This window comes from Meriones unguiculatus, chromosome 6 (assembly GCF_030254825.1).
Source record: "Meriones unguiculatus strain TT.TT164.6M chromosome 6, Bangor_MerUng_6.1, whole genome shotgun sequence".
Lineage (NCBI taxonomy): Eukaryota > Metazoa > Chordata > Mammalia > Rodentia > Muridae > Meriones > Meriones unguiculatus.
The window spans coordinates 86,636,487-86,758,382 of NC_083354.1; the positions used below are offsets into that span (position 1 = coordinate 86,636,487).

General features: G+C 44.3%; 1 protein-coding gene across 6 annotated transcripts; it reads left to right on the forward strand.

Annotated features, from left to right (window-relative positions):
• The first annotated feature begins 34,327 nt into the window (after nt 1-34,327).
• Nucleotides 34,328-121,406, forward strand: Ankrd55 (ankyrin repeat domain 55). 6 transcript variants are annotated; one of them, XM_060385716.1, is made up of 12 exons: nt 34,342-35,151; nt 53,005-53,127; nt 60,521-60,651; nt 64,592-64,701; nt 73,798-73,858; nt 86,904-87,032; nt 95,916-96,100; nt 101,998-102,165; nt 106,856-107,517; nt 118,064-118,156; nt 120,164-120,198; nt 120,372-120,500. In XM_060385716.1, the coding sequence occupies exons 1-11, from the start codon at nt 35,097-35,099 to the stop codon at nt 120,196-120,198; spliced, it is 1,752 nt and encodes a 583-aa protein (XP_060241699.1). In that variant the 5' UTR covers nt 34,342-35,096; the 3' UTR covers nt 120,372-120,500. The 6 variants fall into 6 exon arrangements, 4 of the variants coding, with proteins under 4 accessions (XP_060241700.1, XP_060241699.1, XP_021489280.1 ...); XM_021633605.2 differs by lacking the exon at nt 120,164-120,198 and having other exon boundaries at nt 34,344-34,871; nt 34,993-35,151; nt 120,372-121,406; XR_009592414.1 differs by lacking the exon at nt 106,856-107,517 and having other exon boundaries at nt 34,328-35,151; nt 120,372-120,476.
• Nucleotides 121,407-121,896: the final 490 nt, after the last annotated feature.

Here is a 121,896-nt window from a genome sequence, read left to right on the forward strand (position 1 = left end):
CTGAGTGCTGGGCTTACAGACACGTCCTTCCCAGCCCCACCTACTGGATACTGAATTCAGGTTCTCACACCCCTGAGGCAGAAGCTGCAGCACCTAGCAATCATTTTTAGTAGAGTAGTCAGTGTGCCATTCTCTGAGAGATTTGAGCAGACTTGAAGTGAGCAAACCGGATGTGCAAAAGGCTCTCGATCCAAAATTGTTACTGGAAGAGTTCTCCAGAGAAACGTAAGTAGGTGTGTGTGTGCGTGCGTGCGTGTGTGTGTGTGTGTGTGTGTGTGTGTGCAAGCCTGAACATCCATCAGCCTGAAACTAACTTAGCCACAGTCCTGGGGCAGAATGTCCTTCTGAGGCATCATCAGTCTCTGCTTGTAGGGCAGTCGACGAGATGACCACACGGTGGAGAGAAGTCTGCTTTATTTAAAGTCTACTAATTGTGGGTGTTCGTCACATCCGATAATGCCTTCACAGCAGCTTCTGGGTTGGCATTAGAGCAAATCACTAGGTACATCAGCCTCACCATTTTCACTCAGGAAACTAACCCTCACAGCTGCTCTGCAACTCCAGCCAACTCCTGTTACTTCCCACATTTACCTTCCTCCTGGTACATTCAACCTTTCCCCGCCATGACGAAGGCGCCTCACCCTGAGGCAGGATCCTCACCTCCTCTGTTCTCTGTTGCCTCTTCAATACTTGGGATCCATATGCTGGTTCAAATGAGGTTCTCAGGAATAATTTATGAGCAAACAGTGAATGAATTTTAGCCTCCTGTATAACAAGACATTCTTTCCAAAAGCTATGAACTGGGAGGGTTCCCAAACTCAGAAAGGGATTCAGCACACTAAAACTCCACACAAATGCAAGCTCTGCCTCCCAGGGGCTGCTGGATAGGGGAGCGGGAAATACATTTTCTGACCAGAAGATGCAGAACATGAGGATCGCTTCCTAAAATCAGATTTACTGACAATACAGGGACTTGGGGAGGCAAGAATAGAGGAGAAGCAAAAGAATGCAGGAACTGATGGACCCTGTGGAGACAGGATCTCACTGTGACCTGAAGCTCACAAAGTTGGCTAGGCTGGCTGGCCAATATGCTCCAAGGGTCCGCCTGTCTCCACCTCTCGAGTGCTAGAGTCACACACCTGAACCATCAAATACGGACCTTTTATCCCCCTCGTGGGTGCTGGGGATTAAATTCATGTCCATGTGCTTGTAGCAAGCACCTCACCAACCATTTTATAGGCCCCAAATTTGACTTTCGACAAAGAATGTAGATTTTCAGTTCTCCATAGCCTCCTTTATTCTCCCCAATATAAATGAGGGGGTTCCTTTTTGGTTTGAGTATCTCAGAGAGAAAATAATCATGTAAATTAAAACGTGAAGAGATGAAAATGATGGCTAACACCAATGAGGAGAACAGCCCTAGGTAAATAATGTGAAAAGTGCCAAAAAAAAAAAGCACTAAACATTATGCCACAGTTAATATTGTCAGAGAATTTTTTTTCAAAAAGGGAAGAATATGTAAGGAACAAAAATTTAAAAAATCAAAAGAAGGAAAAAAATAAAAACCAGCAACCCAATGAAAAATGAGGGTAAGGGTTAGTTCACGTTGGTAGGCATTTCTCGAAAGAATGTGCACAAATTATAAACAGATACATGAAAAAAAGTTCTTATCAGGGAAATATCAGACAAAACCAGAATAACAGTAAAAATGGTCCATACCAAAAAGACAAAGATAACAAACAGGTACCACAAAGGTGTGGAAAGAAGAAGGCTCGTGTGTGTATGGCTGGGGATGTCCATAAGCCACTGTACAAAACAGTGTGGTGGTCCCCCAACCCTGCTTCTGTATCAACAACCAAAGGAAATGAAACTAGTATGGCAGAGGCATCTTCACTCCCGTGCGCTCACTGCGCCACTTCTCATAATCGCCAAGAATTCAGGATGAATGAGATCTGTGGAATGCAAGTCAGACATAAAAAATAAAAAAACAATGAAATCTTGCCATTTGCGACAACACAGGTGAAACCAGAGGCCATTGCGTTAAGTGAAATAAACCAGACACAGAAAGGGTAAGTACCACGTGACTCATATGTCAACCAGGCATGGTGACACACCTGCAAACCACTGCACTTAGGAGACTGAGGCAGGAGGACCAGCAGTTCTAGGACAGCCTGGGCTACATGGTTAGACTCTGTCTCCAAAAGCTGAAAAAAGAAGTTAATCTTACTGAAGTTGAGTGGAGTTATGAAGCACTACTTCAGGCGCACACACACACCACATATACACACACTTAACTTACACATATGCAAAACTAGCCAACTCAAGGCAGTCAGCGTAGAGGTGTGGCCTAGGGTATTTGCCATATGAGAGATAAAAACAGGCTCCTGGCAGAAAAGATTTTATTTCTGAGGAACAGAAATAAGAGAAGTGAAGAGGAACAAGAAACACTGTCTAAATATGTGCATGAACAGTGTATGTGGTTTGATACGTGTCTACATGTGTATCTCAAGAAAAGGAGAGAGCAGCCTCCAATTGAGACACTGTTATGAATGCAGGGAAAGATAGGAAACACATGTACATATTATTTCTGATTGGTAAAACTACTTGTACAAATTCTCCAAAGTTAGGCAGCATTTGGCTTAGTGTGCACATACATGCATGCATACATATTTATGTATTCATATAGATATGTATTTATGTAAATATTATATATATATATATCACCACTTTTAGAAGAACGAAATCATGCATCAAAGAATTGCCCTACTCAGAATGGGCTGTTGACTATCTGTACCTTCCTTGTGTGCTACCCATTCATCTGTTGCTACTCACCTCCAAATCCAGCTTCCCAGCCTTTGCCTTTTAACACGCTGAGCTACACCGAGCTGTCCTGCGCTGTCCATGAGACACTGTAAATAAGAATTTTGGTGTGTGGTGGCAGGTGGGAAGAAGGAAGTGGACCCGCCTTCCTATTCGCTGCACTTCCTGTGGATGTGGTCCAGCAGTAATAGTGACTTCAACTTTCAGAGACCCCAGAACCATCCTCTTCATGCCCCTCTGAGGAGCCAGGAGAGAAATGGCGGTGTCAGAAAGCCTCATTCAGCCCTAGGTCATCCTTAGAGCAATGGGGTTTTTCAGACTCTACCTCTTGACCTCTTTTTCTCCAGGCCTTCACTGGGAATTGATTCCTTTGTTAGTTTTTTTTTTTCCCTGCCTCTAAAACTCATTTCAAACCACATAAATCATTTTGTAGTGTACAGCTCTGCAGACAGGCATCATCATACATGCCTTAATCTCAGCACTCAGGGGGTAGATGCAGGTAGTTCTGTAAGTTAGGGAACAGCCTGGTCTACATAGTAAATTCCAGGCCAGCCAAGGCTTCATAAAGAGATCCTGTCAAAGAAAAAGAAGAAGAAGAAGAAGAAGAAAAAGAAGAAGAAGAAGAAGAAGAAGGAGAAGGAGAAGGAGAAGGAGAAGGAGAAGGAGAAGGAGAAGGAGAAGGAGAAGGAGAAGGAGAAGGAGAAGGAGAAGGAGAAGGAGAAGGAGAGAAGAACAAGAAACACTGTCTAAATAAGTGCATGAGCAGTGTATGTGGTTTTATATGTGTCTACATGTGTATATGAATTCATGAACAAATGAAGATACATGTTTATCTATATACACATTAGTGGTTTATTTCTGCATCTAATTCTACCTGTAGAAAACCCTAAGTTCTTATAAATTTCAATGAATCAAAATCTTTCCTAATTCCAATACAGAACTTACTCTAGAATTCTTGCATATTTTACTTTCTTCTCTTACAGTGAGGAACCTTCCTTTGCCTCACTTTGTGACACTGACATATGGTCCTCTATCCCCTCAACCACTGTTTTGGACCTGTTTTCCAAACCCAATCCCTATTTGGCCATCTTCCCTTAAATGGCCAGAACATCACCAGGACTATAATCTTTTTCAAACCATTTAATTACAACAATAAAAATGTAGATTAAAATGTTTCCTGTGCGGAAAAGGCTCCATCCATTATGCTCCGGCAGACTCTTTGACCGCGTCTCCCAGCAACTTTGAAGGGCTGGCTGGTACGTTCATCTACACCCATGAAGCTGTCTTCCCTCAGCAAAGCTGACTTTATGGGTTTAAATTCTTGAGTTGTACAATTATGTGACATGAGCAAACATACATTGTTCCATGATTCCTGATGTGACACAAAGAAAAAGATAGCCACTCTTTCCTTCTGATGGGCCCTCAGCGCCCCACCCCCCACTTTGTGGGGACAATAATGCTTCTTTCTAAAGAAGTCTGAGTTTTTTCTCAAGGCCTACGATTAGGAAGGGAAAGAGTGCAAAAGGCTTTGTGGGCCATTTAGCATTGTTGCTCATCTGACCATTGAAAACTCTACAGGAAATTTTGACTTTGTGTCTTCCTTGCCCTTGATAAGAAAATCACTTCTCTGGAGTTTCTTGACTGTAGTTTCTAGAACAACTCGGACTGAAAGATCTTCTTGGTTCTCAGAGACTGCCCCTTCCTCTCTCCCAGATGCATTCTGGCCTGAGTAGCCGATGTATGCAATCATTAATACGCACATAGGGGTTTTGCAACCAGCTTTCGAGAGTAACGCTGCTCTTGAAAGTAGTGTTTGGTTCTGGAATGCCCCCCTCAAAAGGTCCATGTACTAAAGGTTTGATCCTCAGCTTGGGCGCTCCTGGGAGGTGACAGAAACTTTTAAGAGGAGAGGCCTAGTAGGAGGTTGTGTAGTCCCTGGGGACACAACCTCAGAGGAGATACTGGGGCCCAGGTCTCTTCCTCATCCTCTTCTAGCATGTTCTGGCCGTGTGGTCAACAGTTTTCTATACCGCCATGATGTGCTTCCACAGTTCCTTGCTCTCCAGGCCCAACTGGCCTGAACTGTCACCTTCAACACCATTAGCCAGAATAAACCTTTCTTCTTTTTAAATTTGATTGTCTTAGTTATTTTGTTATATTAACGGAAAGCTGACTAACACAGGGGAAAGATCCAAACTTTAGGCATTTTCCCATCTTTATGGTATTAATGATCCTAACTCTGGCTCCTGTTTAACTATCTATGTGACGTCACTTCAGGAGACTTCAGAAAGAGATATATAGGGTTGGCTCTCACAAGCTGCCTCTGACCTGGGTGCTTATGTATAACTATGAATGGATATCATACCTAACACTTAAGCGATGGGCTCAGCCTTCCACAGATTAAAAAAAAAAAATCCTTAACAAGGAGGTAAGGATTCAGAAAGTTTGGTTAGAGTCCTCAGTTCCAGGTGTTCATATGCTAAGCCAAGGAGATGACGTTCCTGCATCCATGACTGCTCAGTGTCCTTGAGAGCTCTATATCTACAATCTACAGAGGCCTTATTGCAGGAGACAAGTGGGTAGGAAGAGAGAAGGTGGATGGAAACATGGAATTCCCAGTGCCCTGAAATCAAACACTTTCTCTCTCTCCGAGCGTCTGCTCTACCTGATCAGAAGCGTGAACTCTGAGTTTACACTGACTTTCTGTTTGTAGGATTTGTAGGTTTAGGGGATTGCTGACACAGAGCTAGCCTAGGCAAGGCCTGGGTGCTCCCTGAGATGAAGCAGCTCTGACCCCAACTGGCTGACACAGTGCACTGCACCTCTAGAAGACCATGTCTTCTCAAAATGTAACTTATTTTTTTCCAGCGAAAGGCCTGGGTCTACCCTGTGCACCTCCTAATTTTGTTGTTGTTGTTGTTTTATTTCTCCTCTAGAGTGGCAGACAATTCACTGTCACTATACAGTGAATAGAAATCATTTGAACAGAGAAAACGAGCCAAGAGAAAGTTTGAAGCTTTTACATGTGTGATTGGTTTTCATTTCTTACTCTCTGGTCCTCTTCTGGCAAAACTCCAGACCTTGTTTCTTTGTTCCTGAAGATTTCGGTGTTGGAAATGGAATTTTGCCCACCAAGTTATTGGTCGGGGAGGCCCTGGAGGCATCCAAAACAATGTAGGCTGTTGTTTAATCTTGGTTGCCAAGATAACCAAGTAGGAAAAAAGCTCTATTGCTGAAGACACTACACAACGTTAGTTGACACCAAGAAATCAATCTCAAACTCATCAGGAAATTCTCTCCATGCTGGCCAGCTTTCATATTGTTGGAGGGCGTCATGCAGATAGCTGGAGGAGAGAAAACACACCAGTGGTCTTACCCAGTGCTGGACTCTGCATGTTACAATAGCAACCTGCCAGTGAGTTGTACCCCCTGGTATAATAGTGGCATAACAGTTACAGATGTAACCAATCATTTTCTGCTTAGATTTGAGACCTATTCCATTGGAAGGATTTTTATGTCTAACACTGCAAAACTAGTCTAACTAGAGAGATCATGGGTTCTAGAGAGAGACTTAATGGTGTTTCCTGAAATGATAATGTGTCAAACTAGCTTCTCACCATTTATGTTTATAATCGTAGATTTTTGCTATTCTCAACGTTTGCCATACAAGTTTCTTTTGGCAGTGGGTAGTAGTTGATTCAAAGACTCAAATCTGGTCAAAATGCTGAGAACAAGTGACTGTGAGAACTCAGCAATAGATGGGTCATCTATATCAACCCTACTCACTCCATCCAAGGCTCAAGGAAGACATTGTAGAAGGAGGACACTGTAAGAGCAGTAGAATGAGGTGGAGTGCTATGTTCTGTGGAATGCTGTGTTCTGGACATAACAGAGTTGTTGCACTTATATCAACTCAAAGCAGCTCTCACTGCCTATACAAGGCCTGTACAAGAACAAGCCAGTCAAAATTCCAGCATAGATTGGGATGGTCTTACAAGGACCCATTCCTAACATGGGAGCTACTAACAGTTGGTGGCTGTTGAGGGACAGGGTCATTTTGGGGGGAATGTGGCCAGTGGTAAGTTGTCCATGCCCTAGTTGATGTCCCCATGCTTATTATTCATAATAAAAAAGGACATCAAGTTGGGAGGAGGATGGGCTGGTGGTTTTGCAAAGGACATTGAGGGAAGTAGTGGGGAACAGATATGATTACAATACACACTGGATATATGTATACATTTTTCAAAGATTAAATAATATATGTCACCCATTCTGTGACATTATCACCCAAAGCACATACTCTCTTCTGATGTCCATGGCAAAACAAAAACACTAAACACAGAAAGCAAGGAGGCCTGGTTCAGGCACCAAACCTCCAAAGAGAACTAAAGCCGTCAGTGAAGCCTGATGCTGGGAGTCCTGTACAGAGTTAGGATGCTCCATGTATGGGTGTGCTCAGCGTCAGGTCCATTCATGCAGCCCGGTGTTTCTCTGGAGCCTCAGCCTGGTGTTTATTATGCCGGCTAATCCCAGTGTCTCTGCCTCCTAAGTGCTGGGACCACAGACCTCCAATCTCACACTTCGCATCTTTCATCGTTTCTCATTGTGGCCTGACTGACTCTTCTTTGCTGATCAAGGATCTCCCTGCTCTTCTGGGTGTCGGTTTTCAGCCACAAAATCCAGGCTTTCTTCTTGAGAACCACTCTCTGCTCCTGTTTCATGACCAGCCAGGAACCCTAGGGCACTGCTCAGACAAAGTGTAGAATTAAGGCTGCTCGGTGTGGTGAAAGATGTGCTGCTTTCTTAGAGAAGTGACATTTAACCTCCAGGCTTCCCAGTGCACACACACAAAAAGCCTGAGAAACACAGCTAGTCTCCACAGGCCACAGGTGCCCTCGTCTTCATTTGAAGCCGAAAATATTCTTTGTGACCACATCCACCCCTGCAGGAAAAAAGAAAGCATTTCGATCCTTTTGAGAATAGAAGAAAAAAAAAACTAAAGGGGAAAAAAAGAAAAAGAAATAGAATTCTGGCTGTAGGCCATTAGCCAGTATTGGCATCTATGGTGGTTATTTTTATGCTTAACTTGATTGGATCAAGATAAGCACACCTCAGAGTGTGTCTGTGTTGGCATTTCCAGACAACCAGACCATAAGGGTTCCCCTCTAGTCAGTAGATGAATCCCTCGAAAGATTCATTAAACAACAGCATTACTGAGAGATGGTAAAAGGTAGGGCCTACTCAAAGGAACTAGGTCACTGAGGGTGTGTCGTCTGGAATTATATCTGGCCTGGTCTCCTCCCTCTTCTTCATGGTGAAGAAGGTCTCCCGCCTCCATGATGTGTTCATTCCAAGTGCATGAAGCCAAGTAGCCATAGGTGAAGCTCTTTGAAACCAGGAGCTTACCTCTCATTACTTAATTAAAACTTCGTCCCTTTAAGTTGCCTGCACCACACACTAATACCTCCATGTGTCCGGGATGGGTGGTGGAGGAGATGAAGGAACTCAGGACCAATCTGTGCTCATTATACTCTCTCCGTTGAAAAACTTTACAAATATCCTGGTTTTTTGTGTGTGGTTTTGTTTTTTGTTTTTTTTTTCCTTTCATCAAACTAGTTTGTCTTTTGTGTATTCTTCTGCTTGCCTTGTTGCTTCTGGCCTGGTAATATCTAAAGCGTAGAAAATAAACTCTTCGTCTCAATAAATACTTAGTAGTCCAGCCCACTACTATATTTGGAGTGGAACGCTGGTAGTGAGTAGCAGTGGGTGGACAACTTTACCTTCTCTTGGCACATGGCTGTGATCCTCAGCCACTGTCCAGGTAGATTTGCTATGAAAATATTAAATCCTGAAAGTGAATTTTTTCTCATCATGCTAGGAAAGACTTGTCAATAGGGTTTTTTTAAAACTTTTTAAAATATTTTATTCACTTGTTTGTTTGTTTTATGCATATTAGTGCTCTAAGAGGGCAGTAGAGGGTGTAGATGGTTGTGAGCCACCATGTGGTTACTGGGAATTGAACTCAGGACCTCTGGAAGAGCAGACAGTGCTCTTAACCACTGAGCCATTTCTCCAGCCCCTTGTCAATAGGTTTAAAAAAAAAAAAAAGAAAAAAGAAACATGTTAGTGTGCCTGTCATGTTTAGAGAGTTTACCAAGCAGTGCAGAGACGACCAAGAGGCATTAAGAGAGTGGACTCTAAACACAAAAAGTTAACAGCCTATTCAAAGAGGCAGGATCAAAAGCAGGAAGAAGTACCACATACTCTGTTTAATGCTAGCACAAGCTGCTGAGTGCTGGGGGTTTATTTTGTTCCATGCCCTTGTACCAGTTACTTTCTAAATGTTATCTCTTTAAATCCCTTGAGCATCCTTGTTGAGGCTGAAACTAGTATTATTCTCATCGTAGGAAGATGAAAAGGTTTGCAGAGTTTAAACAACTTGTCAGGGTTTTATTCCAAACTGAAACCAGATCCTGCCCTTAAACACCAGGGAGCCCGCCTTGTGAGGAAGCTCAGTGCATGGGTTAGCAGAGCACACGCAGAGCTAGAGGCTTGACATGACTCCTGACTGGAGGAAGGAGAGGTCTTCTGGGGAAAGAGACTGGGAGGGAGCACGCCTGGCTGGCAAGTGTCTCACCTGGGTTCCAAGAGTGAACCTGCTGCCTGCTGCAGGCCCTTCATGCAGGGAAACTAGTTGGCTAACAACAGTGGTCATGAATAAAACCAGTTTGAAGTCAGGTCATGGGGTGGCTGCCCCGAAAAACAGCAACAACAACAAAACACCCCTAGTGTATTATAATGTAAAACATAAGCTGATTCTTTCAATGATTCTCTGTAAGAGGCATGAAGTTGAGCTGTGAGCAAGAAATGTCAGCCCTGGGCATCTTACATTACAGTTCCTATCAGGACCTGTCAGACACTAAGGTAGTTTGCAATACCAGTTTTCTAAAATAACCATCTCAGACAAATCCTATACCAAGTCCTTTCATATGGCTTTCGTTCTCACAGGTGATCTTAGGGGCCATTATTACAAACACCATCATTAACCATGGTTGGGTTACAGATGAAGAAATGAAGGCTCAAGGGTGCAGGGTATTGGACCTAGGGCTTCACACGTGTTAGGCATGAACTTCGTCGTGGACTCATGCTCCCAACATCACCTTGCACACAAAATGGCTTTACAGAAAAGCTTCTCAAACACGACCAAGTTAAAGTTCCAACCCAGATTATCTTATTCTGATATTATACTCTGCAAACAGCAGCCGATTTGTCACTATGCCAAGCAATGCGCCAGGTGGAAGGCCTCAAACCTACATGACTTACAGCTACCACTTCGGGGAATTTATGGATCATTGCATGGATCAGCTCGGTAGACGCGGTAACGGGTAAGTCCCAACAGTCCATTCGCCAACTGTCTCAACGTTCATAGTGGGGTGAATATGTAGAAAATATCCATGATCCATTTTTTTTAAGTCAAATTAAAATGCAGTTTATTTCATTTCTTACTTTGGGCTTGAGGGTAACCGAACAAGGCCAGCTGTCAAAATGGACCCAAAAGTGATGAGTGATGATTTCTACTGGTTGGCTCTTTGTAGGAGCTGAGCGCTGACTGATACAAGCCTGCCACCTGCTGGAGCCAAGCAGAAGTAACGCCACATTTCGTGAGCCACTGAGCAGAGTCAGGTGTCTGACCCTCCTTAAGTCTTAGAAGTGCAAACCTCCAGTAACTTCTCACAGCCAGCCTCATTTTTTAATAAGCGAAGGCTGATGAAGTCAAACAAAGGAAGATTTTACAGAAAAAGAAAAAAAAAAAAAAAAAAAAAAACAGTAACGAAGGATGTGCAGGCAGCAGAACCAAACAGATCTATGCACAAGTGAAGGGGCCACTTAGTAACCGTGTCACTTTGAATATGTTCCTAAATCTTTCCAACACCTCAGATCCCTTGCCTGTGACATGAGCTTGAGTATTCATCCAATGACTAAAGGGAACGGGGTGTGTGGATGCATTTTGTGAATAGGATTAGAAAAACAAATCACGTGGAAAGCCTTCACTGAGGTACACAGCACAGGATCCCAAATAAGCAAGTGTGGTAATTTGGTATTTCTCTTCATAAAGCTGTTTGGAAAAGAATGAAACAAGACTTCACTCCATAATCCCCTTTCTCAGATTTATGTAAGCTGGGACCAGTCCAGATTCTACGTACCTGGGATCTGAGATAAAGAAATAAAGACATATAGCATGCCTATTATCAACAGAGAAGACCGTTCTACCAGTCTGGCCACAGAGCAGGGACCAGTTGCCCATGTATACATATGGATGAGATACCCAGGGCTTTTAGAAACAAGTTTTGAAGTAATTTGCTTTATCTGGGCTCTGATACACTGCAGGAGCAGAATCTAAGGACAACTGAGGCAGCAGTGAGCATCATGTACAGTAGGCGCCTTCCAGGGAATGTCGCATTTCATCTTTCTAACAGCCATGTGGGTGAGCAGCCATGTGGGTCACGCATTATTACCGCTGTGTTGTAGATAAGAAAAGTGAGGCTCAGAAAACTTGAGTAGAGCAGACACCTGGTGATTGTGTGCTCAATATTCTCCTTTCTTGTCAGTCAAGCTTAAATTTCATCAAATCACCTGCTCATCCCACCGTAAGTGGCTCTAGATTCCATGCATATTTGGGAAACCCAGAGGGAAATTCGATTCTCCTTGGCTTGGGTGGAGAAGAATGGCCTCATGTTCAGTTTTCATAAGGGTAGTCTTCTGAGGAAAGGGTGTGTTCTCTGGAAAAGAGCCACCAGCTCGTAACTGAGAGGCAAGGGAATTTTTTTTTCCCATCAGATGCCCTATCCAGATATGACTCAATGAGATGGGAGGCTAATGATGATAACAAGACATTGAAGAAGAGAGTAGAAAGATGGTCAGAACCTGGGATCTTGATTTTTCTGTACTATTCAGTTGTCAACCCTAGAGAACGTCCACGTGACGCCTTGTAATAAATGAGGGTTCCTCTTCTTGAGACTTGCGGTTTAAGCTACTCGCATTCAAAGGATTCTTAGCAAGGGCCACACACTTAGGGAGTGGCAAACCCAGTCATTAGCTTCCCTGTCCTCCCTCTTCTCTTCCATCCCCAGCCCTGGTCCTCTGGTGAATGACAGCCCTGAAAATACAGGGCAGGAAACTTGGGCAGTTCACCGGGGTCCTTGTTGCCCAGGAGGGTCACCAACTGAAGGGGGAAGAGGTCAGAAGACACACAGGCCATCTCCAGGTGGCTCTTGTTTCTGCTACCAAGGCTCTTCCAGACTGAAAACCTGCTTCCTTGTGGATGGCCTACCCACTCCTGTCTTCTCCACTGCCTCCTTCCTGCATTGCCTGCTTTCTTGTTGTGCCTTTGTGTCCTCAAGGTTTGTTATCTTACTTTATTCCAGAGTGTTAGGGCCTGGTTCCATATGATTTTCCAGCATTGAACAGTGTTGAACATTGCATTAGTGAGTTTATCACTGTGACAAAATGTCTCTCAGGGACGACCTGAGAGGGGACTCACTTTTCTCATAGTGTCAGGAGTTTTGTTTTTCCAGAATGGCTGGGGCATGATCAGAGCAGTCTGATCACAGATAGAAGATAGCAAGAACACATCTCCAGTGACCCACTTCTTCCGATCAGACCTCACCCCCACGGTCCCGCCACCTCCCAGGAGTCTGTCCAAATTGTGAATACACAAAGGGGTTGAACCACTTGTTATGTCAGAGCCCTCATGATCGAAGTCTCTGGACACACAATCACAGGCACATCACTAGTAAAATTAAATATGGCTGCTGTAGGCCTTCCCATCCAAAATATTGAAGGAGTATGCACCTTTAAAAATTGCAACAGTGTGTGTGTGTGTGTGTGTGTGTGTGTGTGTGTGTGTGTGGTGTTGGGAATCAAACTCAGGTCCCTGAACACTTACCGCTGAAGCATTCTCTCTCAATCTCTCTCTCTCTCTCTCTCTCTCTCTCTCTCTCTCTCTCTCTCTCCTTCCCTTCCTCGGAACCTCCTTCTCTCTTTCTGTTTCCTGTCAATGCAATGTGAATGAGCCAGAATTTGGTCTTCATGGCTAATGCTTGCTTGCTTATTTACTTACTTATTTTTTAAAATTATTTTTGGGTTTTTTTTTTTTTTTTTTTTGAGACAGGGTTTCTCTGTCTAGCCCTGGTTATCCTGGAACATGCTCTGTAGACCAAGCTAGCCTTGAACTCAAAGATCTGCCTGCCTTTGCCTCTTGAGTGCTGGGGTTAAAGGTGTGTGCCACCACCTCTCAGCTAAGGCTAATATTTCAAATGTAACTTTCACCCAGCTTTGATTGACTAGAAAAGCAGTCAGGCACTGTCAAACTTTCATGCCCAGCACAGTTTGTTCTGAAGGAAGAGCAACTGGCCTCTTCTCATTTCCCCTTTCATGCTGAGGTTCCCCCATCCCAGATGGTAGCTGAATCAATTGTACCTTAAAAGGGCATTCAGGAAAAGTTAGGAGATTTTCCTCTCCTGCCCCTTCCCTCAAAAAAGCTCTATCCAACATTTTGCTTTAGCTGAGGCAAGTTGCAGGCACCTGAGCAGAACAAGATTGGAGTAAATTAAAGTGAATTACTTTGTATTCAGAAAATAGAATACCACAGGATCTTTTTGTAAAAGGACGTAGCCCATTATGGGCTGATAGGGTAGTCTCTCTAAGATATACTGATATGAGGTGCAGGGGGAGAATCCAAAGGCAGAGCTAGGGGAATAGTGCTTCTATGGGTCCCAGGAGACTGTGCAGAGACAATTTAACCACCAAATAGTAAATACAGCACAGTGTTTAATGTCTAGCTCATTCTTTACCCCCAGTACTGGTTGGCAGAGGCTTCCTCCTGCCTCTAATCATTCAAGATTGAAGGACTCTCTAACTTATGACACGTCCGTGTGGACAGTTGGCTTCCAGAACAGCTTGCTGTGACACCATCTCAGACTGGAAATGGCAACTCACCTGTTCCTAGCCATTGCCCAGAATTCTTGCATGGATCTCTCTAAATATAGTGAAGCAAGGTGTTCTGTGAATCCAGGGAGGAGAAAAGAGCCTCTTATCCCATGGGTTGTGTCTACACTGAATGTAAAGGAAGGGGTTAAGTACCAGCTTCCTGACTGGATGCCTCCTCCTTTCACCAGCATGCCTGTAGCCAAGAGGTGCTGTATCCCCCCTTAACCCACAACTTCAAATAAGCCTTTCCTTCATTAGGGTTCTTCTGTCTGGTTGGGTTTTTTGTGTTTTGTTTTTTTCACAGCAGTAAGAAAGTAACTAGTACACTTAGCCTCTTATTTTCCTTCTCTAGAGGACGGCTAAGCTTACATGCACAGACTGGGGACCCGAGCTCTCTTGATCCCCCCCTAACATTAAACTTCAGAAGAACTTGGTCCATTCAAGTCAGTCTCTGGGTTGGGGGAACTGTAGCCCTGCATGTTACCTGCCTCCACTCCCTTTCCACATAAGCATGAGGCTAGTTTTCCATGCTGGCCTCTCAAAGACCCCGTGCTCTCCACCCACACTGCACATCCAGCCACTGATCAGAACACAGGCTACAGAGAGAACGGAGTAACGTTTTCATAGGAACTCACACGTACACACAGTACTCAGGCTTTCGGCATTAGCACACACTAGCATACTCCGAATAGCACATCATTCTGTGTTCTAGAGTCCTCCACATCGGTTTCCCAAAGGACCTGCAGAGTAGGCTCAAGTCCCACTGGGGACAGGCTACCTCCTTTTGTGCCCTGTTCCTGGAAACTCTAGAAGCAAGACACAAAACCCACCAATGCCATCTATCACTGCCAATGTCAGAATCATGGGTGTGCAACCCACAGTTTCTCTGATTCAAAAAGAGGGTCCATAGGGGCACTCTCCAATGATTGTTACAAAGGGTCTGGGGCAGGCAGATACAGCCCCAGAGCCCCTTGGCGGGAGTTACTAGTGTTCATTTCCAACCAGTGTGGGAGATAGTGATGTCCCAAGATGGAAGAGCTTGGACATATTATCTATTTCTCAAACCCTGTGCAAGAGAGATCGATGGATAATTTTCTGAAAGACAGTAAGTACCATTTGGGATATCCACCCGTGTTTGCTGGAATGCGGGCCAGCGCGTGGGTGACCGACCTCTCATGCTTAGCTCCTAGGCAGGAGAAGGAGATAGAGGGAAAGAAAAGGTTTTGTGAGAATCTCTAAGATAAAGAATGAGGAGATTCAGACCTTTTGCAGACATAGAATCTGTAGTCTGTTGTGTTTCTTTTAGTTTGTTTGTTTTTTCATTTTACTCTTCATGGTTCAGGAATCTAATGTTTACATTCCAGTGAGCCCAACCACACAGGCCCCCTCTGATCCAAGCATTCTAAAGCATCCTTCCAATAAGCCAACTGATCCAATAAGTGCTGGATAAATGGCTTGAGCCTAAATGTCACCACAGCTATCTTCCTGAGAGCTAGAAGCTCTCGTCATTAGATTCACACTATTTTGACCAACAAACTGTATCCTATTGCAATCTGAAAGCCAAACCTAAAAATGGCCCAAATAGTACAGGACAGTTTTATCAATGAGTTTTGTCATATTAAGTGTAAAATGGCTCACCTTCTACTGAACAATTATCTTGCTTTTGCTTTTTTTTAAGACTCCCTCATTGTTTTCTTCCCTGAGTTGGTCCTTCACCCTTGTGAAATCAGCAAAATGCTTCTCTGTGAGGCATGGTCACTGCTCCCAGAGCACATGAGGAAGGGCCAGGTGACATTATTCAAAAAATGTAAGGACTTAGCTTTCCTTGGACTTAAACTTGATGAGTGTGAAGCAGGAGATGAGGAAGAACTCAACACTCACACCCTCCTCTCTTCCATCCATGACATTTTTGCTCAAAACCCTCCGGAGACACATGTCAAGGCAGACATATGGTGCCGCTTCCTTCACCGGGGATGCTATCGTCAGAAATATCTTCCACAGGCTCGTGTGTTTGAATACTTTGTCCCAGCCTAGTGACACTGCTTTGGGGAACTGCGGGGCCTTCGAGACAGAAGGCAGGGCTGGCAGAGGTGGGTTTCTGAGAATAGACTTTTGAGGGTAGCATCCCAGCCCCATCAACGTTTGGTCCAACATTTGGCCAACCCAAGATGTGAAGAAGTGCTGCAAATACCAAGGCACTCCAGCCTGCCCTCTGAAACTGCAAGTCGAAATGGATTGCTTCTCCCTTAAGCTTCTTCTGTAAGGCATTTGTAGCAGTAACAGGAAGAACAAATACGACAAGGAGTTAGGGCCGGCCAAGCACACCGTACTGTAAGGCAGGAAGTCGTTGCTGAATCCACTTCTATCTGTTCGTTACCCACACCGTGCTGAGCTTGCCTCAAAACTGTGCCCATAGTTTATCCTCTCCTCTTCTAGAAGAGCAAGGCGATGACTGTCCCTCTGACAGCCTTTCAGGCTATTCCAATAAATAGCACCCTCCTTTCTGTATAAAACTCTAGGCTCATATAAGTTGGAGAAATATGATATATACATATGCCTAGTAGCAATCTCTTAAAAGGCAAAGTTCTAGGAAAGTGCCCATGATAAGAATCATAGATATAATTATATATTATATATATTATATATGTACAATATATTATATATATATATATATATGATTACTACCTTCAAGGCTTGCATCTGTGTCCTGGTAGACTTTGTCACGTGGTAGGGACCTGCTCAGATAAGACTGACCACAGTAGGAAGAGGGAGAATCCATGTTTTCCTACTGGCAATGTAAAGACAGTTGGTTCAAATGTACACTAACAATCTTCTCCAATTCCAAGAGAAGCCCAGAGTTACGGCAAGGCTCTCCTTCCTGAAGCAATACAGACGTAGGAAAGAATTCCCAATGCATAGCTGACTTGCTCTTAGGAAACTTAACCGCATCACAAAGGTCTGTGCTTTTCAGTGAAGGAGAGCTGTCCAGGGTAAAACAAGCTGTCATCATATCCAGTGCAGGAAGCCTACATCATCACCAAGGAAGATGTCGTGAGGCCTTCAGAATGATTCCTGAGGTTTCTCTCTTTAATGGTAGTGAGCTGAACATTCAGGACTGGCCACTGGTGGACATGTGGACATGAGGACCTTTGGACAGAAAGCAGCTGCCGGAGGCAGATGAGTCCTGTCACACTTGCTGTAAAGCTACATCAGGCAAGAGCACCTACAGCAGTGGTCCTCAACTTCCTTAATGCTTCGACCCTATCGGGATAAACTGCTGTGCACTGTGTCAAGGTTGTCTTTGGATTATTCAAATGCTGATTTCTGTACCAGCAGAGAACGGATTACAGACCAGACTTTGGAATTGTTATTCTTATGGAGGCACCATATTTTGTAAACATATTCTCCATCACCTTCTGATTGGTTTAATAAAGAGCTGAACAGCCAGTGGGGTCAGGGGTCACCAGCCAGACACAGATTGGTCATGCAGTTCTGAGCAGCAAGCCATGGGAAAGAGTGTAGATTAGGTAGGTGTACTTGGGTTAATTAAGTTCCAGGAGCTAGCTGGGAACCAGCCAAGGCTAAGGCCAAGTTTTCATAATTAATAAGGTCTCCGTGTTCAGAAGCTGGCTGGTGGAAACAGTCTGGTTACTATTGGCCCCCAGCCATTATATGACCCCCCCAACACAGTACCTCATGTTGTGGTGACCCCCCCCAACCATAAAACTGTTTTTGTTACTACCTCATAAGTGTAATTTTGCTGCTGTGGTGAATCATAATGTAAATATCTGTGTTTTTCCAGTGGTCTTAGGCCATCCTATGAAAAGGTCATTGTTTGGACCCGTCACATTGAGAAACACTGATATAGAGCATTCCTGTGCACAAAACGATCCGTACAGACCTCAGGGAGACCTTAAAAAGCCCAGCTAGAGCGCTGGCCAACCAAGGACAAAGTCCATTGCAGTGACCTGAAGAATCATGGGATGTGAACCTGTGGGGTCCTGTGGGATGTGAACCCTTAGGCCAAGACCACAAACCCTAGGCCGACTCACAGGGCCAGAAACTGCAAAACTGGGGGGCAAACAGAGTGATGGTGGCGAGGCCACCCTGGCAGCCAAAACAGATGGGAAAGAGGCTGCAGAGAGGGGACAAGGGAAGGCTGCAAGGAGGAAGACAGCGGAGAAAGCTGTGGATGTAAGGAAACTGAAGACACCTTTGTCTAAAGGCTGAGGATATCAAGAAGCCGAGGACAGAAAAGAAACCTTTGAACCTGTGTTTTCTTCCATAAAGATCAAATAATAAAGACCGATCAACCATCCAGTGATGGAAAGGGGGGAGGGAGCCCTAATTCTTGGGTTTTGAACGTGAATAGTCACAGCTCCGGAAATCTCTCAGGATCCTCTTTGAAACATCAACTGGTTTTCTCGCCTGGCTCAGGTCTGCAATCTCAGAATCTCCCTCTAGGGGGAGTCATGCCCTTGTCGGCTGGTTTAGAGTTAATCTTTCAGGGCAAGTCAGGGACCTGGCTAAGGACCACCCCTAGGAAGGCGGATTGTCCTTCAAATAATGTTCTTTTCCTTCCGGAATTCTAGCGCAGCCTCCCACCAGCTGCTCTGAGGTCCGCCGGGGAAAGCGTGCTTTTCTGAGTGCTGTAATGACTCCTTTCTCTTCTGTCGTTTTCTTTCAGATGCTGGCCGCATTCCACATATGCTTTTAAACTCCCTAAGGTCTGGGACTTCCTTACTCTTTTTCTAAAGCCCCACCTCACCCATCACATGGCTGACCTCCAAGACTGTCTCAACAAACAGTCTTGGATTTGCCTGCCCCGGAGTTTTTTCTGTGAAGCATATAAATTGCCCTCGAGCTTCCGTTTGAGTTTGTGCTTAATATATGGGTCTGGAGGAAACTTAATCACCACTCTTTGGTGCTGGGAGGTGCGGCCTTCTGAGAGGGGACAGGGTCCGCTCTCCTCGGCCTTTAGAACGCTTGAGGCCATTCAGGGAAGACTCTCATCTTCATACCCTAAATGGAGCATCTTGCTCTTGGATTTTCAAGCCTCCAGAGCTCTGAGAAACAAATTTTTGTTCTTCATAAATTACTCTGACGGGGCATTGTTTTTATAGAGGCACAAAACAGACTAACGATGGAACCATTAACTCTGTCCTATTCAAAAAGCTGCTCTAAGAATCAAGGGAGGGCGGGTGAGGATAGCTCTTAACAGCCCAGCATTGTTTCCTGTTCCATTGTAGATCCCTGGGCATTATGTGTTTGTTACTGATACAGTCATGAGAGTTTTGAATGAAGTCCTGGGGACAAGATAGCATGTAGGGCTGCAGAAAACAGTGTGAGTGTGGGTGACTGTTTCCAGGAAGTCCTCAGCTCAGAGGGACCAGACTGAGCCGTGAGGTCTGCTGAGCCGATAACCCTTCTAGTAGAAGATGCAGGTAAGACTGATGATGCCCAACCGTTCCCCAACTCTCTAGCTCCCAGATCCTTGGCTGAGAAGTCTTCTTGAGAGGTGCCTGTGATAATAATCCAGTTGTAAGTTCTAGGCCCCCAGCAGGACGCCACTTGGAGCAGAAACAGACTCTGCATGCCGATGAAGTACTCTGCGCGCCTTGGGTTCTCCTTTGCATAGCCAAGGTCGCAGACTCTGAGCTGCTGAGATGTTCTGACAGACTCGGCTTATGTGGAAGAGTTTTTCCATGTGACCGCTATAAACCGTTTATCATGTTTGTTTCCTTTGCTATTTAACCAGCTTTACCTAGAGGAGCACAGCTCTTTATTGGTATATTCCTCATTTAACGGTAACTAACCATGTTGCTGACCAGCTTATGACCGTTACCCTTGGACAAAGGATATTGTTCTGTGACAACAGGCAGGATTCTTGTAAGCATTTCTGTTTTAAAATAGCCTCTACCTGGGGCTACAGAGGTGGCTCAGCAGTTCACTGGGAAAGCACTGCCCTAGCTAGTCTTCCTGAGGACCCAGGTTCAATCCCTAGCGCCTACGTGGTGGTTCAGACCTGACCTGGGGGATCTGAAGCCTCCTCCATGAATACTGTATACAGCTGGCACACAGACATACATGTTGGCAAACCACCTGCAGACGTAAAATAAAAAAGAAATCTTTCAAGTAGGCATTACAGGGACCTGGCAGTGTGAAGATCCCTAGCTGTGGCCTGGGAGCAGTCAGCACTGGCAGTGAAGCATGTATGGAGCTCTGCCTCAACCCTGGACCCAGAAAGCCCAGGTATTTTTATGACCTCAGTCTAAAAATGACTTCTGCCAGCCCTCTGAATACAGAAACCAACACTGTAGAATTTCTGGATGTGCTGGCCCGTTCAGGCCCCTGGGCCTCACCTCTGTAGCCTGGCCCAGGCCCAGGTTCACGCCCCAGCTTGCTGGTGGGGTCACCTCTCTGCACTCTGCCTTGCCGTCACCTGCTTGTCCAGAGACTGCTGACTAGACCCAGGTTAGACAAACCATCGCATTTCTCCCTTGTACAGCGTGATAAGCTTTCCCCTCTGAGTTCTCTCCTTTAGTCGTAGGACACCATAGAGATTTTTCCATACCGTGTGTAGATTCTTACAGTTACTCTTTTATATCTAACTTTCCTATCAAACCTATGATTTAATTTCTATCTCATCTAGACTGACATTCTGGTTTGACAGGCAAGATATTATTTTCATTAAAACATTTTTACTTCTACCATTACTGGACACTTTCTCTACTAATTAATTCCTTCATTTATTTAATAAATATCCAGTGATTATTATAGGGCAGGCTAACGTACTTAAAAAGTCAATCTTTTATTACAAGAATTAGTATCCTCTTCCTTCATAAACTTTTTATTTGTACCTGTTTTTCTATTGCAATAAATAATTTTCTAATTACAATGTATTGTCTTTGAATATTAAAAAAATATTAACTCTCTGTCATATTTCTGGAAGTCAATTCCCAAGAACAGAGTTAATGTTGTGATTTTCACGTTACTTTAAAATGACAGGTTACTGCAGATGCACTGGCCATGTCAATTGGATATCAGAGTTTGTGAAATGAAAATTTGGCATATTCAGCTGTTTCTGACAAGGAAAAGAAGTATTGGCACTTTGGACCAGCCAAAAGCTTTGGATATTTGTATGGGGAATGAGAGGTGAACCAGACCTGAGAAAAAAGCACAAATAACTGGTTACAAAGCATGCTGGGCGTTTACTGCACTCCTAGCATATACATTCGATCAACAGTCAACAGGTGGTAAGATCTAATACACAATCCTAAGTCAGCATTGGGTTTTTCACTAAGAGGAAAGCAAAGCTTCTGGTTCGGATTTCTATTTGTGTCCAGAACTCTAAGATTTAATACAGGAGGAATACATGACATTTCTCCGAGCTGTAGGCTTTCTCTGTCAAAAGAACAGTCGGGGATGATCATAATGTCCCTGTCTCCCCCAAAATATTATTACTAGCTTGATACTGAAAACCATATCTCAGCTTGTCAACCAAATCAGAATATTCCCAGCATATTCTTTGTATCTCAGATTATTACATTATAATGTATGTGTTATGAAGACGTTACAATCAAAACAAGTATGCTCAACGAGCTATAGAATGTCATTTCGTTTTCTTGCTGGCCTAACTAGGTTAAGGAAAGTTTTGAATCTGTCACTTAAAGACTGAGTGATCAATTCGGATTTAACTATTGACAATTATTTCTTTGCTTCACTAAACCTGGTTGTGCTGAAATTTTCACCCTGCTAACTGAGATCTCATTTTCCTCTCAATTTCTTCCATTTGACCTCAATGGTAAAATTTCCTTCCCTGAGGAAAAGAAGGAAAACGTGTCAGAATATAACTTGCTGAATCCTGAATGGCTGTACCTATGTGACATGTTCCATTAAGCTAACTTGCCTCATTTCATCACCACATGAAGACATCAAACCTTTTGTAAACAAATAGGACTCAGTGCACTAAAGAAGCAATTAGCATGGCTGCCATCTTGGACAGTCAATCAAACCAGCTGCTCTGCATAGTGTAGACCAAACAGTCTGCACTGTGGTTCCACTGATTTTCAGTGCTGTTAAAGCAATAGAAATCCATTAGCTGGATGCCCAAGGAGGATAAAATAGGGTTTTTTAAAATACGTCTTTAAAAAAAGGAGAATGTGAAAATAAGCAGAAAAAGTGCTCTCAGCACTTTGAAACTGTGTCCTGGCACCACCACCACCTCTGAAAGCATCCTCTTTGTCACTCTGTGAAGGAAGCTCCGAGTCCCCCGACATTATTAAATTGTTGGCATCACACTGATATAGTGGCACAACTCTGTAACCAGCCCTGCATTATGAAATCATTGTCCTTTGATAACTATTGCTTTAATTATCCTCTCTCCTGTGCATCTGCTCAGAAAATGAAGATGGCTAAGATGCCTCTTTCTTGGTGGAGCTTAGACGTCTGTGAATGCTGGAAACTTTTTCAAGGCATATGAGTACAGGAATCAGCAATTAAGAGTCTCCTGAGAGGAAAAGGGAGCCTGGGGCAGAGCTAGAGGGAGAGCTGATAAAGAGATCATACTGAGAAATACAAATCTAGCTTCAAAATAGCTATGGTTTATGGTTTCTAGAGAACCCTAGTTTTCCAACTAAAGGGTCAGGTCTGAGTCCAGCAGCATTTCATTAACCCTTTATTTTCCTGACTTCATCTTTCTGCAGAGAGAAATCTTCCCCAGACTTCTTCTACATAAAGGCACGTTGGTTAAAGGTTCAGATACCTAACCTGTTTGGGCTTTGCCTACATTAGGCCCAATCACGATAGCTTTCCGAGTTCCATAAAAACAAGAAGACGGGAGTCCTGGGTGAAACTCTGAGCAAATAAATTTGTCTTAATTGAGCATCTACCATTGGCAGAACAATATGGAGACTTGAAGACTTGAGGTTGGACTTAGGAAGCAGAGTTCACTCTTATCCCCATCACGCTATGCTGCTTAGGCTCTGCTGCCCCGTGACCAGTGCCCCCAAACCACTGAAATCACACACAAGGAAAGCCCCAGACTTTGTAGAAAATACTCTGTGGGCCTTCCTGGTTTTCCTAGCCCAACTATTACAATTAAACCCGTAACTGTGGGATAGATCTGTCAGATTGGTTGTCTATCAGTGCCTGACAGTACAGCCTCCTCCCAGAAGCCAGGGAACCAAGAGAGATCGAGAGGAGATCAGGTGTTTCCAGAAGACACAGAGCACACGCGGACTTGTTTGCTTTTCTGGGGGTATGTTAAGAACAGAGAGACAGATTGGTTTAAATAAATGTTCTGGTTCTTACTTGGGCGTTTTTGAGGCTGAAAGATGTGGGCACACGTTTAAGCTAAAGGGAAGTTTCTCGAAGAAGGATCAGGATGAAGGTAGAAATGTAAATGAAATAAGTAGTGGAAATCATGGTGGCAAACATATGCAAAAATTGCCATAGAAAACATTTCCCTGGGAAGTTGACACACTGAAATCAATTTGCTTCACTCAGGAACCTTATGCACTCAAAGTGCTGGTGCTCAACTATTCTCCCAGCGCTCAGGAGGAGGAGGTAGGAGGATCACGAGTTTGGTCTCCATAGAAAACCCTGTTGGATAATAGCCTCCTGTCGGGAGGAATTGAGTCAGACTATAGTGAGCAATAGCCCCTTCCTATAAAGAATTGCTTGGCCCCAGCCTGATTCCACTCTACCCGCAGAAACGATATGCTCAGATATGAAAAAGAGCTCATACTTCTGCACAAAGGAATAATTGCAACTTCCTGGGTAGCTGCCTCCATATCTACACCTATACCTATACCTATACCTATATCTATATCTATATCTATATCTATGTATATGTGTGTGCTCCAAGCCCCGCTAAATGCATTCATCCCATGGAAATGCTGAGGCCCCTGACTGTTCAGTAAAGCAGTTTTAGTCTTTTGAGATCAAATCTGCCTGCCTCTCTGCCTCTGTTTCTTTGTAGATCCCCACGCAAAAAAAAAAATAATAATAATAATAATAATAAAATCAACCTCATGAGATGACCGTAATATTACCATGATTTAAATGATCATGAGGAAAATAAAAGAAGAGGTCACACATTGAAAACAGAACCCAGATAGCTCGGGACCCAGATGCTCACAGTGGTACACACTGGCATCTCTGGAGAAAGCTTTTGGGTAGAAGGTTGATGACAGAGCTTTCTGAAGAGGAAAAGACACACATTTCTTCCTAGCAGAAGGCACTGAAGAAAGTCCAAAAGAAATGATAGAAAAATGCAAAGGAACAAGGGGGAACAACGGAGGTCATGTACCTCGGAGCAGGAGGCTTATGTAAACCGCTGGCGCGAGCCCTTCGTGACACAATTAAGGGGAAGGTTTTCACTATAGATAGGAAAGAACAGTCAGAGACATCTGGAAGAGTCCAGAGCAGAGAGAGGAAGCAGACAACTGAACGTGGCGAGCAGACTAGACCCAGCAATAGGAGAAAAGGGAGCAGAGCAGGACTGGGGGGAGCTCAGAGAGGGAGACAGTGAGAAAGGAAGAGAGGGACCTTGAGAGAGAAAGACAAAACATGTGAGATAGCAGGGTTCTAAGGAGAACCCTGGGGGAGAGAAGCCCGGGAGCTGTGGAAGCTGAAGGTAGAGGAGCAGGTGAGAAGGGCTGGGATGAGATCTGTAACAGGCACTTGTGGTACTGAGGGAGTCTGGAAGCCAGCATGGGCTTTGGTGTGCTGATAGGCACCACAGGTAGCCATCTGCCTCTTTTGCCAATCAGAAGGGAAACGGCTCCTTTTGGCAGAATGGAACCCCGGCTTCACAAAGTTCCTGAGGAGTGCTGGCTTCTGACTAACTGCCAGAATTTCGGGCAAATGGAGTTTTCCTTAGACCTGACAAGGCTGTCTTAAGGCCCCTCCTGATCAGGAAAGTCAACCCCGTTGTTCGTACACACACTGAGAAGGGAATTGCCACCTTCTGGCTACAGCAGCTGGTGTCTTCCAATTAATGTACCAGCTACAATTATGTAGGCAGATGTGTGAAGGACCCAGACCAATTTAGCAGCAAGTGTGGGTATTCAGTTCCTCTCTTGCAGATTCTGGCATGCCTTTTTTGGTGTGAACTTTTAAAGAAATGGCCCAGCTTTGTTTTGATATGTTTCTGAGGCTGAGCGGTGTGAACATATGTTTAAGCTAAGGGGATCCAGCCTGAGACTGCAAAGCTTGGAATCTGGTGTTTTCTGTGGGGTTACTCCGAGTCGCTGGAGCAATGAGCTCCAAAGGGCCACACCTGTGCTCAGTGTTTTCCTAGGAGAAGTGAAAGAGCAAATCACTGACTGGTCCTAGTCTGGTGTGTTAGTGTTTTCCAGAAGAACAGAACTTATGGAATGAATACATGTATCGCTATCTATCTGTAAATAGAAATGCAGATATATAGATGATATAAACATATGAATATATAAAAAGTGAATTTATTAGTGGCTTACAGGCTCTGACCGGGCTAGTGCAACGATGGTTGTCTATTAACAAAAGGTCCAAGAATCCAGCAGTTGTTCAGTGAAGGAGGTCCGCTGTCTCCGCTGGTCTTCTGCACATGCTGGAATCATGAAGAAGTAGGCTCTAACGCCAGTGAAGGAATGGCAACAAGAGTGAGAGCAAGCAGACAGAAAAGGAACAAGCTTCCTTCCTTCTTCTATGTCCTTTATAGAGGCTGGCAGCAGAAAGGATGGCCCAGGTTAGAGGTGTGTCTTCCCACCACAAAGATCCAGTCTAGAAGGGGATGGGGGTCTTCACATTTCAAATCATTTAGTTAAGAAGAAAGAAAAATCCCTCACAGCTGCATCCAGCCATTTGGACTTTAGTTAATCCCAGATGTGGTCAAGTGGACAACTAAGAATATAACTAGACTCACACTGACCACTGGGTATCAGCAAATCTTAGGCTTCACTCATCCTACAGTTTGGAGCCCCAGTTTGGAGTTGTGCTATTTCTTAAAAGCTGTATATATCAAACCGTAAGAAGTGGGAGATTTCAGGAAAGATAGTTGTATTACAGCTTCTGTTGCTGTCACAAATATTGAATAAAATTCTCTTTTAGAGAAGCTTTACTGGTTGACAGGTTTGCAGTTCCTGATTGGCCAGCGCTGTTGCTTTTGTGCTTAGACAAAGGAAAGAATCATAAGAACCAAACAACTCACCTCATAGGAAGAAGGCGTTAAATCCCCATCCAGGGCACACTCCCAGGGATCCAAAAACCCCAACTGGGCTCCTTCAAAGACACCTCCTTCCACTAGCAACACCCTCAGGACAACTCATTAATACGTGGGCCTTTGAGAAGGCGTCAGAGACAAACCACGGCAGTAGATGAAGCTGTGGTGGCTAACATCTATTTTGAGCTCGCTAAGGCACCAAATTATTTTATGTATATGTAAAATGTGAGGCAAGCCTAGTCTGCCTGGGGGACAAAGTAAGTGCTGGGCCAGCACAGACAACAAAATGGGACTTCATTGAGAGAGGAAACTGAATCTATATTCCTGAACAGACTCATTAATTCAAAATGTTTGTTTAAGTTGAGCCCCAGGCGATGTGTGTTCATTAAATGTTCAGAAGCACTGGTTTTGCTCATAATGATCAACTCGGGGTTTTCTTATATCAAGAATGTCCCCTTTGATGTTTCCATGCCCCCACCCCCGTGTCAGGCAGGTAGGTACAGTCTGTAACCACAAAGCACAGCATACATAGCACTCACTCTCTGGGCAGAGCCTAGATCTACAGCAGTTTCCCCGAGCAGCCACTTCAATCAGCAAAGTACCTCAAAGCCTCTCTTCCGTTAGCTTGGGCAACCTCGGAATTCGCTGTCCTAACTCTACAAGAGACTTTGGAGAGACAAATTCAATTACATTCCTCTCAAGGGCTCCCTCTCAAAAAAAAAAAAAAAATTAACACAAAGAAAAAAATATATTGTTCGGGATAGCTCAGAGCTGCCAAGAAGGAACAGAACTGGGGACACAGACCTCTACAAAATGCTAACTTAATTCATGCCTCAATACTTGATTTGAACATAGCCAGTAAGTACCAAGCTAAAAAGCAGAAGTAGAGAATGTGTGGTTCAAGTTAGAACATTTTTTAAATGCTTTTGGGGATGGTCAGCCAATTCACCACCCACACAGATACCTGAATGTGCTCCGGGTTGGGTTTGATCTGAAAGTGATGCAGGTTGGGTTTTTACTATATTTGTTTTCTGTGTTCCTCTACATCTGTTATTTTGATGAGGAAGTGGCTACAATCCAGACATAACTGGATACAAATCCCCAAGGCTCCCATAGAAATCCAATGATGAAACAAATGCACTTTTGAGAATGGAAAAAAAAATCAAAAACATCTATTTGAGATTTGAAAGTAAAGACCACAATTTTTCTGAGCAGCAGGAAAGCCCACCTGTGTGTGTGTGTGTGTGTGTGTGTGTGTGTGTGTGTGTGTGTGTGTGATAGAGAGAGAAAAAGAGAGAAAGAGGAAGGAACACTATTTCTAGAAAATTAGACTAATTAGATCCAGCTATCATAACCTCTTTTCCATATTTCATCCAGGCATGATTGGCTAGCTCCACTCCCCCCACCACCACCACAAAAAAAAAAAAAAAAAAAAAAAAAAAAAAAAGCCATGCATTGAAGAGTTAGTCACCAGCTTGGTATGCTGACATTTATACTAGTGAAATAGTAGAATCTGTAGGATGTGGGACTTCATGGTTAGAAGTCATAACATTGGTTCATGTCCTGAAGGGGACACTGGGCCTGTGACCCTTCCCCTCTGTTTCCTGATCTCCAGGAGATAAGCATTGTTTGCTCGTCCATGCTCTTCCCTGCGTGGTCATAGGCCCCCAAACCAAGGGACCTACTGAACATGGACTTACACCTCCAAGACTAGGAGAAAATAAACCTTTCCTTTTCATTGCTTTACCTCAGGTCTCTTGTCAGGGTCATAAAACTTGACTAGCAAAGTCAACATTCCTTAGAAATAGAATTGAAATTACACGTCATGAACCTCAGTGATAAGTTTTAAATAAAAGAATGTTGACCAAAATATTGACCAAATGTTTACCAATGAGCTGGGTTTACATAAGTTTTAAAATTAAAAAAAAAATTGCCCAAAGCAATATGTGCCTGTTACCATAAAATTAAAATTTAATTTGTTCCTATTTGTTATCTGTGCGTTGTAAAGTTGTGTCTATTTGTTGAGGGATAATAAGGAGCTATCATATGGAAATGTTTGCATTAATAGATCCAAAGTCTTTTCCTTCATTCTCAGAATTTATAGACTTTGAAACATTTACAGAAGGGAACTCTATCTGTTCATTTAGGTTGCAGCTGTGTTTACTAGAAAAGAAAGATCTTTCTTGGTAGTTTTATGAATGATTAACCTGCCAACTGAGTTCACTTGAGTCTACTTTTAATTAACTCAACAAGAATAGATGATCGGCGTATCCTTTAAAAACCAGTTACAAATCCATGGGGTTTTAAAATCAAATGATAGAGTCACAAAATTTCTTTAAACCAATCCAAACTCTGCTCTTCTGACACACTTTATAAACATTATAACAGCCCTGTAAAATGACTGTTTAGTTTCTCATTTATAACTAAAGTAATTTGCTCAGAATTGCATAGTTAGAAATACGCTGCAGTGGGACTCTCCAGCTCAGACTCTCACTGTCTGCACTCACCCAGCACAGCTCACACGTCCTCCTCTTAAGCACATTGCTGAGCAGTTCTGGTTTCATCAGAGTAAACATAGGGCTTCCTAAAACCTGTGTCATTTCACCTGTGGTGGCCACACAGTCAGAATACAATTCAAATACACAGCACGCCCAAACTGCTCAGTGCTCACCCTCTTGTTACCATCTGAAGACTGAAAGCACATTAGAAACTCCTTTTTGTGTGTTATTCCAATGGCCAAGTGGCCGAGGTCACTTTGTCAATGAGGAAGACCTCAGCTTCAGCGCGGAGAGTTCTTCAAAGACATTTCAGCACTCGCCGAATCATCTCGTTCCCTCTCTGTGCCGTTACAGAGACGTGGAATTAACACAGGTGACATGGCCTGTGTCAGGCCTCGAGTGGAGAAGTGCCATTTGGTTTTTTTGTTTGTTGTATTTTTTAATAGAGTCTGAGGTAGACCAGACTGGTCTTGAATTCACTATGTAGCCAAGAACAGACTTGAACTCCTGATACTCCTGCCTCCATCTCCTGAGTGATGGGATTACCTGCAGAGAATCGTTTGCTTCTCCACAGAAGCAGGCAGGCCCTGAGACAAGGATGCCGTGTAGACACAGGTAAAGCAAGAAAACATTTCGGCAACGTCTAACCTGCAACAACAGGCTTGTCTCGCTGCGTGTGGGACAGAGCAGGGTCAAACTGGTGTGAAAAGTCATAGACCAGGACAGGGGTAACTATTTGAATGTTAGTTCGCCAACTATAAATGTATCCTATAAATTATAAACATCTGAGAAATCAATTTGTTCGTTTTTAAAACCGGATAATTTCATTTCTACCTTTAGCAGACTTGCTTTGAAACTTAGCTTGACATTATGGGTTAAATTACAGAATATTATGTTGTTTGTTTTCTCAGGTCTAACAAAGTGGGATTTTTGTACATTCACTGTTTGAAGTACTAGGTCCTGTGAGCCTGACAAATGAATACAAGCTTTGTTCCCCTCCCTACAGTCAAGAAGACTATAGACTGTGACTAGTACACGTCTCTTCATGCCCCTTGTAGCTCATCCCTCTCTCTGAAAAGCACTCACGAAATCTCTGTATATTTTTTGTCAAGAGTGCCTTAAAGAAGGGATCTCAGTGGTCTTTTCTGTCTGGATTCTTTACCTCAGCATCATGCACTAAATAAAATCTATTTACAGAAGGTGCTCAGGCTCAGTGAAATAGGCCAGACTCAGAAAGATAAACACTGCATTTCCTCCTCTCATCTGAGCATATGTATGCATGTATGTATGTGTGCATGCATGTATATGTGTGTGTCCCTGCTTGTGTGTGTGCATGTGTGCATGCCTGTTTTTATGTGTGCATGTATGTGTGTGCATGCATGTATATGTGTGTGCCTCTGGCGTGTGTGTGTGTGTGTGTGTGTGTGTGTGTGTGTGTGTGTACGCGCATGTAAGGGTGACAGGAAAAAAGAAGAAACATTATTCTGGAAAGGGAAAGGTATCACAAGAGGGAAGGAGGAGCAAGAGAGAAAAATAGGAGTGAATATGATCATGATATACATGAATTAAAGTCTCATTACAAAATGATGAAGATATAAAAAAAAACAGTACAAAGAAAAATGCACAAAAACTTTAAATCGTTGCCTTTAAAACCTGTATTGTTTTCTTACCATTAAGTGTTGAGTTGCTTGGCTGTCCACTGGTTTTACTTCCCCGACCTGTGACTTGCCTTTTCACCCTTACCCCACCTCTCAAAGAATAATTGGTTTTGATTAGGACAGTGCCAAATCACAGTCATTCCTGTGGTTGAGGAACTGAAGTTTTAAACTTGATTTTAAACTTAAGCTGCCATATGTGGCTAGCGGCTACTGCATTTGACTGCACGGTATAATAATGCCTAAAGAAGCTTTGGCGAACAGTGGGCATATGTTCTTTAATCACATCTGAACATGTCCATCCCCAGTGGTTTGGAAATCTGTAAACCTGGTCCTTTGCCATAAATAGTGTGAGACACCCTGAGTCGGACAGGTAATACAGCATGGGCAAAAGCCCTGTCTTCCCGGAAGGCACATTTTTCTTTGTAAATTCATGAAGCAGCATTCTGAAGAAGGAAGGGACTGATTGGTTCGAAAGTTGAGGACTCTTCTTGACCAGGTGGTCAGGGGAGCCAGTTAGAAATGATGAATTCTGAGCTGGGGTAAATGAAGTCCAAGTGAGGCTCAAAATGACAAAGTTTGTGTGTCACTGGGAAGGGCGTGGCATTCTGGAAACAAAAAGGAGACTGGTGTGGCTGGTTCTGGACACAGCGAAGGGTAGTAAGAGATGAGCAGGAGACAAAGGAAAGAGCCAGACATGACCACACAGACCGTGTGTCCTCTTTTCCCCTCCCACGTCGCAGATAAGAGTTGATGCTCCACCACAGGCCACGGCTGGACCCCAGCTGGTGGCACTATTGTACGGGGTCATGTGTTCTGCTGCCTGGAAGGGGTAGGTCATTCAGGAGTGGCTGTGGAGAGTTAGGGCAGGGCCGTGTTTCCAGGCCGGCCTGGTCTCCCTGCTCTGTGATCTGCCATAGGGCTACTGTTTCACTCTTCCTCCCCCAGGAACTCCATGTAGCATGCATGATTCTCTGTATCTTGCTCACCGTGACAGTCTGAAACTGGGAGCCAAAATAAATCTTTCCTCCCTTAAGTTGATCCTGTCAGGAACTTTGTCACAATGACAGGGAAAGTAGCCAATAGGTAGTGAGTATGTGCTTGCCAGGGGAGGGGCTAGCCACAAGGAGCATTAGAGGACTTTTGGGGTGATAAAAAATTTCTCTCTTGATTGCAGTGGGACATTTCACCCTCACTCAAAATGGACTGGAAAAGACACTTTTTTAAAAAATCCGATATTTTTTGAAACCCAGAAAGGTGACTGAATGATATCCCTGGATTCTCATAAGAAATTGGTGAGTAAGGTTTCCATGCAACAGATTAAAATGCGGAGCTACAAAAAGTCATGAAGTTTGCCCAAGCCACGCCTATGTAGCACAAGCCCACATCCCCTTCAGTTGCCACGCCTGCCTTTCTTCAGAATGAGCCCCAGCTACAACCATGAAAATGTCCATACATATCACTTGGGTGCGTGCACTGGCAAATGCTCTCACGGAAAATTAGTAAACAGGGAGACTTCATTTTGAGAGTCCTCCTCTGTGTTAATTCCTTAAAGCGGCAGTAAGAAAATGATCACTTGGTGGCTTCCAACAGCCAACAAAAACTATCTTATAGTCTAGAACCCAAACATTCAAAGTCTAATGTGTTGACAGAGCCCAACTCCTCTTAGAGTTTTAGGAGACAATGGGTTCCTAACTCCTTCCTGCTCTTGTTGGCTACAAGTGACACTTGGCCGGAGGCTGACTCACTCCAGGTCTTCCCTCTGAGAGTCCCTTTGAACAATGCAAACCAGTGAGGTTGATTTCAAATAGAGCTCCTTTATTTCCTTCTAGCTGAAAAGACTGCCTTTCCCAACGAGGTCATATTCATGGGTTCTGAGAATCAGAACATGTATCAGGCATCGTTCTGCGTATCACTGAGCCCACTACCCGCTCCGTACAACAGTCCAGAAACTCTCCAGGCAACGGGCTGGAGAATCAGGAAGCTGGTTTCAGCTGCTGTTCTTCTCCCCTGTCCGGCATCGCCTAGCTCATCTGTCAACAATGCATTGGGCAAAAGTTACTCTGGTTTTCCGAAGGCTCCAGCGTGTGGCTGCAGCGTGACCAAGAACAGAAGCTGCACCCACGAGTGCAGCTCATTTGCATGTGGCACCTTTCCTGTCTTGCTCACATCTGCATGATCAGTGGTCTAGAAATGACTGAAGCACAGCCCTCTTGCTGCGATGGTGGGCAGTGACCAGATGGATGAGAGGGAGAGTCCTCTAAACCCTTCATTGTCCTCTTTTGGAGCTTGAGTGGTAGCAATGCCTGTCCCTTCAGTGGGCTTAAGCCATCCCTCCCTGAATATCAGCTACCATAATTAGCAGTTTTCTTCCTGTGAGAATTAATCTGATCATCAGCTTGATAGGATCTAGACCCTGGATCTGGGCATGTCTGTAAGGAAGTTTCTCTACTGGGTTAATTAAGATAGGAAGGCCCAATAATTGTGAGCGGCACCATCCAATGGGCTGAATAAGAAAGTGATCTGTTTCCTGCAAATGTAAATGTGACCAGCTTGCCTCAAACCCCTGCCAGCAGGACCTCCCTACCTACCATGCCCAGCTGTACTCAAACCAAGAGCCAAGATAAACCCTCCCTTCTTGTTTTTTTTTTCAAATATTTTTGTCACAGTAACAAGAAAAATAATAAACAGACTCCCCAATCTGCCCCCAGTGCCCTCAGTTGTGCGGCATCTTTAATACAAGAGATTGGTGCTGGGAAATAAGAGGTTTACCTATGACGTATATTTGGGTGATGGGTTACAAAGCACACGTCCGCGGATATTTGAAATTTTTAATTGTACTTCTCTCTCTCTCTCCATGTATTTGCTTGTGGGGCTACACGTATGTGTGGGTGAACACGTTTGCACATGTGTGTGGGGCGGTTCCAGAGTTGACACGTGTCTTCTTTGCTTGCTCACCGCTTCACGTGTTGAGCCGTGGTCTCTCGGCTGAAGCCGGAGCCGGCTGATAGTCTACCCATCTGGCTTGTTCCCAGAACCCTGCGTCTGCCTCTCCAGCCATAGGTCACAGCCACTGTTTGTACAGACCCAGAGGTCTGAGCTCTAAAAATGCGAAAGCAAGAACCGGAGCCACGGAGCCGTCTTCCTACACTCCGCTTGTGTCTTTAAATGAAACAGTGCAGAGTATTTCGAAGGCAGGAGCCCGTGGGGGAAGGCAGGGTGATTAAAAACACTGCTGGGTAGTTAACAGCACTGCTGGGGAATAGTACTGTGAAGCGAACAGTAGCGCTGGTGCGTGAGTGCCGGCTTTAGTACGTGACTGTCATATTATTAGCGAGTGAGCAGTGGTGGTATCACAGGGATGTGAGTCCCTTCAATTATATTTTTTTTTAATGGAAAATAAATGATAGGCACCTAGAAAATGTAAGGCAAAAGATAAGAAAGGTATCTGCTACAAAAGAACACAGACAATAGATTGGATTGTTGTGCAACAAAAACAAGTGTAAGGGCTAAGAGTGCAGCTCAGTGGCTGAGCTCTTATCTAGGATATGAAGCCTGGGTCCATTCCCTAGTACCACCAAAAAACAAAAACAAACAAACAAACAGCAACAACAAAAGGGACTAATATACCCATATGCAGAGAAAAACACTTCCTGCGTTTATTTCCAAATTCAAATATTTGTTATTTAAAAAGAAAACGGGTTTGTCCTTACGAGCGAGACACATAAAATGGCTTATGTCACTTACAACCCCAGCACGGCGGGGGGGGGGGGGGGGGGACAGAGAGGAGGAGAACCCCGGGGCTTGCTGAGAGCCAGCCTAGCTGTATGGACAAGGCCTGGGCTTGAGGGAGAAGCTGGAGAAAAGCAAGGAAGGTGTTCCTAAAGAGAGATCCCTGAGGTTGACCTCTGGCCTCTGCATGCCGATTAGCACACACACACACACACACACACACACACACACACACGTACGCACATACACAGATACAAAGCCAAAGCCACAAATGAAATGTATTCATTTTATTTAAAAAAAAATACAATGAACTGTATAGAGACAGTTCACTGTCCCCTCTGCAGTGCGCAAGAGAGAGCAAGATTTTCCCCCTCAGGTTTTTTTTGAGCCTAGCGGATGAATTTACTGCCACTTGCTGAGCTGCACGTCAGAGGGGGACATTTGGAGACCGGTCGGGTTTCGGGCAGAACGCAGTCGTGACCTTGTGACTGCAGGCTGTTTTGATTCAGTCGCCACAGATAACCTGAGCCTTGACCTACGACCTTTCAAACACCACCGCCCCCTCCCCACCAGTCGCCCTGTCACGACGAGAACGCTGCGGTGCGTAGCTGCTCAGTGGGGCCGTGGCCCTGCCTCCTCCTGCTACAGTATTTACGTCCTATTCCATTGAGAGGGGCGCTCTCTCTGCTCACGTGACCCAAATGCGGGTCTCACTCCACCAGGAACAAACAGCCCGAACGCGGTCTGCGCGCTGGCCGCTTTGCACATGCTCCGTTTGGCCCCGTGAATCCTCACTTACTCATTGAGATTTCTATCGGTTTAAAGCGGCCTTCCAGCAGCTGAAGCTCTGGGGGCTGCAGTATTGTCCTGGCCCAGATCCAAGGCAGCCCTCCCCCCACCCCCAGAAGACTGTTTTATTTTAGGGTTTTGGAACGTTTCTGTCTGTCTGCTCAGGGGACGGGAGTATACACACACGTGAGTATAGATGATGAATGGGCTTCCTCCCCCACAGTTTTTATAGCAAGAGTATCTTACGTCTTTTCTACGGTGGGCTTGAAGGCAACCTGCAGATCTAACGCACGCTTCATTCTCCAAGCCTCAGCCCCCCGACGCTGGAGCTGACTGAAGCGCTGGATGTGTGGGATGGTTTTTCTCCCTCTCCGGAGCTCTGAATGTTTTCTGCCGTTCTGATGGTGAACGATGAGACAGGCTACCATGGATTTCAGCACCTCGTCTGTGTTTGATCAGCAAAAAGGTAAAACGATGCCTTCCCACACCCCCTGATGCTGAGCACAGCAGTTTGTAAGGAAAGGCGTGTGTGTGTGTGTGTGTGTGTGTGTGTGTGTGTGTGTGTGTGTGTGTGGTGTGTGTGTGTGTAAAAGCAAACCTGTTAAGAACGTTCTCCTCTCGTTTGATAAGCTTTTAGGAAGAGAAAACAAAGAAGCTTATGGGCTTTCTGTCTTGCTGATGTATTCCTTAGCCCATTCTTTAGCTTGGGTTTAAGGCACATCAGCGACTTTAGGTAGTGCTCTTTATGTCATGCCATGGAGTATATTAGAGAAAGTGATATCAGAATGCATCCCATGCCTCTTTCAGCCTGTAAATCGTAAATCTAATATTTCGTCACTAGTGTCTTCCCAAACCACTGTGGATTCTCCTCCAAGAGAGTCATGACCCACAGACAGCTCATGCTGACACAAAAGCTCATTCAAGACTGTTCAGAGATTTAAGACCAGTATTATTTAGTTGCAATGACAGAATATTTTTTTCTCACCCTTGATTTGCATAAAGGAAGTCATCTTCCACAGGCTTTGGCTATGAAATTAATACATCCTTATCATCACCAGACATACAGCCCTTCAGTCCACATAAGTGACTTTGCAGATGCTGTGTGCCTCCAATCATGTATTTGTCATCCGTGTAGCTATACAGTTCATCTATGTATGGGGGGAGAGGTCCACTCTTTAAATGTAACAGATATTTCTAGAACCTTTTTAATGAGATATCTGGCATCTAACCTGCTTTCTACACTGAGATTCTTTGATAAATTTCTTTCTTTCAGCTATAGCATGAAATGGTGGCTGTGGAAGCCTGGTTAGGAAATTCCGTTTCTTCAGGCCAGTGTTACCTCCCCTGGATCTATCTCTGGCTTCATGAATGAATGATGTTTGCTCAGAAGGTTTCTCAAATAAAAACTTAGATTTAGATTGCTGAGGCAGTGGGTAGATAGAGCCTTCTCCAAATCTTATTTGGAGAGAGGGAGAGACAGACAGACAAACACAGAGAGAGACAGACAGAGACAGACAGCGAGGGAGAGACAGACAGGCAGGCAGAGAGACAGAGAGAGAGAACCTTGAGAACATCTTGATTCACTTCGAGTCTGGAGACAGGCCCCACAGGAAGAGGGCTTATCCCAGTCCCCTGCCCCCTCCTCATTCTGTACACTTTGTTCTACGATGGAAATCCGCAGAACTGAGGAGTCTGCTTAGAATCAAACCGTTCATGCTGGCTAAAAAACAGCGTTGCTGAGCCACGGAACCGCAGAGAAACACAATGAGCTTGCTTTGGGGACTAATTTGGGAGAGCAGGGGCTGACTACAGAAGAACGAGGCCTTCAAAAATGAATTCATCTGCTCCAATGTGGTGCTTCCTACCTGGCATGAGCTCAGGACGAAACTAAAGTGCAGGTTTAGTATATTTTCTTGTAGCATCCTTTATGGGAGCAAGTGACAGCAATTCCTCTGCCTGCTCCTTCCCATAATATTAACCCTCTCCTTGCTAGCTCTGCATTTCTCACTCCTTTCTCTCTGAAATCACTCCGTGATGGAAACAGAGGCTCATACATTCGTAGCTCAGAATGGCAAATCAGCTTAGCTTTGCCCCCTTAGTGGTTTTGTTGTTTTGTTTTGTTTTTAACCTAACCCCTCTGAGCCTTCGTATCCTCTGCAGTAAAATGAAGGAAATGTTTATGTAGCCGGGTCGTTACGAAAATACAGTATGATACTTAAGAAGCGGTTGCCACTTTGCTGAGGTGCAGCGTTTTTCAAATCATGGCAGCTGTTACTGTCTCTAGTGCCACCTCATTCCTCCCCTTGACCTCCAGCTTAAATGTAGCCATCCTCAGTCAAGGCTTGGTTGCTGCTGGGCTGCTAGTTTGCATTCTTTCTTCAGTCAGACCCCAGGGGATCGCTTAGCATAACTTCTGAGAGATAATTAACAGAAATGATGCCCATGTGGTTTGAGTTTCCCACTAGGCCTTCCTCTGCCTTCAAAGCATGGGAGATCCGAATAACATTTAAAACCTGGATAGATTTCAATATTAGGTCACTTAGCCAACTGTGGTAAAATGATTGGGAAAGTTGAGTGTGACTGTTTCTCACCTTTTAGCTAAGATGAGGTGGGTATCTGTTCTTACCAGATAGGGCAGGGTGGTGAAACGGGAGCTTGCTTCTTTCACTCCGTGTCTCAGCCTGCTATTGCAGTATCTCCACGAACAGTGCACTCCAGGGGATCTCAAAAAACAAATAGATAAAAACTATTTTTTTAAAAAGCTATTTTTTTATTTTTATGGATGCGGGTGGAACGTTAGGGAAGGGTTCTGCTATGAATCCTAACAATCAGAGAACTGGAGCCAACAGCCCCAGATTCACGTGCATGTGTGGACAAAGACATTTCTTCTGGCAGCAGCTTAAATAGGCTTTGAAAACTTTCTCTAGGGACACATAGACAAACGCCTACCTTCTCCTTAGAGACCACCAGGGATTGGGAGAACCAAAGAACTAGGATTGCTTACAGAGCAGAGAGTTCCTTATGGGATCATGAGTGACCCCCAAGCTGCCATACCACCAAAAAAGTCTCACCCCAGCATAGATGATAACTTTTCTATTACTGCATAGATGGAGTCTTAGGGAAACCTCCAGCCTGTATGTCCCAGCATCTTCAGAGACACCAAGGCTACATGCAGTTAAGGTAGATTCACATACAAATGGCTGGGAGGCACAGGAGGGGGTGGACAGAATCCAAGGTGAGATTCCAAGGATCCTTCCCACCCCTCCCTCCACGAAAGAATGTCCACTGTCAACAGGCTCTATTTTGAGGGTCTCCTGCAAGGAAGCCCAGCTGCTCTGGTAAAATAAAATTTTAAAAAATGGCAGCTCTAATGCTCAAAGGATCATGTTCTACAGCAGATATTACAAAGTCCACTAGGTCCTGAATTTGGTTCCACAGGAAATAGGCTGGGGATTGGTGGCACTGAAAATGGTGTTGCCTGGATCCCACCTTTGGGGTTAGCTACCGGTAAGATGGGTATGAATACGGCTTGATCCCCCTCCCCCAGGATGTTCCCCCAATAAGAAGCAAAGATTGGGAAGTGCTCAGTTCATCCCCCCAGCATTTCAAGGGAAGAAAATTGAGGCAAAGAGAAGCTCAAGGTAGCTCGTGGAACAATCACAGTCTGAAGATCTGGGAGCTCCCTGTGCAGAGGACAAAGCAATTGTAAGCTTACAATTCGTCAAGCTGTCTGGCCTAGCAACCACCGGGGGTAAGCACAGACCACAGCTCAGCTCATGGCTGAGAACACGGGAGAGCCATATGCACCGCTCTCATGGGTTAAATCTTCCATGACTGTATTTCTCTATGAAGTCTTGTCTCAAGCCCCCATGGCTGCCTGGGCCAATGGTTCTCCTCTGGCCTTGGTCTCCTCTCCCATGTGCTATGGGTAGTTTTGCATATGCACAAGATGTCTGTGGGCTTTGGGACCAGGTTATCTGACTGGCCCAGCCTCCAGCTTGCTTTGTAAACTTCAGAAGGAGAAAACCCATGTCGGCAAGGCTCCCTGCTCCTATGCCTTGTGCTTTCGGCTCTCACCATAGCAACAGCTCTGATCCCACGTGTTCCTCCTGGCTGTCTTCCCTCTCAAAGCCCACATGCAAGAAAGCACTCTAGTAAAACAGCTTACTACACAACACAGAGGCTCCTGCTCACGTCAGCATGCTCCACAACTGAGGGGGTCGACGTTTCCAGCTCTGCCACAACCTGTGAAAGGAAAACTTTGCCATGTCTAAACCAACCCTGACCTCAGAGAAAAAACAGGAGACACACTTGTTTCCATGGCCTCCTTTGGCCCAGCCAGCCCGTGTGTGGGTCAGAGTGAGGAGGGTCAAGTCCTATTGTGGTGCTGTTGGGAAATGGACCTGCTGAGGCAGCCACCTTGGGACTGCAGGCTCCTCACACACAGCCCGTGTCTCTTGCCGGAGCATTGCTGGGAAGGTGAGAGGAAGCTTGGGTTGGTACAGTTAACTAGTCTCTGGGAGCTTCTGCAAATGAAGAAGCACCAGCAACAGGTGCTGAAAACAACAGAAATCCTCTCTCTTCTGGTTCTGGAAGGCCAAAGTCTGAAATCAAGATGTCAGCAGGAGCATATTCCTTCTAGAACTTTCAGGGAAGAACCTTTCCTTGCTTCTTCCAGTTTTGGGCTGTCATGACGACATTATGCCCATCTCTACCTCCATCTCCATCTACCAGGCTGTTTATATGTGTCTCCTCAGTATATGGTGCACATCTCAGTCTCCTTCTGCTCCGGACAATGCAGGAGAAATGACTCGTAATCTATGACTTACCCCCAAATTTTCATATCTAAGGCAACTGTGTGTGTGTGTGTGTGTGTGTGTGTGTGTGTGTGTATGCACGCACACACTATATAAAGCAATAATCATAGGTCCTAGGAGTTGAGACACAAACATACCTCCAAGGCTACATGAACTAGAAGTGGACTCTCAGAAAAGCACATGTGCTGGTTAGTTTTTCTGTCAGCCTGACACAAGCTGGGGTCATCAGGTAAGAGGGAACCTCGACCAACCATTAGGTTGGTCTATGAAGGCATTTTCCTAATTAATGGCTGATGTGGGAGGGCCCAGCCCACTGTGAGCAGTGCCATCCCTGGGCAGGTGGTCCTGGGCCTGTATAAGAAAGTGGTGCATGCCTTTAATTCCAGCACTTGGGAGGCAGAGGCAGGAGGAGCTCAGCCTGGTCTACAGAGTGAGTTCCAGGACAGCCGGAGCTACACAGAGACAAAGAAACCCTGTCTTGAAAGAAGAAGAAGAAGAAGAGAAAGAGGAGGAGGAAGAAAGTAGGAAGGCAGGAAGGGAGGGAGGAGGGAGGAAGTGAGGAGGAAAGGAGGGAGGAAAGAAGGAGGTTGAGCAAGCCATACAGAACAAGCCAGGTAGCAGCCTAACTCCATGGCCTGTGTTTCCATTCCCACCTCAAGGTTCCTACCGCCCCGAGTTACCTTCATGACAGACCGTGAGCTAGAAGATGGCCGAACAAGGACATAAGGCGAAAATCGTAACATGATTTTTAGTTTAAAAAATACGTTCTTATTTAAGTTACGTGGAAAGTTGACATGTAAGAAATGAAAGGGGACATCTCTGTGGTGCCTACTCTGAATGGGCCCCGTGAGGATAGCGTGATGGCGGAGCCAATGCCTTCTGAGCACTCAGCAGAGGCAATCTCCCGTGCTATAAACTTCACGTAGACCAACTCGTGGAGTTCTACCATGATCCTCTTTCTTTTTATTCCTTTTATCAGCACAGTTTCAGAAAGCACGTGACTTTACCCAACGTCATTACCACAAAGTTGGACGGCAAAGCTGGCATTCCAGCCCAAAGCTGTTTTTCTTCAAACCCTATGTTCTTTTTGTCAATGTGTGTTGTTTTATTGGGCAGCTACAAAATTTAGCAGGGGAAATTAAGGCATCAACAACAACAAAAATCACATTAAATTGATGAGCCACTTCTCTTCACAATCAAGTTGCCCCGTGCTATTTTAGATCAGCACACAAATGTGCTGATTTTAAAGCTCAACTTCTCATCTAAAATGGGAACGCCAAGAAACTTGCATTTTGCTGAAAAAAGCAAAAGTTAAAACTGCAGGGCCACAGCCAGATGCTTCCGAAGGAAGAGTAATACACAAATTTGGAAGGATCTGAGGAAGAGAGAGAGGGAAAGCAGGCAAAGGAGGCAGTGAAGAGGAGGCCTTACCTGAGTTTCGTTAATGGTTTCAGGCTGAAAGACTGAATGTGAGGTTGGTTTTCTGATGGACAGTTCAGGCGAAAGGAGAGCTTATAGCAAATCGCCAGCCCATGGGTTTAGGATGGGATTCTCTGCTGCCCCTGAGCTGACACTCAGCCTTGTGCCTTCTCTGGGTTAAGAAATGAGAACAGAGGAAGTGAGGGATGGAAGAAGAATCTTTTTGCCAAAGTTCTGGGCCGTCTAAAAGCAAGCCTGGCTCTGCTTCCTGCTCTGTTCTGCTCACCTCTTCCCATCAGGCAGCTCTTGGGTCAGGTTATGAGAGGCTGGTCCATTCTGGAGACTGCCAGGGCTCATATCTGTTAGTGCCTCCGAAGACTCCACCTGCAGTAACCAAGCACTCCTCTCCTTCCAACCTTCCCAGCACCTTTTATAGTTGTAAACCGAAGGGAGCACCTTGGCCAAACAGCCACCAGTCCGTTTAAGGAGGCTGGAGTCCAGGAAAGCGATGCACTGGGCAGCGTTCCCCACCACAGGACAGCTCTGTTGTTAGGGGTGGGAATCTGAGCATGGCATCAGGGATTGAAAAAGCCCCTGCTTGGGTAGCCATTTCTCCTGTACAAACTCTGTTGCTTCCCACAACTCACCAGTTCCATTTCAGAAGTCTAACCCTCCACTCAGGCAAAACTGAACCGGATCCCTGCACTGAGAGTTCTCCTTCTCTATTCATCCACTCCACCGCAGGACCGAGCAGCTCTGGAGATTACCTCCTTGCCTATGGAGTTCCAGGCCACCATTTTTTGGCACCTAGAATAAAAGGAAAACCACTAAACTTCTAGATGTGATGAAACCAACATCTCACCCACCCACAGATATGGGCCAAGGTGAGAAGGCTCAGGACCGGTGTGAAAAGTGGCACGTGACTGGGCTAGACCATCTCACAGAAAGGCTGTTTCCAGCGGCTGTCAGCCGCTGAGTACTTGAAATGCTCAGAAAGCCTGTGGGGCATTCAGGCAGTGTCTGCTTGTTCCATTACATCATGAAGGAGCGGCAGCTCAGATTTTCTCATTTACCTTTGAAAGTCGGGAGAGCTTCACCCCACGATTAACTCTCTGCCGACAGGTGCCTTATCTTAATACGCGGCCTGTTTTTGTTTCTGTTTGGGAAAATTGAGACTAGCGCTTGCTCGTTAGAGACAGTTCTGTGTCATTGGTTGTATTGGAGAAGGTACTGTACTCCGTGCAGGGAGCACTTCTATTTCTAAATGTGCCCCCAGAACATAAAATACATGCACATAACAGACAAGTGCTCTAATCAGTTTTTACCTTTTCATTTGAAAATCATTTCTTTTTAGTGGTCAGAGTGCATGTGCATGAGAGCAAGAGAATGGATGAGCGAGTCAGTGGTGGGAGGAAGGATGTATGTACATATGTGATGTACACAGAAAGGCCAGAGGCCATTTTGGCTAGACTGACTGGCCAGCAAGCCACAGCAATCCTCCTGTCTCTGCCCACATAGTAGGTCCACCCACATACACATGCGCGCGCGCACACACACACACACACACACACATGTGCTTGACTTTTTACAGGGGTGCCTGGGCCTAAACTGCAGTCCACACACAGCAAGAATTCCTGCCCACTCTGCCATCTCCCCAGCTCCTAAAGACAATTTTTTAATTTACAGAAATAGAAGACCAAAAGTACTGTAGAGAATATTTAAATAGTTTTACCCAGATTCACATAGTGTATTATTTTTTTTGCTCATTTTATTATTTGCTCTCTCTCCTTACCCCGTGTGTGTGTGTGTGTGTGTGTGTGTGTGTGTGTGTGTTAAATCTACTGAATGCATCCTAGTGTTGTCTACTGACCCAATAGAATTCAGGTAAAGAATTCAGGCTAGTGTCGGGACGTTCTGTTTAGTTATCGTGTCGCTTTCCTTTCTTTTTATCTGGCACATTTCTGTAGTCTCTCTTTGTCTCTTATGGCATTGAGATTTTTGAAATTATCATCTTCCTCAATTTTTTTTTAAAAATTGAGTTGCACTTTTGTAGTTCATCTGAGTCTTCCTCATAGCTCAAGAGAGAATCCACATTGCCCTCGAGTGGTGCGTGTCTCTGGTTATCACAGTACTGTTCAAATCCTTTATAATGATCATCGGCAGTGTTAGAGTAGTCAATGTCAATTGGTTCTAACAGGGACAAACTTTCTTCCTGTTTAGGAAATTAATAAGTACTTTATTCAGAAAAAAAATACAAGAAAAAGCAAAAGATGAACTCTTCCCTTATCTAATGAAGAAATACGTTCTTCATAGCCATACCCCATCTTGTTCCAGCTCCTCAAGAGCAAGATGGCAGCACAGCCCTCCTGAGTCTCAGCTTCCAAAGAGAAGCAATCCATCCAGGACTGTTAGCCCAGTTACAAGAAGAGCTAGCACCCCAACTCATGTGGCAGGCACTGTGGCAAACCCTTCCTTCCAATCATCTCATTTAATCCTTGCCACAGTTTCTGACCTAGGTTCCATTTTTGGCCCACCCAAGGTTTCATGACTGCCCAGGCCAACAAGGTAAGGGTCAAGCAGCCATGTTAACTCAGGCATCTTGTTCCCAGTCTCTCCTCACGTCACTCTTCGCCCCAAGATGCGCATTCTCTGTCCCACCAGTCCGCTCCACCAGCCCGTTCTTGGCATGTGGCACTAGAAGGATAAGAATGGTGAGGCAGCTGGAGTTCTTGGCAGAGCATGATTCTCCCTCTCATTTGCTGTCCCTGGACCCGGCTTCTCTCTTCAGGAAGATGGGCCAAGCAACCTCAGCTCATAATGGCAGCCCAAGCGCTTTCAGGGTGGGGCGAACGAGTCTCCATGGAAACTGGCCTGGGGAGCAAAGAATGGCCTCAGCATCTGAACAGGGGGAGAGGAGGAGGGGATCAGAGAGTGGGAAAGCCCTGGAATGTGACCTGTGGGAGCCCTGTGATGGCTGGAGGTTTTGCACTGACAGGGCTTGGCTTCTAAGCCAAGGCTTCTGAGCCTCCTCAGCCCATTTGTTTCTGTGTGGAGTTGACACTTCTCCAGAAGACAGTTCAGGGAGCCGGAGTGCTGTAAACAAGGCACATGATAAAGAAACAAACAAACAAACAAATAAACAAAAACCCTCTCAACCTGGGCTCCTTGCACATTGGTTGTGGGCCTGTTGGTTTCATCACTGAGACTGCGCCTTTGATCTTTAGTTCCACCAGAGAGAATCAGAACTCATGGGTATTCCTTTTTTAATGTCTTGGCTTTTTAAATCAGCGAGAAGGGCATCTAAATTCACCTGAATTTATGCTCTTCTTCTTTGCTCCCTTAATGTTCTATAAGTAACATTAAGTTGGAATAAGCCATAAGCAGGCTGGCCTGTTAGGGACCACTGAACACAGAGAGGAATTGAGATGGGTGCCTAGGGATCTGCTTTCTGATGGTCGTAGAAGAACTGATTTAAGGATGCTGTTTTCACACTTGGGTACCATCCATGTTTCCCACTCTAGTTTTGAAGCAGACACTTGTTATTCAAATAATTAGTTTTGTAATGTTTGGGTATTCATAGAGGAAATCACCTTCGATAGTGATTTGATTTAATTAAATTAGATATCCTTACCCACTCTTTTGTTTCCCCTTTGTGTTTATTTCTGTTTGGGGGATGGTAGCACAGCCATGCCCTGTCTAACAATGATGACACTTTCAGAGTTGAAAGTTAATTTCAACTCTAAATGTATAGCCAGGCACAGTTCCCCTTCCCCCCCCCCCCCCCCGTGTTTCATCCTTACACGTGAGGATGAAACACAGAGGGATTTCCAGTGATAAAGTGCTGGCCACTGAAGCTCAGTGCTCAGACTCCAAGGGTGCCTGCTGCTGTTTAATGTCTCAGCTCCTAGCTCTGCTCGCCTTGTAAGCCAAGATGACGAGGCTACAAAGGTGTGCTATAGGGTTTGAATTAATCAATACATACAAAGTACCTGGAACTGTGCTTGGCCCACAGCAATTGCCTAGAAAGTGCTACTGTGGGCTATCAGAGGCTTATAAAGATAGTTATAATAATCCCTTTAAGATCTTTATCAAAACTTAATGACATAATACATGCCAAGCCCCTGGGGCCAGCCCAGCTCACTGTGTTGACTTGGAAAGTGCTGTTAACTATTACAAGTGACTCGCCTAAGGTCACTTGGTCTCCCTAGGTTCAAGCTGTCTTTTCCTCTGTATGGATTCATGACAAAGCATCTCTTTTCAATGGGAGTGTTCTGTGGAAGGATTTGTGAGTTGATTTTCGCTGACACCATCTTTGTGTTGTGATTTCTTCAAGAGTGCCCCCACAAGCTTTAGAATTTGAAAGTGTGCAAGAAACAAACAAATAAATAAACAAGCTAAGAGCCTTTCCTGCGGCCCCTCCCTGGGAGCCTGTGGGGTGTGGGTGTGGCAGAAACCAGCTGCATCTCCAACCCTGTGCCTGAGTCACTAGGGAGAGGGCCCTTCGGGGAGGTCCTTGCTTCCCACATCCCGGCTCCACAGCCAGGGCTACCCAAGACTCCTCCTCAAAAATGCTGATGACTTAGGATCCAACCAGGTGGCCATTATAAAGTAGGGGTGGGGAGGAATTACCCAATAACTGAATAATTGGGTAAAGTCAATTGTACAAGAGTAAAATAAAAAATAAAAAAATCATGTTAAGCAAAGTTAAATGTTTACAAATAAGTCTGTGTAGAGTCCAATAAGGAAGATCTTTCTAATCATAAATGCAATACATTTTAAATACAGAATGCACAGATTTTTTGACAATATAAATGCTGAAAAACCTGTTCTTAAAACCGAACAAAACCTAACAGAGCTGAATGAGAACTTAAGTAGCAAAGAGGTGACGAAGGCTGCTGCATCTCTAGCAGATGAAGGGTTAATGTCCTTACTGCATCTGAAGCTCTTCTGGAGCTGGAAGACAGATGTCTTGAAATAATAAGGTACAGAGGACAACAGTAGATAGCTTGTTCATAAATGCGCACAAAAGAAAAAAAAAACCTCTTAGTAACAAGAAATGACCATTGGAAATGGCACAGCAGTCTCCTTTCACAGTAGTGTTATGGAGAGTGTTACTATTCAGTATCCTTGAGGCTGAGGCAAAACGAATATTCAAATATATACTAATAAGTAAATTGCCAAACTAGCTGTGTTAAGTTCAGTCATTCACATCTTAGAAATATTTTGCAAATAATATTTTGAAATCTTTTGACATGGTGACTTGTTTATAACTATCTACGAGACACCAACTTCTTTAAAAAGTTACTTATTTTATGTGTATGGGTATTTTCTCTGCATGGCTCTCTGTGTACTGCATGTGTGTCTGGTGCCCTTGGAGGCCGGAAAAGGGCATTGGATCTCCAAGAGTGAGTTACAGACAGTTGTGAGCTGCCATGTAGATGCTGGGAAGCAAACCTGGGTCCTTTGTAAGAGCAGCCAGTGCTCTTGACCACTGAGACATCTCTCCAGCCCCCAACCTCACTTTAATGCTGGTTATTTTTGCAGGTATAGTTCTTCTTATCCAGATTTTTATAATTTATAAATGAAAAAGTAAAAATAATGTAAAATGACAGGTCAATTAAATCAAAATGCTCAAGAATGGAACTCAGATGTAACAGGTTTTTTCCTTTATTTATTTGTTGTTTTGATTCGTTACAAATTCCCAGGCAATCCTAATGTGCAGTCAGGGTTGACTTTGTAATCCCAGCACTCAGAAAAGAGAGGCAGGAGGATTGCTGTACATTTGAAGCCAGTCTTCAAAGTGAATTCCAGGCCAGCCAAGGTTACATAACAAGCCAGGCTCGCTTTTTAAAATTAAGTAATCATTTAATTACTCAACAAAACAAATACCCAAGAATAAGAAAAAAAGAAAAGGAAGTATTTCCTAGTGAGGCATCTTTGCTTGTTCCTGTTTGATCAGGGAGCTCCAAACTGGCTTTGAATTGTTCTCAACACTGGCTTTCCCCTGGCTCAGAGCCCAGTCAGAGACGTAAAGACTCTCCATCACCAGAGGGTGGCAATGTTGTTACATGGCACCCTTATGGTGCTGTGAAAGCCTGGCGCCTCCTGAACGGTGCCCTACACCCTTAGGAATGGTTAGGTCCTTCTAGGCTGCCCCAAGATGTAATTTTTCTGCTGACCCCACAATACCCAGAATAAGTCTAAATTAGGAGGATGTCCTGTGAAGTATCCCTTTAAATGATTTTACTGTCCACAGCATCAGGTTGTTTTGAAGGACAGAGACTTCTACATCTTTGTGACCAGGATTTTGCTGTCTCTAGGAAGTGCAGAGTCCATAGATCCCTGAGTATATTTAAACTCCCCAGAGGCGATCAGTTGTACTTGAAAAAGTACTCTAAGATCTGCAGATGCCCTCTGTAAATGTTCCAAGTGAATTCAAACATCATGGGTGACTCAGTGGTGAGCTCAGTCTCCCAAGGATCCGCAGAATAGAATCAAATAAAAGAACTCTGTCAAATCACCTGGTTTAGACTCTGAAAACTAAAACGACCTCTACGGTGACCTGGCCCTCTCACAAAAGGGTCACAGCTTAAGCAGTACAGGTGTTAATCTGACTTCAAAGCACTTTCAACAAAATGGGCTCAGTAATGAACGCAACCAGTGTCTTCCAAAGGACTCCACAGCTCTGAAAATGGAACCTGTGCATATGGAGAATCAGAGGAGCACAGAGCACCCAGAACATTGCTAAGAGCCAGTGGTACATGTGAAGGCTTGATGTTGGCACTAGGCTCTCAGGACTAAACAGACAATCTCTAACACAGCCGGAAAACAGTTAGATTTTTGGCCATGCAAAATAAGGCAAGAGGTGATATCAAAAATGTCTACTGATCCTTGCATTTTTTAAAGTAAAAATTAATCACTTAAATAGTTACCTGGTTTGTTTGTTCGTTTGTTTGGTTTTGTCATCTACCAGAGTATTTATAAAAGTCAGAATTTTCTGTAAGTTCCAATTTTATTAGATTCAATAGACAGAAAGTCTGCAAAACTGCTGCACTGTTTCTAAGCACAGAGCGTCTATTGCTCATCTCGCTGTAGGCTGGAAATAGTTCACAGGCAACACTGAATAGCACTACTGAGGCACAGCTTTTGTTTGCCTTCACCATGAAACTTTTTACCTTCGCTTTCCTTTTTACAATAGCTGTGTTGGCTTCAGTCACTCACTGAGTAAACCCAAAGTTCCCTTTGAACAAACCCCAGATTTCAACTACACAAATAACCTAGCAGATGGCTTCACCCATTGCCAACTTTTTCAGTATAAATCATGAAATGTTTTCTTTGTGTTAATTTCCCCATACATTTAATAGTAAAAGGTAAGAATTTTTACAATAGAGTTCTTTGGGTTTTAGAATTTTAAATTGTCAAGGAACTGTTTCTCTACTTATATTACTGAAGTGTTTGTGTAACTATGACCAACTCTTCAAAAAGCAACCTAATGGAGAAAAGATTTACTTTGGCTCATATAAACAGAAGGGTCAGTCCAGCCTGTAGGCGAGGCATGGCGGGCAGAGGGCCTCATATCACAGCAGTAAGGAAGCAGTAAGTAAAGACTCCACAAGGGGCTAGAAACAAGAGACCCTCAAGGACACCCCCACCCCACCATCACCCACCCCCATACCCTCATCCCCCTGCAAGACTCCCTCTAGCTAAAAAAACTACCTCCTAATGGTCTCAGAGCCTCCCAAAACAGCACCACTCACTGGAGACCAACCCCCTAACACATGAACCTTTCAGGAAGCACATTATAGCCAAACCATAGCAGCCATCGCCGTAGAAACCTCTGTCTACTTTTTTAGTAATGTAAAACTTCTAAGACACATCTCTCTCAACATTTAAAAGAAGAAAAGCTTGGCTAACTTTGATAAGCATAAACCATGTTGATTCCTTATGTAGAGTCTAAGTAATATAGTAAGTTGAGAACATGTCCAAGACACTCAGCTTTCTGAGTCTTCTCTTCTGGTCCTTTCTGCATTTCATACATAGACACACATAAAATGGTTCAGGATATACAGCCAGTATTTCCTCACATGGCTCTTCCTATTCCTTCATGTCATGCCTCTCTCTTTTTCTCTACCATCAGCTCTCTCCCTCTGTGCGCACTCAGGAGTCTCTCTGCATACGGCTGTGTGTAGGTCTATCTGCTTGGGCTTCATACCCAGAGGCAAGAACACTCAAAACTTGCTCCTTGGGAAGAGCAATAGACACGTGATGAATTCATAGTGCCAAACAGGTAGCTGATAGAAGACAGACAAATACATGCATACATACATAGGTAGATACATAGAGGAAAGAAAGGGACATGTGTTGTTCAGTTATTTAGAGCTATGGGTAACGTTAGGTGGGCGTGTGGCCTTCTGTTGAAAAAAGAAATGCCTTGCCACCATTTTTTATTCCAAAGGGCTATCTGTCATTCTTTTCTTTGTACCTATTATTTCTGCAATATTCCTTCTTGTTTCTGCAGAAGTTCCTTATAGCAGCTCCAAGACTAGAACTAGGGAGCCACACTCGCTATGTCTTAGCCTAGGACTTTCAAATACCCAGCCACTAAGAAAGAGTCTTCTAGTCCCCGATTGCTAGTTTTACAGCATATCCTAAGCTAACTGACCTCGGAGGCTCATTTGGACCAGACTTGTAGGTCCCCCGTTCTCCCTTCTCTGTGTTTCACTCAGTTCCTTCTAAGCATGCTTCTGGAAGGTCTTCTAGCCAGAGCTACCCATCTTTGGCAGGATGCTTGTTACTTTGTGGCATGACCCAGAACGTTCCTGTCAAGCTCTAATAACTCAAATGTGTTTCTCCATCACTTATTTACTCTTACTTTTGACCGCTGAGGGGTCACAGAACAATTTCATTGTAGCATTGTTTGCATAAAGGCCTCTGAAAGCAACACTATTCACAATAGCAACAAAAGAATAAAGTAGTTAGAGATAAACTTAATCTAGAAGGCAAAAGACTTGCATACCCAAAACTACAATGACTTGCTGAAGTAAATTAAAGAAAATGCCAATAAAGATATCCTGGGCTTCCGGAGTTACAAAAGCATTTCAAGATGTCAACAATTCTCAAAGAAGCTTATGGATTCACTACAATCTCTGTCAGAAACTTAATGACATTTTTATAGAAATAGGAAATTTCATCATAAAAATTCATATGGAATCTCAATGGACTTCCAGACATTTCCGACAGTTTTGCAATAGAAAAACAAAATGGGAGGGAGGCCTCACTTTTCCTGATTTTAGAAATTCTAAAGCTGCAGCATTCAAAAAGCGCGGTACTGGCCTAAAGATAGTAGTAATACAGATCAACCAAACAGAACTGAGTTCAGAGATGATTCCGTACACCCGGGGTTAGCTAAACTTTAACAAGGGTGCTGAGATCACTCAATAATTGTCTTCAAAACAGTGTTTGAGATACTAGTTAACAACAGGAAAGAAAGATATTAGACTCTAACCTTAAAGCATTTCAAAGACCCAATCATAATGCCTAGAACCAAAACACTTTTAGAAAAGGGCTCAAAGAAAGACCATCTCTCAACGGATTTGGCAATGACTTCCTGGATATCAAATGTCTAGGCAACAAAAGAGAAATATAAACAAATTGGATTGTGAGACACTATTAACAGTGCAAACAGGAAAGCTATAGATGTAGATGCTTGTGCACCAAACACCTGATATGGGAGTTAATATCAATGATACACTTCTTTATATATTCCTACAAGCCGACACCAAAAAAACAACAATCCTATTCCAAAGTGAACAACGAGTTCTGATAAGCATTCCTTTAAACATAGAGGGACAGTCTATGACACATGAAAAAGATGTTCAGTGTTCCCAAGCATTAGGAAAATGTCATTCAGAACCACAACTAAATACCGCTTCATACTCCAAAGGATGGCTGTTGTAAACAATAATGCACTTTCACACACAATAAGTGTGATGAGGATGTGGGGAATTAGAACCCGTGTGCAGATGTGGTGATATAAAATGGTGCAGCTGCTTTGAAAAATAGTGTCTTAGTAGGGGTTTCTGTTGCTGTGATTAAAACCCCACGGCCAAAAGCAACTTGAGGAAAAGGCTTGTTTCGTCTTCCAACTCTCAGGTGACAAGTTAATTCTGAGGGAAGGGAGGGCAGGAGCCTGGAGGCAGGAACAGAAAGGCCGTAGAGTAACAGTGCTCAGTGATTGTTGCTCGTGGCCTGCTCAGCCTGCTTTATAAGAAAGCAGAGAGACCTACACAGGGATGACAAGTCCCATAGTGGGCCGGACCCTCCCACATCAATTATAAATCAAGAAAATGTCCTCTGGACCTGCCTATAAGCCAGTAGTATAAGGCATTTTCTCAGTGGAGAGCCCATCTTCCCAAATGACTCTAGCTGGGTCAAGCTGACAAAACAAAAACAAACAACTAATCAACACAGAGAGTATAGCAGATCATTAAAAGCTGAACACCGAAACAGTATAATCACACGATCCAGCAATTCTACTTTTGAGGGTATACCCAAAAGAGTTGAGAGCAGGATATCAAAGCAATTTGTGCACACCTATTTACTGCAGCAGTACTCACAATAGCCAAAAAGAAAAAGAACAAGTGTCCATCAAGAGATGACCGGATAAATACAATAGTACACTCAACCTTCAAAACGAAGGAAAACCGGATTCATGCTCCTCCAAGAATGAGCTTTGCAGACGCTATGCTAAGTGAACTAGTCTAGTCACGAAGAGACAAATACTGTTGATTCCACACATAAAAAAACAAAAAGCCTAAAGTCAGAATCACAGACACAGAAAGTAGAGTAGTGCTTTCCAGGGCCTGGGCAGGAAAAATAGGGGTTACTCTTTTATGGGGACAGAATTTTAGAAAGTGAAAGGGGCTTGGAGATGGATGGATGCGTGGTGGTGGTAATACAGTACTCTGAATGCCATAAGGCCAGAGAACTGTACGGTTAAAAATTATTAACGTGGTAAATTATATGTTTTGTATGCAAACTCAATGAGGTAGACCACTATTGTGACCTGATGGAATTATCTCCAGAACAAACCCACCCACTCTCATTCATGAGACACAAATAAAGTCCCTTACATCTTGGTCCAGCTTCCCTCCTCTAACTATTCCCAGCCTCCTCCAGCCACATTTAACACACAGCTGGTCAGCACAAGCACAGCTTGTACCCGAGGTCTCTGTCTGGCGCCAAAGTCGTCAGCCCTACAGCACACGAGTGGTGTTTGTCCCAGACACCCTCCGTCTGTCATGCAAGCGAGCAGAGGAACCTGCTTCAAAATACAAAACACAAAAGCAAACAGACAAGTTAGAAAGCAGTCACTCGCTTCACCAAACAGTGTTGTCATAATCTAGCCATTCTCGGTGACAGGCTTGCCTTAGAACTGGTTAGCTGGTTAAAAATAACTAATGGTTTCTCTGAAGTACTGGGACAGGGAAACCAAACCAAAACTGTAGGACTCATGCCAGCTAAAGTTCAAAGAACTAAAAAGCCAATTTGGTCCTTGTGTTCACTTTATTAGAAGAAAAAAAACAACTTTAAAACTGTTGAGATATTCTTTCTCTGAACATCAGTTACACTTCGAGAAAATACAACTGAAGGCAAGAGAGGGGCTTGGTACAGCCTCCCTCAAAGGGTCTCCACAAGAGAACTTGCTTCCTAACCTTCGCTGTGTGTCCCTAGAGTCACCTGACTGTTGTCAACGGTGGCGGTGAAATCTGTTGGATCAATTCTTCACAAAGGCACTATAAACAGTTGGCTACCTCATTCAAAGCAGTTTCACACAACCTTAGTTCTGGAAATAGCATCTGTGCAAACCCAGGTGGCTGAAAGTGAGCAGGCTTTAAAGAATGGGCGAATATGCAAGACGAGGCAAAAGGCCCAAACATAAACATAAGTGAACACCAGTGAATTGCTTAGCTTGCAATTGAAGGGAGATTTAGTGAATCAGTTGTGTGGGTGACAATTTGGTCTGTGTTGTCCTTTGGGTGAATTCACATGGCACACTAACAGTGTCTGTTTGGCTCCTGGAGGTGACTCATCTGAGGAAGTCGACCTGACCATGGTGTATCAGGCAGCATCTAATGGAGACGTCAATGCTCTGACTGCCGTGATTCGAGAGGATCCTTCTATCCTGGAATGCTGTGACAGTGAAGGTAGGCTGTGTGTGTGTCTGTGTGTGTGTATGTGTTTAAATCTAGGGATGCTTAGATATAACAAAATATGTATAGAACTTGTTTGTGGAACACTTAAAATACCAAAGAGATAAACTTAGGAAAATCCAAATAAATAGAGTGACATGCCATGTTCATTAGTTAGAAACTCAGTGTAATAAACACACAGTATCTTCCAAATGCATACACAGGATTAATACAATTTCTATAAAGAGGCAACTTGAAAGACCTATCTAATTCTATCAAAACCTGACAAGATGCGTCTGTGTTTGCACAGGCATACACACAAGCAACCATATATAGACAACAGTGTTTGTAGAAGTTTCCTCTCAGATAAGACCTTCCATCTTGGAAGTGTAAGACCTGGGGTCTCATAGCTCAGGAGTTCAAGGTTGCGCCCTTCCCAGAAACTCCCACAGACCATGCAACTCATTGCAAAAGCAAGAGGTTTAATTTAACCATTGCACATTGGGGTCACCCCTGCCGGTCAGCAAAGAGTGGCACCAGGAGACAAAGACCTTAGGTTTTTAAAAGGCAAAAGGTGGAAATCTCCTGAGGTTGTTATCTTGGCAATTAGGAATTGGATGAGGTGTTTAACTTTTAAAATAATTGGTTAGTTCTGGTCACCCTTAGGTCCGGTCAGCCCTTCTGTAAATATCTGATCTTTAAGTCAGTTTGGAATTTCTTACTATATGAGATATAGCCACAGTTAAAGGTGGGAGAATGATTAACTCATCCCGTGTCTGTTCTGAGGAGTGGGGGTTTCAGGCTTTGGATCAAAGGTCAGGAGCTATGCAGGAGAAGGATTGGGGTCATTTGGCCCGGTGTCCAAACAAAGTGCATTTTACAGGCACCAGCCAGTGATTCACTCTCCATTTAGTAGGGATCTCTGCTTGTTCTCTTCCTTATCTCTGCCCTCACAGATGGCTGATGTCAGGAACTTTTACATTCCTCTGCTCTCTGAAGAAGCACTAAGAGGCTTTAATTAACATGGGCCTAAAACGTGAAAATATAAGTTATAAGGCAATTAAAAGAAACATAGGTTACAAAGTTAGTCTGATTCTTTTAGAAGGAAGCTCCTTAACAAATAAAATGTTCTAATAGGAGTCGAAACATTCCATCCCAAAGGGACTCTCCTTAAATAAGGAAATAAACACTTAAAAGTTTCAGGAAGTCCCTGAAATTGACAAGATACACTAGGCCCCCTCATTCACCAAGTATATATAATCAGTAAGAACTGATAAAAGACACTCTCAGATCACCCAAGCCACTTAAAAGAGAAAGAGACCATCCATGCTCCCTTGAGGAGGCTCAGTCCAGCTGAACTGCCTGAGACACTCCACTTTGTCAAACTGTCTGCCAATTGTATAGTGCAATCCAGTCTTCCAACCCACATCATGTCATTCCAAGTCCGTGTCCAATATGAGCTGTCACACATGCTGGGGTGGGCTTTTGGTCATACAGTTGCCTCTGAGTCATTTTCTCTAAGTAAGTCTTCATCACACTCCTGTAAGTAACCCAAACAAGCTCATTGGTTCAATAGGTTGGACTGTGGTGGTTTCCTATCTTGGATAAATATATAATTATTCATATCTCTGCAGGAATACTGTCGCACAACTAGGATAGTTAAAACAATTTCATGGGGAAAAATGTGGAAGGAATCCTATGTTGTAAGATTTGCTATTATGTAGTAGGTGTTTGGGCTAAGGAGCAGATACCTAAGTCAATGGACAGGGACAGAGAACCCAGAACTAGACCTTCAGAAACACTCTAGACTGATTTGAGCTATAGTTCAGTGGAAGAAACATAACTTCATCAACAAATGGTGCCAAGTGCCACAAAACACATAAGATTTTGAGAAGGAAGAAGGGAAGATGAAGAGAGGAGAGAAGAGAAAGGGAACAGGGAGGAGAAGTAAGACAACAGGAAAGTGAAAGAAAGTTGACTCAATCCAAATCTAACACATTTTACATGTTAACATGGATATGGATCATGGACTTAAATATAAGATATAAAACCCAAAACTTTTAGAAAGAATAACTATAATTTTTTTAAAGGAGAAAATATTTAGGATATAGGACTGGGCAAGTATCTCCTAGATTTGCCTCAAAAGCATGTTCATCAAGATAAAAACTTCACAAATCTAAGTTCATCAAAAATTTAAAACTTCTTCTTTGATTAAGGGAATCAAAAGCTTAGATGCAAATTGGAAGACAATATTTACAAACCATATAGTCAAGCTAGCAAGACTGCTTTCAGAGGCCATGCTCTTTAGGTATTTAGTATCATGCTACTACCTGGGTCATGGTGGCACATGACTTTAACCCCAGCACTTGGGAGGCAGAGACAGGCAGGTGGATCTCTGTGAGTTTGAGGCCAGCGTAGGTCTTTGAGGTCTACATAAAAAGTTCCAGGACAGATTTAGTGTGTCTGGTTTTATGTTGAGGTCTTTGATCCACTTGGACTTTAGTTTTGTGCAGGATGAAAAATATGAATCTATTTGCACTTTTCTACATGTAGACATCCAGTTAGACCAGCACCATTTGTTGAAGATGCTGTCTTTTTTCCATTGTATGGTTTTGTTTTCTTTGTCAAAAATCAAGTATGTGCGTGTGTGTGGGTTTATTTCTGGGTCTTCTATTTGATTCCATTGATCCACCATTCTGTTTCTATACCAGTACCATGCATTTTTTTTATTACTATTACTCTGTAGTACAGCTTGAGATCAGGGATGGAGATACCTCAAGACGATCCGTTGTTGTACAGGATCGTTTTGGCAATTCAGGGGTTTTTTGTTTTTCCATATGAAGTTGAGAGTTGTTCTTTCAAGATCTGTAAAGAATTGTGTTGGTATTTTGATGGGAATTGCATTGAATCTGTAGATTGCTTTTGGCAGGATGGCCATTTTCACTATGTTAATCCTACAGATCCATGAACATGGAAGATCTTTCCGTCTTCTGATATCTTCTTCGATTTCTTTCTTCAGAGACTTGAAGTTTTTTGTTTTTTTGTTTTGTTTTGTTTTGTTTTTCCAAACAGGTCTTTTACTTGTTTGGTTAGAGTCACACCAAGGTATTTTATGTTATTTGTGGATATTGTGAAGGGTGTAGTTTCCCTAATTTCTTTCTCAGTCCTTTTGTTTTTCATATACAAGAGGGCTACTGATTTATTTGAATTAATTTTTTCTCCAGCCACTTTGCTAAAGGTGTTTATCAGCTGAATGAGTTCTCTGGTTGAAATTTTAGGATCACTCATGTATAGTATCATATCATCTGCAAATAGTGATACTTTGACTTCTTGCTTTCCAATTTGTATCCCCTTGATCTCCTTTATTTGTCTTATTGCTCTAGCTAGGACTTCAAGTACTGTGTTGAAGAAATACAGAGAGTGGGCAGCCTTGCCTTGTCCCTGATTCCAGTGGGATTGATTTAAGTTTCTCTCCATTTAGTTTGATGTTGGCTATAGGCTTGCTGTATATTGTGTTTACTATGTTTAGGTAAGTGCCTTGTATCCCTGGTCTCTCCAAGACTTTAAACATGAATGGGTGTTGAATTTTGTCAAATGCTTTTTTGGCATCTAAGAGATGATCATCTGGTTTTTCTTCTTCAGTTTGTTTATATGGTAGATTACATTGATGGATTTCCGTATATTGAACCACCCTTCATGACTGGGATAAAGCCTACTTGGTCTTGGTGGATGATATCTTTTATATGTTTCTGGATTTGGTTTGCAAGTATTTTATTGAATATTTTTGCATCGATGTTCATAAAAGAGATAGGTCTGAAGTTCTCTTTTTTTGGTTGGGTGTTTGTGTGGTTTAGGTATCAAGGTGACTGTGGCTTCATAGAATGAGTTTGGAAAGGATACTTCTGTTTCTATTTTGTGGAATAGTTTGAAGAGAATTGGAGTTAGCTCTTCTTTAAAGTTCTGGTAGAATTCTGCAGCTCAGACTCCAAATGAGTTTCCTAGTTATGGGAACAGTAATGGAACAGTTCATGTCTCTGACAGGGTTGGCTAAGTGGCTGGCTCTTTGATCACCTCCCCCTGATGGGGCAACAGCCTTACCAGACCACAAAGAAAGACAATGCAGCCAGTCCTGATGAGACCTGATAGGCTAGGGTCAGATGGAGGGGGAGGAGGACCTCCCCTATCAGTGGCCTTGGAGAAAGGCTTGGGAGGAGGTGAGGGAGGGAGGGTGAGATTGAGAGGGAATCCCAAGGAGGAAGGGGGCTACAGCTGGGATACAAAGTGAATAAACTGTAACTAATATTTAAAAATTATAAAAAGTAAGTTCCTAGGACAGCCAGAGCAACATAGAGAAACCCTGAGAAACCATAGAGGAATCAGAAAATAAAAATAAAATCAAGTCAAGCCAAAACAAAACAAATTATGCCAGTTCTTCCTTTTTGCCAGCAAGAAAAACAAACCAACCAACAAACAGAAACCTAACAGACTACTTAGCTCCCAAGCCTCAGTTTCCTTGTTTGTAAAATGAGGACAATAATGAGAGCACAAAAGAACTGTTTTCTTAGACTTTGTTTTTAATGAGAATTAGATGGTTTTAGAGTTAGGCTTGGCCCACCAGACATTCTCATGCTATTAAGTATATGTGCTGCCACAGGGGTTTCATAATACTGGAGCTGTTTGCAGTCGCCCAGGGCAAGACAAGGAGTTTTAAAGCAGCTCAGCTTCTTAGCCAAAGCCCACAGCTAATAAAAGACCTAGAGCTGGAACCCAAGCATTCTGCTATTTAGGCCAGTGCTTGGCCCTGAGGCAGAGGTCATAAAGCTCTCCGCTTGGGAGGCTGAGGTGGTAAGACTACAGTTGCTGGGGGGGAGGTCAGGACAGTCATTTGGTGGTCCAATTGACAACATTTAACGAAATTCAAGACGTTTGTATCCGTGACCAAGTAATTCTACTTCTGGGCATATTTCGTAAACAAAACTTCTGTACTGATGAACAAAGATGAATAATAAAAATTCAACCACTTGGGAAGAACATAAGTGAACGGAATACGGAAGGGCAGCCTGAGCTTGCTGAGCTGTGTACTGAAACCCTGAATGGACGAGGAGGAGGAAGCGGAGGAGGACAACGACAACAGTGACAAAATGATGCTCTTGTTGGTTTCCAAACCCTTGACAACACAGGGCACTTATTCTTTTAATAATCATCACTAACTTAAAATGTAGTAAGTGGTTTCCAGGGTCGTTCAACGCGTCTCCCCTGACTAACAGTGAAATAATCTCTTGGAAATTGCTTATTGTGTTTATCTTCTTTTCCCTCTTAGATCACTGTGTCTTTCGGGTTAATTGTTCTTTAGTTTGCCTAATAATCTTTTAATTTTACGAATTAAAATAACTTTGCCTGCTAGGTGTGGCAGAACAGACTTGTAATCCCCTCACTCAGAAAATTGAAGCAGGAAGATCACTAGTTCAAGGCCAACCTATTACAAGTTAAGACCTTCTCTCAACAAAGAGTTAATAACTAAAAATTAAAAAAAAAAATAACAAAACACAAACCTTCTGCAGATGTCTAGCTAGCCTTTGAATTTTGGTTGATAATATGTACTGCAGAATTTTTAAATTTAGATCATTGAATTTATCAAGGTATTTTCTTCACAGTTTTTAGCTTTTCCATCTTCCATAAATCCTTAATATTATAAGAATATGCTTCTGTGGTTTTTTTCAGAATGCTACCTTTTGCTTGCACATTTTGTCTCTAATCCATCTGGATTATGTTTAGGGGTGGTAGGGAGTCTGGCTGTATTTGAATTTGGCCCCTATATGCACCCAATTTGTCAGTACATATTTATTAAATCTTTGTCCTCCCCACCAATGGACAATGTCAGCAAAATTACACAGTGAGCTCCATGCAAGTTTGAGTGTTTCCTGGACTCCCCTTTCTAAACTGTTGAGCTATTTCTTGTTTAGTTGTCATAACTTTATACTAAATCTTGTCTGTTCAATAAGGTAATTTTCTGTTCTTTGTTTTCTGAAGAAATTTACATAGAAAGGACAATCTCAAGATTGATATAAACTAGTCATACAGAGCATGTAATTTTATGCAAATAGTATGTAAAACTAATTTGCTTTATTTACTGAGTATCTCAGATTCACAGATTTTTTTTCTTTATTCATTATGTCCTTTCTTTCCCTTTTAATGGCTGTAACTACCACTTCTTTTTAAATTTTTTAATATTTATTCATTCATTTATTTTTTTTTCAAAGCAAGGTTTCTCTGTGTAACCCTGGCTGTCCTGGAACTCATTCTGTGGACCAGGCAGGCCTTGAACTTAGAGATCTGCCTCCTTCCCAAGTGCATGTACTAGGATAAGGCTGTAGCTACTTGACAGGGAGGGAGGCAAAGAGAGGAAGGAAGTAGAGAGGAAGGGAGGGAGGGAGGGGGGAAGAGATGAGGAAAGAAGCAACAGGGGAGAATTAAGAGGAAAAAGGGAGGGGGGAGGAAGAAGAGAGGGAAATCTTGCCACTGTTCTGGGAATCACTTCATTGCTGCTTTGCCTGGCACTGATGTCTGCACAGGCTTTTAGAGAGGAAGGATGCTGGGTCACCGGCTGCCATGTTCAGGGAGAACAGCGAGCGGTCTGGAGAGCCACCCGCTCTCAGGCATCTCTGTGGACCACAGCTGGGTTCATTCAGAGGAGGACCATGAGCTCAACAAGGGTTTCCAGCTCAACAGAATCTAAACATGTCGGCTCAGCAGAGGGTTGGCGTTCAGTTTGGCCTCTTGGGCAGAAGGAATGTGAAGCTCCTTGCTTGTTCCATCAGCCCCAAAGTTCAGCAAAATGTGTCCATTCATCTCTAGTTTTATTCAGAAAGAAAACTGAAAAACTAAATGCCTTTGGCCTTATTGATTGAGAAAGAGAAGAAGTCAATGAGGTGGATCCTATTGAGAATTTGTGTAGCCCAAGGCTAGGCCACCACCCACCTTTACCACCCACTACCTCCAGAAGTGTGGTGAACCTGTTTGCCTGGGCGGACCAAAAGCCGTTCCAGGTTCTGCACCAACTTCACCTTAGTCAGAATAAACTTACCTGCTCGGTCTGGAGTTATTCACATCCCCAAGGCAACAACAGCCAGTTTTGGTCATTTGCCCAACATGTTTTAATCCACCAACTATCCCAGACAGCTGAGTAGGAGGAGAGGACAGAATTACAGACAACTAAGGGGAAGGAGGAGCTAGAAAGAAACATACGGCTTATGTAAACAGAAACCATCACCTCCGGCTTGCTTCAGCGCCACAAAATCCAGCAGCTGGGTTTGTGTTACAGGAAAGCAACATATGAACAGACAGATGATCTGCTCATGAATCTCAAAAGTTAAACATTTGTAAAGGCTGTTGAAACATCTGGTTCCAGGATGTACGCCCTTGATGCATGCGGTTTCTGGTCGTCAAGTGGACACGGTGAAGCTGCTGTTGAAGATGGGTGCCAACATTAATACACAGGATGCGTATGGCCGCACCAGTTTATGCCTGGCAACCTACCTGGTACGAATTTATGTTTGTTAATGGGGCCACAGAGCAAGGGAACTAAAGATGCCATGTGGATTCTGCTCAAAGAATGGTGCCCCTGGGCTGATACAGTAGGTCATCGAGAATAGGACTTGGGCTTTACTCATGATCCTTAAGGCTTGTATGGGTCCTTTACAAGTTAAGATAGAGGTGATATGATCACCCGCAAAATGTCCTTTTCTATCTCAACATCGGAATTTCACTTGGAACGTTTTTGGCCCTTCTTGGTGTTTTTAAGAAGGCCACCATAAATGATGCCCAGAGGGTAATGATTTGAAGATACAGCTGACATCTGTTGGGTGGGATTAGATCGAAAGCAGCTGAGTGGGAGCTCCAGGCTGAGGAATGTGAGAAATGATGAGAACTGGGAAGGTGATATGACTAGGGCATAGGGGACACACCAGGATCCCAAGGGCAATACCAATTGAAGAACTCGTAGCCAAGTGCTCACGTTAGAAACGTTAATGTCATTCTCATACTAGGGATTTTGGTTCAGCATCGCCCAGCATTAAAGCAAAGCATGGTTAAGACTCTCTGAAGATCCTCTAGGCCTCTCCTCTCAAGATGCCCTTCGTGGTCCTTCTGAAAGCTCCCTGGGCTGGCTTAAATCCATGTGAAACAAGCCGTGCCTACCATGCGAGGGACAGTTTGTTGCTTTTCTTCTTTTCCAGCAACATGGCCACTGTTGTCTCACATCCATTGCCTCTTGCAGTTCATTACTGCTGCCAGTTGATGGTTGTGGATTCACCGCAGCCAGCCCCCCCTGGGGTGCCCCACTGAAATGAAACACTTCCTTTCCACACACACACCACCCCTTCCTGCCACAGTCCACAGTTTGCACTGATGCATTGCTCAATCCCCGCACAGATTTTCTTCAGAGGCCTATTAACTTTTTTCTTTGCATACTCTTTTTCTAGGATCCACAAACAAACCTAGGCAGACGGTTTTGAAGTATGGCCCACAGGCCTCTTGGCTATCTCTTAGAGGTCTTGCTTGAAAGGCTGGCTCTGAGGTACACAAGACTGCCTGGAGTTAGAAACTCCTTGGATAGCAGGAGGAAAGGGGAGGGTGGGAGTCTGCGGGTTAAACTGACTTCCCCAGCAACTTCAGTATCCACTTGAATTTAAAGAGCACTGCTCTGTGTGTGCTAGCTGAGTGAGTCTCCACATCTCAGGCAGGTATATGATCACTCCCTCAGTCACCCCCTTGTAGCATGGGCCTTCCTAACTGCTCTTGCTAGTTAAACCTTTTTTGTGAACGACAAGCTAAAATTTGAATGAAGGGCCAGAGGAAAGGGATGGAAATGTCTCCTAAAGTTGCCTGCCCATGAGACTATAAATATGCTGGGAACAAATTATATGTCTTTAAAAACTCTAAAATTTGAAAGGCCTGGAAGGAAGTGCTCTCCTAAACATCAGTTATGAGGGGCAACTTGGAACATAGAAGGGTAACATCTTTGCAGGCAGCTCTTGCCAGTCTAAAGAGCTGTGTGAGGGAAGCAGGAACCTGACACAGGTGGGATGGCCTTCTAACGGTGCCTGGCCTCTGTGTGAGACCCCAAGGCTCACAGTGAGGATGAGCATTCTGAGGGCCTCTGTGAAATCCAGTAATGTCTAGATTTGATCATTAAGAGAAACTTGGCAAAAAAAAAAAAAAAAGGCACTTAGAAACTGAGTCTCAACTCAGGGTACGAATAAATTTGTAGACATGTGACCTTGTGCAAATCACTTCACCTTTTTGGGCCTCTATCCATATTTTTTTTGAGGTGTAGTAAAAACAAAAACCTAAGCTTATCACACCTGAAGGAAAAGGTGAGGCCAGCTAGGACACAGTAGGTACGACACTCATTTGTTGCTTCCAAATGTTATCAAGGGTTTCAAGTATCTTCATTGATTTTTATATTTTCTTTCTGAAGAAAAAAAAAAAGAATGAAGGAAACCCCCCCCCCCCACACACACACATACTGAGTTCCAGGAAACATTGCAAAATATTTTAGATGTTTCAAAGCTTATCCCACCAAAAGATCTGCTTTTTCAAAAACTGTAAATCTTGGGCAATTCAGAAGTTTACCCAACATGCCTTGCTATTGGGTCCTCTGATTAATTTTTCTTTTCCTTTTAAGCAGTGGACTTGATGACTTGGACATTAGTAACTAGAAACAGATTTAATACATTAGAAGACTGAGTCAATGCTGACACTGTCCTCCAAAATATTTGTTCCTATTTAAGACAGATATTGCTGGCCAATTCTATAGAACCTTACTTGGTATTATAGCCCCTGAAGTTCTTTTTAGTTTTGATTTTTGTGACTGGATTTCATGTAGTCTATGCTGTTCAAAAAGTCACTATGCAGCAAAGAATGATCCTTCTCTCCCAATCCTCTTGTTGATAACTTCCCAAATTCTGGCACTCTAGGTCCCCATCTCCCTGATTTAGCCCAAGAATGTTGTTGTGTTCTTATTTGACAGATATTGTCTAGACTCTTCAAAACCACAATGTTCTTTTCATATTTTTATTTTCTTACCTCAATAACATTATTAATTCTTGAAGTTTTGGTGCTTCCAATATTGTCATCTCATCTAACTGGGACATCTCAAGGCTTTACTATCTTCAAATGGAGAGAGGCAAAAAGCTGCTTTTGAGTAAAAGGTTATCACATCATTCTTCTCAATGAGAGTTTCAGTTATTTATTGGTCTGTTTATATGTTGGTAAGAAGCCTGAGGGTTGTAGATAAATGTAGGAGGCATTCTACTTAGCAGTAAAAACCAAACTTAGTCATCAGCAAGCTTGGATCAGTTAAAGAAGTTTAAGTTAAGGAAGTGGAATAAATCTGGGCAGGGCTAGCCTCAGGTTACTTCTGTCCTTCAACATAAGATAGCAGAAAAAAATGACCCAGATGGAAATGTTAGCCAGCAAGGTGATAATATCAAGCTTCAGTTGGTACAATTAGTATGCAGGAAATTCAAGCAGTTTCTTCTTCTTCTTCTTCTTCTTCTTCTTCTTCTTCTTCTTCTTCTTCTTCTTCTTCTTCTTCTTTTCCTTTTTCATTTTTCTGTGTAGTCTTGGCAGTCCTGGCCTCACTTTGTAGACCAGGTTGGCCTCAAACTCACAGCAATCTGCCTGCCTCTGTCTCCCTGAGTGCTGGGATTAAAGGTGTGTGCTACCACTCCCAGCTTCACACAGTTTCATAAGAAACATGTAGGTGCATAAAACCTTGCTATGGGTATCTCCTGATGACCTCTAGTTATGCCTTCGTGTTAGAGATTCAGGACGTCAACATTAGAGTCTCAGCTACTTCCAGGGTGTGTGCAGGTTATAGGCAAGGCTGACTCCAGTAGGCAAGATGTTATCCTTCAGGTTATTAGAAAATGTACATGAACTAATAAAGAATGAAGGCCTACACATTAGATGTGGGGAACAGTTTAAGCATGCAGTCTGGGATACAGAAGTGGCTTGGAAATCTACTGTTTAGAAGTAGATATTGTTATCTAAATCAGACAGTTGATATATATGATTTGGAGCTAAGCCACAGCTGAGTGGCCAAAGCGGGTGCCAGCTCCGTGTCACACGCTACCTTTGGCATGTGGGAATTGGGGCAGCCTAAACAGAGGGGTTGTCGAATCCCAGTGCTAGAAATAGAAGGGAGAGTCAAGAGAGCGGTGCCTGCATCAGTCTGTATATGAAAGGGCAGCAATCTTATAGAAAACCTGTGAACGTGAAGCTCAGACATCAGTTCTCTGATGAGGTGTCTGAGTTAGCACTGTGGTCCTTAATGGTTTCAACTTAAATGTGCTTTTAGCCAAATGAAGGGAGTGGCAACAAACTAACAAACAAAAACTCCAAACTACAGAAAGAATGTTGACCTGTGTTCTGTAAGGCTGCGTTATATAATGATGTGATTGCTGCTGCTTTTCAGGGCTGGCTTGAAGGCTGTGTGAGTTTGCTCAGAAACGGAGCCAAGCACAACATCCCAGATAAAAATGGCCGCCTGCCACTGCACGCGGCCACAGCGGAGCCTGATGTGAGGTAAGCACTACATGACAGTTGGAAAAGACCCAGCTTGCGTGAGAAAGGCATGGGATCCACCACTCTGTGGCTAACAAATGAAACTTACTCATTTTTTTTTTTCTGGATAGGACCAGAACAAAATGTTCATGAGTAATCTTAAACTCCAATCTTACTTCAGTAAAACACTTTCCCTCTTTTATTTAAGGAGAAAGGATACTTTTTCATCACTGGAATCCATAAATTCATTCATTCATTCATTCTAGCAGTCAGTTATTAACTCAGTTAACTATTACTGGGCCTTTATTACAAACCAGCAGAGTTTTAGTACCTAACAATGCCACAGTAAACAAAACAGTCTGTGATGTCCCAGGGTTGACACTGTCGAAGGACTCAAGTGGCCCACTAGCAAACAAAGGAAGAAGATACTTTCCAATAATGACAAGTGCTTTTCAGAAAATCAGACAAGCTAAAACAGCCGTGACATGTCAGTAAGGGTAATGTCCAAGTAGAACATCGAGCCAGAGTCTTGGAGTTGAAGAGGCACAGGAGCCTAAGGCAGAAGTCCAGGGCATTAGAAACAAAACCAGGAGTGTGCACACATGAAGTGCATGTGAAGAGAAAGAGGGAGAGAATGGAAGGAAGGACGGAAGATAGGAAGAGAGAGAAAGAGAGAAAGAAAGGAAGGAAGGAAGGAAGGAAAGAAAGAAAGAAAGAAAGGAAGAAAGAAAGAAAGAAAATCAGTGACTGAAGAGGTCACAATTTGCTAAGACAATTAAGAAACCAAACGAAAAAAATTGCCCCGTGTGAAATTGGCCTCTTGCCTCCTTCATTTTGAAAGCCCTTACAGCACCTGATAACACTTCCTACTACAAACAGCAATGTTCCAGCTTAGCTCCTTCTTCGACTCCGCTGCATATAACATGCCTTTGACAGCAATTCAGCATCCCCCAATCCCAAGGCCTGGCCAGCAGCACAGCTGTGTGCCTCACCCTCAGATCCCAGAGCCATAATTAAGACACGAAGCTCTGTGAAGCTGAAGAGGTTTGGGAGGGGGCAGATAACAGGATTGCTTCCCTTCAGTCACTTTTCATAGATAGCAAAAGGCCTGGGAAATTCCAGGACTATCCCTGAAGCTTGCTGATTGTTTTCTTGGACCATATTCAGAAAGAACAGAATTTACCCAAAGCCTTGAGCAAATCCAGACCATTAACTATCAGTAAACATCATGGTAAGGGGATGGTCTGTTTTCAGAAAGGGTAAAGGGAGGAGAGGAAGTAAAGGAGGGGATAGAGAGGAGAGGAAACAAGGGAAAAAGACTTTTTCTAGCCAGCTTGCACAAATGTTTAGTCACAACAGTATACTGTTTCTGCAAGGGCGATCGTGAGAAAATAAGTTTAAAAACATACCCTGCAAGAATTATTCTGCCTTGGTTACTGAACTTAAGTGACTTTATCTGCTCCTCTCGAGTAATTTTAAGAGCCATGTATCCTGAAAGATAAATGCCCACTTGAGTTATGGTAATGATAGCTATTGCGGCGCTTCCCATTCAAGTTTGGCTTCTCAGACACATCACAGCCTGAATGTCAGGGTTGCTGGGTGGTGGCTGGCTCCCCTCCACATGGTGGCTCAGCGACCCAAGCATCTCTCATCTTGTAACGCCAATATCCTGAATGATCACAGAATGCCCCTCACGTGGCCTGGTGATGGGCAAAAAGGAGCAAAGAGACTCCTCATTCACTCTTAACAAAACCTCAGGCAAACATCACCGGTCCTGTCTAGTCCCCTCCATTAACAAAGACTAGTCATTCGAATAGAACGAATGTCAGGAAATACAGGGATCTGTCTGCCCCTGGGGATTCCACCCCTGAAGTGGGAACTCAGATTTGAATGAAAAGCTCTCTCTGCCATCACCTCCTACACCCGAAGTGTGTCAATCAAATCTTCTCAATCAGAATTACGTTCAAGATCAGTTCAGTTAGCTTGGTTCAACCTCTGTGTGTGTGTGTGTATGTGTTTTGTTATTGTTGTTGTTTTAAATTTATTTATTCACTTTACATCTGATCATAACCCCCTCCCTTCTCTCCTCCGGAACCCACCCTCCCTCTCTCTTCCCCTTCTCCCCTCCTCTCCCCTGTTCCTCAGAGAAGGGGAGCCCCGACACCAGCTCATCAAGTAGCATCAGGACTGGGCATGTCCTCTTCCTCTGTGGCCTGTTGAGGCAGCCCCGCCAAGGGGGAGTGATCAGAAAGCAGAGAACAGAATCCATGTCAGAGTCAGCCCCTGCTCCCCTTACTAGGACACCCACATGAAGCCCGAGCTGCCCATCGGCGTCTTCTGTGTAGAGGGCCTAGGTCCAGTACATGCATGGTCCTTGGTTGGTGCTTCAAAAAGGGTTTGTTGGTTTGTTGGTTTTGTTCATATGGTTTTTGTTTTTTTGTTTTTGGTTTTGGTTTTGTTTTGTGTTGTTTTGGGTTTTCTAGACATGGTTTCTCTGTGTAGCTCTGGCTGTTGTCCTGGAACTCACTCTGTAGACCAGGCTGGCCTTGAACTCAGAGATTCACAGATTCACCTGCCTCTCCCCTCTCACCCCCTAGTGCTGGTATGAAAGGTGTGTACCACCACCCCATGCACCAACATCCCACCCCCCCCAAATCCCCACCCCTATCCTCCCCCCCTCACTCCCTGTCCCTACCACCCCCCCCCCCCGGTTCTGTGGACATATTATATATAGCAATGTCTTTAGACACTCTAGGATCTATCCCACTTGCCTAGAACTTTGAAAGCAAAGAGTTGAGGCTTCCTTTTCTCTGGATATTATATCTAATGACCCAACCAACATCCTCTGATGAGTTGAATCCAGAAAAGTAAACATCTTTCTATGTGCCAAAGATACAATTTTCTTCTTGTAAATGAATGTTAAAATCTTGTGCTTTAGCTACAATGTTACTCAACTAATGAAACCCAAACCTGTGGTTAAGTATTCTGAAAACAATATTTTGTATTAGTGAATCTCCTTCAAAATGGATTGGATCAAACCCTTAACCCATAGATAGCAAATAAAGTAACTGAATTGCCAACAGACTCTCCGGGAAGCATCTTAAAGCATCCTGTCCTAAAGGTTTCCTCCTGGGAGAAAACTGATAAAAATGAGGTCTTTTGTGGTTGTTTTACTGAGAAAATTTATGGCAGAGTTACATCTGCATTGGGTGCAGCAGAAACAAACCAATGCATGTTTTGTCAGAGTTAGGCAGCAGCCACCTGTTTGAGAAAACAGAAAGCTTTGTAGTCTGACTTTGTAGGTGCCTTCCGACATTGCAACTGCCCCAGAGAAGCAGGCTCACGTGAGCCTCATTTCTTAAATGGAGACAACTTAAAAAAAAAAAAAAAGAAAAACATTCATTTATTTATTTTGTGTACATGTGTGTGTGAGTGTACACATGGCACACACCAGCGCTGAAAGTCAGAGAGTGACTTAGAGAAGTTAGTTCTCTCCTTCCCCCGTGTGAGTTCCGAGGATCACACTTAGGTTGGAAGGGAGCGTCCTGACCAATTAGGCACCTCACCAGCCCGTGCATGGGAGTAACCTTAGGCAGGCTTAGCAAGTGCTGAGGTCTGAATCAAACTTAGAGCAAATAACAACAGCGATGAAGATGAGGACGACGTTGAGGAGGAGGGGTGACATTGTTATCATAAGCATGCTCTGAACAAAATTCTTAGTGCTCTCCAGGTCCTGTCCCATTTAACGCACCACTCTCCTGTACAATGTGTCTTACTTTTATCCCCACTGTCCGGATGAGGAAGTGTGGCAAATGGAGGCTAAGTGACCGATGTGCGCGTAAAGAAAACCTGGCTGAAGGTCGCTGTCTTCCCCACAGCCTCTACCGTGGCCTTGCAGAGCTCGAAGTGATCATATTTTATCAGCAAGCCCTTGGCCCGTGTTGCTAGGCTTTATGAGAAACAGCCTTACAAAATTTACTGGCTCGCTATCAAGTCATATTTTATTCATTATAACATCTTCAAAAACCCTATATATGAAACCACAGCAAAAAAAAAAAAAAAGTTTCACTTAGGGAGGGATGGCTCTGCTTCCCTGAGAAAATAGTCTAAATGTGTTTTGTAGGAACCCTTGGTTTAGGATCCCATGCCTCATGTTCTGTGCTTAGGAAATTCAAAACTCACTTTGAAACCTACCTCAGCACAGACTGGAGATCATGTCTTCTATCTTCTGCCCTTGTTTTCTCTGCCTTATTTCTTCACTCACCTTATTTTTACTTTATGTAACCAAAACCCACCTAAAATCCTTGTTGAGCTGAGGTTAAGAGTGGATGGGAGTCAGGCTGAACTTGAATCTTGCCTCATCTATCTGACCAACCACTTTGTCTTGGACAAGTTGCTATGTCAAGGCCCAGATAAGTTTCTTTTCTAGAAAATAAGGGGGATGCAATTCTTTTCTTATAAGAAGGGAAGCAGAATTAGAGGAAAATACTACTGAACGTCGTATTGTGTTCGGAAAGCTTAATGCTGCGTGTGATAGTAATGGCGATAGTCAACAGACATGAATACCACACGCTGGCAATAAAGACTAGGACCCACTGATTGCCACCCCACCAGGTCCCACCTTGGCACACACAGGTGCAAAAGGTACTGACAAACACATAGGTGTTGTGCACACAGTCTTGTAGCAGCGTGCAGTACGCATTTACTGCTAAGGATGCTGGGAGAGCGACACTCACTCCCCTTTGCGTAGACTCAAGGAAACAGGCTGCTGCTGAACTTCAGATTTAAACTCAGGCCGTTCAGTTCCCCCAGAAACTCCCTTTACAACTTTTGTGAGCTTAGGTCCATCAATATTTTCTTCATATTAGTAAGCAGTACAAACAGCCGCCTGCCCAGAGGACTTGTGAAAAGATGTTTACATTGGCTTAAAAAAATCTGCTGACCCTTAGGTTTCCAAACAACAACCTCCCCTCACATGACTCTCACTGGAGGTTATTGAAGCTGCTTTTAAACAGTCCAGAGGGATGTTTGCATTATTCTGCCCTTAGCCTACAGAGAGATTCGGGCTCTCTGATGGGTTGGATCCACAGCCTCAGCTAAGGCCCAGGGCAGTGGGGATTGGAGCAGACGCGGGGATATGTGATTTATACATTTCTACATTATGCATTTATACATTTTAAATGTATGTAACAAACACAAAGGAGCCCAGGAGGCCAGGCTTCATCCCACCAGTCCCGTGCCTACTCCGAGCTCTCTGCTTCTTAACAGGCCCAAGTTTTCCCCTTTGAGTGTCCCTTAAGCTTTTCTTATATCCTTGGCTGGGACATTCAGAGGGCGCCTGAGTGAAAGAGGGGACAGAATAGTTAGGACAAAGTCCCAAAGAGACTGGTGTTTGTACAGCCCCGCAGGCGCTAGTGCTGAAAGCCAAGCAGCAATTTCCTCTGAAAGAAGCCACCAGTTCTGAAGGACTTCTTCATAGTCTCCACGGTAACAGGCAGATTTTTTCTTTTCTTTCCTTTTTCATTTTTTTTGCAGGCTGCAGCACCAGCAGTTCTGCATCTTTTCATTGCTCTTGGCTACAGCTGGCTCATTACCTTGGGGTCCTATAAATTACTAACGCTCTAACTTGATGTGGATACTTCATTATGCCACACCCTTGCCTCCAGATAGCATTAGGGACAGGAAGGGGAAGATGGTTGGCTCGGGGGAGCATCCCCTTTCATCACCATCACTTAGCTGAAGGGCTGGGAGCCTTGAGGGGTCAACAAAACAGAAAAGATAACCAAAGTATGCTATACTTATAGTGGTTTTATCTGATCCCTGCTGCCACCTGAATCACCTGAGGATGACCAGGAAGATACAGAAAGGGCAAGACCCAGCAAGATTTTTAAAAATGAACCGTTCATTATAAAAAAGTTGGGGATGGGCACACAAAAGTTTTGTAAGCATTGGCTCATTTAAAATTGTAGCAAATCTTTAGTAATTAGAAGGCACACTTTCCATTATATAGATAAGGAGGTCCTGAGAGAGGTATGACTTTCCCAAGGTCCCTGGATGGTTGATAGGAAGCTTGGATTCTAACCGCAGGCCTCTGGGTTCTCATTACTTATCATGGCCCCAGGGGAGGGAAGGACTGTCCTTGTTTGCTGTCCTGCTACCCTGTCTGTAGTGGCCTGGAGCTGTTGCTCTGAGATCTGAGGGCAGTTTGAACAGGTTCCAGCAGGGTGGCATGATAGAAGAAATGTTTCTGGCCACCATCGCATCATGCTGGAGCTCTAGGAGAAAAAGACGAGGACAGGGAGTGATCCAGAGCTGAGGCAGATGGGGACTGAGCCAGATTAACTGCACACAACAGTTCCGCAAGGGACCACCGTGTGCACAGTGGGCATCTAATTTCTAGTTCAGGCTGGATCACAGGCACATGATGTGTGGAGGCTTTAACCAGCAGTGTGGTGAGCCCCAGAGAGGAGACAGAGACAGAGAGACAGAAAGACAGAGACAGAGGAAGAGAGCTCTTCAGCTGAATATCCTTGTCCAGCTTTGAAGACCAACTAGTTTCGAAGACTTCAAAATCAAATAAAAGTAGCATAGACCCGTTGGTCCATCAGACAGAGAAGAGAGGGAATCCCAAAAGACAGCAACCAAGGAAAATCCAGTGAAACTAGCAAGAGGCGGTACTCTCTCTCGTGACCTAGCACGGTGGCACGCGCCTGTTAGCCCACACTGAAGGGGGAGAAGCTCGGCTTTGATGCCAGCCTGTGCTACCTAGGAGTTCAAAGCCAGCTGGGGGTACACAGGAAGATGCTAAAACAAAACAAAACAGGAAAAAAATCTTTCGTTCTCCAAAAGAGCAGAAAAAAAAGTTACAGCCCCAAATCTAAAGGGGGCAAGGGGTCATTGCCAGAAGCCGGTCTGATCTTTCCCTCCTCCCTGAAGTGTTCCAACTGAACAACAAGGTCATAGGTGTGGAGACTTTGTTGACGTCATCCCCAAGGGTCAGCCTCGGAACCAAGGGTTACATCGAGAAGAAATTTGAGAAGCCCATAGAGAAATGGATTCATCCCACAGCCTTTGGGAACCACCTAGCACGCAGCATGGGATCATTCTCTGTTCACCCCTATTCCAGTCTTTCATGAACCTCACTTTCCTGGGAGCCCTCTCTCTCCACTGGATCCATGAGGGAGAAGCTGTCTGAGGAGCCCATTCAACCCGGGGCTGGATCCAGAGAGTAGCACTGGCCCTAGCTCCATGGTTCCCAACTGGTCACACATATCAGATATCCTGCACATCAGACATTTACATCACACTTCATGACAGAAGCAAGATTCAGCTATGAAGTGGCCATGAAATAATTTTATGGTTGGGCGGGGTCACCACAACATGAGGAACTGTATTAAAGGGTCGCAGCATCAGGAAGGTTGAGAACCGCCACCTTAGTTCATCTCCTGGCTCCCCTCCCACCTCTGCGCCCACTGCCGACCAAAGGAGTGCTGGAGATTAAAAGTGGCCGCTGGAGACAGAGGAGAAACAGCCACCAGCTCACCCCACTCCCACCTGTAAGGTAACCAGAAAGGAAAGGAAAATACACCCAGAGGTGAGAAAATGACAGAAAAAAAAAAAGTATCATCTCAATTCAATTATTTTTATAATGAGGTCCTATCAGATAAAAGAATGAGTCTAGAATTCAGAAAGCGGTAAAGAGGGGCCCTGCTCACAGTCTTAGCCCACCCTGACAAATCTCGGTGCAAGGGATTCCCAGCCTGCGATCCTTCACCCCACTGCTAGTATGCAGAGGCAGGGTGCTCAGGAGTGAGGCAAGAATTAAGACCCAGTAGCAGCTTGGCTCCCCCAACAGGCAGTGGAAAAACCAGATTCAAACCCAGGCTTTGTCGCAGGCCATTTCACATCTATAGCAAATAAGGATAATCTCATCCCTGTTCAAGCTCTCCTTGCGTCGCGTCTGTTAAGAAGGCAATATGATTAGCCCGTCAATTTGCCCTCTCGTTGGTAATAATTTCATACTTAGGGGCTTGAGATGCCATCTACGCTGAGAAACAATGAAAACTCAACTCTATAACCCAGCATTGCTGGGGAAAGGGTAGAGTGGGGGATCTCTGACAGGCCAGCCTGGACAAGCAGCGAGAGAGACCCTGTCTCAGAAACAGATGGACAACAACTAAAGAAGGCACCTGATATCTACTTCTGTCCTCTACACACACCAAACACACACATATGTACATACGTAGGAATCCATGAACACACCGGACACATGCAAAGAGAGAAGAAAACCGGATTGGGGAGTAGGACTGAACAATTGCATTTTTTCAAATAATTCTTATTTAAAAAATTATTTTGAGCCTCTTTGCCTGCGCTGTGGTCAGGCCTCATCGTAGAGGTTCACTGACCAGGCATCGGCACCTTCTCAACGGTTGCCAAACCTGGCTGCTCACCTGACTGGCCCTGATGCGTTGCTCTTCAGCTGGAGCGACAAGGCTTCTCCAAGACCCTTTGAGTGCAGCCGTCTAGCTGTCTGTGATTTTTTTTTTTAATCTCTCCGGGGGCTCAGAGATGGGGCCAAGGCTCAGAAGTGTAGGATTAAGGTTTCTAGAAATGCAACCATGTTCTGCATGCTTTCCTCTTACCTGCCTCACTCCTCACACTGACCTGTGAGACGAGGACTTATTACCCCAGAAGACAGGGAAGGTAAGTAACTTGCCTCCGAGTGCAGAGTTTGGTAGAGCTGACGTGTGAACCCAGACAGTCGGGCTCCAGAGCCCTGGAACCAGTGCAGCCAACTGCCTGTGTCTCATGGAGGGAATGTTGCCCTCAGACAACCAAGTACAGGCTAGTGAACTTGAACATGAGAACCACTGAGTTCTTCTCACTGAGCCTGTCATCGCCTGTTCAAAAGTTTCTGTCTTATCAGTGTGTGAAAGTGTAAAAGCAAGCACGGTGTATACTGATGTAAAGGTGGGGGGCAGGCAGCGTTTGGCTAGATGGGAATGAGCCTCATTTTATTCAGAGGCTTCCGACCGCACCCCTGATACGTGCTCTGGTCCCCATTCTAAGCATCCATGACTGTCAGTGCTGCTGAGCCACTCTTGCTCTTCCCAACAGGCTCCTCATAGTCCTGCTGCAGCAGTCCAGCCTCGGTGAGATCAATCACCAGGACACGGAGGTGAGTGGGCTGTCCCCAGCCACATTCTGCACGTGAGGGCGGAAGTTGTCCTTTGCACACCCGTCTCAGCAGGCAAGCTTCTCTGCTCCTACCTTCAGGCAGAACTCTAGCATGTCGGGGGTGGAGGGGGTTGCTTGCATTAAGTACGTAGGGCAGACATTCATCTGACTGGAATTTTGTAATGTCCCTCTGGGTATTCCCTCTCCTGTCTTCTCGAGTCCCCCAAACATAAATAACAAGAAATGGCTCCAAACATGTGTTGTCGTTTTTCCGAGTTAGGATGGACAGGACAGACCCAGGTGAGCATTTCTGGTCCCCACAAATCGCGATTGTCATTTGCTTCACATTACTAAGGTATCCTTGCAGAAGCCTTCCAAATCACCAGCCGCCATCCTTAAGCGGAGTTCTGCCCCCGTGCAGCTTGGGGCCAGCAGCTTTGTCACAGCTATTTTTATTTATGATAGCTACGTCCAAGCTGTCGGAGGATGGGTACTGATTTTCATTGGCCAATGGGTTTCGACTGCAAGCATCCCAAATCCAACTGAAATCTCTGGGCTCCGAGTGGGCAGTCTACTTAAACATCCGCTTGGCTAGGTCACTCATCAGTAGCAAAGGCTGGTGATACTGACAAGTCTAGTCCCACACATACACAGCGTGTCACAGGTCTGGGTAAATCCAGCTGGCCGTAGACACTGAGGTAGGAGCCAGCCCCTCGCAGCTTCCTCCTGACCTGCCTATACTTACTCTGCCCATCTGTCTTGAGCCTTTCACCAAAGGCCTCCCCGCTTGACCATCATGATGACCACACCCCAAGTCCTCTATTCACAGCTCATGTTTGAGGTTGGACATCTCTGACTTGTGGTCACACACTGTGTTCACGCCACACATCTTTCATGACCCAAAGCCAAACCTCAGAGGACAGGGAAGTGTTATGTTTTTAGACTTCTGCTTTGAAAAGCAGAACCAGAGGCTAGCTGGGCGCTCCAGTCACCCTGCGCCCGAGCGTGAAGCGGGGTGCTTGGAAAGTCGCCGTTATGTCAGCATGCTGGGGATGTCTGGCCCCTGAGCAAGCTACCAGCCACTCCCACTACCTCAGCCCCAGGCCTCCCCCCTCCCCAAAGAGGGTCTTATTTAGGTAACTGGTGACTCAGCCATTCATACCCGAAAGCCAGATTCCATTTGCGGACCTGCAACTCTGGCTACTTTGAAGCTGAACTAGTATCATCAGGAAAGTTATAGCTCCCCATCCCCCTTCTCCACCGGGGAAGGCCAAGGTGAACACGGACCTTCCAAAGACTTCTGGTTCTTCCTCATGCAAAGTGACCTCAAAAAAAAAAAAAAATCCAAGAGGCTATCACACCAGTACTTGGACCAACTGAATTCGAATTCTAAACTGAAAAAAACAACAACCTTAAAGATGATGCTGTTCTGCCTAGCGTCAGTCACAGTTTCCTCTTCAACGGATGTCTCAGCAGCTCCACATCCATCTGAAACCCCACTTTAACTAGGCTGCCTGCTGCAGACAGCATGGCCAGTGGACTTCCAGGTGCTCGGCAATTAGGATGTCCCCAGGGAATTTGTCTTTCAAATAAGTTTGGTTTATTCACACAAATATCCCTTACGAATACCCTGCTACAGATATCTCACCAACCAGGGAACAGTTGGCTGGGCAGGAAATACTGCTGTGGGATTCAGCTGGGGGGTTTTCTACAGTGAGGACCCTGGGGGCTCAAGCCACCTCCGCAGCGAAGCCCTTTCAATGTGGCAGGCTGGCAGGATGGCACCGCTGGAGGCCTGAAAGGTCTTGGCCAGTGGCTAGTGCTAACAGATGGGCAGCCATGTGTGAACCCAGCAATGGTAGTACCAGAAGTTCAAAGATCACTGGAGCCAGAGCCACCCTCCGAAGCCAATCTCGGGTCCTCTACTGAAGAGTATTCACACAGAAGCTAGAGAAGCCATGTCTTGGGAGCATGGTGTAGGATCCTCGAGAGCTTTCCCAAAGTTCTGATTTTTGTATCGTTTCACTAGGCGGTGGTTTGGGGCTGTTAGGGTTCACAGCTTTCGGCTAGTCCCTAACCCACCAATGCCGTCTTGTGCGGTTCCGTGGCTGGTCCATTAACACATTAGAGTTTGCTTCTGAGGACTGACTCTTTCCCGAGCTGCTGGGTGGCAAGCTCTACAGGCTTATTCTAAGTCATACAAAATGGCTCCACTTAGCTTCCTAACACCCAAGTTTTTCATACTGTGTGCATTTATAGGAATACATGTAGACTTAATATAGGGTCCGCCCTCTGTATTTGTGGAGAACTAGTCCTGAGCTCTCTAAGGATGCCAAAAATAAAAAATTCAAGTGCCTTCTACAAAGCGGTGTAGTTTTTTGTTTTTGTTTTGTTTTGCTTTTTAAGATTTATTCATTTATTTTATGTATATGAACACTCTGTTTTCATGCACACCAGAAGAGGAATATCAGATTCTATTGCAGATGGTTGTGAACCACCATGTGGTTGCTGGGAATTGAACTCAGGACCCCTGGAAGAGCAGTCAGTGCTCTTAACTGCTGAGCCATCTCTCCAGCCCAGCAGTGTAGTTTTTGCCAGTAGCTTCTGGCTCATCTCTGGGGCCTCAAATGTTCCCTGGACTGATTACAGTACATAGCTAGGGCAAGGCGAGCAGTGTTAACAGTTGTTAGACCGCATTGCTTAATGACAAGCGAGGAGTCTGCGCGCGACTGAGGCAGTTGTTGGGACAAATATTTTTCATCCTCATTTGGTGGAAATCCATGGATGTGCAGCCCACGGAAGTGAAGAGTCATGAGAAGAGGAAAGGACAAATTCAATTTCTGAAATCACCCTAAGACTGGGATGCGATGCTCTTAATGTCAAAAGAACAGGCGTCATTTTGGAGACTGTCCTATGGCATGAAACCATCCTTCTGTGGTCCAGTTTTTCATACAACCGTATTTCCTGCCTATTCGGTAACAACAGAAAGAAAGCCCCTCCCTGAGCCAACCAACCACCTTTGCCTTCAGGTAATCATTTGGCCTTCCCAATCTCTCCATGTATTCGTAGAAGCCACAGGATATCTCATAGAAGCTATGTGCTGTTCTTCGAGTTTACTCTTTCAGCCGTCCATGTTCACAGGCAGAGATCTGGGTCCTTCCTTGGAATGGCTTCCTAGGGGTCCACACTGTGAAACACTTTGGTCCACTTAACAACTCCATTTTCCCTCATCATAACACTAATCTAAAATGAAGTCTTGCGCAAGTTTCCTTGAGTCCCTTATGAAAGCATTCCTCTAATTTCTGGGTAATGGCGTGTTCGTTTTTAGTTTAATGCTTTCTGCCGACTTGTTCCCCAAAGCACCAATCTATAGCTCCGCCAGTAGCTAGGGAGCCCTCTTCTCTCTTGTTGTTGAGTTGCACTCCTGTTTATTTGCGTTTCTCATTTGAGACTGCGTCTTCCGTGCACTTGACACCTTTTCTATATCTTCTTTCATGATCTGCCTCTTTACATGTCTTTTCCATTAATCGACAGGGGTGCTTGTCATTTTCTTATTGTTCCACGTGTTCTGAATGCTGGTCCTTTGTGTCTGCCAGGTTTAAAACATATTTTCAGTTTGTTGAACTATTCACAATTCATGTTTAGAAAATTGTGACTACGATTTATCAAAATAACTGTTTTTTTCCTATTACTGATTTTGCGTTGGGCACCCACTTTTTTTTTTTTTTAAGAGTGCCTATCTACCCTCAGAAACTTAATCACAGAGTGCTACGTTTTCTCTTTGTCTGTGGTTTCATTTCTGAACTCTTTATTCTATTCCAGCAACCGGCTTTGTTTTTCCTGTTTCAAAAATTCTTTACTGTGCGGTTTTGTTACAAAGTGACTTCTTCAGAAGCTCTCCACACTGAAGAGTTTCTTGTGGTGGGAAAGGCAAGCCGGGTCAAGGGCCCTTTGCATGGTCAGTCTAAATGGAGCTCAGAAAAATCAATGGAGGTTTGCCTGTTCCAGTGAAGGAACTATCAAGCTCCCAGTGTCTGGAATCTAGCCCCTCCTTCTCTCGCCTTAACTTTCATAGGAAGAGCACCCATCCCTCCAGCAGGGTGGGTGTGAACTGTCGGTTTCTGGGTTAGAATGCTTAGTGCTTCCACCCAGAGAAGCACCTTCATGCATGGTAGGATGCAGTGTCGATTTTATGCACCATTTCACGTTAGTAGGTTTTTAGGAGCAGCTTCTTGATCCAAATACCAGTTACAACAGCACTCTGAGAAAATAAATCCAACTTGCAAAACCAGATGTGAGGTTCTGGACATGATTCATAGCAGCAGCTCCGCTCTCTGCATTCCTAGCATGTAACCCCAGCCAGCGTGCTCCCAAAAGCAAAGTCAGAAAAAATAGTCCCTGTCTCTGCATCCCACAGAAGGCAAAATGCTAAAACGCTTCTAAATACACCCAAACTTTATACTAAAACTGATCATATTTTAAAGTGGAATAAGGTACACCTACTTAAGAGCCCTTCCCACCCTCTAGGCTTCTTCCTCAAACTCTGTCTCTGAGGACAGCCATGTTTGTACTCTGATTCTACCTCAGTAACTTAGTGGATATCAAAAAGCGTGTGCATGTGCGTGTGGGGGGGGGTGTTTTACTGGATAGATAGCTCAGTGGTTAAGAGCATGTACTACTCTTGGGATTCCCAAGTTTAGTCAGGGTGACTCATAATCACCTATAAATTCAGCATCTGGGGACTCAATGCCCCTAGGCTCCATGGACACTGGCATCCAAGTTTCTCTCCTTTACACACACACACACACAAAGACACACACACACACACAAAGACACACATACTTTAAATATTTTAAAACTGTGCATATATACAAATAAATATACATTATAGAAAGAAACAGAATTTTCTGTAATTTATTTGTATTATGTATCTGAGTGCTCTGTTTTCATGCACAGCAGAAGAGGGCACCAGATCTCATTACAGATGGCTGTGAGCCACCATGTCATTGCTGGGAATTGAACTCAGGACCTCTGGAAGAGCAGCCAGTGCCCTTAACTGCTTAGCCATCTCACCAGCCCTGATTTTTAAAGATGATTTTATTTATTTTTATATTACATTAGTGTTTTGCCTGCACGTTTGTCTGTTTGAGGGTGTCAGATCTCCTGGAACTGGAGTTACAGACAAGTGTGAGCTGCCACACGGCTGCTGGGAATCGAACCCCGTGGTCCTCTGGCAGAACAGTCACTGCTCCTAATCACGGAGCCACTTCTCCAGTCCGAAACAGAAATTTTTATTTCAAGAAAAAGTCATGTCATTCAGGTTATTTTTATATTAAAGCCTCTTTTCTCCTCTGTTTTGTTTCCTAACTCAACTACACATTTCACAAATCAGACAATTCTAGGTGACATTAGTTATTTCCAACATCTACTCTCAAAAATAATAAACAGTATTCCCTATCACTTAGCATCTTCCAAAAAGTCCTATAGACTAAAGAGCAAGAAATTCTTTTTTCTTGTGTGTTTGTGTGTGTGTGTTTGAAACAGAGTTTCTCTGTACAGCCTTGGCTGTCCTGGACTCCCTTTGTAGACCAGGATGGCCTCAAACTTGCCTCTGCCTCCGGTGCTGGGATTACAGGAATGTGCTACCACACCCTGCTAAGAGTGAGAAATTGTTACACATGTTTTGCAGCATGGATACATTTCACCTGCTGGTAAGGCCTATGGACCTCTAGTTAGAAGAGGATCTGAAATGACACAAAACAAAACATGTAGGGTTACCACAACAATCAATTGTTTTGAAATATAGCTATCAGAATGTTTAGTCAGTAACAGTAACACACAAGCTGCATTTGTATATTGAACTGCTTCTTTCCAGGTAGTGGGGGCCTGAACCTACATTCATAGATTCACCGACAGCCTAGCACATTCCAGGGGAGATAGCTTGGTAGCTCTACCATTAAGCTATATCCCCAGGCTTCTTTTTGGTTTGGTTTGGTCTCATTTGGTGTGGTCTGGTTTAGTTTGCTTTGGTTTGGGTCTTATTAGATTGGCAAAGCCAACCTTGAACTCACTTTTATAGCCCAGGCTGGCCTTGAATTCACCATCTCCCTAAATGCCTGGGATTCCTGGCTCTCAACACTAGGTCTGACTTACACAAGCTTTTTATTGATACATTGATACATTAAATAAGATTTTTTTTTTCTCTTTCTATCTTTTTTTTTTTCCTTTTTGGTTTTTTGACTAAGGTTTCTCTGTAACTCTGGCTGTCCTGGAACTCGCCTTGTAGACCAGGCTGGCCTCTAACTCAGAGATCTGGCTGCCTCTGCCTCCCTAGTACTGGGATCAAAGGCCTGCATGGCTGTGCCTGGCTGCATTACGTAAGATTTGATGCAGGGACCAACATCTACCATTCTGAAGTGGAGATGCGCGGAAATGATACTGTGAGTGTCTGCGGTCACAGAGGTGAGACAGAAGTGCCTGTGTGGCCGGGTAGCAGGTTCTCTGAACACTGCTAACAACTGTAAGTCATTTCCAATGTTCATAACTGAGACGACGCTCAATGAAGACGGGGCTCATTTCTCTGATACAACCTCACGTATTTCTATCCTTATTTCTATCCATGGGTATAACTGCTACTCTAGTTCATGGTCATTCAAAGAAAATAGCTTCCAAAATCATTTTGAGCATTGAATGGGATACTTGGCCTTCCCAGATGGTTATAGCTATTTTATTCTTTGGACAAGTATTTGCTATGTCCCTACCGTGTCTTCTTAGAGTTTTACTGCTGCTCTTGTAGAGTTTACCCGTTAGTTCAGAAGAATGGAACTATTCAGTTCTGCTTAAAATTAAGCACAACTTTGATCTCTCTACTTTTGTTTTGGTTGGTTGGTTAGATTTTTTCAAGACAGGCTCTCTCTATGTAGCCCTGGCTGTTCTGGAACTTCCTGTGTAGACCCTGCTGACTTCAAACTCAGAGACCTGGCTGCCTCTTTCTCCCAAATTCTGTGATAAATCGTGTATTACTATGCACAACTTCTTATTTTGTATGTTTGTTCTTGTTAGAATCTGCTTCTATTTCATTTTTTTCCTTGTATTGGTTTACATTATAGGAATCTCCATTCTAAAGGCATTTTTAGGTATCATTTTGGGAACTCTTAAGAAGTGAGAGTTCCTGAGACAGCATTACAGTAACCGTCTCCAGTACTAAGACCTAACCTCAGCTACTTATCTCCAGCTGTAATCTTTGGCTGTTGTGATGTTAGTTGTTTTTCCAAGGCAGAGATAAGGATCAATTTACTGATCTTTTTGATCTATAAGAGTTTGGAGTTTTTTGTTCTTGTTTTCTTCCAAATAAAAGTGAAATAAAATTGTTTCACCACAGAACTTGTAATAGTAAAGAGTTTTTAAAATTCTCCCTTCTCTTCCTCCCCCCATCCCCATTCATGGCCCTGTTCAGGCTGGACCCTTCCAGATCTCTCTGGCTGAATTCTCCCTCTTATCTCTAGTAAACCTTCTCCATTCATGTTTAGGAACAACATGTCCTCATTCTTTTCATTCAGTTTTTCATCAGTGAGGGACAGACGGGGCTCCTGTGCAGTTCTAGACCCTTCAAGAGGTAGAGGTGTTTTTGCTGATCTCTCAGCCCTCTGCTATTGTTCCATCCTCCCCACGCCTAGACAATCCAGGCACTGTGTGTGGCCACCCCAGCATCACTCTCTATGTCCTTAAGTGGTAAGGAGCAGAGGTAAAATCACTTCACACTAATCAGATTCGTGATTCCAGAGAAAAGACTCAGCCACAGGTGTCAGAGAGGGAGATCTGAGATTCTTTTAGAACCTGTCAGCTAAGCAGAAGTTGAAATGGCCCATCATGGTTACTCATCTGTGCAAGAGTGCCATTTCACAACAGCCCTCACGTGTACCCACCAGATACAAGGGGCCCTGAGTTCTGCAGTGACCTCAAGAGACAGCCTAGGCCAAAGAAACACACGCTGGAGCCCTTCTGCTCTTAGTGCACCCTGAATTATACTCCAGTCTTTGAACCGATGTTTGTTTTTCATAAAAAGTAGAATTCTGCTGGCACCAAGGCCATCTGGGGATTACCTGCATCGTGTCTCTGATTCCTAGGTTGTCACCTCCTGAATGTTTCCACGGCCGAGCTAAATCTTCAGTGGATCCGAGAAGACAGATAGTGGAAACACTTACGGGGGTTGCTATCTCACATCCAACAAATTCCATAGCCCCTGTGTCCAAAAGATCCTTGGTTAGCTGGAATTCGCTACTTCTTGACCACATGTCTTGAACAGCCTGCTTCGTGCTTGGTGCAGTAGACAGCATCTTCATTTGCACGCATCACATTTCCGTTGCGGCATCTATCGCTGTTTAGTGCAGAGCAGCTTCCGAGCCTGAAGGCTGCCTGTACATGTCCCCATAGCCTTCACCATGTGCAGCCCGACTCCCCGAAGGCTCCCCAGGAGCTGAAGAAAGGAGGAAGCAGTTTTAGGAAAATGTTCCTCGATGATGTCTTGCCCAATACCTATGGCTGCCCAGCTGCCTGAATGGCTTAGCCAACTGCCCGTGAGCTTTGGAAAGCTTTGGTTTTCTGATTACTAATGCTACGAGGATTTATTTTTATTTCTCATTAGCTCAGCTGGAAAAAAAAAACAGCGACAGGAAATTTCTCTTGACTGAACATTTACACATTGTTTACAGTGTAATAGAATTCAGGGAAGTTAAGTCAAGTCATAGTTGGTGGGCATAGTCATTTGTCCATTTGTCCGTGCCTTTAATCTCTATACTCAGTAGAAAAGGGGAAGCAGGAAGAAGCTGGTTACTATTCTTTCAGAACGAACTCTGCCGGAGATGAAGGTTTGGTAATGCCTGACTACTTGTCTAACCAATGAAAGTGGAGTAAAAATTACACTTAAATATTAACCTTAGCTGGGCAGTGGTGGCACACACCTTTAATCCCAGCACTCAGGAGGCAGAGGCAGGTAGATCTCTGAGTTGGAGGCCAGCCTGGTCTACAAAGTGAGTTAGAGGAAAGCCAAGGCTACACAGAGAACCCCTGTCTTGAAAGCAATAAAAGGAGTCATTTCTAAAGTGTGGCTAGCTATGCTTTTAGAAGAAACCTAAAGACAGCTGACACTGTGTGTGTGTGAGAGAGAGAGAGAGAGAGAGACCCTACACTCTAGTGAGAACCACCATTATGTAAAATGACAAGACTTGAGTCAGTTAAGATGAAACACACAAAAAGAATTCCCCAGCATAGTTCCTCTCCAAGCACGGAAGTGTACCAGTGTGGTAAAGATCATTTTTCTCCAGAACCACAGACACATGGATTTGTCCAGCCATCTCAAGCACTCGGCCAATGCCTCACGCAAGTTGCTTAACCTGCCTGCTTCAGTTTCCTCGCTTTAAAAATGATTCTAAAACTCCTTTCCTTGGGATCACGGTAAAAATTCAATGAGATAATACATACATATTTCTTGGTGCCAAATAGGTGCACAAAGGTAACATTCAGGTTGACCAGCTAGCTAAGCAGGAAGAGGACAACCTGGTTCTCTCCAGGAAAGAGAACACAGAACTACAAGCTGACCTCTGACCTCTATGTGCACCCACACACACACACATGCAAAATAAATAAACAAATGTTTTTAAAACATAGTAACATTCTTATTATCCTACTCCTTCACCACAACATGCTCTGGTTGCCTTTTAAAGCTTTATTGTTTTAAAAGAATAATACTTAAAACATAGCAAGCTTGTGCAGGACACAATAATTAGCCTTGCATAACCATAGTTTAGTTTACAAGCACATTTTCACAGTGAATTCCTACATGCTTAAGTCACAGTTCTACAAAGTCCTTGTCACTTATTGCATGTTTCCTTTTATTTGTGTGTGTGTAAGGGGGTGTACATTCATACGTGTGTGTGTGTGTGTGTGTGTGTGTGTGTGCGCGCGCACACACACACGCACACACATGGAACTAGAGATCAATGTAGGGGGTCTTCCTCAATGGCTCTCTACCTCATTTTTTGAGACAGGGTATCTCCGTGAACCTGAGGCTCACCAATTCAGCTAGCCTGACTGGCCAGCAAGCCTGTGGGATCCTCCTACCTCCATCTCTCCAGCGCTGGGGTTATAGGTGAATCCTTCTAGGCCTGGCCTTTTAACATGGCTGCTGGGGATTCAGACGTGTGTTCTCATGCTTTTGAGTCAAGCACTTCACAAACTGAGCCATCTTCTCCTCGGTTAATAGTTGTTCTGAGAATGAGATCTTCTGGGACACTCACTGAAAATTCTGAAGTGTGGATTGATCAGTTGGTAACAGCTAAACATGTTTGTTTTGTATGGAGAATTCATTTTACATCTTCTCTTCTTATGTGTATATAAAAGTGCAAAGCTGGGGCTAGTCAACAAAAGTGGCTCAGTCAACAGAAGTTTTCTGCTCTACCAAAAGAACTTAAGTTTTGAACCACATAAAAGGCTGGGCACACTGTGCACCTGTAATTCCATCACTAGAGAAGTAGAGACAGGTGAGTCCCTGGCACTCACCTACCAGTAAGCCTAGCCAGTTCAGTGAGCTCCAACTTCAGCTGTTCCAAAAATTAGGTAGAGAACAACCAAGAAAGACACTGGACACCAACCTCTGGCTTTTACATACACATACACTGACATTCACATACATTTTCATCCTCATGCACACATGAGCACATGCATGAACATATACACATATATACCACACCAGAAAGAAAGAAAGAAAGAAAGAAAGAAAGAAAGAAAGAAAGAAAGAAAGAAAGAAAGAAAGAAAGAAAGGAGACAGAGAGAGGGAGGGAGGAAGGGAAGGAAGGAAGGAAGGAAGGAAGGAAGGAAGGAAGGAAGGAAGGAAGGAAGGAAGGCAAGCCTACAAACTGATAGAGGGCAAAGCCAAATTTTACAAAATCAAGAAATGTTGTCAAGAACACTGGGAAGTCATTCACTCACTTAACAAGTAGCCTTTTCTTAGGACCTACAAGGCTTAATTCAGGACTTTCAGAATTAAGACAACCAGATAAGAGGCCAGCTATCATTAAGCCAGTGATTGAAACAGGGGTCTCTCTAGGGAAGAAGTAATCAATGTGAAGTAAAATAAAAGGAATAGGGTCCCCTCATGTCTGGCTTTCTCATTCCAGTGGCCCATAGAAGAAGACCCATAGAAACTCGTGGGTGACTCCGTGTTCCAAAACACAGCAACTGCACCAAATAGGCAAGCCCCACTGTCTTTACACCCGCATTCTTTTCCATATGGAATCAATTTGTCAAACAGCCCCATGAATGGCTCTGCAGGCTCAATATTAGAGAACACTTGAAACTTGAAACCTGCCAGCACACCATAAATTACAGGTCCGAAAGATGAAACTGGTTGAAGGGATGTAGCACCCTGAGCCCCATGCCCCACAAACAACCTCAGATCCTGGACTCAGATGTGTTCTCACTGACTGGAGCGCTTTGCTAGGGCTGTTCCTTCTTCTAGGAAATAAAAGGATGTTGGCAGACATCAGGGTTGGCTAGCTGCTGTGGTAATGCAAAATCTCAGTCTCCTGGCACAAGGAAATGGACTTTTTGTTCCTAGCGTGGTGTGATGCTCATCAATGAGGTGGTCCTGTTCTCTCTCATCAGTTAGGGGCTTGGGCTTTGCAGCTGTGTGGTTCCATCTCTTGTCTTCTATGGCCCTGTCCTCCACATACATTGGCGGGTGAGGAGAGAAAACAGGTGGGAAGAACTGTGTCCTCTCTAGACCAGGTCTCAAGGGAGTTTTTCTCCCTTTTGTCCATTTTCCTCCGATAGTTGGAACTCTGTCGCAATGACTGAACCTGGTGTAGAAAGCTTAGAATGTGGTCTGACTGTGTGTCCAGGGAGAAGAGAAAATACCTTGGGAACATGGAGGGATATTTCTCCACAGCCCTTACTCCAGATGGTGTCTGGAGGATGACGTAATATATAGCTGTAGGAATTCATATGAATTTCTGGATCAATAAATACTCCAGAATGGCTAGGTCAAGGCTTGTCTTCTCCACCCACCAGGCCTGCTGCCTATCTTCATGCTGTCTGGAGGAATAACTGTAAAAGAGGAACTACAAAGCTGGTCCGAGCCTTTGCCTTCTTTTGGGTATCCTAGAATCAATTAATTTTGGATGTTTTCATGTGGGGAGAGAAGTGACCAAGGAGAGGCCATCTTTCATCACATACACCCAAATACCACTGTTTCTTTGGGCCTTCCACTGCCCAGTGTAAAGTCACTTGCCATTAAGGCATCCCTTAACTGTGTGACCTTCAGGTCTCGGGGAAGCTGAGCTGTGTCAGATAGACTCAGCTAGCTCCATTCTCCCAGCTGCCATGGAAGGATTTCCTCTCGACAGTGTAAATCAGATCCTTCCAACACCCCCTTGAAATCCGGCACCGTGTTTCCGCTCATGTAGAATAAAATGCAGATGATTTATGATGGATCAGTATCCCTACCTATCTCCCAGGATCAGCCCATCTTCAACTTCATCTCTCCTTTTCCCTAGTTTGTTCATTCATTCATCCCATAACCCATAGTTATTCACACAGTCTGTGTTCTTGCATGGCTGCTGTCTCAGCTGCTGTCCTTGTCCCTATTCTCAGCTATGTGGCTTGGTGCTGGCCTTCTTCCTCCTTCAGTCCGTCTCCCGGAAGCCTGTTTAGAGCAGACCTTGCTCCCTTGGTTGTGCTCCGTGTGCCCACTGCTAATCAGGAAGCTTCCCTGGCTCCCCCGGGTACAATTGCTGTCTGTCTCCTTCTACATCAGCCCAACCCCCGTAAGGGCAGACGTCTTGTTTCTCCTGGTCACTTTTGTATCCTCAACAGCTGTTAATGCGATGAGAAGTTTATCACCAACTATCCCTCGAACAAATGGTTTAACGAATGGATGAACTAAAAAGTGGCAGCGATGGGTGCCTTGCTGGTGGCCTGTGGGAGAACTGATCTTGTTTGCCCTTAGGAACCTGTGTTTATTTCTCGTCCCTCTGATCGTTATGTTGCAGGGAATGACGCCGCTCCATTGGGCAGCTTTCCACAACCGGCCTCAGCACACACAAATGCTGTTGAAGAAGGGGGCAGACCCTACCCTCGTGGACAAGGACTTCAAAACAGCTCTCCATTGGGCAGTTCAGGTGAGAGAGCAGGCTGTGAGCTCATGTCAAGTTTAAATGATGTAAAGCTATGTTAGCTATATGCTGAACAGGCCCACCACGAAAGTGGGAACTATCACACATGCTAGTCCTGATACTTGAAATGTACATGCAAGGACAGTCTCTATTCCTTTGCCCTCCTTTCATATCCAGAAAGGCAATAGGAAATCTGACACACACACACACACACACACACACACACACACACACACACACACACACACAGTCAGTGCTTAAAATTGACTCACAGAAACCCTCGGAGGATTATCGGGCAAATCTCTTCAAAATCTTTGGAAATCTCTTCAAAATCAGAGCTCACTTTCTTCCACCCCAGCCCTCCACTGCAGATGGTCCTGACTTTTGCACGGAATGGTGAAAACAATGCCTCACACGCCTGCATCACTGTCACGGGAGTTGAGCCACCTCAGTCCACACAGCCATAAGTAGCAGAATAGGCGTGTGGATTCTAGAGTGTAAGAAAACTCAAACAGACTGAGCCGAAAGAATGGAGCCAGCTAAGAGCTCTGAAGTCTGTCCTACGGCCAAGGGGATGGCTCACTGACAAATGAACGGAGTTACCTAGTCCCACCCTCAAGGAGAGCAGCTGGGTGCCTCCTTCAGCAAGAACAAGTTCGTTCTTGTTTTCGATAGGCATCGGTTTCGATGCCCACGCACAGATCCCCTCACTCTTCCCTGCCATTGGCCAGTCAGGATAACGTTTCAGAAGGGCTGCCAGCCTGGCTGTGAGAGTCACCTCTGCTACCCAGCTGTGGTTTCACTCAGTGTTTTCATGTTGGCAGAGGTAGCACCTGGGACTTTCAGGACTCACACGTGTGCCCTAGGTAAGGGAAAAACAAGTGATTTGGAAACTGCTGTTTTTGTGCCTCTAAACTTGGCTTCAGTTACGGGGCACTGGACCCAGCCCTGGGCAAAATCGCACAGCAAACAAGACTTGTTTTGGTCAGCTCCACCTGCCCTGGCATCCTCCTACGTACTTTCATTATCTAACCACAGCCCCTCCCCCTCCCTGCCTGCTCTGTCCGGGACACTTAGAAATTGCCTCTGGCCAGTTAGGGGTTCCATTGGGTGGTGGGGTCTGGCTCAGTATGCAAGCAATGTCCTGGGCACGGTGGTTCTGAACTGAGGTGGGAATGAATTAAATATGTCTCCATCTTCACCCTCCACACCCTCGCTCAAGCTCTGACTCCTGCCTCTGGGCTGTGTGTCCCTTGGGAAAATCTCCTCCTAGGTGATTCTGTTGGACAAGCACCACGTGCTCCCTCTTCCTCCCTAAATTAGCCTTTTCCATGGAAAGAACTCCCAGCAGGCCTTGCGCAATGGCCAATTGATAAGGCGTCTGCTCCTATCCTCTAGGTGGCAGTTTGGCAGAAGCCAGAGCAACACACTCTTGAATTTCCATGACAGCCCCGATTTGACCTAAGGAGAGACACCCATACCTTTTCAGTTGAACTCCAAATTACCAGGAGAGGGAGGGGATGAGTGAAACCGTGCGCACGGCAGCTGTAGGATGTGGGATGGAGCAGGAGGAAGCAAGTCGCTCTGTTATGATCCCTAACTTTTACAGAGACTTGATTGTCGTATTGAGTGTCCTACTCTCTAGATCAGCAGTTCTCAACCTGTGGGTTGTGACCGCCTTTGGGGGTTGAACGACCCTTTCATGGGATCACCTGAGACCAATGGAAAACACAGATATTTACATTAAGATTTATAATGGCTCAAATGTACAGTTATGAAGCAGCAATGAAAATAATTTTATGGTTGGGGGTCACCACAACATAAGAAAATGTATTAAAGGGTGGCAGCATTAGGAAGGTTGACAACCTCTGCTCGAAATGATCATGTTGTAAGTGATTAGTGCTTCCAACCTGCCATTTTTATGAGACTCATATAAAGAGCTTTTAAATATTATGGATACTTGGGCCCAACTCCTAGGTTCTTCTGGAGCCCAGGCAAGGATATTATTAAGGTTCCTTCCTCTCCCAAAAAAATTAAAATGTGCTGCTAGGATTAAGAACCGCTGTCATAGAAGAACTCGTGTTAATGGATGCCAATATCTTATCTACTCTTATCTTCAATGCTTGCATGTTGACCATGATTGTACACATGAAATACCTCATGTATTTGCTCCATCACTCAGTACTTTCTTTTCTGGAGCATCTACTATCTGCCACCGGAAGTAAAATGAATAACAGAAAAAAGGTTCCTTTCAGTACCTCACTATGGTGCCCAATAGTCTATGTGCAGCTGTATGTGCTCGCATTCATTTTCCTGAAGAAAGAGTCCACAGCTTTCTTCAATGACTCAATGACGGTTGGTAACTACAACAACATGTAAAGAATCCTGTCTCTGGAGGACCTGTGTTCCCTCTCCCATCCATACGATTAGTACTGAGAGTCAAATTCCCAGACTGTGCATTATTCCCTTTACGGCGCAAAGACTGGGAGTAATTGTGGAAATCATTGCTACGCTGGTCTTCTGTAGTCTTATTCCTTGTCGCACGGGTCCAGGACTGCACTGTCTTTAAAAAGTTTTCACATGAATGAGTCTACTTCCCATTGTTACTTATTCCCTTGCTCAACTTCCTGCTTTTCTCTGGAACTGTAGGATGAGATCACCTTTAAAACTACAATGCTTGGAAATAATTAAGCCTTTGTATTTGACCCCAAATAACCAAAGCAGTAAAGATCTGAAACACCAGGCCTACAAACTAACTTCAACTTCTGCTTTCTTTTCCATAGGTTCCTTCTTAGCTAGGGATATGCTACAATGGCCATTGCCTCTTTCCTATTCTCCTATCTGTCTAGAAGATTCTACCGTGTGGCTATAGCTGGGGTAACAGGAGCATGTTACTTGTCTCAGGATTTTATTGCTATGAAGAGACACCCATGATCACAGCAACTCTCATAAAGGAAAACATTTCATTGGTGCTGGCTTACAGTTTCAGAGGTTTAGTGCTTTGTCAGTATGGTGGAAAGCGTGAGAGCATGCAGGCAGACATGGTGCTGGAGACAGAGCTGAGGGTTCTGCATCTTGAGCTTCTGAGACCTCAAAGCCTGCCCCTACAGTGACACACTTCCTCTAGCAAAACCACACCTCCTAAGAGTGCCATTCATTCCCTGAGTCAAGCATTTAAACACGTGAGTCTGTGGGGGCCATTTTTATTTAGACCACCACACTTGCTGTCTGTGATAAACTTACTAAGTGTCATCTCATACCTGCAGGGCCATGCTGTCACCTCCCTGATGCACTAGTTCATCAGGTGTCTCTGCTTTGTCTGTATTCCTTCTACAGCCAAGCATAGAGTGAGGTGAGACGGACTAAAACCTCTGAAAACGTGAGCCCAAATAACTTGTTCTTCCAACTTGTTTTTCTTAGGTATTTGCCACAAAGACAAAATTGGCTCACAATGCATAAGAGTCTATTTCCAGCTTATCTGCTCTTTTCTCGAGGTCTAGTTTTCTGTTCCTTTGCCAACACCATACTGTCTTGACCACTGTAGATAATAGTAAGTCTTTAAGTGAGATCACGGTCCTCCAACTTTACTGTTCTTTCTCAGTGTTTTGTTCTTTCCTGGGTGTTTTGCTTCTTCGTGTAATCTTCAGAGTCAGTTAATCAATATTTACTGGAAATACATTGAATCTGAAGATCATGCTGAGAGGAAAAAGCATCTTGACAACACTCAGTTTTTCCCAACCACGATCTTGGAATAACTTTCTTTTTTCACTTAAAGCATTTTGTTCTAATATAGGTGCTAACCTACAAGGCATTTTTTTTTTTAACATGTATGAGTGTTTCGCCTTCTTGTATGTCTTTGCACCGTGTTCATGCTTGTTGTCTGTGGAGGCCAGAAGAGGGCATAGATTCCCTGGAACTAGAGTTAGTTATAGACAGTTTTAAGCCACCATGAGGGTGATGGGAATTAAACCCAGGTCCTCTGAAAGAGCAGTCAGTGTTCATAACTGCTAAGTCACATTTCCAAGAAGACATTGCGTTTTTATCTTAGTCTGTTTTATTTTCCTATAACAGAAACACTGAGACTTGGTCGTTTTGAAAGAAAGATATTTAGCTCATAGTATGGAAATTGAAGAGCATGGTGCCAGGGTATGTTCAGTGTTTGTCAAGAGCCTTATACTGCTCCATGAAGAAAAGATTACTGGGAAGGAAAGGAACTACCATGTGTGTGAGCACATGCAAAGAGGGGAGAGAGACACTTTACTCAAAGGAACCAGGGTTCACTTCTCAGAATGACATTATCACACACACACAATCTAATCACCTCTCATATGGCCCACTGCTCAACACTATTACATTGCCGGTAGAGGACTGGGGAAAAGGTTTGCTCGGCAGAGTGATTGTTGTTTAAGCCTGAGGACCTGAGGTGGAATCCTCAACACCCACATAAAATGCTAGGCACAATGGTGCACACCTGTAATCCTCGTGTTAGGGAGGAAGAGAAGGGGGATCCCTGGAGCTCACTGTTGCTTGTTCAGTGACAGGCCTTGTCTCGGAAAACAAGGTAGAGAGAGACAGGCACTCAATGTCAACCTCTGTCCCCCACATATGAACACATATGAGTGAGCACACATACATAGACAGGCATACACTACCCATTCTCTTTCTCTCTGACTGTCTGGCTCTCTCACTCTCCATTTCCCTCCCTTCCTTCTCCTCCTTACCCCCAAACACACACACACACACAACTGACATTATATTGGAAATTAAATTTTAGAACCATATCCAAAACATCAGTTTCTAATTTCAAATTCAAATTTCAAATTTGTTCATTGTCAATATATTTTTTAAATGTCTTTTGTATAATATATGTCTTATTTCCTGAAAACTTGAAATTGGCTTTCATCTGTCTTTTCAAACACTCTACCTAGACCCACATTACATGCAAAAGTCAGTTGGAGCTCTTTCCTTCCCAGGCATCCTACTTTCCCTGCATTCTCCCATCTTATTGCAGTAGTTAGGACTCTGGCCCTGGAAAGACTGACTGAGAAGAGTTCAGGTTCTAATAGTCCCAAGGTATTGAGCCTTTTCTCCTGCTGCTTAGCCTGGAGCCAATTCTCCAGTGCTTACGCTGCAGACTCGCCATCTCCATTCCAGTCTAATTTGTCTGGCTCTAGTGTTAGTACATCCTGGAAAACACCTTTGAGGAGACCTGACTAACGCACAGACACTAACAAGTTGGCCTGAGCTTTGTACACTCACTAGCACATGACGGGTGACGTTTGTATCCTCTCATTCAAGGTAGGGGGAATATCAAAATTTCCTGTAAAAGGAAGGCACCGTGCAACTTTATTTTGCATTAATTGTTACCCCTGTTGCTATGACAAAGGCTACTTAAGGATGAAAGGGATACTTTGGGTTTGAAGTTTAAGGGGATACGGCGCCTGGCAGCGGGAGCTGGAGGCAGCTGATCACATGGCATCCACAGCTGCACGTTCGATCCCTTTCTCCTTTTTATACAGTCTGGGAGTCTAGCCAATAGCATGGGGCTTGGCAGCTCACATTCAGGGTAAGGCTACCTTCCTCTTACACTTCTGCGGAAGCACCTTCACAGACACACCCAGAAATGTGAAACTTCTGCTGAATCACCTTCCCAGACAAGCGGAGATGTGTTTCCATGGTGATTTGATGATCCTAACACAATTGGGGTGATAAGGAAAATTAACCATTAGAGTTCCCCAGACAGGTGCTGGTAACCAACTGGTCCTATAGCCTCCTATGAAGCCTCCTTCAAGGGACACTATCTTAGTTACTGTTCTCTTGCTGCAATTCTTATAAAACAAAGTGCTTAACTGGAGGCTTGCTTGCAGTGTCAGAGGGTTCATCTGTGAGCATCATGGAGGGAACATGACAGCAGGCAGGCAGGCTTGGTGCTAGAGCAGTAAGAGCTTACATCCTCGTCAATAGGCAGCAAGGAGTGAGAGGGGAGGAGGAGAGGGGAAGAGAAGAGAGGAGAGAAAAGAGAAGAGGTGAGGAAAAGAAAGGAGGGAAGGGGAGGGGAGGGAAGGGACGACAAGAGAAGAGAGGAGAGGGACAGAGACTAGAGAAAGAAAGAGAGAGAGAGAGACTAGACCTGGCTTGGGCCTTGGGAACTTCAAACCCCACCCCCCAGTGACACCCCTCCTCCAACAAGGCCACACCTTCTTATCCTTCCAAGTCATTTCCACCAACTAGGGAGCAAGCATTCAAATATATAAGCCTATAGGGGCCATTATCATTCAAACCAAAACAGTCAGGATACAATAGCTTGTTTTTTGGGTGTTTGTTTGTTTGTTTGTTTTTACATATAACAGCATTATTATCTATTAATTCAGCTTTCTCCTTGGCAAACCTTCCTCTGAGTCAGGCTCTTCTCCAGTGTTCTCTGTTCACAACAGGTAAAGAGAAAACAACCAGAATGTAAGTTTTCAGAGGACATGAAGGCAACACAATGATAATTACCTACCAGCAAAAGCAAACAAAAACAACAGAACAATCCACAACCCCAATGTAGCCTCCCAGTGCAGAATCCAAGAGTTCGAGAACAGCCAATGTGTGCTATAGTTCATTATTCCCCTGGTTTAATCGCATTCCCACTGGATGTGTAGACTCATGCTCTGTTCCTCCTATAGACCCATCTGGGCATTCCAACTTATGCTCTCTTAGTGGGTCTTGGTCTCTGTGATCTCCCTGGTCTCCACTGCCTAAGCCTCCCTTAGGCTGATACATCCAGAATGCTAGCAGAGAATGCTGCGTGTCACCAAAAGACTATCATCCCATGACTTGGCTTCTAAATTAGTGCCTCTGGGGCTCCTCAAGTTCTCAGGAGGGTACACCATGGCAACATCCCTAGGAGAGACCTTTAAAATGCCTACTGATTAACTTAGGTTCAGTTGGCAAGACTCATCAAGACTACTTACGTGACAGGTCTGAACAGCAGTTTTCACTTCAGCTTCCTCAGTGTGAACATACAGGATCCTTTTGACACAAACTCTACGGAGTCAATCCCGGCTCTGCTAATTCTAAGCTTTGATCCCCAGAAAACCCCTTAGTCTCTCTTGCCTCTGTCCTATGACCTCTCCAATATGTAGATAATAGAAGTGCTACCCCCTGGGGTCACTGTCAGAAGTGGTTTAGAAAAGAACCAAGCAGTAAGCATTCTCCCCGTGTACCCAGCTGTCACCATCATTTCTGAGGAAAGCTCAGAAAGAAAAACAAAATACAAATAGTAAGGTTCTAGGTGAGACCCAGGAGCAGGCAAAGGAATTCTCTAGAAAAGCCACAACAAGAGGCACTTTAGAAGGAGAATTTGGAGTGGGGTGGGGTATCTAGTCTGTCCTTATTCAGAGGAATGGTCTACACTAGTCCAGCCTCAAGACACATGGGACAAGCTGGTCAGAAATTTACAAGAGGCAGACACAGGTGCCCTAGGCTGTAGCCAGTGCCAAACGACTCCTCCCAAGGGTCAGGCAAGGAGACAGACCAGAGAGGTGAGGTGTGTCCCTTTGTTTTTCCCATCTGTCCCTAATGCACCCTGTTCTACAAAGAGGGGAAACCGAACAGGGCTGTTTTGCCCTTTGAATCACCTTGGCAACCAGAATTCCTTTTCTCTTCCAGGAAACTGTACACAAAACAAACTCAACCACACTGGCACTCTTCTCTGCTTGCCTTTTCTAGGAGCTGGTACTTTCCAAGAAAAAAAAAAAATCTCTTAACTGTTTTCACTGTATGCCTGACCCCTTAAAATGCATTGAGTAATAATCACATGAAAGACTCCAGAAAAAATGGATTTAAAGGCCCCTGTGTGATAAAAGTAGCAGGCTTCTTTCTTGTGACAGACAGGCACAGCGCACGAGTAGTTGATGGGGTTATATCCAAGTCCTGTAGAGCAAAGGCTGGATGGAGAGAGGGAAAGGAGTTAGGGAGAGGGCATGTGAGAGAAAAAATTTTGCAGGCAGGGTCCACTTTGCAGCTATGTGAGCAAGGTCCAGGAGGGAGCCTTCTGCTTGGGACACCTGACATGCAATGTCCTAAGGTCACCATCTTGAAATTCTCAAGCGTTATGAAGCCCCCCACACACAATTTTAACCCCCAAAGTCCTGTGTCAGGAGCCAAGCTCCTGCAGGCCTCAGCCACCTCCCTCTGCTCTGGCAGGGTCCTTTCCTTGTCCTATGGGAAGGAAAAGGCTCAGAGTGTGCCCTGCTGCAGGATGGATGGATCCTGGGCACCTGAGAGGGTGTGGAGGTGTGGCAGGAATCCCGAACGCCAGGTGCAACCAAAAATGCCAGGCTGAGGAGCAAACCTTCCCTCTGCAGTCTCGTGTCAACTGTTGGGCCTCTTTCTCATCGCTGTGTTAATACTGAATTTAAATGTGCAAGTGCACTCACGGCCACTGTGTCCAGTGAAACAAGGAATCCAAATGAGCAGCTCTAGCGAGCCATTGGTCGTCTAGGTGACTCTGACGTCAGCTAGCATTTGTCATCAAGTCCGCCGTCAGGTCACCAGGTGTGGATGCCTTTAACCCCGACTGGTGACAAAACACCTGGCAGAGAATTGAGATAAATGGAAATTCGCTGAAGAACTTAAGTACAAATCATAGGCGGCAATTGCTAGGGATTAAGTTTCCGGACTGGCCCCGAGAGGACAAACTGAAAATCAAAATGGGATTACCATGCTTAAGCAACACCTCACTGAAGCCAAGCTAAGTTGCTATCTGAACTTCTGAGAAGCCAGGAGAGAGAAAGAGAGAGAGAGAGAGAGAGAGAGAGAGAGAGAGAGAGAGAGGGTTGTTCATGGTGGGTTTTCTCTGAGAGAGGGTTGTTCACGGTGGGTTTTCTCTGACTCTTTTTGCAGAGCGGAAATAGAATCCTGTGCTCCATCATTCTGAGTCATCACCAGGGCCCGTCCATCATCAACTACGACGATGACAGCGGGAAGACGTGTGTCCACATCGCCGCAGCTTCAGGTTTCTGCGACATTATTAACGATTTGGCAAAAGTCCCTGAGTGTAACCTGCAGGCTCTGGATGTGGATGACAGGTATCCATGGCGACTCAGAAAGTGCTGGGAACTACCAGTCATCTTCTCCTAATGTTAATTTTAGAATAAGATGTTAGAGGCGCTCTCCTTTCCTACTAGATCCTTATTGCTGGTGACGCATGAGCTTGTGACATCAAGCCTAGGTCTATTTTAGTAAGAGGAGGAAAAATCATTGTTACGGAGAGAATTGTGACTACAGTACTGTCGTCACCTTTTCCACTTTTCACTGAATGCACGAAGTATTCTCAGGGGTTTTTCTTGTTGTTGAGCTATGGTTCTTCGTTGCTCTTGAGTTGTATCATAATGCCAACAATTTCTTATCCAGAGAATAGAGTGTGAGAAGTATTTTAATTCATAACCACAAACCATACTACTGAGGATTTTCTTTTCGGTTGTTGATGATAATGTTATTGGCTGGAAAAGTAGTCTGGGTCCAGAAAGGTAAAAAGGTTTGTCTCGGAGCTTCTTAGTAACCCAGCGAAGGGTTGCACCTGCATCTTGTAAATGTAGCACCCATCACCTACTGTGATACACTTCCTAACTTTAGTTTAGGCACCATGGAAATATAAGGAAAAAGCAAACAAAAAAAACAAGCAAAGCCATTGAAAATAAGTGTAAGAATTAGAAGCTATCTGAGCTTGTATTGCCATCTTCTGTTAAAGTAAGAAATGAGGGTGTCCCAATCTTCGATGGCCCACAGGAGTACCTCACCAGATATCTGGACTCCTTTTAGTGGCCTGTGGGTGGGTGTGTGTCTTATGTCCCTCACAGGTCTTGTAAGCCGGAAATGGTTAACGTGGTGATTTTCATTAAAACTGAAGTGTACTTCTTCCTAAGACCAGGCGTTGATCCTGAGAAGGTAAGAAAGAGGGATGCCAGTAAGATGAGGCGGGAAGTAAAAGATCCATAAAGAGAAGGAACACATCTTAGCATTAAAAAAAGAAAGGAAGTTTGCCTACTTCAAAATGCTGTGAGAACCAGCTCTGAATAGATGCTTCCCCATTTTGCAGAACCACACATCCAGTGAAGAAAATTCATTTTCCTGGGCCTCGGGGAAGAAAGAAAACCTAGAGAGGAAAATTAATGCAGATGATTAGGTAGGATGAGAAGAGAAGTACAGTTTCCAGGGGGCTTGTGCCCTGCTCCAAACCACTGCTTAAGCCATTCTTGCATTCTCATGCTGAACATGGAACTGTCTTTTCCATGAAACTATGAGTTTCTGTTAATAGTTGAGCTGTTCGAAACCATAATATGCGTCAGGCATCTTGGGACCTCTTTTCTCCTTTTCATTTTCTAGTGAAGACTTTCCTAATGAAAGATTTTATAGGAAGAGAAGAAAAATAAGATTGCAATGGGAGATGGGTAGGGGAAGGAAGGAGAGAGAGAGAGAGAGAGAAAATGTGGAGCACCCGTGTGCCTATGTATTAGAGCACATCAGAGAGCAGGCAATAGTGCTATAGCCTTGGAACCATAGCTCTCAGGGAGGCTGAGGTAGGAGTTCACAAGCTGGAGGCTACGGCATGAGACTCTGTCTCAGAAACGCTCCATTTAAGCCAGGTACAGTGGTGAACTCCTGTAATCCCAGCACTCAGGGAGGCAGAGGCAGGAGGATCTCTATGAGTTCGAGACCAGCCTGGTCTACAAAGCAAGTCCAGGACAGCCAACACTACACCAAGAAACCCTATCTGGAAAAACAACAACAAAAACACCCCATAAAAAATGTCAGCAGGATGGCTCAGAAGATGGCTCAGACTTGTCACCAAGTCAGATAAACTTAGTTGTAGCCTATATAATGACAGGAGGGAACTGATTCCCACAAAGTCATCCTCTGATCCCCATACAAGCACCATGGTCCACAAGCACGCACAAACATACCCACACACAATAAATAAATGTGGGGAGAAAACTAAATCACATACTAAATCTATGGCGTTTTAAATATTATAGCACTCACCTAAGATTAATGCCATGTCACTAATAATGCAGAAGTAGCCTGCATGTTTTAAATGTCCCACGTCCCAAATTTCATCAGTCCATAAGGTCATTATTCACTTCAGTAAACAACTCATTTCTCTTCGGGGAGGACAGCCTTTTATCACATTCTCCACCCTACATAATTCTGGGAATTCTCCAAGGATGTTTAGAGGCTTCACAAATCAACCCTTAGCCCCTCAGAGATGGGGCAACCCTGTACCCTCCCAACCGTCATCTCTCACCAGCCAGAGACCACATCACCCAGTGCTGGTCTCTGCTTTAAATCACAGCTCCTCATTACGGTGGTGGCCGAGGCCAGCCTGCTGGGCCTGCAGGCTGATCCTCCAGCCTCTAAACAGGAAAGGGACTGTAGCTCAGACAACACAGACTCTGTGACACACATTTCCCCCCCCCCCAGGCACTCAGGATTTGAATCGGTGATTGTCATTGCATTCCTCTTGTTTCTCCATACCCCTTCCACAGCAGCCAGAGAAGCTGAAACAGCTGGTCTTGCCAAGTGTAAGGCAGGGTTTATTTCACAAACCTTCAAAGTGAATTGTTGCATGTTGGTAAGCCTGACTGGACCATTGTTTGGTCCTCTATCAACTGGATTTATTGGCAATTTTTCCTCTAAATGGAGAGACTATTCCACTGTCGCCTTATTGTCTGGAGAATGCTCTTGTGCAGACTGGAACAAATTTTACCTGCCACATTCAGATATGCGATGGGACAGATCCCTGTATTGATGAGACAGTGCTCTAAGGCAGTGGTTCTCAACCTGTGAGTTGTGACCCCTCTGGGGTACATATCATACATATATCCTGTATAACAGATATTTGCATTACAATTCATAGTAATTATGATGTAGCAACAAAAATAATTTTGTGGTTGGGGTTACCATAACACGAGGGGCTGTATTGGAGTCACAGCATTCGGAAGATTGAGAACCACTGCTCTGAGGTGTCATAAAATCGAGAGGGGTGTTTAACAGGCAGATAACACAATCTGAGTGTGGGGACCTAGTACCCAGACACTCTCCAAGCACTCTGGTCCAAGGCCCTTCTCTGCCTACCTCCAGGTGCTCCTAGGCCTGAAGGTTTGTCTCTCTCCAGCATGCCCTTCTACCCAGGCCGCAGGTCCTAGAATGAGGAGAGGCCTGCCATGACCATTTTTGCTTCCAGTTTTGAGCCTGGCTTCTGGAAGCAGGAAACATCATCTGTCATATTTACCTTGCCATAGCTCTTCCCCAAGATCAAGTACAAAGTCAACCGTGCCTTTAGAGAAAGAAAAGAAGTGGAAAAGAATATACGGTCACAATGGCCGAGGGTGGTGGCGGCACACGCCTTTAACTCCAGCACTCAGTAGGCAGAAGCAGGCTAATCCCTGGGTTCAAGGCCAGCCTGGTCTACAGGGTGAGTTCCAGGGTAGCCAGGGCTCCACAGAAAAACCCTGTCTCAAAAAAAGCCAAAAAGAAAGGAAGGAAGGAAGGAAGGAAGGAAGGAAGGAAGGAAGGAAGGAAGGAAGGAAGGAAGGAAGGAAGGAAGGAAAAGAACAGATAGTCACATTAATAAGTGGTTTGAGACAAGTTGGCCACACGTTATAAAAGCATATACTGCGCATACCCAGAGATATGAATTCACTGTATAACCTCACCTGGCCTCAAACATCTAATCTTGCTGCCTCTGCTTCCGATAATGAAATTATAAAGAGATTACAAAGGTGAGCACCATGCCAAACCCCATTTCTTATGTTTAATCCAAATAAATATAGAAGAAAATACTGGTTTCTTTTTTAAAATTGGTGCATCTTTGAGCTTTAACTTGGATAGACTATAGACTATGCACCAACCCAAACAGAAATTTAGAACAACTCCTTTAACTCCAGTGTTGCCTCGTCAGGACGACACATGCCCCCATCCTCGGCCCCGGCAACCACAGATTAGTTCTCTCTATAGTGTGTTCCTTTCAAAATGTCACATACGTGTGACTGCAGGTTGCCTGCCCCTTCGCCAGCGTGCTGCAATGGGAAGTGGTTCAGATTTCTGAATTGTTGGGTTTGAGAAGACTTTCATGCATGTAATGAGACGTCTTGAAATTAAACCAAGTCTAAGCACAAAATGTGTTTAAATACATAGCCTGAGGGTAATTGCACAGTGCATTTTAAGAGCACTTGAACTTTAGCTCTGACCTGTCATACAGGGTCAGGCATGGGAATTAGTTTTGATGTCCGAATGTCAGTGCTCAGAGCACTTCAGATTTCACACTTTTAAAAGGGGGAAAGTCGCTATGGGACCTTTTGAGACTGGCTCGCGTCATTTAGCAGAATGCCCGAGAAGGTCATCTCCACTCGTTGGGTTATATTCCACAGTAGAGAGAAAGCACAATCTGTTTATCCATTGGCCGACGGAAGGAAGGCGGCTTGCTTTCAGTTTGGGGAAGTTATAAATGCAGTTGATACAAACATTTGAGAGTGGCCTTTTATGTTAAGTTTCCATTTCTCTACCTAGATATCCAGAAGTGGGATTTCCAGGTGACATAGCTACACAAGGTATATTTAACTCTCTAAAGCTTCCACTGAAACTGTGGGCAAATTCCAGGTCTTCTGCATTTTTACCAGCACCAGGCTTTGTTGGATTTTGTCTTATTTTAATCATTTTTACAGGCACATAGTATCCCCTTGCCATTTTTATTCGCTTTTTCCTTGTAACAGTTTTGTTGTGCTGGAGGTAGGGTCTCGCTCTGTAGGGCAGATATACCTGGAACTCACTATGTAGCCCAGGTTGGCCCCAAACTCACAGAAATCCTCACCCTTCACCTCCTGGGTGCTGCAGCTTCAGATGTGTGGCACCACACTGGCTTGACAAAGCGTTTTTTGAGCCTGTGGCACTTTTCCTGGACATCTTACTACCCACACATCTGTCTTGGTGAAATGTCTGTTCTGACCTTCTACTATTCTTCTAATCAATCTGTTTTCTTATTGTTCAGTTCTGAAACTTGTTACACATTCGAATTATAGGTCCTTTGTTGCACATGTGGTTTGCAAATATTTCCTCCTATTTTCTGACTCCTCTTTATTTTATTAAGAAAATATTACTTTTACAATCTAACAAGCGGTTAAGTATTGGCGATTATCTGTTTTCTTGTTAAGAAAGGACTTTCTAAACATGAAAGAGATAAAATGAAACGTAATTAAATGTGAATGCTTTCCACTTTTTATAGAAAATCACTAAAAATGTAAAGATTGAACAAAAAAATTTGAAGTGTTTATAGATGACCTATAAATGATCAGTATCTTTAATACATAAAGAGCCCATATAAATTAGTAAGAAAAGCATTAATACTCTAATAGGAAAATAGACAGTAGAAGCTGTCTACAGTGACACATGCCTATAACCTCAGCTCTTAGGCAGCTGAGGCAAGAGAGTTATATATTCAAGGCTGGTCTGTGCTACATAGTGAGAATCTACTTTAAAAAAAAAAAAGCAAAAATTAACAAATGGCATTAAAGGTGATTTCAATAAAGAAATTCAGATAGTGAATTCAACCTTAAAGAAATACAAAAGGAAACAGTTAACAAAGATTTTTATGATGGTGACATACTTGGTGTTCAAGGAGTAAGGACTCAGCTGTAAGAGGGTAAACGGAGTCAGCATTCCTGGAAGGCAGTTGGCACTGTGTTTAAAGGGCCTTAAAATCACTCATACTTCCTCTTCTAGGAAATTCCCAGGAAGAGCAGAGATGGGAAGGCAGAGAGGATGCTCACGCCCTTGCCTCTGCACCCCAGGTCCACGCACGCCATCTCAGACTTTAGATGGCGATGGGATTGTCCTCCTCCTTCAGCCTGACTCTGGGTGGAAGCCAGCCATGGCTAAGCAGCCAGACAGGCTCTGACTCAGGCGTGTCTCTTCTGTGTCACTCCCCCAGGACACCCCTGCACTGGGCTGCAGCTGCCGGAAAGGCAGAGTGTGTCCAGTCCCTGCTGGACTTGGGCATGGACTGTAACCTGAGGGACATTAACGAGAGCACGCCCCTGGCCTACGCCCTGTACTGCGGTCATACAGCCTGTGTCAGGCTCCTCTCCCAAGAAGGCCGGTGAGTTTAGCTAATGTCTTCCTCTCAAAGATTGATAACATTAATGTTTTTATAAGCCATCAACATGCAAAACCAGCAATAATAATTGTGTGTGTGTGAGAGAGGAGAGACATGCATGTAGAGGTCAGGGAACAGCTTTCAGGAGTTTCTCTGCTTCCATTATGTGAGTTCCAGGGCCAGAACTCAGGTCATCAGGCTTGGTGACAGATATTTTTATCCACTGAGCCATCTAGCTGGCCGTGGAAATTTTATAGTATGAGAACTACATAAGTGACACTATTAATCATCCAATTAATTATGTGTGTTTGCTGTCATCCAACATAAAGGAAAATGTCTCCATTGTGTGGAATGTGAAAAGAGTAACAAGCTTGACTCCATCAGCTATGGTCCCTGTGACTTAAACCTCCTCTTCCTCTGCCTTTCTTCTTCTTCCTTCTGCCAAAATCACTTTTTCTCAAGATCATTTTACACTCTCAAATTTTTCTGAAGATGCCAAAGAGCCACTAAAGTCTGAGTTACATCCATCACAATTATGGTGTCAAAATACTGAATTGAGAAAAATTTTAACAAAATATCTGTTTTGTTATTTAAATAATAATGCATGTGATTGCTACATGTTAGAATAAAAACCATTTTTAAATTAAAACAATATTGTAGCTGTATCCCTGGGATTCTGGAAGTTAAAGCAGGAGGATCATGAATTTAAGCCAGTTTGGGATATCTATATAAGGAGACACCGTTGATAAATAAATGAATTAATATATAACTTTTAATTTCACTAATGTTGCCGTTTTTCAAAAAAAGAAAAGGTAAGATCAGCACTTTACATTCTTGGCAATTAAGTCAACTTTGATTGACGCTTACACCGTGGTACAGAAGTTTTGTCTGGTCAAAGCCCAGTACCAACAAAGAGAAAACTTAATGGCACCAAAATCTTCCCTCCTCTCGTCACACTAGGACGGATTACCATTCAATCTACAGGTTTCGTGTCCCTCTAGGCTCTGTTCCATGCAAACCTGTGCAAGCTTTCAACATCAGAATTCTGAAATCTGCAGGGGTCAGAGTGGGGAGGGATGAAACATCAAGGCCACAAAATGTCATCGGATCTACTGGGTTACTGTCCAAGAACGAAATTCAGGTTAAACACTGTTTTTCCAAACAGAGCGTGTCAGTCATTAGGTGCTATGCTCATTGCGGCCTGACACTGATGAAGCTGATGGACAGTTGCTTTAATGAAATGTTCAATCAACGGCACACTCAAAGTACAAGACAAAACAATAGTAAAGTATAAATTATAAAAATATATAAATGTGTTTTAAAATATAAAAATCAATTTAAAAAAAAAACAAAAACTGTCCCAGCCATTTGATTTCAAACCAAGTAGAATATATGTTTAAAAGCACTAATATATGTTTCATTTGTAAATCTAGAATAACAAAATATCTCTGCATCAGTTCAGAGACTATTCTGAGTAAAAAATGTGAAGATGATAAATACAAATTTTAGTCAGCTTTTTCCTTTTCTCAGTTACTAATATACCACCACCAATAAGATTCAGAATCTCGACAGCCTTTATTTCTTATGATCAGTAAGTATTTGCAGAATTCCTTGTGTTGTTCCATTATTCACATTATGTAGCTACATGTCTACTTGAGGAACTTAGATAGTCTCCATTCTGGGCAGTCATTCATTTGATCATGTGGTTGCCATGGTGAAAGGGAGATTAAAAATAGATAAACAATTTAAAATATAAATTAATATATATATTTTATATAGACATGTATTTGCCTAACTATGAACAAAAATTCATAGTGAAAAAAAAACATCCATTATCTGCATCCAAATTTAGTGCTGGTGTTTTTCAAACATACAGTATCTCATTCCAAAGAGTCTCCCTCTTGGCAGCTGCCCATGGGTCCAATTTCATGGTTGATTCCTATTGCAGAAAGCATTGACTTGATTGTGGCCTCAAAAGAGAATAGCATAGACTTTCCAAAGAACTAAAACAGAACAACGCCTCAGTGAAACTCAGCTTGAGCCAGCCCGCCAAAAGCTGCCACTGACCTTTCTGCGTTTGTGTTTGCTTGGGAACTGAGCATTGCTCACATCTGCCACACCCAACCTCTGGCACTCACAACTTCCTCTCCCTCTGGAGCTCAAACTTTGAGTCTTCTCCACCTGTTTCCTTTAGTAGAGTATTTTTCATAACCATAGTTAGACTTTCTTTTTTCAGACATTAAAGAAAAACAAAGAGCAAACAGTATAAAAATGAGCAAGATTCTAGGGCTCTTGTTGTCAGTGCTGCTGGGCTCCTTGGGGTCTCTCATTCAAAGAGAACATAAAAACTAGGTCACGTCTGCAGCTCCCAGCCTCTTTCTGCCATGGGAGACCTGAACTCACACCTCACACTTCATATGCCACTGCTGACTGTCACGTTAAGCTATTTTCAGCTTAAATCATTGTTAGTTGAAAACATATTGCCATGAGGTAATTGAAAGAATTTAGCCTCTGGAGGAGGTGGTTATGTCAGTAAACGCTGAGCAACAAACATGAGGACCTGAGTATGAGCCCTTAGCAACCATGAAGAAGCCAGGCATTGTAGCCCACAGCTGCAATCCCAGTTCTGGGGAAATACAGACAGCATGTGTCTGTGGCTTGCTGGCCAGCCAATCCAGCTAAATAAGCAAGCTCCAGATTCAGTAAGAGGCCCTGTCTCGAATAAATAAGTAAATAAATAAATAAATAAGTAAGTAAATAAATAAATAGTAGAGATAGACAGACAGATAGATAATAAAATGAGGTTAGGTCAGAGACATGGTTCAGTAGGTAAGGTGGCTTACCATGCAAGCTTATGCCCAAGTTCTGTCCTAGGAGCCCTCTTAAGGTCAAAGGGAGAATCAGATTCACAGAGTTGCCCTCTGACCCCCACAGACAGCCCTGACATGAAAGTACCCGCCTTTACATACACTAAATACACACAGATGTCAGCATAAAAACACAACTCTCACCTCAAACGAGATCAGAGATGGTTTATTCTGGAGCCAAATATAAGCTGCCATAGCCTGGGGACAAGATTTAGCTTACCTCAAAGTCCATGTGCCAAGATGAAGTTTTCATAGAAACAGAGCAAAGAAGGCTGCAAATCAAGGCACCTTGCAAATACATCGATGGAAGCATTTGGTAGGCAGATTAGGACAGAACAGGGAAATTTCTAGTATGGGCCTCATGTACCGGCTGACGTTCTTAGGCTCTTGGTTGATAGAAGATAGGTGTCAGTTTGTTCTTTCCACAGGATTTACCTAATAGCCACCAACAGAGGAGGGCAGTCAGTGGCTACTAAAGGGGATAAAAATGTCCTGAGATATTTTGGCTCTGGACTTGAAACATCTCAAACCCTCTGCAATGACCAATGTTTCAATCGTTAATTACAGAAGGGTCAGTGGGAGATACTGCTTCTTTCAGAGAACTCTTTCATACACACCATTTTAAATAAGGGTTAAAGACTAAATAAATAAGGTTTGACAGACACAGAGGATAACACAAAACATCCACCTTTAGCATCCGAATGTAGGGAGAGGAGAATGAGGGGGGAGGAGAAGGGGAGACAGAGGGAAAAGAGAGTAAGAGAAGGGGGAAAGGAGGAGGGGGAGGGAAGAAAGAGAAAATAGCCCATATGGAAGATGATACAGAAACCAATAAGTGGCCAGAGAGCCAAAAATAAACAATGGTGGAGTATTGGGGGGAGTCTTAAACAGGATGGCTGTGTCAGCCCCTTCCAGGCTCAAGGAACATAACAGAAAAGGAGAGAGAATATAAGCGCCAAAAGTTTGAAAGATGGCGGGCAAAGAGATATCTTCTGACTATAACACAGTCATTGCCTTGATGTAGTTATCTGCATAACTACACTGGTTATGTTAGATTGGGCCTGTCAACATTTCATCATGAATGAGGAGGAATTATCTGCAATCACTAGTTAGGGGGATAGGCTGTCATTTTCTCCAGTGGTGTAACCATGAGAAGTTGCTCATGTTCCAGTAATAACTTCTCTCCCACACTCATGCAAGAAACCCAAATTAACTTCACTGGAAGTACTGGCAAGAAGAAGAAGGAGGAGAAGAAGAAGAAGAAGAAGAAGAAGAAGAAGAAGAAGAAGAAGAAGAAGAAGAAGAAGAAGAAGAAGAAGAAGAAGAAGAAGAAGAAGAAGAAGAAGGGAAAAAAGGTTTCAGGAGAAGACGGAGGGGATGAGGGAGAGAGGAATTGGGGTAAAATGACTAGAATTGATTGCATACCTTATAGCCTTACATCACATGCATGTACAACACTGTCAAAGGACAACAAATGGGGAGTGAATCCAACCCCTGAGAGATGTGGGTAGAACATGCCCATAAGAATGGTTCTCAGGAGACTGAAGCAAAAAGATTATGAGTTTGAGGCTATCTTATGTAGAGAGTCCCCGTCTCAGAGAGAGAGAGAGAGAGAGAGATGTTGAGGTACCACCTCTGCAAGGAATAGAAGATGGGGATTCCTATAATCGAAGATGGGAATCCTTGAGAAACCTTAACTTGGGGACTGTGGTCATCTGTGGGCTAGCTAATCAAGTAGGTGGAATGGGGTTGGAGTATCCATTATCTTGTTCTCTCCCCCGTTTCCTGTCCTCCCATGGCATTCCCGTTCTTTTCTGTTTCTCTAGAGCAGAGGCTACTCGACCTCTTCCTTCCCAGAACAGTGTACCCCAAAAGAAAGAAGGACGATTCAACGTGTTCAACCAGATCTTCTGCAAAACCAAAAAAGAAGAACAGAAATCCCATCAGAAGGACCAGAGCAGGGACAGACACAAGGAGGAGGACACCTCGGAAGTCAATGACATCATCACCACCTTTGACAACACCGTGGATACCAACTGCCAAGATCAGCCTGGTGACCAGGTGGCTATGGTCGTCTTTAAGAAGAGGACCTCAGAGAATTCAAAGTACTTCTTGTCAGAAAAGAAACCCCTGGCCCGGAAGGGGCTTCCACCAATCAGAACACAGAGTCTCCCACCCATCACGCTGGGTAACAACTTCCTGACAGCCTCCCATGGAACCACTTCCCATGCTGGCCTGAGCTCTGGTCCTCAGCAAACTGGCCAGCGTTCTCAGAAAAGCCGGAGTGAACAGGACCTGTTAAATAATAGGACTGGCTGCCAGGGGGCAACAGAAAATCCCTGGAAGGGTGACACTAGGCAGATATTCTCCTGCAAGGCTTGGACCGTGTCTTCTGATAAGTTACTAGACAGGCTGTGCGCTGGCCAGCCTGGTCACCAGGAGCTCGCTGGGCCACCACACCTTCCGCATCTACATAATGCCTCGCCAGGTAACGGTTCACGTTCTTCTTCTCATTCTTCGAGGCCTCCCTCACAGACAGGAGTAGCTCCTACAGAGTTAAGCTGGCAACTGCCAGGCGAGGGGAGGCTGCAGACACAGGCAATCAAATGGTGACTAGAGCCGCCTTTATTTTTTGCTCTCAAGTCCAGTTTGAAGAGTTCTGGGAAGTGAGAACTTTCAGCTTTTCCACCCTGAACAGGCTGAGGTTAAAAAAAAAAAAAATTTTCTCTAAAGGGGCTCTTTACTGGAGTTATGTAGCACTCTCATCTTCAAAAACGTTAATTGGCTTGTGTAGTTAGTTGTGTGGCTTAAGCCATCATTCGGTCCCCACCCAAAATCTACCCCATCAAAACTGTTGGTGAGGAAAATGCCAGTACTGTGTTTGCAGCTGTGTAGAAAGGTGACATATTTGCACGTGGCTTGGGTCTCCCCACACACGAAGGCCTGCATGGCTGTTCTCCCTCTTGCCTCTCCCCTCATCCAAAGCTACCCGTGTCACTCAGGTCTTGCCTGTGCTTGCAGATACATTTTACACACTTGTGTATAGGTCTGGGCTTACAAGCATGAAATCTCTGTCCCCCTCTCCATCTCCTGACACTTTGGAGGAGTCTCAGCCTTTCCGTGTGGCTGTTTTGCCTTCAAACAACCTTGTTCTGAGCTTTCAAAATAATCTCTACAAATAAACATGAACTAGTTTTACATCCCCTTGTGATAATTATCATACTAAAGAACTTAAATTTTGGTACGGTTTGTTGGTTCACACTATTAATCCCAGCACTCAGAAGGCAGAGGTGGGTGGATTCCCTAGCTGTACATCAAGGCCAGCCTGATCTACATAGTGAGGTCCAGGCCAGCCTGGTCTATATAGTGAGGCCCTTTCTCAAAAATTAATTTTAAAAACCTTTCATATGCATACAAATATTACATATTAATATTCTTCCTCATTATACATAAAGCATCACACTACGCAATGCCAATTTACTTGGCTGCTTGCTTTTTGAGCGGGCTAACATTGAACTTACTACGTGGCTGAAGATAGCATTGCCCCCGAATGCGCCGCTTCCAAGTGCTGGATTATAAACTTCTGCCATCTTGCCCCAGGGATTCTGAGGCTGTACCACAGCTTTGAACTCTGCTCACTCACATAGTGCCTTGGTTTGTTTTTCAAATGCATCAATTGCCAGTGTTTAAAACGTAACATTTTACATAAAAAAAAAAAAAAATCTAAAGAGTCTGGTTTCTCTTGAGAGATTGAAGCCAGCGTTCCCCTGGGACGCTGACTGAATGGCTTTGAGTAGCCACCGCACTCCTGGGTGCCACTGTTTGCAGTATAATTCAGAATTATTTACATCACTTCCTCCTTATCAACACACTTCAGGTGTTTTTTGCTTATTCTAGAGTTAAAGGGGAAACTTACATATTTACTTAACCCATACTTCTGTCTAAGTTTTAAAAAGGAAAAACTGTGTGTGTGTGTGTGTGTGTGTGTGTGTGTGTGTGTGTGTGTGTGTGTGTTAAATATGGAAGGGTCAGGTTTCTGTTTGATGTAGAACTTTTCTTAGTAATTTTTTTTTTAACATTCATGTGTGTGTGCACATGAATGCAGATGCCTTGGTCAGGGGACAGTTTTGAATGTCATCCTTAAAAAGACGGTCCATCTCCCTGTTTTAGACAGGGTCTTTCCTTGACCCAGAATTGACCAGGGAAGTTAAACCAGCCGGCCCTGAACCCTAGGAGTCTCCTGACTCCACCTCCCTAGTGCTGGGGTTTCAGTATTACAGCAGTGAGTCCGGTGGTTCTGCATGGGTTCAGGGGAACACAGACCCTTGTATTTGAAAGATACTTCACCAACTGAGCCACCCCTTGTGGCGGTTTAGGTAGGAGAGGCCCCATAGACTCCTGTGTTTGAAAGCTTGGTCATCAGGGAGTGGCACTGTTAGGAGGTGTGGCCTTGTTAGAGAGAGTGTGTCACTAGGGTTGAGCTTTGAGGTTCAGATGCTGTCTTGCTGCTGTAGAACTCCCAGCTCGTTGTCTAGCACCATGTCTGTCTGCGTGCCACCATGCTTCCCTCCATGACGATAAGGGACGAAGCCTCTGAAACTGGAAGCCAGCCCCAACTAAATGTTTTCCTTTGTAAGAGTTGCGATGGTCATGGTGTCTCTCCACAGCATTCAAATCCTAACTAAGACGCCCCACTCCTCCGTCATGGACATAGGTTTAGTGCATGAAGCTTTTAAAGATTAATGCGGCTCTTCTCGTGTATATACATATGCACATATATGTCTCAACACAGGATAATTGTGGATGTACACACGAAGGCTACTTGTTGATATCTGAGATAAACCACTCAGGATTTTGCTTGCTCCACAGAGTACTGAGAGGTGAGTGGTGGCCTGGATGACATTTTTACACTGTTGCTGGCAAAGGCTCAAGAGAGAACACGCAGCTCTACCACCTTTGGCAATGTGGTGGCTGCTAAGGCTTCAGTCGGACCTTCTTTTTGGAGTTAGTTCTGGCCTGCCTAAGCTAATAATGCTTCCTTTGGAGAAACCTTTGAAAACTTGGCAGTCCTGTTATTTTCCCATCGATTTAATGTAAGTGATGTTTGGGTTCAGCTACCTGTAACAGGAAGCTGAAGGCACTTATTCACAGCTGCACAGTCTTGTAATTGCAATTGGGAGGCTGAAGCAGGGCTATTGTAAGTTTGAGGTCTAGTGAAACACTGTCTCAAAAAGAGGGAGTAGGTGTTTCAGTGTGTCAAAATCAGCACGCTACCCATGTCTATCTTTACCAAATTGCTGAACTGAGCGTTTACAAAAGAGAATGAATTGATTGGTTTAAAAAAAAAAAAAAGTCAAGGAGGCAGGGACTGAAATCGCAGATCACACATACCCCCCTCCAGGCCAGAGTTTGAGAGTACTTATGCCATATAGGTGCTAGTGATCTAGGAGACGGAGCGAAAGATGACTGGAGGTGAGGTGGCTACTGCATGCATCATCCAACTTCCCAGCTCTTCAGAGACGTGTGCTCAGAACGGCACCATGAGCATGATCTGAGGGCAGAACTTTGCCTCCTTACCTTACAGGGACCCTCACCAGACATTTGCACAAGTGAATGGTTGGTAACTTCAGTAAAACTTCACCTCAAGTCTGTGAAAAATAGTCTGTGAAAAATGAATCATTGTAAGCTATACATCAGAAATACTGTCTAAGCCGTGCTAGGGGAGACTTAAGAACACACCCTTTGGCTGTGTGACTCCCCAAACTGGTGATTCTTGTTTTCATTTGTTTTTGAGACAGTCTCTTCCTGTATCCCTGGAATTTCCTGTGTAGAGAGGGTATATTCCTTGAACTCACCACAATCCTCCCGTCTCGGCCTCGTAAGTCCTGGGATTCTATGCATAAGACATAGATGCTTTTTAAAGTCGATTAAAAGCAAATAGGTAGCTGGGTGTGATGACACGTGCTCTTACCGCTGAAGGGATGGGTCAAAGCAGGAGAGTCAGGAGCTCAGTGCCAGCCTCTACTACTCAGTGGGTTTAAGGCCCTCTTCAGCCAGTCTCTAAACAAATCAAAAAAAGACTGGGGGTGGGTGGAGGCACGGAATCTTAGTAAAACACAAGATACAAGAGAGCTGGCTAGTGTAACCAAGCTTAGGCCAGCTATGTTCATTGGAGGGGCATGATCAAAGCTAGGATGCTCTTCTCCCACGGAGCCTTACAGGCTTTGGTCTTATTATTTTGATAGCTGTACTTTGAAAATAGCTCTTGAATTCTTAAAAGATGGGCTTTGGGCTTCACACGATACATACTTAGAATTCTTCTTCTTCTTCTTCTTCCTCCTCCTCCTCCTCCTCCTCCACCTCCTCCTCTTTCTCCTCCTCCTCCTCCTCCTCCTCTTGCTCCTCTTCCTCCTCCTCCTCCTCCTCCTCCTCCTCCTCCTCCTCCTCCTTCTTCTTCTTTGGCTTTTCGAGACAGGGTTTCCTTGTGTAGCCTTGGCTGTCCTGGACTCACTTTGTAGACCAGGCTGGCCTCAAACTCAGAGATCCACCTGCCTCTGCCTCCCTGAGTGCTGGGATTGCAGGTGTGGGTCTCCACGCCCAGCACATACTAAGAATTCTAAGGCCTCCTTTAATGAATTCTTAGCAAAAGAACCTGGCCCATCTAGCAAGAGTCGGGCTTCCTCTCACACACAGTAAGTCTGAATTACCCATTTCCCAGACTTCCGGTGAATACGAGATCACCGGAGACACAGAGACACCAGAGACAGGGGCCTTCACCTGCATGCCCCTCAGCCTGATCTCTGGCTTCCTCTCTCCAGGTCACATCACAGCCCAAGGCTGAGACAGCAGGGGGAGGGAAGCATTGGAAAGATGCCTCTCAGCTCAATGGAAGTCTTCTACCACAAAGCCCACACTTTTGCTTGCATCTCACTGGCCGGAACTTGGATGCCTTGCTCACACCTATCTACAAAGAGGATTGGGAACTGTAGTATTTATAGCTGGGCACCTTGTTCTGGCCTCCTAATTAGAGTTCTGCTTCGAAGGGAGAAGAAAGAGTAGACATTGGGTAGGAAACTAGTAGACTCTGCCTGGCATATCATCCAAAGACCTCTACATCATTTGAATAAAAAGGACATTTCATACAATTGTTTTAAGATTTGATTAGTCCCCAGAGAAGTAACCAGTGAAGTCCTTGGGCCACAGAACAATGAAAAGGAGACGTGAAGGTCACTAACGGAGTCTGAAGAAATGAACAGTGCTTACGGCAAAATGTTTGATTTTGTTTTGTTTTATTGTTTTATTAGTGCTAGTTACAGCTCAAAGCCATTCAAGAAAACTGAGTCATGATAACACAATCTCCTAAGAGTCCTTAGTCCATAAATGAGCTTGAAGGGGGACAGAATTACTAGATGATTGTGCAGCTGAACTTGTGGCCTCCTAAACTTAAGCAAGCATTCCACCCCCAGCCCCAGCATAACTGTGGACATAGGCCCTAGCTTTATGGACAGGCCTGGGAAAGGAGAGAAAGAAAAGGGTTGAAGTTGAGATACAGCCTCTACAGCTGGCTCCCAGGACACACTCCCCCGAAGTCCAGCTCACCTCCTAAATTTCTATCACATCTTGGAGTAGTCACGTCCCAAAGGCCAGTCACTGCACATTGGTGCACGGAGGGCCAAGCCTTCAGCACATACTCACGCACACACTCACACTCAACCTCACACCCAAACTCTCACACTCACACAGACACTCACACTATACAACACCACAGACACACTGCACATTCTCACACTCACTCACACAATGCCACGCATACACTCACACACACCACACACAAACACTGTCACACAGGCACTCACACACACACACACACACTCATACAACACTACACACACACTACACTTGGACACACACACACTCTCATACACGACATCACACATATAAACTTACACATACACACACATACACACACACAGGGAAACAGCCTGAGTTAGTGTGAACAAAGTAAACCAGTAGCAGCTGCTACTAGACAGATATGTTTTGCTGTTCGTGTTATTGTTGGTGTTGTTTGGTTTGGGTTTGGTTTGGTTGGTTTTTTTGTTTTGTTTGGGGGGGGGGGTTTGATTTGCCTTTTGTTGTATGAGACCAGGTCCCGCTCTGCAGCTTAGGCCTTAAACTCACAGCAATCCTCCTGCCTTGGCCTTCTAAGTATTGGGAATATAGGAGTAAGGCACCATACCTGCTCTTCATTAGTTGCTGTGCTAAGAACTCTACCTTAGAGAAAAGCTGCTAATGACCTTTATTTTAAAAGTAATGAAGTCTAAGCCAAGTGTGGTGGCATGACTGGAGTAGAGTCACAGCTACTCAGGAAGCTGAGGCTTCATATTAACATAGCATAGGTCACATGGTAAGACCTAGGGAGGAAGGAAGGAAAGCAGGAAGGAAGACAGCAGTCTGGGTCTGCTAGCTCATGCCTGTAATCCCAACACTTGGGAGGGGGCATGGGCTAAGAGAGAAGCTGGCTCTCTATTTCCTTAACCTCCCCCGTAAGGTCCCCCCAGAAAAGATAATAAAGAGAAGAAAGGAAAGGGACAGAGAAGTGTGTCAAGAGCATGTCTTCCTCCTGCTCCCCTCTATCTCTTGGGGCTGACGCCAAGGTAGTCTTACCTGGTAGGAGGCTCTGAGAGAAGATGAGGAGGGTAAGAGGAGGAGGAACCCATGGTTCTCCTTGGCAACCCTGCTCCTGGGAGCTGCAGTAGGTACCAGCTCTTTCCACTCCCTCCACATGGCCCCATGCTGGGACTCCCAGTTTCATGGCCATGGTAATATCATCTCCTCCTGTTACCCCTCCAGCCCTCAATCTAGGGCTTGTGTTTGCTTTCCCTGCTTTTCCATCGTGAGTGTAATAAGCATCCGTATGAGGTTCCCTGTGTTTGAAAGACCTAGAGGGCTCTATCAGAGGAACTCCGAGCAACAAAGCAAGAAACATCTTTCTGTACTGCAGTGTCAGGAGACCATCAGGACACAGGGGTTATGACATGGCTGTATCATGAGGCCCTTTCTAGTCACAAGTCACATCACCTAGAAAAAGTTAAATGATTTCTTCAAAAACATCTCAGTCAGCTGGTGACGGTTTTTTACAACTATTGAGTCTTTTGCCTTAAACTCAAATGGAATGGGCCAGTGAGATGGCTCAGAAGGTACAGGGGCTTGCCTGCAAGCATGGTGACCTGAGTCCAGTCCCTAGAACCCACAAGGTAGAAGGAGAGAACCCTCTCCCACAGGAAGTGTGGTTCACATATGTGCTGTGGCTCACATACATACATATGACATACATGATATACACATACATATGCACATAAAGGTATTCAAATTCTGCTTAAAAATCAAAAGGGTTCACTAAGGTGGCTGAAGTTGTTATTTTGGGTGGGTTGAAATTTCCTGAAATGTCCAGGTTTTTACGGCAAACCTTAATGTGGGGAGGCAATGGCACAGCTCCGTATTCATCTCTGAATCTCTCATCTCTCCTGCCTGGGTTCAGCTACACAAAGAGGCACTAATGGTGCAGCCATCTGAGCTCCAGGCAGCTGTTACCCTGTGCTTGCTCAGCAACTCCAAGCTCGCAGCTGTGAGTGATTGCTCAGGGTTTATTGAGACCTGTCAGTGGGTGGCATGAGCGATGGGGACTAGCACTTAGCCTAAAGAGTTGGAATTTGGAGTGCCTCAGCTTAATTCACTGCCAGCAGCGTGCAGAGAAAATGGAACAGAAAGGTCTTGTGTTGTTTTCTGCTAGCCTGGTTATTTACAAGCCATCACAAGAAAAGTTTAAAAAAAAAAAATCCTCACTTCCCTGTTTCCCTTAAGGAAGAACTTCTCTGGAACTTTCTAGATTATTCCATCAACAATGCACACTTCAGGCTAGGTAGGTTGACCCTCGGATTTAAACACATTAGCAGCTTTTCCAGACAAAAGCCAATTTCCTAACCTGGGCAAACACAGTCCACACTGAGGAGTGTGGACTAGCCTGTGTCTCACTCTGAGCCGTGGACCTCTTGTCTCAAAGCCCTGTCACATAATCCCTCAGCAAGCGGTTCCTTGACTGGGTCTCGGGTCCTTGAAAATCTGCTACCTCTCCAGTGTGTGATGCCTTTGTCTTATTTTAGCTTCCAGCTATTCTGTGTGACAGATTCCTAAAATATTTCAAGAGCCAGCTCAAGCTGGGCACCATGTTAATTCCAGCACCCCAAAGGCTAAATTGGTGTGGGCTGCAGAGGAGACCCTTTCTAAAAAAAAAAAAAAAAAAAAAAAAAAGCCAGGTCAAAACGCATCTTCTGTTCGAAGGATCAGTCACATTGGAAGAGAGAGCTGTTTTTTGTTTGTTTGTTTTTTAACTCCCATTTCCTACTCTATAGGTGAAGCTCAATAGATTGAGACTTTCAGAGGTTAGCTCACCTGCCTAAGGTCTTGGAGCGGCATAGGTAGGGGCAACATACAGGGGAGGTCTGTGGGATTGGAGAACAGCTCTTCTGTGGGGCTTAGGTCTGAACCATCCTCCATACAAAGGAACTAATGAAGCCCTTCTTTACACTGAGGTGACCTTACAGAGAGTGTACAGCACTTCCTGGGGGACATCAGGGAAACATACTAGGTCAGAACAAGAGAGTTCTAAACAACTAATTGCCAACTTTATTATTTTGTTGTCTCACAAGGGGTATGCTTCCTGAAGGTGCCTGAGACACCAATAAGAGCTTTGGGCAATTCACGGCTCCTCCATTCTGTCTCTCAGAACAGAGCAGAAGGCCAACGTGGAGCCTCCCATATCACTATCCATTTTCCCATCCAAACAAAGTTTCTTCAATGCCCAGGGAGAGAGAACAGTGAGTTTTAAGGTCAGATACAGCCAGCAGCGTGAAGCCTATCTGCTGTCCTTCCCCAGAAAGTGACCTTGAACATATTTAGCATTCCTCCAAACCTCAGGGTCCAACAGTTAGCAAGATCATGCATCTAGCAGTTCACCCAGCCCCTGAGGATAAACCTACAAACAGCGTCCACAACCAGCAGTCCAGAGAAAAGAGTTTCTCCTCCAGTGTGACCCCATTTGGGGTTTAATATCATTCTACTCAAAAGTGTTTTCCCTCTAAATAGCGGATCCTAAGGTTAAGAGAATGAAATATAATGGCAAAGTATCAACCACAAAAACAGACCTTCGCCCGGTCGTTGTCACACGGCACTGCTTAGGTGACGGCCATGCATGGCTCTTAGAGTCTTGGCTCACGCCCACCCTCTTATTCTGAGAACTGCTTGGTCCAAATAGCAAGTGTTAATGCTGAACTTTGCTGCAGTCAGGTTCAGACTACTTGGCAAAGGGTAAAATTAATTTTTTGTGTGCACACAGGGCCATGATTTTGTTGTTTGTCTTTGCTTAGGGTGGCTGAGGACTTTATCGTGAAAGCTAAGAGCTGGCCTGTCGTCTCCAGTTCAGTCTTCAGGAGAATGGCAGAAGACAGATATAATTATTGTCATCACTTTAGACAGAGGAAACCGGGGCTTAGGGAGGTTGTGTCGCTTGAATAACCTCGCCAGGCAGACAGAGCATGGTGAAGCAGGAAAGAAGGCTTTTCCTGCCTGAGGTCAGAGATGGAATTCTCGTTCACCATTCTGCCCCGTCAATGTTTAAGATGGGCTTAAGTAACATTTTAATAGTCATATTTTTATTCTCTCTTTTCTGTGTATAGCTGTTTTGCTTTCATGTATGTCTGCACACCACATGTGTGCCTAACATCCAAGGAGGCCAGAAGAGGGTACTGAATCCCCTGGAACTGGAGTTCCAGGCAGTTGTGAACCACACCGGGCAGTGCTTGGGGATTAAACTTGTGATCAGTGATGTGCTGAATTTTAAACAACTGGCCTTCAAAAATCAGTGTTTGTTTATTTCCATAGTAGAAATATTGTCACTTGGTGTCTACAGACAAAGCACCAGAGTGTCCTTAAAATCTCCATAAGATCCCAACAATGCAACCACCTACTCCGAAGGGAAGGTTCACACGCACACATTGTTCAAGCACACTAAAGCCCACCATCAATGATGAGCCATTTCTTGGCCAGTTGGGGTGATGGTCGCATTTGGAAGGCAGAGGTGGACCTCTGTGAAGTCAGCCTGCTCTCCATGTCCCCAAATGTGTCCATTTCCTTTGTAGGTCAGTCATTTTTTAATCCTGACTGCGCATTTGAGTCACTTGTGAGCTGGAGAGTGGAGTCTTTGGGATATGGCCAAGACAGCAGTAACTTTACCCAAGCTCATTTCATTGTCTGTACAGCCAGGGCCTGAAAAACACTGTCCTAGGAAAAGGACACCCAAGCCATCACTCACACTCAACAGAGACGCCAGGACAGGAAGCGCTAAATGCCATGTGACTGGAATTTATCCAGTTTTAAAGTGTATAAGTTTAACCCTCTAGAGTTGACTCACTGGGCTTGTTGATGCTATTTTATATAAACTAGTTCAACTGAAAAGTGACTTCCAGACGTGGCCAGATGGCTCGGTGGGTAAGGGCACTTTGTTACCGAGTCTCCTAACCTGATTGCTAGCCCTAGGATCTAGGTGGTGGAAAGATCACTTAGGTAGACCATAACACAACCCTGAGACAAAGCCGGAGGCCAAGCATAGTGAGTGGCTCATGCACGTGACACCAATGTTCAAAAGGCTAATTCTACACTCACACGTGAGTGCATGCATTCAACACACACACAAGCCAAAACTAAAATTAAAAAAAAAAAGAGTAAAACAAAAAATCTACCTCCCTCTTGGGGACATCCCCTGTGGGTGTATAAATTGAATAAAACATTTTTTTGATGCCTCTGGGGCCTTCTCATTTAGGCTGTGAATGATGCATAACAGAGTGTGGTTATTATTGCTGTCAGTGTGTCTGATACTGTAAGATGTCTTCACCAACTCTTATGACTCTCAATGTCCGTTGGACTTTATAATCGGCATGGGTTGAGTCTCAAATGTTTGATCCGAATGTGTTTGTTCCCAGGACAAGCTCTTCAGTATCTCTCCCCAAACAGACCTAAAGGCAGGGATCTTCCTTTCACTCGGAACAGCCTTGCACCTCTGCCAGACCAAAAATGTAAGTACTGGCGCTCCCTCCACAAGCGTAAACCCAGCTAGACAAATCCGTGCACTTTCTTTTATTTTTCAAAAGACTATGCAAAAAAGAAGAATCCCGAAAAGGTCCTTGAAATTAGTAATGCCTACTTTTTAAAAAAGTGAAAAATAATATTTTCTCCCCCCGCGGGGAATTTTGTTTGAAATACAAACTCAGTAGCGGAAGTTTTTTTAGCTGTGTATTATTTAATGTCTTTAAGACTGTACTTTAAGCTGGATGTGCTGGGACATGGCTTTAATCCCCACACTCAGGAGGATGAGAAGTTCAAGTCCAATCTTGGATGTATAATGATGGAATTTGAGGCCTTCGGTGGAGGGCAGGGCAGAACTGGGGTCAGGGCCAGGCGGGGCAGGGGGAGTGAGGTGGGGGACTGGCTCTGAAAATGAAAATCTGTGTGGAATCCAGAAATTATTTACTTGCAGCCCAAACATTCCCAAGCAGAAAGGAAGTATTTGGTTTGCTTGGTTTTGTTGTATTTTGTTTGAGACAGGGTCTCACTGCACAGCCCAATCTGGCCTTAAATTCTCAATTCTCCTGCTTCAGCCCCTCCTCCCCACAAATGTAGACTTACCGGTCTATCCAGCAAGCCCAGACTCTTTTGCTTTCTTTAGTTAGCTTTATTTCACAATATTTTATGTAAAACTCTCACAAGGTAAAACATATTCTCTTAGGCCAGAAACCTCCAAACGGAGTGAGCCCAAATATCACCTGGTCTGCTTATTCTAGGGGACCCAACAACTAGAAATTATGAGCTTCTCTATCCTGACATCCGTATTAGGAGGTAGGTTTTATCACTATTCCCATGAGACAGGCAGGAAAACTAAGTTCAGAAAGAACTTTCCCAGCAACCCAGCATCATGTAGGTAGCACATAACTACCTACCGGGAGGAAAGCCGGCGAGGGTGGCTCCTGCCTGGAGTGATTGTGCTCAAAACGCTGAAGCAAGAAGAAAATATGAGGCCAGCCTATGCTGCCTAGCTAGTTCAAGTACAGCCTTTTTTTTTAGACAGTACTGTCCAAAAAAAAGAAAAAGAAAGAAAAGAAAAAGACTTAAAAGGGTAAAGAATCAGCTGCCTCACGAAACAAGCAACATTTACTGGACTCCAATTTAGTTTCTTCTTCGCACACAATCCTATCCTGCTTAACACACACACACACACACACACACACACACACACACACAACCCCTCCAAATTTAACTGTGAGTTAGATCATTTTGGAACTGGCCTAAGGATTTCAAACAAGGTCTTAAACCTTTCCCTTCTGTGGCTGTGACAATAACATCGGCATGTTAAGACTGTCAAGGGAGTAAATGAGATGACACACTTACATGCCTAAAACACTTGGCTTATTTATTTACACAGAATAAATAGCCAAGATACCCTTGCTTCCCCAGGCTAGGGTCCGAATGGGGCCAACCAAGAACTGGAGAACTCAACGTCAAAGCAGTGAGCTATAAGGTCATGCTACATCATTTTTCAAAGGGAGGTAAACTCAGAGCCAGAGCTGTTCATCCAGAAAAGAAGTTAGAAGCAGAAAGCCAGGATTCCTCTTTGACAGACTGATCCCCTGCCTTTACTGACTTGTGTAAAGCGAGGGCTCTGGGTGGTGTCAGTTTTTCTCATCAGGGGAAACTCAAGCCAGCATTCCCCTTTAATCAGCTCCCTTGGACTTGAGTGTGGCCTGGTGAAGCCAGAGAGGTTTTCACATTTCCAGGAGACAAAACAAAACTATCTAATCAATTTTGCTGAGTGCAGAAGAAATAGGGCAAGCAGAGCTCTTCCTAAGTGAAACCCGAGAGCCTTTGGAGGTTTGCATGAAAGCAGATGTCTCTGGGCTTGCTCAGAGCCATGTGCTAACTTGATCATCCACAACAGCTGCCCCGCCCCCAGAGACCTGCTCCGCCGGCATGCAGCCAGAACACGGAGGGCCGGAGCTGTTGCAATCTTGTATTTGTGCATTTTTCAGATCCCTGGCCTGAGACGTGCTGTAAGCCTGATTAGGTAGGAACGCACAGCTTTGCTCCTTCGTGCCGCTCCCACAAGCACAGGCTCTTAGGATGTGCTTCTACTCCTGGAGAAAGCGTTGGGTTTTCCAGCACCATGCGGTGGGGGCCTCTGGGAGAAGCAAGTCTTGAATGTCTCTCTTTCTGTCCCCTGCCCCTTCCGCAACCCAGTTCTGTCTGGAGAACCTCTGAGAACAAACCGAGTGCTTCCGGCGATTCCAAGCCAGAGGGGACATGGCCCACCAGCTGAAGAGACTGAGCGCTCCTCCAGTCCCACCCAGGATGGGAACTAGCTGCAGGCCGCTCTCTGTGGAAATAGAGAAGATACATATTTTCCAACTTTCCAGTGGTGAGATTGCTCTGGTTTATAGGAACCAAGTCTTCATTTAGTAAGTTGCGTTCTAAAAGCCATTCACGGTTTTATAATTCAAGATTCCTTATTTCAAATAAATATACTTCCTAAATACATACTTAGGATCTTCAGGTGTGCAAACATTACCAAGTCTATGAGTTTCTGTGACTTTCCCTACACGCTGTAATTCAGAAGCAAAATATATTCCTAGCAGGAGGACTTAGGTGCATTTCATTCATGTTTGTGGCATGTTTACTGTTTTGTCTGTTTTTGTTTTTGTTTTCCTTTTTCTTTTTTCTTTTCTTTTTTTTTTCTTTTTGCTTATTTGGTGACTTTATGTAATTTTTAAGTGTATGCTTTGCTGAATAAAAATATAAGAAAAGTAAATCCTAGACTTGTTTTTCACATTTGTTTCCATTCTACCTCAGCCTGACAAAATATAATTAAAATTTAGTACTAAATTCCTGATTGTCAGTCACAGTGTATGGCTCTGAAACGCAGGATCTTCTGCAAAATATTTTCTGATATTGTCAGCTCTTGGCGAAACCCCAAGTCACTTGACAGTGTTTCTTGTCTCTGTTATTTAATTAGTTCCACTTTCTGTTGTTTTCAAACATGTTTGATGACCCCAGTAATAAAAAAAGGTCATGAGAGCTGGCAAGGTGTACTCCCTGGTCTGATTCAATTTCTCACCGGGTCCTCAAACATAATTCTCTTGGAGCTGGAGAGATGGCTCGGTGGGTAAGGGCACTGTCTGCTCTTCCAAATGGACTTGGGTTCAATTCCCAGCAACCACACGGCAGCTCACAACTGTCTGTAACGCCAGTTCCAAGGGATCTGACATCTTCACACTAATGCACATAAAATAAAATTAAATAAATTATTTTTAAAAAAAGAATTCTCTTCTTTTTTTGTTTCAAAATAATGGTTTCTGCCTTGAAGGCCTTCTCAAATTTGAGACTTAGCAAACTTCTGGAGGACTACGTGAGAAGGCAGCATGCTGTTTGGACTGACTTTGGCCAGAGGCCTTGCCTCCAGTCATGTAAGGAGACAGTCACTCCGCATTACAACTGGGTCTTCAGGTTTTGGAAATGTGTCAAGTAGAACATTAACTACTTTATGTTAGGGTTATTCTCTAGTGGGAATAGGCTCTGCCTTTATGATACAGAACCTTCTACTCATGGTACATCACAGGACCCAACGTCGACACTCAAACATCTAATTTCATTTCTGGAAGGGTGTAGCGATGTAGAGAGGGAGTGGTCAAGAGGCAATGAATGAGTGGTGAGAACCCCATCCTGCCCGTGGTGGTTGTACTTGAGGCTGTGAAAGAGAAAGCAGATG

Excerpts from the sequence above, each read along its gene's own strand:
- Ankrd55 (XM_021633604.2), top strand. The coding sequence starts at position 35,097 with ATGAGACAGGCTACCATGGATTTCAGCACCTCGTCTGTGTTTGATCAG. Across the intron at positions 60,652-64,591 it reads TATGCCTGGCAACCTACCTG|GGCTGGCTTGAAGGCTGTGT; the intron begins GTACGAATTTAT and ends GCTGCTTTTCAG. Across the intron at positions 73,859-86,903 it reads TCAATCACCAGGACACGGAG|GGAATGACGCCGCTCCATTG; the intron begins GTGAGTGGGCTG and ends GTTATGTTGCAG.